This window comes from Scardinius erythrophthalmus (assembly GCF_964197995.2).
Source record: "Scardinius erythrophthalmus genome assembly, chromosome: 12".
Taxonomy (NCBI): Eukaryota; Metazoa; Chordata; class Actinopteri; order Cypriniformes; family Leuciscidae; genus Scardinius; species Scardinius erythrophthalmus.
Window position 1 is genome coordinate 8,477,571 of NC_138232.1, and position 144,179 is coordinate 8,621,749.

Consider the following 144,179-nt stretch of genomic DNA (forward strand, 5'->3'; position numbering starts at 1 on the left):
TCATTTTATTTATGATTGATTTGAAGTTTTCAACTTTAAATCTGAATGGAGCAAGAGATATTAGAAAAAGGAGTCAATTGTTTCAATTAATGAAAATGAAACATATAGATATTTTTTTTGTTCAAGAAACCCATAGTGACATTATAAATGAAGTGAATTGGAGAAGAGAATGGGAGGGTACGGCTATTCTTAGTCACAAAAACAGTACAAGTGCTGGTGTAGGAGTTTTCTTTGCAAAAAATTGTTTGCCAATCTCATATGAGGTGGAAGAAATTGTGGAAGGAAGACTTTTAAAAGTTAATGCAAAATTTGATGTTGCAACTTTTGTTTTAATAAACGTGTATGCTCCAGTTATGGCAACTGAGCGATTGCTGTTTTTAGAAACATTGTTAAATACTGTGCAAAATTGTGATCCTGACCATTATCTCCTGATTGCAGGGGATTTCAATTGTACTGCGATGGATATAGATAGAAACCATCTAGAACCTCATACAGCTTCCAGGTTGTCGTTGAACCGTTTTATTGAAACTAATGATTTAGTGGATGTGTGGAGAAACTTGAACAGTAAAGTTAAACAATACACATGGGTACAAATAAGAGAAAGGGTAGTTTCAATGGCAAGACTGGATAAGTTGTATTGTTTTAAACATCAAGTACAAATTGTAAAAACATGTTGTATTAGCCCTGTTTGTTTTTCTGACCATTCCATGGTGATAGCAAGTGTATTCTTAAAGTTTCTGAAAGTAAAAAGTGCATATTGGATTTTTAATAGTGCTTTGTTGCAAGATTTACATTTCAAGAATTGTTTTGAGTTTTTTTGGAAGGAATGGAAGGTTAAAAAGTCAATGTTTTCAAGTGTACAACAGTGGTGGGATGTGGGAAAGAAACAAATACAACAACTCTGTGGGCAATACAATTTTAATGTCACCCAGAATATGTCTAAAAAAATTAGCATTTTGGAAAATGATATTTTAGAACTTCAAAATGTATGTGATTCTACAGGAAATCAAGTGAATTCTCTTATTGGAAAAAAAGCGGAATTAAGAGATCTGCTCGGTAGTAAAGCACAGGGGGCATTGATCAGGTCTCGTTTTCAGAATTCTTCTGAAATGGATGCTCCTTCCAAGTTTTTCTTCAGCTTGGAAAAGAAAAATGGCCAAAGTAGAATCATTCACTGTCTCCGGTCAGCCAATGGGCAAGAGCTCACTGAAACTGCTGATGTGCGCAGGAGGGCTGCTGACTTTTATAAGGACTTGTTTAAATGTGAGTACAATGAGGACCAAGAGCTGGTACAAGATTTTCTCGGAGGCCTACCTCAAGTGCAGGAGGAGGCAAAAGGAAAGTTGGTGAGCCAACTGACTCTGGGAGAATTGCATACAGCTTTAATGAGCATGGAAAACGGTCGGGCTCCAGGGTTAGATGGTCTGACGGTTGATTTCTATAAAGCTTTCTGGGACTTGGTGGGCAATGACTTGCTGGAAGTTTTCTGTGACAGCATTGCCAGAGGACAGCTGCCTTTGAGCTGTAGGAGGGCAGTTTTGACCCTCTTACCCAAGAAAGGAGATCTGAAAGAGATCAAAAACTGGAGGCCCGTGTCCTTGCTTTGTGTTGATTTTAAGATATTATCAAAGACTTTGGCCAACAGGTTGAGAATAGTGATGGAGCAAATCATACATGCGGATCAGTCATACTGTGTACCGGGCAGATCAATCACAGAAAACATTGGTTTAATTCGAGATATTTTTGAGATAGCAAAAATTACAGGCAAGAAATTTGGTATGATTTCGCTAGACCAAGAAAAGGCCTTTGACCGAATTGAACACCAATATTTATGGAATGCGCTTGATTTTTTTGGATTTCCTTCAATTTTTATTAAAATGGTTAAAGTATTGTATGGTGACATTGAAAGTGTAGTTAAGGTCAATGGTGGCTTGAGTGTTCCTTTGAAAGTTAAAAGGGGAATTAGGCAAGGTTGTGCAATGTCAGGGATGTTGTATTCAATATCAATTGAACCGTTTTTATGTAAATTAAGAGATATTTTAGAAGGAGTGTCTTTGTCTAGTGAACAGAGTTTTTGTTTATCTGCCTATGCGGATGATGTAATTATAGCTGTTAAAGGAAGTAGTGATGTGGAGAAAATCCAAGGGGTGGTAGAGAGGTATGGTAAAGTATCTTCAGCAAGAGTAAACTGGGCTAAATGTACTGCATTGGAAGTAGGTGGGTGGATTCAAGGAAAACCAAATTTACCAGGTGGAATGTCATGGGTTACAGGGGGTGTTAAATATTTGGGAGTACATTTGGGTGATGATCAAACCATTATGAAAAATTGGGATGGTGTTATGGAGATGGTTGAAGGAAGACTTAAAAAATGGAGGTGGTTATTGCCACAAATGTCATATAGAGGACGTTCCTTAATTATTAACAATTTGGTAGCAGCAACATTGTGGCACCGTGTAGCAGTACTTGAGCCACCTGCAGGTCTTCTGTCAAGAATCCAGGCTTTAATGGTTGATTTCTTTTGGAATAAGAAGATGCACTGGGTGCCACAATGTGTGTTATTTCTAACAAGGGATGATGGTGGACAAGGTCTTCTGCATCTAGAAAGCCGTAAAACAGCGTTTAGATTACAGTTTGTTCAGAAACTGCTGTACGGTCAAAATAAGGTATGGGAAGCAGGAATACATTTTATTTTGGGAAAAGTTGGAGGTTTGGGGTTAAACAAAAGTCTTTTTTGGATTAACTGTGAAGCGGGAGACATAAAAGGCCTTCCCTTATACTACCGTAGTGTTCTAAAAGCATGGTCATTAGTAAGAACTGTAAGGACGATGCCTATGACATCTCTTCATTGGCTTCTTGAAGAACCTTTAGTTAAAGGTGCAAGACTGGATGTTGCCAGACAAACAATGCCTGGAATGATGAAACTATTAATAACAGGAAAACTGATCACCCTAAGGCAACTACTGGAGGTTGTTGGAAATGACTTTGATGACGTGAATGCCCTGGCACAGTGTTTGGGGCTCCGGTCACAGAGAGTGGTGGATCGTTTCTTGGACAATGTTAAAAAAACTCTCAATGATGAAGATAAGCTTTTAATTAGTGAATTTGGCAGTGGACGATCTGCACCAGAAGTAAATGACATTTTTCCAAACATGGACATTTCACCAGAGTTTACTGAAGAAGAAAGTTCTCATCTTTTGCTTGGGACAAAAGGTTTGGAAAGGTTGTATTTTTGCTCTGTGAATGGAAAAAAGTTGTATGAATTATGTGTTAAAATGTTAAATAAGGAAAAATTGAAAGTGCGGGTTGAAACGCCATGGGCTGTTCATTTTGGTGTTGAAAATGATTGTAAACCTGTGTGGAGAAGTATATACAAGCCACCATTGACCAAAGCAAATGGGGATTTGCAGTGGAGAATACTGCATGGTATTGTTGCTGTAAATGCGTTTGTTAGCATAATTAATTCAGCAATTGATAGCAAATGTCCGTTTTGTGATCAGAGGGAAACTATTTTTCACTGTTTTGTACATTGTGACAGGCTTAAAAACTTGTTTTTGATGCTTAATTTCATGTTTGTGGGTTTTAAAGTAGTGTTTTCAAAGGTTGGTTTTATCTTTGGTTTCAAGTTTTGGAAAAAAAAGAGAAAAAAAGGGCAGCTTGTTAATTTTGTGATTGGAAAAGCGAAAATGGCTATTTATTTGACAAGAAAGGAAAAAATAGATGGTGAAGTTGGTCGGGATGTTGTACAAGTTTTTAAGAGTTTAATAAAAGTAAGAATTAGATTTGATTTTTTATTTTATAAAACCATGAAGAATATAGAGGAATTTGAAAATGTATGGAATTGCAAAGAAATGTTGTGCTTTGTTAGAGATGGTGAATTAATTTTTGCTAAATGTCTTGAGTAAAGTGTATGTTTGTTAATTGTTTTTAAATGATTTAATAAAGTGCTATAAAATCTCTCTCTCTCTCTCTCTCTCTCTCTCTCTCTCTCTCTCTCTCTCTCTCTCTATATATATATATATATATATATATATATATATACACACATACATACACACATACAGTATACAGTTTAGTGGCAGACGTATCTCATACTTAAAAATGTCGATCACGAAAAAACACATATGATCATATCATAGTATATTCAAAACTCTTTAGAAGTTACCCAAAATGAAGGGATAAATATTGAGGCAAAAAGTGAACACAAGCAGACAGACGGCATGTTTTCATAAGACTAGATGAATAGCTTTCAAATATTAGTTTTGCAAAATCACAAGGACCGTTTGAAAGTCCCAAATGGAGAAGAGAGAGAGAGAGAGAGAGAGAGAGAGAGAGAGAGAGAGAGAGAGAGAGAGAGAGAGAGAGAGAGAGAGAGAGAGAGAGAGAGAGAGAGAGAGAGAGAGAGAGAGAGAGAGAGAGAGAGAGAGAGAGAGAGAGAGAGAGAGAGAGAGAGAGAGAGAGAGAGAGAGAGAGAGAGAGAGAGAGAGAGAGAGAGAGAGAGAGAGAGAGAGAGAGAACCCCGTAGACTGCCAGTCATCTTTTTCAGTTCTTTGTGGGGAGAGGGGGCTCCCTGTCTTTTTAATTCTCTGTGAATCTTCTGTCCATCACCACACTTTATCCCTGCTTTAGAGCTTGGCTCTGACTCACGCACTGTCACTTTCCTGACAAACTACACCTATGCATGGAGAGACATCATAAACTGTCAGGAAAAAAGGGAAAGAATCCACCCGACTCTTCTCAGGAGAAAGAGGAAACTCACAGATAGACTCCATACACGTTCACTTTTTACTTTGTACTGCCACTGAATAATTCTTCAGAAGCCCTCAACTTAAAAAAATATAAAAAATATATATATTTTTTAAAAATCCAATTCAAACTATAGAATGCAGACGTTTTACAAACATGAAAACTTTTATAACATTGTTTGCCATTATTTTACAAGCAAGTCTGAGATTGAAATTAGGCTACATGGAAAAATGAGTAGCTCTAACACGTTGGCTTTGAAGCTTTCTGTTATGTTTAACCTAATTTTAGTCTTTTAATAAACCCGAAACATTATTATGGATTAGGCTCTTGGCTGGAAGCTGCAGGTAGGCAATTCATGTGGAGGTTTTAATTTGACCTAAAATGAACCATGACCATTTTCTAGGGCTTTGACAGCACCCTACTTGGATTAGCCGTTTTAATTATCGCAAATGTCAAGCGGGGCTAACAACCTGCTCACAACAGGCTAAAAACACCAAACAAAATGACTGAACCAGTATACTTCTTCTTGGGGTGAATATATCCACGCATTGCATTGAATTCCCTGGGACAGGCTCACAATCACTGATGGCAGGTGGAAAAACACGAAACAGCACCTCTGTTGTCAAATTTTTCCCTTATGGCAGTACAGATGTAAATACAACTGCATGTTGTAAAAAATAAACTAAAAATTGCCAGCCAGCACCAGCATTTTTTGACAATTTTCACAAAACTTGCATGGCCCTAAGAATATTTTGTTGTATGAATATCTGAACATATCTGAAGATAGCCTCTGCTAAAAAACATTTTATTCAAACTTCATGCATTTTTATTTATCAACACTTAAAAAAAAAAAAAAAGCAGCAGCAGCAATGGGCAGTTTTGATTTATATGCTGTTTAATGTTTGATGATCACCCTATTTTACAGGTAGATAATGTAATGCTTTTATTGCTTGTTTCTGCTCCTTCTTCCCCTGTGTTTTTGATCCTGAGATTCTGTACTCTCTCAGATGATGCATAATAGCGACCCCTACAGTGAAAACACGGATCGGAAAATTCTGTCAATGGCGGGGAAAGAGTTGGACCTGAGCTAACACGAACTAACAATGAACAGTATTTTTTATCAACAAAGATTTACAAATGCATTGTACAAATGCAATGCAAATGCATTACTGTAACAAATGCATTGCTCATTGTTAGTTAATGCTACTAATGCATTAACTAATGTTAACCAATGAATCCTTACTGTAAAAGCGTTACCATGTCTTTTTAGGGAGCAAAAGTTCAAGTTCTCATAAGAAAATCCATGATTAGATTTGCCATTGTTTCAAATTACACAGGCAAACTGAGTTTTAAAACGGGTCCATCCATTTAATTTCGGCAACATATTTTACGCTTCAGAGAATCTACCGTTATACAGCTCAACAGAAAATAGTGCAAACAAGTCTATGCTCTTTGATCAGGTTTTGTGCACCTGTACTTAATATTCACCATCATGTGTAAAGTAAGAGTCTCTCCGAGCAGTTTCCTTCTGTTCAGCTGACAGGTGAAGTAATGGCCCATCTTTCCTCTAACTTCTAATCCTGTTTACTCTTCTTCCTCGGATGCTGCGTTTCCACAGCTTGGAGTCTGGGGACAAGCTTTGTAAACACACAACCTTCTCTATTCACGCCAATTTACAGGCCTAACAGCCCAAGGCTCTACTTTGCAGATTATGAATGCTTTAACCTGGCTTTCCAAACCTCTTGGTAATTTCGTCTGGTTTATCTTCTTCGGACCACATTTTCTAACCCTCCCCCTTTACGTGTGTCACTTTCGTGTGAATTTACATGCATAAACATCACGACCACATCGGCTCCATGAAACACAGAGAGCTCTTCTTGATATGCTGCCATGTCATCACATTCTACTGGTGTCCAATTGTCAAATTAAATGATTAGTTTTGCATACCAAATAAGGTCGTGATCAGTTTGATTGAAGTGGTTGAACAAATGAAGTGAAATTCTAAGGCACGGGCAATAAAAAGGACAGTTTCTTCTTGGCATGCAGGCACGTCTTTAAACTGCAGCATGACAAGTAAGTAATGCAGCAAATTAGCAAATCATGGCAAGCTCTTTTAGATCAGGTGCCACTTGCATCGTTTAATTGATAAGGTAGAGTGTGGGAACCTTCTGTGTGAATACATTACAGCGATTACAGAAGATTGCACTTACAAACTATCGCAGGCACTCAGGTTGCCTTTATTTTGTAGATGCAGTTGATGTAAAACTAAAATAAAGCTCAATTCATCATTTCAGTCATCATTTACACCCTCATGTCTTATGATTGTTCCATTAAACACAAAAGTATGTTCTGCAATATGTTCACACTAATCTTTTATTTACAAAACCATATAATCACAAGCTTCTAACAAACAAATCTTCTGATAAAAAAAAAAAAAAAGTCAGCATGAAATCAAAATCAACCCTATTTATTTTCTTAATGTATGTTACTTGTGTTATTATTACATGTTATACAGTGTTGGGGGTAACGCATTGTTGTGCACTGTGTGAACATGATAGTTATTGCAGTTCTAGACTAAATGTGTGCATGCATTTACTCATCTCACTTGCTCAAAACAGTTTCAGTATTCCTCAAAATGAATAAAATCTGTGAAATGCAAACTCAGAATATTACACAAACCTGCAAAAATGAAATGTTAGATAATACAAATATACTTTATGCATTTAATCTCACTTTATTTACTAACGTCTTTGCTGCTGACGATCCAATTCAGCCATAATAAGCAAAAATGACTTAAGATAAACCACATTTGTATTTGATTTTTTTTTTTATTGCTGAAATATGAGTGTTCAACTTTCTTCTCTTGCGTCCCATGCTTCTGTGATCCAGCCCAGATGAGAAAAAGTAACGCAAAAGCAACGCAACATATTACTCTCCATAAAAAGTAACCACAATTAGCTACTTTTTAAGGAGTATTGCAATATTGTAATGCAGTCTCTTGGATGCTTTTACGTGATTAAATATATGGTAAAACAGTAATATTATGAAATATTATTACAATTTAAAATAACTGTTTTCCATTTTTATATATTTCAACATGCAATTTATTACTGTGATATCAAAGCTGAATTTTCTGAATCTTCAGTGTCACATGATCCTTCAAAAATCATTCAGGTTTGGTGCTCAAGAACCACTCCTTTTTATTATCAATGCTGAAAACAGTAGTGCTGCTTAATATTTATGTGGAAACCATGATATATTTTTTCAGGATTCTTTGAGTAGAAAAGCATTTATTTGAAATATGCATTTATTTGAAATAGACAATATTCGTAACCATTTAAATGTCTTTACTGTCACTTTTGATCAATTTAATGCATCCTTGCTGAAAAAAGTATTAACTTCTTTAAAAAAAAAAAACCTTTTGAACAGTATGTAATCAGTATTTTATTTTATAATTTAAGAAATTAAGTCAGTTGCCATTTCCATTTCATTCAGACTTCAGTGCATCTTAAATGTAGTCATTACTTTTGCACAAGTCTTCTGAAGCCTTCAACAGCTTTACTAAGGAACAGACCAAATAAATACATAAATGTCATTCTTTTGCATTTGCAATGCATTGTGATTACATAAAATGTGAGAACCGATGATGTTTGTCAACAGACGTCAAAGACGTGATGCGAGTTTGAATATGTTTTACTGTGAATTACAGACTTGGTTGTACTATACCTTTAAGAGTGATGCATTAGTTTTCACTTGAATTAGAACTCTTTCTCAATAAGGTTTTCCCACTGATTCAAATGAAGTTCTGTCTTTGTCTCCCCGGAGGTGAAATTTGTTTTATGGCCCTCACCTGCATGTTCTTGAAACCAGCTAAATAGGCCGCCAGGTCTCTCATACCCCCTTCAATACTACAACCTTCTTCTCAACCTTTCCCTCGAACATGCCAAACTTCTAAACCATTCATTATCTTACCAGTTTCCCCCCTGTGCCGCTGCACTACTAACAAGTGAACTATGACAGCACTATTCTATCATTGAAATGATTAATTTGAATAGCCAAAGGTTTCCTCACAATTATTTCTCCATTTATATATCCGAGGGCCTTTATAAACTGCTATGGCTATCTATGAAAAATCTGGGCCACATTTTCTCCATTCATTTTTGCATAAGATCCATTACATCGCTGCAGGGTAGAATTTTTAATCTGCCCCACTTCAATAAGCACATCTCTGCCTACCTTGAAAATATTGTCAAAAAGGAAGGTGGTTATTATTTATCAGTGTCAGTTTTGATAATAAGGGGCAGAGAAGCCCTGGTAACATATCTATAGTGGGTCCAAAAGAGACCGTATTAAAAATCTGGGATTTTTTTAAGTCGGTATTAAGCGGAAGTTGTGATAATCTTTTCTCCCCTATTGTGATGTATATATGAGAGTGAAATGGCTTCTCAAACAAGAAAAAATGTAGACTTGGTTTGCTATTGCTGTGATCTCATGTGATTGACAGTTTGTCCCGCCCTCACAGTGAAAAAAACACGTCACAGAGGAAAAGATATAGCTGCAATTGGGAGGGGAAGTTATTTTGCACAGATAATTCATTTATATTAAATACTGGAATATTCCATAAAGAATGATCAATTTTGATTTCATGGCGACTTCAAGTAACAGACATAATCCAAAACTGAAGAAATCACATCTTTTCTTTATTTCAGGACACTGAAGCCTTTGTTCTGGGCAGCAAAGTGTCCGACTTATGGGATGGAACTGCTATCAGATAACGTAAAATTCCCTTCAAAATTGAACAAGGGTTTATTAAAACCATTTTGTGAGATTATGCAGACACATTGGCTTGGCAAAAGTAGTGATTAGGAAGCAGCCTTCCCATGTCTCGCTTCCATATGGGTCTTTACAGCTCCAGTGAAGCCATTAATTTAGAAGGATCAGTGCAAGAAATATCAGTCTCCACCAAAATTTGGTCAGACTCACAGGCACTATTGAAGGGCACCAAATGACATGCAAGGAGGACTTCCAAAAGGCTCTGTGACTGCCTACGAATGTTTCCATTTCAGCTGGACTTACGGTATTTACGGTTAAATCCCCTGGTAGCCCAACAAGTCGGAGCAATTCTCAGGAGATTACATCCATGTTCGCACACTTACCTGTCAGTGTTCCTGACAAGCTCATTCCTCTGAGCTCTTGAAATAAACTCCTACACCTTCACTGTGAAATCTACTTTAGCAAACTCCATTTCACACCTCGACTGTAGCCCGGTTTCATAACTTAATGTCAAATGTTGGTAAATAAACATGTAGGATGCTGCTTATTGAGTGAACATTTAAGTCCTTCCAAAACAAATAGAAACATTTGGCTACTAGTTTTGTAGGAGGGTTGTGTCAAATATTTAGTTCTTGACCAAGGTCACACTTTTTGCCATTGTAAAGGGCAACAATATAATAATTAAATATGCATTGATTAAGTATAATATTAGCACCTTAAAGGACAGTTTATTTATCATGATGTGGTATACAGATCCAAAGAACCACTTCAAATCTGGTCTTTTTTCATCATTTATACTTAGAAATAAACAGCAAGTTTTTGGAATTGAAAAAGGTAAACCAAGAAAAAGTACAGAGCCCCTAAAGGGACATGGTGATGTAAAAAAATATATGAGATGGGGAGAATTTTTTTTATTTAATTGTTTTTTGCATTATCTCGTAAAAGTTTTGGTTTCCCCAAGAAACATTGCGTTCTCTCCCAAATGTTTTGCTTTTCTCTGAGAAACAAACATTTTGCAAGCGAACACAAAGTTTGTCGGGAAAACGCAAACATTTTGCGAGCAAAAGTAAAGTTTCTTGGGAAAACGCAAACATTTTGCGAGAAAATGCAAAGCTTCTCAGAAAAACTCTAATATTTTGAGAGCAGATGCAAAGTTTCTCGGGAAACCGCAAATATTTTGTTCCTTCAGTGTTTTCTTTTTACCTTGATCACATAAACAAAGTACATAATAAAAACGGGGGGGGGGTGTATATATATATATATATATATATATATATATATATATATATATATATATATATATATATATATATATATATATATATATATAAATATATATATACACCTATATATAGGTATATATATATATACCTATATATACCCTGGGTGCACCCTCTGAATTACTTTTCATTTAACAGTAATCACAATCACAATCACAATCAATGTAAGTGATCACAGATGAAAACAAATACCAGTGATATCACATGTAACTCACACTGAAATAAAAAATGTTTTCAAGTTCAACTCTGTGTCAATCGGAAGATTAATCAATCTTGAATTTTCTAATTGTGCTCCTGAGATGTTTTTAGTCCCATAAAAAAAGAAAGAAAAAAAAAGAAAAAAGTCTCTGGGAATGTGTTCTCTTACTTGTCCGAAGAAAAATAATATAATGGAAAATTATCCTTTCCTCTTGGTTCGTGATCCTTTCAGGGTTGAAGTGGGAGGCTTGCCATCAATTAGGGAAATCCAACTTGCAAGAATGCTCACACAGAGAAAAAAAACCTGAACTGATCACCAGAATATGCATTCAATATGGTTTATCAATAATGAGTTACAATATATAATACAGGAAACAAATACAATACATGAATACCATCATCATAGTAAGTGACATTATATTCTATACACTCTATGCACGAATGCTGCTGATGTATTTCTGGTAAAATCTCAGTCAGCGTCTTTACTTCCGCATAGCGAAGCGTTCTATAGCAAAGTGTACTAGCGGCAAAACTTTCATAAAATTAATTTTCTCAGAAACAGAGACAACGATTTTAGAAACCGATTCGCTAGTCAGATTTCGCATGATATGAGAGAATACTCACCCTCAAAGTTGTCGATGTAACTCGAAATATATAATTTAACTTTAAAGCCCTTCTCTTTCTTAAAAACTGAAGCTTCCCCGGGCGCCACCATTGATTAGCAGACCCCCACCTGCTGTTAGCATTCCATTGACTCCCATTCATTTTGGCGTCACTTTGACAGCGAATAACTTTACATCTGAGGTGTTTAAAGACTCCATTTGTCCATTATTTATTTCTAAAGAAACACGAAAATGTATAAAAGGCTCCATTACCTTGTATCTTACGTTATGGCCCTGTAGAAGCAGTTTTTGTAAAAATAGGCTAACGATTGCATCATAACCATGCGACTCTCTGTCGCACAGTAGAGAATTACCATATGGACAGGAGGAGAATCTCGCGGGCAATCGGGGGGACGTGGAGGCAAAATGACAAAATAATTAATCAGAATACTTAGCAAAAGTTTCTCCTGCTCCTAGCTCATGGACTCTTCCTACTCACACTCTCCGTCTCTGCAAGTTTTGGAAGGGAATGATTCAGATTTCTCTTGGCACAGCTACTAGAAGACAGACGGGTTGCTCACGTCACATCTACGTCGTCAAGCTCAGTTTGAGTCTGCGCAGTACGCTCAGCCATCAGGATGTGAGTGCTTCAAATTGACTTCACTTTTCTCCATTGAATCCAATGGGGTCGCTGTGTCCATTTCTTTTACTGTCTATGGCCGGAGCGCATATTGTTTTCAAAGAAACACGTGATCAACGAAAAACGAAGCCTTTCCAGTCACGTGAATGCATCACTTTGCGTGTCAGAATGTTTGAACCCAGAACACTACTCTAAAGGTTTTTGGAAGTTTAAGTCCATTTACTAACATTTTTATTTTATTTTTTTATTAATAAGCCTATAGCCTATGTTACATGCTCATATATTCTGCCATATAAACAGCATAGAAACCAAAATAATTAGACCACCATTCACTTGCATCAAGCAAGTCTTTTTTTTTATATATTTAGTATTAATAGAATTGTTACAACTAACTTATTGCCTCACTTTATTACGTGAATTATATGATCAGAAAACTGAATATTTAGCTTTGTCAGGCTTTTATTTGAGCTTAATAGATAAAACAATGGCGCTGCCACTGGGGTATGGCTGCTATAAATTTGACCTGCCGCAAGATGGCGCTGTTTTCGACACTCATGATGCTTCGAATCTTTTCCTGGAACAATCAAGGGAGGCTTCATTTGCCCATCCCTACTTTGAACAGTTTAAGAAAAATAGTTTTGTATTTTAACACTCTCATATCAGATCACATTTCTCCATCACTCCGCATCTGCCTTCAAACCTGCACTGCGCAACCCGATCGGTAGGCAAGGGGGCGGGGCTAACAACCCAGCGCTCCGATTGGTTGTCATTTCTGAACTCAATTCAGACACATAGATTTTTATATGTATGTTTATATTTTTGAATTTCACATGTATGAATAATCATATCACTCTATACAAGCAATTTCTCTGGAAAACGCAAACATTTTGTGAGTGAATGGAAAGTTTCTAGTGGGAATGCAAAACATCTGCGAGAGATGCCAAAGCGTTGACATATAATTTGTCCTCCCATTTCATATATTTTTTTCCATCACCATGTCACTTTTAGGGTTCCTTATGCAAGAGAGCGCATAAGCATTGAAATATATTTTTTCTCCCATCTCATATCGTTTTTCATCACCATGTGCCTTTAGGGGCTCTGTAGAAAGGTTATCAGTTAAGAGATGCTTCAATTCCTATTAAACCACAAGATGCCTTTTAGATCTTTCTCAAATCAAGCTGGATAAAATGATCAGCACTACAGGTTTTACACAAACTTTTAGAGTTCATGTCAGTTTAAGTGCATTAAAGTTAAAGGGGGTGCATGTGAATGCAAAGAAATGCATGCTATTTTTCACTTCAACATTTCAATCAAATTATCATGCTGATAATATAATTTGTACTGAAAAGAAAGTTGTACTTAATTAGACTAGTACGCTCAGACTTCTGGATCCACTGTATATTTTTCTGTAATTTAAATATCTGCAAGTATGCCTGCCATCTTTACGCTCTCATCCAGCAGAGACTAATCTCAGTCTATTGGTAATTACCAATCAGTATGCAAGTCTTTGAAGGAATCGTCTCTAGGCAACCATATAGATCAGCCAATAAGCTCTCTTCCATTCATCAAATTAGAATGAAATGTCTCCTCCCAGATAAAAAATGCTGTAGTGCCAGTTGGAGGCTATTACTGATACTGTAGCTAATCACATATTTGCTCTACATATATTTCAATATGAAATTGCATTTATTTTATCTCTCAGAGATTGTACAGGATTAATACAAAGGTATTAAATAGCTCAATATGCTTACATAACAGCAAAAGAAAACACCAGGCGAATATGTTACATTTATAAAATGCAAAATTTCAAAATAAGGCAAAAAATATGGATACTATCAGGTGATTGGCACATAAAAATAAAACAAACATACAAATACAATAAACAACATCAATTTGATAAAAATAATAAATAAAATAAAAAAATAAATAAATAATGGTTTTACGTTTGCATGGTCATTACTAATAAATACAAATTTTGAAACAAATAAAAATGATTAAATAAAAAAACTAGAGGATATAAAACATTTCTTTTCGACAAAAATATTTAGAAAACATTAAACTGGCAGAGGGAATATCTGTTAAGCGCACAGTTCTGATGACACACTTTGGTCTCATCTTCAAGCGTACAAACTCAGCAGATGTTTGAAAGAAAGATTAATCACAGGAACAAACATGATGAACCATCTTTGAAACATGTCAGGAATGAAACCTACTGTTTAACTGACTCCCATAGGAAAATATGAATGACAGAAGAAATCATAAGTGAATTGATAAACAATGGGTTGAATTTAAAGGAACAAGATATATGTCTCATTTCAAACCATTAAATGCTTGACTGTCAAAGTAATTTTCCAGAATAATAATTCAAAACTAACTAGCAGCAATAAATCAGTGTAATTATCCAGAAACTATGTATTAAACCAAACTGTTGCTATTCATCAAAACAGTAATATCTCTCAGGTTTATGCAAAACAACACAATATATCTCATCTATCTAAAGGCCTTTTTACATAAACAGACACAGCGTCATTGACTTGACTGACGTGTGTACGAGGAAAAACAGCATGGATATAATTCATAATTCAAGGATTTCTCTTGGAGATCCAACATTCCAGGTCACTACTGCATTACTGGACTTAATATTGTGCTCAATTTGAATCTCAGTTCTGAACACCTAAGCAAAATTATTAGCTATAAGAGAAAGCCTGCTTTTTTTGCATAAAATCTACATACAAAAGACAAATAGTTTGACAAAGAGGTAAAAAACCATCACAATATAAGGCAATGGAGCTGACTCAGGAATTTTTATCTTCTTTAAAAAAAGGAAAATAAAATGTAACTATAACCAACCAATCAAACACTTTTAAAGTCTGTTTTCTTCCTTAGTCTTTTTGTCTTGTTTTCCAGTACAAATACCTAAACATTTTTAAATCAAGGTACTTGATGATCTTGTTTAATTTGAAGTCTTGTTTTTTTAAAAAAAAGTATCTAAATTAAGCAAATTTCTTATATTTAAGAAAAATATTTAAAGATATTTAAGAAAAAATATCTGCCGACGTGTTCAGAAAAATAAACTTAATTCAAAGGGAAAGCAGGATTATTTTTTCGACCCCATTGGCAGATAATTGTTCTTGTTTTAAGTATAATTTTGATCAATGTTTGTCATACTCATTTTGCTTCTCAAATAAATGTATCTTGATTTAAGAATCTTATTTGTACTGGAACAGGACAAAAATAATGGGAAAGAAATACATTTTTTTGCAGTGTTAAAGCTGACGAGTGTAATCATTTTTTTTTTCAAATGTTAAAACACTTGTTTCTATTTATGCAACAATTCTAAGCAAGTCATTTTTAGGCTGATTTCTCTACACTCTAGCAAACAGTGTTTGGGAAACAACAGTCATTTTTTGCAATTCCACTCTGTGATATTAGTGGCACGGAAATGACACACTTCAGCTTTAAATAAAGGCAAAGTTCTATGAAAACACCAATGACAACATCAGAAACACTACTCCGTGAACATGGGCCATCTTGCTTGCGTCTGAACTGAAGTATCCCCTTGAGTTCAGGCCTGTGATGGAGACGAACACAAATACATCACAGACAGGATTATATGAATTAGGCGACTACAAATGTCAAGATATTGCAAGGTTAGCAGTTTGATTCTATGTGTACAAGCTCAAATATCAGCACGCACTATATTTAATGAGCTCACATGAAGCCTTACTTGACATCTTAGGTATCCGTATAGGGCTGCTGCTGCTGCCGTCTCCTCCGTCACTCAGGGCTTTGATCTGAACGAGCAGGTCTTCTTCTGACGGCACCTGAAGCTCCACGGACGTCCTGTTGGTCTCCACTACGCTGCTTCCCCTGTGCCAGTTTTGACGATATACAACCTACGTGGGAGAAAGTGGGTCAGTGAGATGCAGAAATACTCAAAAATAAACAAATAATTCACAAGAAGGATATTTCGTGCCGTACAGCGGCCACAAAACGTATTTGAACACAAAAAATGCTGAAATATGATGACATGAAAGTAGCATTTATTGTGAAGAAAAATAGCATGAGCACACTTAACATTTCACAAAAATAAGTCATGTTTGTAAATTTATAAAACTATCTTTTTTGCAATAGAAAACAAATTATAAAACGCTCACTTTTGGAGTGCAATAGAGTAGTAGCCTAAAGTATCTTCACCTTTTATTGAAATATTATTAAAAAGTTGTTAAAGATTTTGAAAGCATATTGCATAGTTATGCTTAAAGTCAATTGTTTTATTTGAGAATGCAATATAATTTGGAAATAATTTTTAGCCAGGTTTTGACCAACTGATTATACGGTAGTGAGCTTGTGCTTTTTCCTGTGAGCTTTTTGTTTTGCATAGTAACATATAACCTGTAGCTGTAGTTTGCCTTTTTTAATTTATTTTCATTAAACTTTAGTGTTCTTCCCTCACATTTAAAACATATTTTGTAATTGGGTTTTTACATTTTCCCTAAAAAAAAGCCAACAGCAGCACTGAAAAGTGCATGAAAGTCTGTTATTAATATTTCCCACCGTCTCCATGCAATCTCCAAAACCCAGGTAAAAGAGGGAATACAAATTAAAAAATCGTTATCAATTTCAAATTTCAAATTGATTTCTAGTGGGAGGATTAGAATGTTTGCTGACATATCTCGCTGTGAAAAAAATAGGTTTTACAATCCATTTTTCATTTAAATTTCTTTTTTTAGATTGACAGCAAAACAAATAACCACCAAACTGATATTCTTTCTTGCTCACACAGACTAGAGAATTTATGATTATTGATTGCATTATTCTGCTGGTGCCTCACAGCGGACGGTTAGGATTGCAAATGAATGGTGTCTTTGGTGAGGAGTCGCTAAGCTCGTAGCTCCAGATGGAGGATAGCATCAGAGCCGCCCAGCTGTTCGCCGACCCGACAAACCTCTAGTCTACATTTCAGAGAGGCCGTCGTCAATTAGCTGGCAGAACGCTGGAGCAAATTAATTTGCTCAAAAGAAATGAATCACATCGGACAATTTTTAATCCTCTTTCTGAACATTCTGTATGAACTACTGCTACAGATGACTTCAGTTTTGAGCGCAGCAGGAGTTTGAAGAAGATGTTTCTGAACTGTATCCATGACCTTGAGTGCTTTATTGTGGAAATTCAATTAGAAAAAAATAAAAAGATTATACTAAAGGGCAAATCAAATCTAGACCAACCCCCCCCCCCCCAAAAAAAACCCTTAACATTTAATGTCTAGTCAGATATTTGCTTTAATCCATTCACTTTCACAATTTATGGTTTATACTATTTGCTAAAGGGTCTTGCGAAAAGCGAAAAAGTTTTGCTAGCAAAAAGGAGAGAGAATGGCCTCTGCGGGCTCTTACTATAGGCTACCGTTTATGCTAATTTGATCTGTTTTGACCAATCTCACGCAAGATGACATTTAAACAGCTCTGAAATGAACAGTGCAAAACGGCCGGTAACCATTTACAGCAAGGTTGGTCACCTTCCTAAAATAATTGCCTAAGTAATTTTTTGACAAAAATACTTTTTTTGCATAGGTCATCTCCTCATGATGCTGGTCACCTCTGGTAAAATCGCCCACATGCTCAGTTGAACAGATCATGCCATTCTACCCCTGTAGTATAATGGCCTATGTCAAAAGTGAGACTTAGGCCGTTTTAAGTCAAAAGACAATGAGACTTAGGCAATTTTACAAGCTTTTCAAGATGGCAGCTGCATCAAGAAGAACGAAAATCTACTCAACCTCTGAAGTTAGGTTCAGTTTTTTGTGTTTTCTGAGAAACCTGAAAAAATTACTTGGGCAATTATTTTAGGAAGGTGACAATTTGTTAAGGTTTCATATGGTATGTAATGGTATGCAAAATGTCTTTAGTAACTAAAAATGCTGTACATAACCAGTTGTCACTTAAAACTGCCATTAAATACAATGTCATGCAAAATGGTTTGCACTTCAAATAAGAAGTTCAAAGGAAGTTGCATGAGCGTATCTGGAAAGGCTTCACTAGCACCTCAAAATAAAAAAGTGAAATGAAAAAACAGTATATAATGCAGCTTTCAAAGGTAATGTTCTCAGTCATTTATCTCTAAGTTGTTTTATGTGAAACACCAGCTTATGTGGCACACTGATACAGCATGTTTATCAGCAAAGAAACAGAAGAGCGAGAGCGGAAAAAAAAACAGATTACCTTGTAGCCTGTTACTTCTGATTCATTGTCCATCGCCTTTACATGTTCCCAGTTCAGAAAGACCTTTGAGTTGGTCAGGTTCCACTCAATGTTCCCTGGGGCTTGACTTGGAGCTAAAAGACATAAATCATATTCTGATTTACTTCCAACCTGTGTAATTGAAGCGAACAACATCTCCTGGTTAGATTTTGCAATCTTTACAATCAGCAGCTGAGGTATCACTTAAATTTAAGAAAGTGGCACGGATTCCTCTCACTTTAAATTAGCTGGACTATAAATGGAACCTTAAGAGTATTTTTTATGTAGCAAGCAGCAAAAAAAAAACTGCTATGAAACAATGAAACATTACGCAGAACATTAAAAGGAATATATCAAACAAAGCTGTAAATTCTGTGATCATTCATTCACACTCATGTCTTTCGAATCCTGTAACAGAATGTCCAAGCTGCTCTTTTCCATACAATGACAGTGAATGGTGGCCATGGCTGTGAAAACACAACTTAAATGTTTGTTTATTAATCATACAGAGCAATTGTGTGGATTCTTAAGATTTTTTTGAATGGTAAATGAGCTGTATTGACTACTTTTATTATGCTTTCATCTCTTAGGAGCTTGACAGGACCTGGTCCCCATCCACTTTCATAGTAAGACAACAAATCTGAGTAGACATTATTTTTTTGTTCCACAGAAGAAAAAAAGTAATATAAGTTTGGCACAACATGAGGGTGAGTAAATAACACCAGAAATTTCTTTTTAGGTTGAATTACCCCTTTAAGGCCAACATTTCTTTACATAACATCAGAATTGTGACACAAAAGAAATTAGATTGAATCCATTTTATGCGACTTAGCAGAGTTCAAAAAGAATAAAAAAGAAACATTTTTAAAAACTTGTAATATTGTTGTAATATTGCAATTTTCAATCTTCTGATGTGACAGACTGCTTGAATGTCAGTGTGTCCTTTTATCCTTTATTTCCCAAACTCCATAACAGTAAAATAGTTGCCCCTGATGTAGGGTTGCTTAGGAGCAATTGTATAAATGTTGTGTTTGCCACTGTCCGGTCATGAGCTCACTCAAACAATTCAGAAAACATCTTTCACTGAACGACTTTTCACAGTAATTGAGGAATTTAAACATAGTTTAAATAGAACAATAGAACACCTAACCAGGGAAAATCTGATCTCCTTTCTCATAAAATTTCATGGCTAGGACGTTGTGCACCCGGCATTCATGCTTTAAAAAATTGAGGATAATAGATATTGTAATTTGAAGCAATTTAACTTATGATACTCAGCCCACCGAGTCTACAATACATGCTATTATGATAACTATACTCGATCATAACAGTGGTCTGCGCTATCACAGAATGCTTATTCAGAGAATCTACCGTAAAAAAGGAAAAAGAACAATCGCCTATCTGCTCCAACACAAAGAAAGAGATCTGTTAAGCTCTTTATTTTAAAGCGACCTTTAATTGTACGCTCAGTCTATTAGCTGAAAATAGCCATAAGACTCCCTCCATAGTAATGTCATAGTTTATCTGATCAGTTTCTGGCTCAGTTAAACACAGTGTTTTGTTCTTGATTATTGGCATCAGATAATGAGCCTATTTAGCAACGGTAGTTTAACAGAGCCCACCTTAATCTCTCATAGTGTTGAAAACACCCCACTAAGAGTTTAACAGGGTCGGATTATGATCCTGTCAGGCCTCTAATCTCACATCTTTGAAGTTCCACTCTACTCATTTAGTGGCAGACCCCTTATTCTACATTAATTGATAATGGTATATACAGTATATATCCATTTTTATATATATATACATACTATCTGGCGTGCTCTAGCTGTCCGTGTACGCTGTATGTGCAGCCTGAGGGCCTTCACTTGCACTGTATGTGGTAAGGTGCCTGCCGTACAGCTTCCTTTGCCAGTCTTGGGCACCCAGTTTGGAGGCCCCTGGAAGTCTGAGGCCCCAGGGCACTGGCCCCACTGCTTCTATAGACTATACTCGATACTTTCTATACTAGTATGTCAGAAAAGCTACATGCATAACAAATACAGGACTCATTCCACCAATGCAGGAAATGTCAACTTCCACAAATGCGTTTTGTCAACTACTCATTTACTTTGTTTCAGTAGAAATCAATCGTTTAACAACTATATGACTTACGTGGCTTCTTGGTGGTGATGCTGATGGGGGCGCTGGAGGGCCCGGTGCCAGCGCTGTTGTGCGCTCTGACTGACATCAGATAGATCGTGCTTCCCTTCAGACCTGTGATATTGACTGAGCTTTCCGTGACCCTTACCCTCTCTGCATCGCTTTCTGGTGACCCATCCTCCAACCACTGCACCTGTAATAGTAAAGGTTATATTTAAAGAGACAGTAAGGGCCGGTTCACACAGAGACGCAGATCAGCGGAATGTTGCGCAAAGTCTAGAGATGCTTTTTTTTTACAGTTGAACTTCTTTTAACTAGTCTAGTGTGTTTACATTGGAAAACAATGGACAAATAGCGCATTCAGTGTGACGTCCTCTAAATCATAAAAATCTGGGCTTTGAATTGATTACAAATTATATGAATAATTAATCAAAGTTCTCCATCCAGCCGTTGGTACTTGAAGTGCTCATATGATTGGGAAATGATGCTTATGAAATGCATGTGCAGGTCAGGGGCATGATTAGTTATGTTTTTGTTTTGTTGTGTTATTTTCTTTCAAATTAAATTACACTAAATTACACACACACACAATAAAAATGTACAAATCAACAGTCAGAAATACTGTAAATAAAACAAACCGCTTACAAGCATGTGTTTTAGTTCCCCCTCACTTCACAACAAATTCGTAATTTTTTTACTGAATTCAGAACAGTAGTGAAAAATATGAGTATAAAACAAACTAATTAAAGTTGCACTCATTATAAACAAAATGTATTATAAACAATAAGCATAAACACATTTATTTAAACTGAAACTACTGGCGTGTGGGAAATGCGCTTTAAAAATAAACTCAGGCAAACGTACTTCTCTCAATCGGCAGAAATCCAAAAGTGCGCTTTACGCATGTTTTGTGTTATGCTAATTGCATTATAAAAATCACATCACGTTTCATATGATAAAAAAACTGACTTAAATTGATCCGAAAAACGTATATTTATATTTTATGACTTATCCGAAAAATACTGTATATACACACAATCTTTTTAATGAATTGAATGAGCGTTATGTTTCTGCTTGAGTAAGTGTGCTTCCAACCTCGCAGCTAAGAAATTGACTTGAGAGGAATGTCATTTTTGTTCCTGCATTAGGGTTCAATACACTATGAACGGTGACAAAGTCACTGTGGCTCGGTTTCTTTTTTTACTGCGTTCAATAAACATCTGCAGACTGCAGCAAGGGACTCTGAAAAGTATTTGTGGATTTTCATGTGCTCTTTTTACTACCCGAAGCTGTGAACGACTTTGTGGTTTCACCACGGAGCAACCGCGTGACCTGGGATTTCTCGCGGAAGGCTCGTTCGGGTTGGAAGGAGAGAAATGGGCAGAATCCTGTGGGTTTCTCACGCAGTGAGAAACGACCTAGCAGCTGAAGTGTTTGCAGGAGGGGGAATTGATGTATGATGTCCACACATCTGAAAGGTGATTTATAGAAGTGCCCAGAAAGCCTGGGTATTGGCGCTCCCCGGGAGACAGGACCAGCTGTGAGAAGACCTCTTCATTCTGCAGATGAGATTATGAAAAATGTGGCCGGGGGAATCGCAGACTCTTGTTGGGGAACAGGAAATTGCACACCCTGCCATCAGCACAGTGCATACATTACGGAATCTGATTGAGGTGATGCAGACTGAGGTCAGAGTCTCTTTTTTCCCTTCCTCCATTTATGGTGATTACGTACCTCATAGCCGGTTATCCGTCCTTTGCTGCCGCTTTGGTGGACCGGTTCCCAGAATACCTCGATCTCAGACGCGGACAGAGTGCGGGCCCAGACTCTTGGAGGAGCTACAGAGGGTTCTGTAAGTGAGGTCAGCCATTTCAAGAACAAGTGGAAAGGAATGGAAAAAAACAACAGCTAATGAGAACAGACAGTTTACAGGATTTTAGTGCTTAAATGTACCACCTGTTTGCAAGAACTAATTGTGGTGTTAGCACACTTGCGAATAAAGAAATTACCATCAAAGTGCACTAACACAGCTGTAGAGGGAGTGTAATTAAAAATTGCAATGCATCCATCAACTTTGTCATTCTTAAATGATGTCCAATAATGTCCTTGCACAATTTGCATACAATCAGCACAGAATACAAGCATATTAACCTTCATCTGCTGAATATACAACAACCACCGGGCTAAACGGTCCCTCTCCGATGTCGTTGTAGACGCCGACTTTTACTTCAAACCGTGTGAGTGGTGGAAAAGTGTCATTTTTATAAACATATCGTGATGCATCAGCCGAGGCCAGCACGCTCTGTTTCCATGTGGTAGTGCCAAGCGGACGAAATGCCACCACATAACCAAACTTTTCTCCATTTTGTAGCTCCTCCGGCAAAGACTGTGAGAAAAGAAGTTGAGAATCAAACATAATGTCACACGATTCAATGAAAGTTACTTGTTTTGTTCCTGAATCACTCAGTGCTTATACATATAAGAAATTGGCAGACGTTATATATATGTATATATATATATATATATATATATATATATATATATACACACACACAGAGTTTGTGAAACAGTTCATTCTGGTTCTCGAATCTGATTGGCCGAGAGCCTTTTCCAGCCGTGCGATATTCCCCCAGTATCAGCACTGGAACCGTTTAACCTTTTTGTATCACTCCCCTTGCAACATTTCTCACAGAGAGTGTCATGGCGGACGACCACCATAAATTTACAAATACTACTGCTATTGTGTCACAGAATGCAGTTTTAAACGTTTTTAGGCGAGAATGTATTTATTTAGATCCCGTAGCCATGTCTTCGGCCAAATCACAACCATGCTGATTTACATCCATATCGCATGGGTACTCGTGTGTGATATTGCTCATATATACATCATTATCAATGCTTCATGGAAGCGGGTGGGCGCTAAAGAGTTCTTTTGGTGCTATTTGCTTGCTTTGATTTTTTGATTGCTGGAGATTTTTTGTAGAATGTAGTTTTTCTCCAAATTGTTAAACTTCAATTAACAACCTTGTAGCTCGCAGTATGTTTGTCTTTAAAGGTTTAAGTTATCGTTCAAAGCCAGTTCCTCCATGGAGAAAATGAATGCTATTTTTGAGTCCGGTACCTGACTGTTTCATTCTGTAAGCATTCTATTCTTGTAGCGCCGCTGAACCACTCAAATTCAAAATCCAAAGCTAACAGAGTAATTTTAGCATTATAAGCACAAAAAATTAAAATGCGCACTGCTTTCCTATTCTCCTGTCACTCATGCCTATTAAACAAACGGTGCGGGATGATTTACAAAGGCAATGTTTCACAGGGTTAGGGGGTTGTTCAAAGTAGGAGCAATAATGCATTAATGCATTAAAGCAAAATCATTCAGCTGACATGACGTTACATTACTGCAAGTTGACAAGCAATTTTCCGTGGTAGGTTTACATTGTTGTCAACATAATCTGAAATCCATTGAATGCAAGTAAATTTAGTTGACAAATTTAAGCACTACTGTGTCAGTCAAGAAACCCCTGGACTTAGTGAAAAATGTGGTGTATTTGGAAAGTAATACTGTATTTAAACACGCCGCTGAATATCTGTCGTGACAGCCGGTAAGATTACAAGAAAGCCATTGATAAACATTGTCATTTCAGATTTACTGGTGTGAAAGCTGTCTCATATCTGCGTCTTCATTATGATTTACATACCAGAGGGAGCAATCCCACCGAGGCAAAGAGCAAAGACGACAGCACTGCCTTTTAATTAAACCTTGTCTAATTTAAACCACGTCACCGTGGAGAATTCCCTCAGAATCCGATTCATCAGAGAAGACTTATTTGAAAATGCTCCTGTCACAATAAAGACGCTGAGCTCACCTCCCAAACAATCACGAGTTCGCCTCGGTTGCCTCCACCTCCACTCACGTTAGCTGGGGCGACTTCAGGATCTATGAGCCAGAACAGAGAACAGAGAACAGACAGCATAACAGAAGAAAACGGGTTTTATACCTGTGGGATTGGCTGCAAATCCGAACACTTCCTCTTCCTGAGCAGCGGCTCAAGGCTCTTTTCAAAATGCTTCAAAGATTTTGGATGAGGTAGAATGTAATAACCTGTAGAATTTTTAGTTTCCTGCTGAAAGATGGTCTTAGCATGTCTCCCAGCCAGGTTTTTTCTCTCTTTTTTTGCACTTTTATAGCTGGTCCAACCAGCTGGCCTGACTAGGAGACCAGTTAGACCTGCTTAAACCAGATAAGACTAGCAAACCAAACCAGTTCAGGCTGGTTTAAAAATGTTAATTAAGATTTCACTATGTGGTTGTTGTTTATGTCACTCTATGATAATTGCTTTGTAATATAATAAAGTTTATTTTATTGTTTTGCATAGATCTTTGGTGACATATATTGATATCTGTTTTTTTTGTAATATTTTTTCTATAATTTATAATATGATGTATCTATATGTATATAGTGTAGCTTGCGAGTTAAATTAAGAGTCAGTCACTAAATATTTCATATTATCTCACAGTGTAAACAGGAAAGACAATTGTGTTCTATTGTAACACATTTACTCTGGCTGGGAGCAAATTAATTAAAAGTAAATAATGGCCAATTCTCCAGCCAAAGGGAAAATTAATAACTCTAATTATACCCATTTACACTACATAACTATTTACACTATCTTCCCGTAATGCAATATAGTCATTTTTTTCAGTAATTACGGGAGAAAATGACCTATATCCTTGATTTTCACAGTTTCTACAGTATTTTATTTTAAGACATTGCTGTTAAATAGTGTACAATCCTGGCAAATGTAGATGCTGTGTGAACTAAGTTTAATTTGCTGAATGGTTGGGATCTGAAGGAAACAGCTGTTTGCATGTCAGTGATCGAAGCAGTTGCACACGGTACCTGAGCTTAAAATAGCGCCTTTCGTGTGTTACTGCCTCATAGAATTCGTGAGAAGTCCACACAATTTTTGTTGGTGTTGACATGAATTATTGATAGCTGTATTTTCTGATCGCTAATGACCAGGGTGCAGCAGGTTTGGGCCTTGCCTTAAATAATATAGCTACACTTTATTTTGCCCTAAATTTCCATGCAACTACATTTTCTTGCGGTTTTAAATGAGTGAACCTTCTGTGATGCCAGTCCGATTTCTGCACACTTAATTTGTGACCTAATTATTTAGCAATTTGGTTGTTCCCAGGAAAACCTCTGTGAATGCTCGAGTGTTTATTTCTCATGGCTGATCTCTATTACGAGGAGTCACTCCCGGTGATTTAAACTAATTATAGAATTAAATTACATTTCTCCTTCCTGATGTATTAGAGATGACAGATATGGTATCAGGAGGGATGGGCGCATACCTGCAGCTTTGGTGCGAACAGGTTTGGATGGCACGCTGGGTTCCCCAACCCCCACGCCGTTGATAGCCACAACTCTAAATTCATAATCTACCCACGGATTTAGATTCACTGCCGTCGCATGAATCATCTGTCCAGGCACAGAATCAGGAACTAGGATTAAAGAAAATTTGGAATGGAAAAACACATCAATGCCCATCTGCACAAATGAGTAGCCTAGCATAATTATTTTGGTCTATCTTGACAATTGCCGGTTTCTTTTTTTATCTTTTAGAGTGCATTTAAAAAAAGCATTTGCATGAATCACAATTAAGTGACTCACTCAAAAAAAAAAAAAAAAAAACACAGTATAAAACATATGAACAGTTGCTTATATTTCTATTATACACTGTCCGGACAAAAAAAAATACTGTTTGGATTTAAATGACTGGATTTTTATTGTAGTGATTATTATGTTTATAAATAAATGTTGTGATGTTATTTCCATCAAGAGCATTTCCATGCATACATTTTTGGTCAAGATCTTGTATTGACAATGCAAGAGTCAAGCACTCTGTAAAGTCTCCTCCAGCACATCCCAAAGACTTTCAATGAATTTAAGGTCTGGACTCAGAGGTATACCAATTCAAGTGGGAAAATTGTTCTTCATGCTCCCTCCAACCATTCTTTCACAATCTGAGCCTGATGAATCTTGACATTTTCACCCTGGAATAGGGCCATGATGTGTCTTCCTACATGGTTGTTTAAGAAATGAAAAGCTACACACTCCATCAGTTAGGGTTAGAAGAACAGTTGTCAAACATATAACATGCTAGAAACATTATAATCACTGCAATAATGATCCAATCACTGACTCTTCAGCATTTGCCTTTTTAAATCCAATCAGCGAATTTTTTTTGCCGGACAGTGTAAAAACTGATTCTACGAGAAAGTACTGCAGATTTCTATACCGGTTTTGACTGCCTGCCATCCGATAGAGAAAGGGGTCCTGGCTTGCACGATGTAGAGGGTAACGGGACTGTGGTTGTCAGGTCCGGGGCCCCACGAGAGCTGAGCAGTCCTGTCTGTAACGTCCCCCACCAACACACCCACTGGAGCACCAGGGGGCCCTGACAACACCGCCGTTAAAGAGACAAAAAGGACTCAAACTTGCTGTGTATTCTCATCAGAGAAGGGCACAGCAAGGTGACCAAGTACCTTGCGATGTGAGACAAGTCTGCCCACAAAAGCCGACATGTTTAATATTCAGAACCAGGGAGAGTGATCGTTCACTTGATGATGGAAATACAAAAGGTTCTAAAGAGCACGAAGCAGGGAATTAATGCATTGATTTCAGATACTCCTGTAGTCATTACTTCAAGAGCTGAATCACGGAATACAACAGAAATAGCAGGGAAAATTGTAAGGCCTTTTTAATTTAGATTTGATAAATGCTCAGAAAAGTGTAGAATACTAAAGAGCCTACTCGAGGCAAGACGCACATACCTCTAACAATTAAGTCTGCCGCTGCAGACACACTATCCACTGCTGTATGCACCATGCAGACGTACTTCCCAGAGTGCTTCAGCTGCACGTTTCTGATCATGAGATCCCCAGAAGATCCCTATAAAAAAAGAGTATCATATAAAAAGTTACCATCCATCCATCCATCCATCCATCCATCCATCCATCCATCCATCCATCCATCCATCCATCCATCCATCCATCACTTTATTCATGTATTATGGAATTTACTGTTCAAAGGTTTGAGGATTTTTAAATGTTTTTAAAACATACTGTACATATCTTATGCTCACCAAGGCTGCATTTATTTGATCAATATAATTACATTTTTAATTTAACATTTTATATTTTAATATATTTTGAAGAATATTTTCAAGAAACATTTCTTTATTATTACCGAAGTTGACAACAGTTGTGCTGCTTAATATTTTTGTGGAAACCATGATTTTTCATGATACTAATGAATAGAAAGTTCAAAGAACAGGATTTATTTGAAAATTATAGATTCCTTTACTGAGACTTTTGAACTATTTAAAGCATTCTTGCTGAATAAAAGTATAAATTTGTTCTAACTGACCCCAAACTTTTGAACGCTAGTGTTATGGTAATACTGTGGTACTTTTTTAGGTCTCAGAAGTCAAACATATTTTCATTTCAGTAGTTATGACACATTTGAAAAACATCAGGGAACACATGCCAATTAAGTAGCAAAGGACCATCTGCTCTCATATTTGATTGGCTCTTCAGTTCAGATAAGGATCCTGCACTTTAACAAGCAACCCTACTGTTGTTAGTGAGAGTCAGCCATTTGTGCATTTGATCATTGGTCTCTCCAGGTTCTCAAAAGCAATACTTGACAACCTGAGAAGCTGGATGATCTACACAGTCAGAGAGTGGGTCCTGTGGATAGCTATTTGACGTTCACTGTGTGTTAAACAGTGTGCGATAAAAATCCTTTAATCAGACAGATTTGTGCCTCTATGTTCAGAGAGCAGCGGAAATCAACCATGGTTTTATTATAGTAAAAGTGTAGTAACCATAGTGTTTTGGCTGATTGAGTACCATTTGTATAACCACAGTTTTACAACAAATACCATGGTTAAACTATGGTTAGTGTAGCAAAACCATGGTTCATTTGTAGTTACCATGGTTTAACTATAATAACCATGGTTTTTTGGTTTTATTTGTAGTGGTTAATTTTCGTAAGGGCTTGTACTCAGGTTCCCTCCATTGCTAGCTGAGCTAAAAAAAAAAAAAAAGATTAAATGGCAAGAAATTTCAATCATTCCTCACTCGCATTCCACTACCCCTAGTTCTTTCAAAGAGGAATCCGAGGCTACAGTAATTCAGAAATACAGCTTTGAATTATGACGGACAGAAACGCACCCCTCCAATCATCCAGAAGTGATCATGTCTGCTGAAATCAATGAGTTTCCCGTTGAAGAACCACTTGAAGACGGGGTGTAGAGTGGAGTCTTTAGATACTTCACAAGGCAAGACAATGCTCTCCCCCACTGTGCCATCCATACTCAAAGGGGGGACTGTAATCTTGGTTGGTTCTGTAAAAAAAAAAAAAAAAAAAAAAGTTTAGATTGAGACAAAGGGAAAAAAAGGACCATGTGAAACTTTCACATGCATTACTTTAAAATACTTTAGATTTGTTGTAAAAAGAAATCTACAGTCCAAATGTTCTGGCTCCAGGACACAGGACTTGGGGGGCTTTTATAGTTCTAAGGGTGGCTTGCGGTTGAAATCATATCCCGGGGAGGTAGTGGTGGGGGGTGTTATGGTCCCCCTCAGATGAAATCATGTTCGGTTCCATTGCGTTTCTTGCGGGGGTTCAGATCATGGGGGGCATGATGCTTATGGAGTGCATGTTTCAAACTCCACTCGTGGAGGGCCATTGCCCTGCAGAATGTAGCTCCAACCAGCTCCAAAAACTTTTAAGGTTCAGGTGTGTTTAATTAGGGTTGGAGCTAAACTCTGCAAGACAGTTGCCCTCCAGGAACTGAATTTGACTCCCCTGCTTTAGAGAATTTTGGGCAATTTTCAGCCTGTCAGGCTTGGAGACTGAATTAGCTTAACCAGCTGAAACCAGCATGGTTTCCCTGTTGGGAGAGCAGCTAGACCAGCTTAAACCACCTTAAACCAGCTAAAATCATAGATGACATTTTTTAGTCAGCATGCACATGTTGATGCAATGACTGTAGCCATAAAAAAGGGGAGATTGCCTCATTTTAAAATTAATTTAAACAAACAAAATTATATATATAAAAAAATATATTTTCATGTCCTGAATTTGAATAACCCTTCTTGAAGCCATCAAAGTGTCTGAAAACATGCATATGTAATGCCTAAAGTTATTAAAGGAGTAAATTGAGAAAAAAAAAAAATAACAAAGCTTGCATCAGCAGCATATTTTTAATTAAACATGTAGAAAGTGACTGGGAGACGAGGAGAAAATCCGCTCCCGGTGCTGTGGACGGCTAAGGGTTTTTTCACACAAACGGCTGGACCAATAACTCACACATGACAAAAGCTTGGATGAGTTATACCTCTGTCAAACCGGCAGGAACATAAAACAACTATATATTTCATTATCAATTTCATGCTTGGGTTGCTCACTGTTTTTCCACTGGTTCTCATCCGGTTTAAGGCGTCCGCTTAGAAGCAAGAGAAATGTGCTGTTTGTAAAATGTGAAAGGTGTTTTACCTTTGACCACTAAAGTCCCAGAACTGCTGGATGTACCGAAGGGGTTTCTGGCAATGCAAGTGTACCTCCCTGCGTCAGACTTGGTAACGTTGGCGATCCTGAGGGTGCCGTCCTCTAAAATGGTTCGCCTAAAATTGTAAACAATTTTTTTTTAAATAAATTGAACAACCAATGACATCTTGCTATAACTTACAATAAATAAATTATATCCACACATACTACCATTCAATTGTTTGGTTTAAATGTTTTTATTTTAAAGAAATGACATGAAGGCCAAGTATGGTAACCCATACTCTGAATTTGTCCTCACACACAAAGCACTGGACAGTCATTTTTGCTCTGGCGCCTGGGGAGCGATTGGGGTTTAGGTGCCTTGCTAATTTCCTGCCGATATTGAGACTCGAACCCGCAACTTTCGGGTTACCAGTCTGAGTCTCTAACCATTAGGCCACGACTGCCCCAATTGTTGAAATTGAAAGTTTTATCCAGCAAGGAATACATTAAATGGATCAAAAGTGACAGTAAAGACATTTACACTGCTGCAAAATTACATTCAAAATCTTCAACTAATGTATAATAGAACTGTGTTAGGTATAGTAAAAGTATTTTGGCGGTGAAATTGACAACTCTACTGGAATAGATCAAAGAATAATAAAATATGGTCTTTAACCCAACACACTCTCTGACACACATAGTCTGCTCAGGTACTGGGATCAGAACTTTAATGTTCAAAGATACAGCAACCTTCTTTCCTTTCGTCTTGCCTTCCCAAAATAAATTCTTAAAGAGTCAGACTCAGCCCAACTATTCCATACTGAAAAACAACCCCGTATTTGTCTCTGTATGCTTGTGTTTCTTTTTAAAAAGTGTGAAAACTGTAGGAAATCATTTAGATTAAATAACCACAGCCAGATTTTTTCAACAGGATACAGTCAGTCAACTGGATTGTTAAAGATTAAACCTCTACATTCACAGGTGAATACTGCTATATTAAGACCAAGAATAAGGAGAGAGGGAAGAGTATGTAAAGGAGAAGCTGATTCGTTCAGGGTTGAATTCTCACCTGCGGTCTTATCATTATCCAACATATGAAAGATGCTATCGACACATTAAAAGGCGTTTCCAAAAATGTCTGGATCATGTGAGGAGATGTTGATAACATCTGACTGAAATGCTAACCTTCGCGATAGAGCTGCAACAGCACAAACAAAACAGAAACTCGCACTCTCTTCAAACAGGTTTTTATTAGTGGTGGTTGTTCATATACAGGTTATGGATTTTTCACAACCCCTAACCCTCAGTATTAAACACATATTTTGCCGTATACGAGTGGCAGCTAAAATGATGTGTTGTGTAGGAGTGTGGCGTGAGATGATATGTGCATTGTAAGTGATAATTTATGCATTGTAAAATTTAAATATAAAAAACAACAACAATAACACTAAATCAAGAATAAAACATGCTAATAAAATTCCAAAGACTTGCATTGAAGGAGGGACCAGAGACATAAAATGCTTAGACCAGTCTTACAAGTAGTCATCTAGTCTTAGTCATCTTATTGGTTCTTTAAGACTGATCATAACTTTTTGGTGACACTTTACAATAAGGTCCGTTAGTTAACATTAGTTAACTACATTAATTAGCATGAACTAATAATGAACTGCACGTATACAGCATTTATTAATCTTTGTTAATGTTAATTTCAACATTTACTAATACTCTATCACAGCTGTATTTTCATTAAATAACATTAACAAAGATAAAAAAAACAGTAACAAATAGATTGCTCATGGTTGTTTCATGCTAGTTAATACATTAACTAATGAACCTTATTGGAAAGTGTTACCAACTTTTTTAAGTCAGCTACATAAAAACATAGATGGGTCTCATTTGAATCTGAAAAATGAGACTGGTTACCCCTTGGTTAACAGCTACTTGGTCAGACTAGCTCTTAACATTGAGGCTAAGTTTATGCAAATGGCCAGACTTGGATCTTTTGATTAGGAACAGGAAGTAACCATCTAGCCAACACCAAGACCACCTTAGCACCTGCCTGGCAACATGTTAAAAATACTCAGAACAATCTAGCAACCATTTACATCACCTTATCAACTGTGGTAAACTTTTGTACCACTCACCACTTTTGTACCACTCGAGTAGACTTTTGTACCACTCAAAATTGAATTCTGATTTATTTCTTGCAAGTATATTTCATATAACTGGAGGAAACAGTTCTCAGAAGTGCTTCATCTACCTTGATGTGCATCAACAAGCATTGCTGCTTTGTTTTTAATAACTAGGAAGGGATTGGAAGGAATGATAGATAAATAAATACAGCAATGTAAATATATGACGCTGAGATCCGCTGTGACCTTCTCCCAGAACAAATCAAACATGAGCGCAGCAGACCTGCCAGCTCAGAAATCAAACAATTTCAGCCGCAGCTTTTAAAAATAAATATGTATTTATTATGGCTCAGAGAACATGCTTTACGCCGAGAGCTTTCATCTGATTTATTGACAAAAATATCAAACACTGAGCGATAGAAGCGTGCCGACCAGACGACCCGTGAGCAATGAGCTGCAAAACCAATAGAAAAAAGGCAAGAGCTATCTGCTTACGGAACAAAACTTCTGACCACACATAGCCACATTTATATTTGCGTCAAGCCGTGATGGCTTTGTAATCAGTCTCTGAGCCTTCCTGTGGAATATGATGACTAATCGATGCTTCTCCTCACAAGTTGGGGCACGTCCAGAGAATCACTACGGTGAGGCTGCAACACATTGACTTGATACTAACTCAGGAGTGTGAGATCCAACATTGGATTGACACCTTCATGCTTGCACCTCTTCAAAATAAATCACAGTGTAATGGCTGTGAAAATCAGACAATCACGCATTTTTACCCACTAAAACAAAGCATCAATCTGTTCCTTTACTCGTGTCTAATGTAGGTGTCAGTAGGTTCAGAAGGGCACAATACCTACACCATTGTTCAAATGTTTGGGGTCGGTAAGATGTTTTAGAAAGAAGTCTCTTCTGCTCACCAAGGCTGCTTTTATTTGATCAAAAATGCAATAAAGACAGTAATATTGTGAAATATAATAACTGCTTTGTATTTTTATATATTTTATACTGTAATTTATTCCTGTGAATGTAAAGCTGAGTTTTTAGCAGCCATTACTCCAGTTTTCAAGAAATCATTTGATCATTTATTCACAGTCACGTTTGATGAATTTAATGTGCCCTTGTAGAATAAAACTATCAATTTCCCCAAATATTTGAATTGCAGTGTGCATAGTATACACATTTTCACACTTGAAATTCATTTTCCAAAGCAACAAACATATCAGCCATGATTTTAATCTCTTTCTTTCTTTCTTGAATAGTTTTAAATTTTAAATTTAATTTTAAACTAGATACCAATTGCTGAATTAACCGTAATATTCAATATTAATATTGTATATTACATGTTCAATAATATTGCTTGAACAATGTAGGTTGAAACATTTTGTCTGCATAATAATTTCAATTTTACATGATATATTTTTAAAGAGTATGCAGTGTACAGTGTGCAATATGCAGTACACTAGTATTCCATTTCAAACACAACTAACAGAGTGTAATAGCATATCCCACAATACAATGCACTCCACTTGACACACCATTTCCTTTCATTGTTTGAGCGAAGTGTCAAAATATTTGACTCAAAATTCTATTTAAAAAATGACGACTGAATGCATCTATCTGATAAAATATCTGTATCTCTATCTGCATATTGCATTATATTTCACATTTCCTATTTGTAAAAAGATATTTGTGCAGTGTGGACAATGTGCCATAGTGTGTCCCACAATGCATTTGAGTGCATTGTCAAAAGTTAAGACATTAAAACATAACCATAAAATAACTACTTGCAAAATGACAACTAGATGCCACTTCCTGAATTAAACATGTTCATTAGTGCATGTTGCTTTAAATAGGCTACTATTTCCAAAACAGTATGCAGCATGCACAATAGTGTATCCCACAATGCAGTGCACTCGACCGTCCATTTGCTTCCTGGCACATTTGAGTGGCCAATTCCACTCCAGACCTGAAAATACTGCAAAATAACTATTTCCAAAATGATAACTGGATGTCGCTTTCTGAATTAAACATGAACTCTTTACTGAACTGTTTATTTTTGCATATTGCTCCATATACGCTACAAAACTTTAGTATACATACTGTGCAGTATTCAGTTAGGAGTGTGTTAGAACTCCATTTCAGATACTCCGAGGCTTACCTTTACCCTCTGATAGACAGTATCTGATACACAGTCTTGCACCTCTTGTCTCACTTCCTCAGTTCGCTCTAACTTCCACTGGCTCTCCCCCTTTCCATCACTCCCTCTCTCCCACATCCAATAATCACATAGTTCCACAGAGACCCTGGGCAGCATCAGTGAGTCATGGCATGTGTGTTCTCTCTCAGGTCCAGATGGACCACAGTGCACAGAATGAGCTCCCATTGGTTATCGCTCCATCCCCATCCATTACTGGAGATCATACACTCGTCCCTCCTGCCACCTGTTCTGACATGGCCATGCTAGAATGATTCTGTCCTGTTGAAACCCCACAGGAAAGACTCAGAACCAGGGGTGTATTAATTAGTGTTCCACTAGGCACTCACTCTTGTGTGAAAAGTGCCATCAGGAAGGATGTTGTTGGTTTTGAATGTGCAACATCTGTGCCTCAGCAATGTGTGTTCAATATGGACAACAAAAGGCAATTATGTTTGAATAAAAATATGGACATATATGGAAATATCACACAGTAATGGGCTGATGCTTTGCAAATAATGACTGCTGAAGGAGGAAAAGAAAGAAACAGGAAGTTGAAAAATGTATTCTCATTATAAAATGTAATAAAATGTTAGTGTTATTTTTATGGGAAGTAATATTAATTTTGTGCCCCCCACCTCCACCCCATTTTATCTGCAACATACTTGTAATGAGCACAATTCGATTCCACTGAAGTTCTACTCAAATGTATTTTTGTATTATTTTGCCATTTTAAATCCCATAAAATCAAAATCGGGAGTTTTGTCCTTGTCCATTAGCTCTGAGGCCACCAACACTACTGTTTAAACTTTTTGGTTCAGTAATTTTTTAAAAGTTTTTTTTTAATTAACTTCATTCAGCAGAGAAACATTCAACTGATCAAAAGTGACAGTTAAGACCAAATTAATCCTGTGCTTTTCATCTTTAAATAATCAAAGAATCCTAAAAAACAACACATGATCATGGTGGTCACAAAAATAATAAGCAGAACAACTATTTTCAACCATGATAATAATAATTTAATATAATAAATAATAGTTTCTAAATGTTTCTTGAGCATCCAATCTGCATATTAGAATGATGCTAATAATTCGGCTTTGCCATCACAGGAATAGATGACATGTTAAAAATATTACAATAGAAAACTAGAAAAATAAAAATGGAAAACATTTGAATAATATTTCACAATATTACTATTATATTGTATTTTTTATCCAAATTGGTGAACATAAGAGACTTCTTAAAAAAAAAAAAAAAAAATTTTGGTTTGAATTATTATTATTTTTTTTTTTACCAAGTCCAAACATTTTAAAGGTAGTATTTATGCTAGTGTTAGTGTACTATTAGCAAGTGAACCCAATTAACTCTATTTCTGCAAACATGGGAAAATTTGAGTTTTTCAACAGCATTTATATCATGGTGTTAATGTAACAATAATTTGAAAACTAATAAAAAACTGTGCCGATGCCTGCAAGAAACTGCCCTGTGCGAATGACCGCAAAGACGTTTCCCCACAACCCTGAACTGCTGCGGTGCAAACAAACCCCAAGGCTCGGGGGACAACAGGAGTGCAAGTGGCTCATTTGGCACCTTTCATTAGCGACCGGTCTGCTGACCCGTACCTCTTGCTGTCTTTCAGGAACTCGTTGCCTCTCCTCCAAGAGTACGAAGCTTTGGGGGACGCGTGCGGTCGGCATTCGATGACAGCTTCTCCACCTCTCTGGATCAGTGTGCTCTTCTTCAGTGCGTTTTTTGAGAAGTCTGGAGGTGAGGCTGAAAACATGCGATATGTGATTTATTATAAATTCTGAATACCAGGGTTTCCACACATTTTGAATGGCACCGAAATAAATTTTTCTTTACCAAAACACCTTTTCATTTAGTCAAAAACTGAAACCAAAAATACAGTTTATTTCATCATTAAAAAATGTATCACATTTATTTAATAATCAGCATTCAAATAATCATAGTCATATGTAAACATTTAAATTCCACATGAGGCAGTTTTTAATTATGCTGAGCCATTACACAAGCCATTTCAGTACGTTGTACTGTATATTTCAACGTATCGATGCTCTGCATTGCCACTTGAACTGTCAAGCCACATTAAACAGTGCCAAAATGCCATTTATTATTTAAATTTAGTTATAAAATAGACAGAACTTGAAAGCTCAGAATTTGTTTCATATCAAAAGTAACAAAGCACAGTGCTTATTGTGATTATTGGATGGTAGGCTGTTTCGATCAAAACTGAATATTTTTGTTTGCTGGAATTTCAGTGCATCACTACTTTTAATGATTACTAATATGATTTTAAAGGTACACTATGTAACTTTTGGCCCTCTATCAGTTAATAAACAAAACTACATGCATTTTGCGGAAGAACAGCTTTGGTTGGTGCGGAACTGTGCGAATGAATATGGTTAACCTATTGCTCATAAAACAAATCACTACAAGGCTTAAGAGATGTAACCAGTTTAGATGGAAAGAATCACAAACTGACTATCTGAAGATGCTACTATAGCTATACCCAGTAATCGACACAGTACTTCCATGAAAATGAATTCCAGCACAGCACTACAACAATCATAATGACCCTTCACAATAATGCTTTACAATGAACTCTGTAAGAGAGCAACAAATGGTAATTTATCTGTTCAATAAAACCTAACTCACCTGTTAAATAATAAAAACGCCATCGCCGCGTCACTTTTACATCGTTTTACAATCTCTCAGTTCTCTCCTTCTCCGAAAAGCCAAGCCAGTGTTGATTCTCGTTTTATTAAAAGCTGTCACATTCTCTTTTTGTCAGCAAAGTCTTTTCTGTTCAGCATTTTTATAAAATGTCACTCCCACACCATACACAAGTTAAAGGTGCTGAAGCAACTTTTCTCTATTCACAGATATGACAAGACACACGTGGGCGAGATACCTATGATCAGTACGCAATTTCCCATGAAAACCATCCAGTTAGGTCTAAAATATAGACACTTATAATAGGCTGACCATAGTGAATAAGGGTAAGACTTTAAACCGTGAATAAGGGTTGATTTTATTTAAAATTTGTTAACTTTGAACAAAAAAAAAAGTTACATAGTGTACCTTTAAAAACAGCTGATTAAATATTTTAGGACAGAACATAACTAGAAAAAAAAAGAAATTCTTCACTACATAGCAAATTCCATTAAATACCAAGACTTTTCCAGGTCTGAAACAGTTTTGATCACAGATGTTTGTCGAAAATTGTATAACATTGAAAGGTGCTTACCCACAACTTTGAGTTCAGCGCTAGCATATATGACTCCGTTATCATTCTCTGCCAAACACTGATACATGCCAGAATCCATCAGGTTTATGTTGGAGATGGTTAACTTGCCACCATCAACACGAATTCTGTCCTGAGCATAAACAAAACTGTCAGCACAGATTGTGACCACGACTAATAAACCAGATTTCAAATATATAGACATTTCAACATGCACACTCCAGCACACAATCAGCATATTAAGTGTCTTAGCATTTCCGGGAAAAGGGAAAATGCGTTTAGGGATGTTATTCTGGCGGTTAGTATTATCACCTGAGAGACCAAAGGCTGTCCATTCGTGAGCCATCTGTAAACAGGTTGAGGTTTTCCATTAGCCTTGCACTCCCAGTGAAGATCAGACTCAATAGCCATGTTTGCGTCATATAGAGTCTGCGACCACTGCAGGTGTTCCACATCTGCGTGAACAGCAATGAACTAAAATATAACAAATGCAGAGGTCTGCATCCTGCCTTAACACAACGTTTGTCTCTCTGAACTTTCTCCCTTGCAATACATTGCAAGAATAATGAAAGCATTGTGTTTTATAAACCATCAAAAAATGAGGTTACTGTGTGCACATTAATTCGAGATGATTCTTCTTGTCCTGTAGAAGAGCACTGTTGCAGTGCATATCTTGTGGGTATTCTGGGCAGGCTAAACAACACCTACTATAGCCATTCTAATTAGTCTTGCCTTGACAATAAAATCTATTCTTTCATTATTTATTATTTACCACAGGCTGCCGTGTGATCCGTTATCTGACTCATTAAAAATTTAAATTTCTCGTATTGATTCTCCTGCAGTAATCGTGATGGCAGACAAAATGCTGCATGGATAGGAGAGATAAACAAGGTCTTTTAACATTGAGAAAAATACTCTGCATACAATCTTTTGGACACAGCTGTCTAAATATTTATATAGTGTTTGGCATGGTAATGGCTATGACAATGTTGGTATGTTTGGTCTTGGTGGAAAGGATCTACTGTGCTGCTGCTGCTTTTATTGTACGTGAGTGTACATGAACTACATGTAGCAGATCTATACAGGTGGAGCTGGGGAAGGTGGAGGGTTTTTGAAAGCATGCTGCACTGCTAAGGCAAATGCTAATTGAAGGTTGAGCATTCAAGCTCATTGGCTACTGAAACAGGAAGAACCAATCATCTGTGCCATATTGAGAATGATGTGATTGCAAGCAGGTTGAGTTGAGGACCAATCAGCCTGTGCCATCTAGAGTTTCATGACAGAACTTTGTATTTCTTACTTTGAAAAACAAGACGTCCTTTTGCAATGCTGCGTCCTTTGGAGTTTTCGGCCACACATTCATAAAGTCCAGAATCCTCTGGACGGAAATATGGGATCTCTAGGACACCATTTGAGTGATTTATCTTCATTTTTCCAGGGAAAGGGTTTCCGTCTGCTCTCTTCCAGGAAATAGAAGGCACTGGACTGAGGAAAGTCGAGAAAAGAGACCATATTTACATCACACTGTGCTGAGATGATCTATGGAGGCTTTACATGGTTCATCAAAGCAGAACATGTTACTAGTTAAAGTAAAATGTGATTCACCATCCGTTCCTGCACAGTTATGGATATAATGACATATTCCCAATCCCTTGCATGTTTGTTTATTTATCATTTTGGTTAAGTACATTTTCCAGCCATCAATAAAATAGATGTTAAATACATCACAATTCAAAAGTTTCGGGTCAGTAATATATATTTTTAAGAACTGAATACTTATATTTTGCAAGAAGCATTAAATTGATCAAAAGTGATATTAACGATTTATAATGTTACAAAAGATTTCTATTTCAAATAAATGCTGTTCTTTTGAACTTTCTATTCATCAGAGGAAGCGCAGCTGTTTTTCACACTGATAATCAAAAATGTTTCTTGAGCACCAAATCAGCATAATAGAATGATTTCTGAAGGATCACGTGACACTGAAGACTGGAGTAATGATGCTGAAAATTCAGCTTTGCCATCACAGGAATTGACACAATGTAGCTTTATTCCCATTGTAGCTTTATTCAATTTATAAATAAAATATAAAAATACATGGCATGGCAGCATCTCTGTTCTAGACCCATTCAACCTCCAGTATCCCAGCATCCCTTAACACATTACCCGTGGACAATCCAAAGCCAGAACCCTGCCCAACCCCTGGGTCACAGTCTGCAGCTGTTTTTAAAATAATGGCCGCCACCCTTCATCTGCTTCCTAGTACTTCACAAAGATTAAAAGATCCTGTAGATTTCGGAGACATTTCTCTTAAATAAACTGCTAAGATGTACTATGTGCCAAGTGTGGCAATCCCCAGTTAAGCAAGGCAACCCTCTGGGGGCAAGAAGTCCATCTGTTAGTAAAGTAGAGACCTACTTTCCTAAAGCGAAACACTCCAGTCGAACCGATGATCCTTTGGCAACGTGGAGCACTTTTTCAAACTGGACCTCAATCTTCGGCTCATATTCCCCCATCACAGCTGTAAAATAAGGATAAACAAGCATAAGTCTTTTAGGGTGAAAGCAATGCACTCCAATTCAAATCAAACTATTTATAGTATATCAACTGAAGTGCAAACAAGGCTTATAAACAAGTCTACAAAAACATGCAGCTTGCCAACAAACCCTGCTGAAAAGAGAATGGCTGGTCACCAGAATATGTAGTGCTTTGGATGCTGATGTTCACACTAGGCTTTTAACTAGGTTGACTTTTTTAGTCATAGTTTTGTATTTTTGTACTTTTCCAATATTTTGGCATGTCATATTCATTACTTTTAGTCCATCTGACTCATGATTATACTTTTAGACTTTTTTTGTTGTACTTTTTTGGTGAAAAAAAAAAAAAAGTAAAATTAATGTATTAATATATAAAACATCATAATAGACCAAAATGTTAAATTATTATTATTTTTATAATTTGAATAAACAAAATACATATCAGTTGATGATAATGTGAAAAATGAAACTTCACACATATATTATGAAAAACATTCATTCAAATATGTATCATACATACATACCATATAAAAGATAATCAAAATATAACATGAAAACAGTGCTTGTATTAGATAAATTGTGAATTCTTAAATACTATAAAAATAAATAAAACTTTCGTCAACTAACACTTTTGGTAGTTATTTTGTTTAATTTTTACTGAGATCAACTGCTTAGCCAACCGGTTTTAGCAAAAGCTTATTCAAGCAGCTTTAGCAAAAATATCACGACGGTGGACCAGCTGATTGACTAGCACCACAACTAGAAAATCATGTAAATTTATGCTGGCCTAAAATGGTCTTTTCAGCAGGGAATGTAGATCAAACACAAGGAAAAGTAAGAAATAAGAATTAGTAAAGTAATAAGAGTTTGGCAGTGGTCTTGAGCCCAAAATATTCATAGATAAAAATATTCAATATTCACATTAACTCAAAATATTCAAAACCTCCCCGCCCTACTTCACATACCTTGTCTGGGTGAATATTAAACAGACACTAATGACTGGTGATGTTGAGCCTTCCGGGGTATGTGTGTGTGAGAGAGAGGGTGTGCGAGTTCATCTCTGTTTCTTAATGCAACATCTCTCTCTCTCTCTCTCTCTCTCTCTCTCTTGCTCTCTCTCTCTCTCTCTCTCTCACACACACACACACAGTTGGCTGAGCATGGCTTAGAGACTATGAATACACAAATGCTACATCTCTGAGTGGCAGCAAAGCAAACACTGTCATGCTCAAATCCACTGATTCATCACTGTTAGCAGTTCCTCCAGGCTACTCACCATCCCGACGTAGCACCACTGGAGTTGGGGAACTGTGGACCGTCGTGTTGGTCATCACATTCCTCACCACACATGTGTAGTTGCCCACGTCTGACGTCTCTACCTTAGCGATATACAAGTTTCCAGTCCTCTGGGACACAAAGCGTCGGTTGTCCCCAACAGCAACGCTGGGGCGGCCATTAAATATCCAGGAATATCTGATATCTGAGAAAATTGTCAGATGACATTACAAAATTTTTATGCCCACAATTCTTTTTAAGAAACACTTTCAGTATATACTGTATGTGTATATTTATGTATATAATGCATGCCATACTTAGTGTACAGCTTGATGCCTCATGAAAAAGACTCTTTAAAAACTTTTTTATTAAATTCAACTATTTGTGGAAGAAGCTTGTTAGAGCTCAGCCATGGGAAAAGAGTTTGTATGTAACAAAGTTAAAGCAATACAGTTTCGATTTTGACAGCCAAGCAACAGCAAACTAATAACGTTCAATAAAAAAGGCACAAAGCCACTACAAAACATCCAAACACTTCGGTTTGTGACAACTTTATAAAAATGCACAATTAAAAACTACACTAAATTCAGCAGTCATGTGAATATATTTTAATAAAGTGGGATTTGACAGGCCCTCTTAATTTACACAAACCTAATTTACTGTTAGGTCAAATTCATCTTGTCATGAATTAAATAAAAGTTCATACTGTCACAAGTCATACTGTCATTCATCTAAAATAAAAGTCATGCAAGTTCCTTTTGTCTTGATAGCCTTTTCATTTTTTTCTTTATCTATATTCCTTCATGTCACCTCTCACTCTTTCTTAACGAGACAGGGAAATATGAAGAGGAGATAAAAGGAATACAGGAAGAGCACACAGCAAGGCCTGTGGTATAAAATAAAGTATGAAAGTATCAAATTAAGCAGCATTTATTAGAGGGCAGACAGGGGGTTAGAGTGGCTGAAATATGGATTGATAATGGCTATTTAAGGTTCAAACAGCATATCTAAAAGTCTACAGCACCAAGAAAAAAATAACCATTTGGCTTCCAGATAGAAAAAGGTGAATTAAAACCATCATAAATGGAGAAGTGACAAGGTGGGCGACCTCTCGTCATTACTGGGCACTGTGCTTTAGGCTTTTGCTCTCTTAGGAACCAAATTCACAGCCACTATAATCTGAAATCACATGAATTGTGTACAGTGCAGTGCAATTTTGATCAAATAAATGCAGCCTTGGTGACTATAAGATAATATTTTTGAGAACAAGAGATTTCTCTTTTGAGACTCCAAACTAATGGTAATACATACCAAAATATTTACATTTAATCATTTAGCAGACGCTTTTATCCAAAGCGATAGAGCAATAGAAGCAGTCAAATGAACATTAGGGCAACAATATACAAATGCCATGACCATATACATGTTAATGCATACATGACGTACATATTTCTCATGTACCAGAGTAAAAATAATTAGTTCCCAAGAGCAAAAAAGACAGATTTCAAATGGTACACTTTCTGAGTGGTCCTCCATGCCCAGCAACTGCCTTTGGGGTGAAAGGGGATGCTAAAAATCACTTCCAGCACCGCATAAAATCACTTCCTGGACTGAGTAGCAGTATCTAAACATTGTATAAAGTCCAATAATGTATGATCCATACAACAGAGCCTCGGATTACGGAATTTGGCAAACAGTCAAGGGTGGTGTGGCGAAAATAGAAGATGGAGGGTGGTGGCAGAGATTGGGGAAGGTATGGGGCACTGAAGGCCATTGATTCGACTGGAAATGTGGTGGAATGACAGAACGCCGGTGCGGTGGCATGAAATTGCACCTCTGGAGCCTGTGTGCGTGGCTCTTTGAGGGACTGCTAATCAGCTCTATACAGAGAGAGAAGAGGTGCACAGCTGGACTGGGGGATAAAGAGACATGTCGCTTTAAACCAGCCACCACATGCCTTTATTACCTTTCAACAGAAGGCCAAGGCTTAAGAAAATAACCTTTCCAAATGACCACAAGGGCACAAGTGCCATTAAGGAGGAGGAGGGGGATCTAAATGCCACGAGGCTGGTGCATGAATGCAAGAGCGGGAGCTCCAGAGTGAGCCATTGTGCTCCGGTCATTTGAAAGCTTGATTTGCTCACAATATGAGATGATTAAGACACAATCTGAACCAACATGCACCATACATAATAAGTGAGCAGAGCAGAATGAGGTTTTCTTTGACATCTCTAGCACGAAATTGACCCTTTGCAGGGAGTTTGATTGACAGGCGATCTGACCAATCACAATCCACCATCCGCTGGATCAGCCATTTTTGTCCGACAAAGCAGTCAGGAGAGTTAGTAGATAAACGTTGGAGGATTTGAACTTGAAAAACGGTGTGTACTGTCTTTCCGCACTTAAAACATTCCTTCTTACGTTCATTCACGTTTATTTGATGCTATAAATTAACTAGAAGGAAGAGATGATCTGTTCACGAGCACCTTTAACTGAGGCTCTACGGCGATCTGTTAGACGCATTAAAGAGCCACAAAACGGTATTTATTGTTTAAATTTCTTTAAGAAATGACCAATTTTGAAAGGTGAGAATTTGTTTCATATCAAAAGTAACCTGGTCTGTCCTTTCTGTCAGCACGTTGTCAGTAACTACTAGTAACTAGTAGCACTAGCAACAGTAACTAAAGGGGGCGGGTCTTTACGAACGGTCAATTGCCACTTGCGGTGAATTCCTGACCTTGGATTAGCTTGGCATTATCCTACAGGCTAAACATAGTGCTCGAACTGATAAAAAATAAATAAAAAAATTGTGCTGTGGAAAGAGGTCAATAGGTTTTGCAAACAATTGTCACTGCTGTTTTGTATGAAAGTCTCTTATTGGAGAGTGGAAAAGAATGGATCATTTCAAAGAATAGGGGCTTTGTGTATTTGTATGCAAAAGAAACCCTGATGCGCATAAGAGACTAACATTCAAATTCATATGGAATACAATAAAATGTACCTCCAAAGTGGGGTGGCGGACCGCACAGGAGCACAACAGCCTGTCCTTCCCTCACTAATACTGGACTTCTGGCCTTGCTGCTGAAATTCTGCAGGTCTGCAAAAACAAAATAATGGGATCGCCATAACTTTTCATTAAAGGCAGTGTCATCGCTCTGACGTGCAACAGACGACTCGCAGAGCAGGGACCTTTAGAAATGCCACTCTATAGCACAGGAAGGGACAGGCAAAAATGACATCCCACACTGGGCTAAAGCTGTGGTGTTTATTCAAATGTCAGTTCTCCAGCCTCATGAATGTACTATACGGCTGTGTGGAATGAGTTTTGTGTAACCAAAAGATAAACTGCAAGAAAAAATATTTGAATTAAGTGAGGTTAATGCATAAATAAAGAATTTTTTTTTGTTTAATTAGGTAAGAATTTGAAAGTGTGGTAAACAAATAAATATAACTTAGTTATATGAAATGCAATTAACACATTCTGAAATGGTGTATGGGTGGACTTTTGTAGATATGTGGTTGTCGTGGTAAGTTTGTTAATTATGTGTCGTCAGATCTATAGTTTATGGATGAAACTAAAGGAAAATGTGCCCTTGAATACTAAAATATGTGGTTTAAAGATATTAATTAAATGTGTTAATGGATAAAAGTGTCTGCCAAATGCATAAACAGGAAAAAGTAAAATAAAATCACATAATAGAAAACTTTCTTCTTAAGTCAAGAGAAAAAAAGATTCTTCAAGACTCAAGGTAAATCATTGGGAAAATGCTTTTTCCCACTTTGTGAATGCCAATTTTGCCAGTGAAGCGCCACCAATTAGTCCTACAACTATTTTCTGCATCACTCAAGCCCAGAAGAGACACATCTTACTTGTGAAATTTCAAATGAACAATGTGTTCATATGTACACACAATATGAACGAGGCAGACTTTGTGTGTTTTGATTATATGCCGATTTAACACCTTTTTTCAATAATCCATGACAGGCTGCATTCCAGTTAGTACCACTGGACATCTCCTGATGGAATCTTCCAGATGGGAAAATGTAGTTGTCAGTTTAAAAGCCTGTCACATCCATGGAAGAAAGTATATCTTACCCACTAATGGACCAAATGACAACATGAAATATGAAAGATAACATAGTGGCCATTTTACCTATTACGCATTTAAGCTTCCAAAGGGCACATATACAGACAGCATAGTCAAAGTAGATATCAAGTGTGAAGGAGACTGTCAAAAGCTATTTTCAAGCATTCACATATACAAAATATTCGGTTTAATTGGCACTTACATGCGAACTCAACTTTAGCCTCTCGGCTCAGAATGGTTCCAAATGCATTAGTGGCGATACACTGGTAAATACCGGGGTGTTTAGTTGCCTGAGGTTTACTGATCAAAAGGTTTCCCTCAACAAGACTGTAGTTGAAGTCCATGTCAATGTCAAGATCTTTCCCGTTGAATTTCCACCTAAATGTAAAAACAGGTGGAGTGAGCACAGAATAATGATGATGAGAAGAAATTTAGGCATACAAATTCTTTCAGTGGCATTTTCAAACTATTATAAAAAACTATTAAAACATGTCTGTTAATTGAAATAAACCTGAAATGAAATATAAATATTAGAAAAAAATAAAAATAAAAATTTCTAATTTTCTAACTGAAATAAAATAGGTTGAAGTATTAAAATGACAGAAATAAAAATGTATAAAAAAACTAAATGGAAATATATAAAAACAAACAATAAAAATGTCAAAACAAAATTACTAAAATTTAAAATACAATTAAAATGAAAATTGAAAAAAAAAAAAATATATTTTCTATAAAAAAATATAAAAATTACACCATCCAAAAGTCTGAACTTTTGATTATATATATATAGATTTTTTTAGCATTTTTTTTGAAAAATTTACTAGTATTTACAATTTCAGTCAAAAGCTGAAATGAAAAATTAAATAATTGTCATATTTTCTTGTTCAAATCGGGTCATTCAAATATAATTTAATTGTTTTAAACTTTTCCTTGTTTTAATGTTTCAAAATCCTGAAATGTAATTTATATCCAGGTGTTAATGGAAATTTTTTTTTATATATCTATAAATATCTTTTATATATATATATTTTTTTTTTCAGTATGGTGTCAGACTTTTGGATTCCACTATATATTGAGAAGATATTGAGAAAAAGTCATTACTTGTAATGTGGCTCTGGACTTCCCTTAGCTTTGCAGTTAATAAATATCTTGTTGTCCTCTGCACTTAAAGGAAAAACACTATCACTGGGCTCTTGCGTGAACACTGGGCCATGTCGAATAATTCTCTCTAGGAGAAAGAACAAGAACAAGAGTCACAAACAGCTCATAATCGACAATCTGGAACATGAATCTGGATTGTAAAACAGGTGTGAACACATCAGGTCCACATTATCTCTAATGTGCGCTATTCATTTATTTTCAGCAACTTCCCACACTGAGCTCATTAGATCTGCAACGTAAACACGTGCCAGAGGAACAGCTTTCATTTCCCCTCTTGTAGCAGGAACCGTATCAACATGACGTCCTCGTTTTGGCAGGCCCGTAACACGCATGGCAGCGTGGCTAGGTCTGTTGTTTCGGTTGACTGCTGCCAAGACACCAATCCACCTCCCTAATTACCCCATGTTGTGGTAATTACTCTAGTGAAATGTATCATTTCTTAAATGAATAAACAAGCTCTCAGAAACATGTCACAGGGAAAGGAATTGTGCTTTCTAGTGTTAGTAGACTTCCTCATTCAACCTTTCCCAACTGAACTCACCTGTGACTTTTCTCGTTCTCTTTGAGTGAATGAAATTCTTTTTTACAGGTCTCTAACCTTGACTAGGACACACAAAAATGACCCTCCCACATCATCAAGCTAATGGAAGTGTCCAGGCGTGTTTGCCTGGGGTGAGGTACCTGCCTCCTCACGCTGGGGGAGATGCTACCTTTTTCACTTTCCCTTTTGTGTGTCCTTTGAACGACGGAAATTAATGAAGCATTTAGAGCGAGGAGTAGTATTCCACATTTAGGTGTCATTTACGGTGAGGACATGTCCCAAACACTTTTAGTCTTGGACAATTTTGCCCTACTATTTATTCACTGATGTAGTTAATTATAGTGGGTAAAGTAATCAGAGGTGATCTGGAGTCTGTTTTTTTTTTTTTATGTAAACATTAAAAATAAAGAAATAAATGTTCTCTAACATGGCCTGTCAGACATGCACTGCACTTCTAAACTGCTTTTCACAATATCAAGACATAATCACAAAACAAAATGCAAACAAATGTGTTCCCACGCTGGATATGCACTGTTTAAAAGTTTTTAAAGGGATTAATAATTTATTGAGCTCCTAAAGGACCAACTGTATGTCAGTGTCATTCTCTTGCAAATGTTACGGTTCCCCTGTGAAAGTTTTGCGAGGGAATGCGAACACAAAGTTTCTCAGGGAAACAAAATATTTGCGAGTAAACGCATAAGCATTGAAATATTTTTTTTCCTCCCATCCAATATTGTTTCCATCACCATGTAATCCTTTTCTGCCACATTTAATAAATTGATTAAAAGTGACAGCAAAGACTTTTATATTGTCACAAAAAAATCTATTTCAAATACAGGTAAATGCTGTTCTTTTGCAGCACAACAGTTTTTAACTGTTATAATAAGAAATAAGCAGCAAATCAGCATAATTTAGAATGATTTGTGAAGGGTCATGTGACACTGAAGACTGGAGAAACAATTCAGCTTTGCCATCACAAGAATACTAGAAAATAGAAAACACAATATTACTGTTTTACTGTGTTTTTGATTAAAAACATTTAAAAAATATTACAGACCCCGACATTTTGATTTATAAAAAAATAAAAAAATAATTAAGGTCACAATTTCATTTGAACATCTGAATTGTTTCGACAAGAATGACTGTTCCACTGTGTAATGAGACATGAGTTTTACATTGGAAAATAGCCTCAATATGCTATTGACATTTTTGCTTAAATGATTTTGTACATTTTATTTCTAATCATAATGTTATTAATAATTCACTTACACTTACAATGAATAAAGGGCCATTCAACCTAGTTTAATAACTTATTCTCATTATTATAACCACATCCATATAGGTCCATTCACTGTTTAAATATTAACTACATTCATATTCAGTATCCACATGTTTAATAACTATTTCACTTTGGTAGATCACTATTATTAATTCACTCAATATAACTTATTTCCTAAATAAATATACGTAGGCTACGTGAGATTTTTTTCAGTTATTATCAATTATCAACAAGAGATCTAAATGTACTGCAGTTCATTTCCACACAGCTTGTATGCACACGTTTCATCAACACTTAAAATACTTAAATAAAAGTCTTCAAAGCTAGGATCTGGCAGGTTGTTAGATACAGTGTGTGTTTGGTTGGTCTCCTCAGGTCCTCCGTGCTGAATAGCTTCTGGCCTTCCATCTGATGCTGTCTGGCCTATGCACTTCCTTCTCTCCAGCTAAGCTTTCTGAATATCAAGCTGTGCAATCAAAAGAGCACCTGTGGATTGAATGCAAATGCCCATTTGAGTTGGCATAGTTACTGTAGCACAACAACGGCAATAACTGGAGCACTGGCACTGAGTGGGGGACATTGGTTCATTTAAATAGGGCACCTGCCTCTTCAGATGGCCCCTTCCTTACAGCGGTGCATTATGTGCTGTGAGTTGCAGAAACCATAGGAGAAATAATAAGAACGTTTTGTATGTTTTAGACATGGTGGAGAGTTATAGCTCATTGCAAGTCTGCCAAGAGCTACAAGTAGCTATAAGTAATGTCTAACTCTTATGAATATTCTGTTAAAACAGTATAGTCTTCAACTGGTGGGACGCAGGTTTGTTCTGATTGTGGATGGTAGATAAAAAAAACTATGCTTAAATCCAAATGATAAATTCAACTAAAAATAAAATTGTGCATAGTTAAGTTTAGTAGATTTTTTTTTTCACTTGTTTTAAAAAAACAAAAACCTACCAGTGCAGAAAAAGAAAAAGGAATATAATCTTATTAAAGGTACAATCTCTGAAAAAAAAAAAAAAAAAAAGTATTAATATTTTATGCCTTGTTTCCTCTTAGGTAAATTTATCTTGTTTCAAGGATTTTCAGAATTCTTTTCCAGTGTAATTTCTATAATGCATTGTTCTTGTTCAGCATCTTGATTCAGAAATCCTTGAAACAAGGTGCATTTTTCTGAGAGCCAACATTGCATAAAATATTAAGACTTTCAGAGAATGTATCTTTAACAAGAGTATATTTCTTCCTGTACCAACAGATTTTTTCACTTATTTTAGTACTAGTAACTAGTAAACAAATACCAATATGCAATATCAATAAATGTAAATGTCTGACTGTAAATGCATTTTTGGATGGCTGGTCAACACTCAATGTCTAATATAAAATTAAAACCAAACTGCTTTAGAACATTCTTCAAAGCTACATAAACAAATAAAGTTTCCTATGCTAGTCTATTATTATGAACAATTAAAAAGCATGCCAATATAAGTTACTGTAGAAGTTATTGCTGAAGAGAAAAATCAGAAACTGTGTCAAGACAAATGTCCTGCTGGGGCAACCACGAGCGCTTGTTCCCAGCATGCATCTGTCTCTAGAGGAATGTGGAAATGATTAGACAGAGGCATGAAAAGCCACTCTCTCTACTGAAGTGGGGACTATGCAGAACAGGTGAGCTATCAAAGGCAACTCGGGGGATATCGTACCTGCTAGGCAGCTCTTGAGTGACAGCAGGATTAAGAGTTCCCATGGCAACAACATCTTCATCTTCCAAGGTCACAGATTTCCATTCAACTGCAAGAGAAGCAAGCCGTGTTCTTCCAATGTAAAGTCAGCTTTGTTGGCTGTGGAATGAGCAAGGGACAGGTCGAGAGGGAGAGGGAGAGAGAGACAAAAGATTAGAAAAACAAAACAACACAAGCAAGAGGAGCTGTACTGTATATTCAGATAAACCAGTGAAATATTAATAATTCATTCATCCAAATAAGGACAGACAGGATTCCATGCCTATGGGCCAGCTCACAGCTGATCAACTGCAGTGTGGATACTGAGCATACCCTCAATATATCTCCCAAGAAGTCGAGGGAATCGGAGAGGGAGAGATAGATAGACAGACCCGGGGAGAGCAAGAGAGATATGGAAAAATCCTCAGTGGCTTACGGCAGCAAAACCTGAACACATATTCAGCTGCCAAAGGCAATGTTTGGATTGTGCTAAAAGTATTGGTTCTACACACTTACACTTGGGAAAAAAAGCGTGATACATTTATAAACCTGCAAACATATTTCATTTTCAGCGCGCCGTATCTCAGAACAGGATTATGATTCGATAGGGGAGGTGATACACTTTGAAAGGGCAGTGAATATGATAGAGGAGTAAGCTATACGGCATCAGCCCTCCCTCTTTTTGAATCGGCGGTGTGCAATTCATCCACCTCACAGGAATTCAATACTCTTTAAAGCACATCAGTGTTGTCAAATACCCACTTTAATTTATAAGGGTCAACGCCACCGCTTTGGCTTTTACAAATGCGGGCCCTGGTGGGACGTGCGGTTTAAGTGTCAAACTGTAACAAATGTCTTGCAAATGAGAGTAATATTTTTGACATTTCTGAGTGCAAAACAGCTTATGGTTTATGAGCGATATATCTACACTAGGGACATCACATTTCGAATAAGCCATGAAAGTCATCGTAATGCATAACGTGTTTAACATTTAGACTTTTCTTTATTTTCTTCGAATGCAATACCAAACCATTAAGGATCAATATTGTTTAGTCAAAACTGTTTCTAAATCATCTGAATTGCTTTGAAGCAATGCCATTGTTTAGAAGAATCAAATCTGCTTTGAAACATCAGCATTGTTTTGAATCATCAGGATTGTTTTGGAAGAATCTGCATTGTTTTAATCCATGAGATTTTGTTTTGAAGCATCAACATTGTTTTAAAGCATCAAATCTGTTTTGAAATTACCAGTATTTTTGCAGCAGTCTTTTTGAAACAATACTGCTTTGAAGCATCAGTACGTTTTACAAGTGTCAATATCATTGTGAAGTTTTCAAGCATCAACATTGTACTGAAGCATCAATATTGTTTTGAAATGCCATCATTGGAAGCATCAAATCTGTTTGAAACATCAGTATTGTTTTAAAACAATAAACATTGCTTTGACATCAGAATAGATTTGAAGCATCATTATTGCTTTGAAGCTTCAAATCTGTTTTGAATGATCACTGTTGTTTTGAGTAATCAGAATTTCTTTGAAGTGTCAATATTGCTTTGAAGCATCAAATCTGTTTAGAAACAATATTGCTTTAAAGAATCAGAGCTACTTAGAAGCGACAGTATCATTCTGAAGTTTCAATATAGTTCTGAAGCATCAGCATTGTACTGAATCATCAAAGAATCAGTATTGTTTCAAAGCATCAATATTATTGTAAATAATCAACATATGAAGCACCAGTAATCTTCATGTATTGATATTATTCTTTAGCCCATTTAACCAACTTCTTTGATACGTTAATGTAATATCAAGAGCAGCTCAGTTGTTAGGCAGAAACTGAAAATACCTGACAATCGAAGGAAAAAAAATGAGTGCAGATCAGGTCTGAGATGGGGGGAGAGATTAAATTAGATGAGATTGATTATGTTCCTGTATTATCTACTCTAAGGAACCACGAGCTCTGACCTTCAAGTCCTTCGTCATTTCAGTCATCTCTATCGATTTGGTTTCCATTTTTTTAACCTCCTGCCTCCTTTGTTTGTCATTCTGCTCCTGCAGCCCGCTATGAGTCTCAATCAAGTCTGGGAGGACAGGTCAATAGCCGGATATTTGTTTGATGTCTTTCCTTATGAGATGCATGAGGGTGATCTATAACCGGTGAGCTTGCGAAATGAAGAATTAAACTATAGATGCGCAATGGGGAAGATCTTACTTTGACCTGCAAATTTGAATCCCTGCATGCTACCTGTTTTCCTACTTCTTCAGATCAATTCATTCAATCCTTCTTCCCTGCAACGGTGTCATTTGAGGTGTGTTTAATATGCTTGAATTAGATAACTGATATACATGCTGCTCTGCTTTATCATAATTTGAAAAGAGGGTAAAAGTTTACGTACAAATGACACCTATTTTAAGGCACTCGAAAAAAAGGTTGAAGATCCGTCAGCATTAATTCCTTACGTTAAAAAAGTCCCTAGAGGAATACAACATTAATGACTCTAAAAATGTTGTCCTTGAATGTACCGAGAACCATGTACCATTTGTAAAACAATAGAGAGTTGCTGGACTTCTGGGACAGCTAGTAAGACCATTATAATCTATTTCCACAAGATGTCTAACAAGCCCTGTAAGGCTCAAATCATTAAAGTGGCATGTTGAGCAAAAATGATCAATGCTAATTTATGTTTCGGTCTCGTCAGCAGTCCCCGCTCACTTCAGAGAGAGGTCAGATCGCTATTTGTCATCCATCTGGGGCTCTCGTACATTTTAAAGTCACAAAAAAAAGCTTCCTGTTTCTGTCTAAAGCATATAATATGCATCAAACCCTACTGGGGCAACCACGAGCGTTATCGCTGTGTCAAAAGGCATCCCACGTTTTAACGATTCATGATGTCTCTGGCATCTTTGGGGAAGGAGGGAAGGAGTTTCTTGGTCACAGTCCTACCGGATTCAGAGTAGTTCCTTACATGATTAATTTATAGAGCAGGGAAAAAATACAATGGCAATAATTCTTCTGCCCAGCGGATGACGGTCACAGGTGGTAGAAATATCAAGTGGGCCGAAGCCTGGTTAATGGTGCCTGCAAGGGAAAAGATCTGTCAGGGATAATCTCTTATAATACTCTGCCATAGATAATGTGCTTCCCCCTTCCACTGGCGGCAGATGAAGAGATTGCATAGCAGACATTATGAAATGGGATGAGAATTATCATGACTATGCTGCCTGTGTCCAGAGCGATAAATGCAGAGCTAGTTTAAATCTTATTGAGAAAATGGATATATGGTGGGTGAGAGTGTTGAAAAAGATGGGACACCACAGTGTAATGTGATCTGGAAGGAATACTTCATGACTTTGTAGCTAAATGTACAGCTGTACGAGAAAAAAGGCTGACAATGGTGTCAAACTTGTGCTTCCCGCGCCAAGTCTGACAATGAACCTCGTTTTTAAAGGCTGTGTTGGCCTTACATATAATTATTAGTATAGTAATAGTAAATAGGTGCAGATAAAATGACAGGAAGAGCTGTGTATATATATATAAACAAATATACATTTACATATTTTTCAGTGGCTCATCCTGCAGGTTACATAGGTGGTAACAATTGTCTTGTCTTGAGTGAGTCATTTATCATTCAACTGATTCATTACAACATGCCGATTGATCAGGAATTAAACAAGTGACTTTCTTTAGGATTGAGCCACTGAATCATTCACTCAAACAAAACATGTTGATTTATTAAGAAACAAAGCGCCAACACAGAGATGCACAATAATTGATGGCAAGATCACATTATAGTGACCTGGTTTTTTAAAATTGAACTAATCTTAATTGAAGTCATTTTGTTAATTTGAGCAAAGTTAAATTAAAACACAAAACAAATATGCATAACCCTAAACTAGTTGGATCTGGCAATATTGTGTCTAATATTGTCAACTTGATGTGTCTAATAATACTGTTCAATTTTCTAATTTGTTGTTGTTGTATAGCAATATCACACTCACAATCATACTGTTTTTATTACTATCTGAAAATAATTTAAGATTTTTTTTATAGAAAATGTTCAATAGACTGGTGGCAATTCACATATTTTTTTTACAAACATTTCAATATCCTAATAAAAAATAAAAAGCCTATCCAAATATCCAGACATGTCAAACGCTGCCTAAACCCTGAGTAATAGCACTCCTCAATAAGACATGACATATGCTTCCTTAAAAATCCAGCATCCACCTTCATTTACAGCATTAGATAAATAACATAGTCTCTGACTGCGGATTGAGTCCTCAAAGAGCCTTTGTGAGCTTCGCACCAGCCTGCAGAAGCCAGAGGCAGAAACGCCGGCTGGGTTTAGCCGATGTGAACAGAATCTCAACATGGGCTTCAGTGAGACAGCTTCCATCAAACCAACCAACCAGCTATCAGCCTCATCCATTCACAATCTGCCAGCTCATTGCCCCACAACCTGCTTGATTCTGTGTGCCATGCTAAATAATACAGTTTTAGATACTCTAACAATTACACAAATTAAAGCTGCAAGCAGCATTTATCGGGGTTCAAGCGGTTTAAGGCCTTTAAACACATAAAAAAAAAAAATATATATTATGTTTTATTTAGCAAGCATGTAAACACTTAGAAAACTTAGGACACCAAAAGTAATTTATAAAAGATCATGTGAGAGATTCAGTAGATAGTGGATAGGAAATCAAGTCAAATTCCTTCTTTTATTGTTTGCCACATCTTTAATATCAGTATTGAAAAAGGGATTTTTCCTTTAGCTTGGAAAGATGCAAAGGTTATTCATCTACAGAAAAATGCAGCACTGGGTTTTAATGGTCATAATAGTCGACCAATAAGTTTGCTACCAGTTCTTAGCAAAGTATTGAAAATGATAGTTTGTGAGCAAATTCAAATTATTCTTTAAGGAGAATAATTTGCACTCTAATTTTCAGCATTTATGTTAAGAGAGCACAGATTGATGACAATAATTTAGTAGGAACAGTAGTGTTAGATTTTAGCTTAGTACTGGATCATAAATTATTGCTGGATAAACTGAAATGTTACAAATTTACTTCTCATAATGTACATTGGTTTAAAAGTTAACTGTCTAATGAGACTATGTGTATTTTATAATGGAAGTTATTCAGATGTGAAAGAGTTGCAATGTGGTGTGCCTCAAGGAAGTTGCATAAGACCAATGATCTTCCTCTTGTGTACATGGCCAGTCATGTATGCAGATGATAAAACATTATATTTACCTGCAACATCAATTAAGCAGTTGACTACTGCTTTGGATGAGGAAATACAATTGGTCATAAAAAAGGTACGGAATAATTCTTGATAAAAGTTTCTAAACTTGATAAAAACCAAAAGCATTGTGTTTGCATCAAAATGCATCAAAAGTTGATTGCATCAAAAGTTAAATTTGTCTGTAAAGAGTGTGCCTATTGAACAGGTAGAGTACATACGACTTCTTGGAGTTATATTAGATAGTAAGCTGAAGTGGTCAAACAGAAAATATGGTAACAGGTATGGGAAGAGGTTTGCCAGTTATTAAGAGATGTGTAAACTTTTTACCACAACACTGTATTTCTAAAATTGTGCAAACAATGGTTCTTGCTTAGATTATTGCCCAGTGGTGTGGTCGAGTGCATCAAGTAAAGAGAAAAAATTGAACTAATTGAAAAATTACAATTAGTCCAGAACAGAGCGACACGACTCTTTTACTGTAAACTGTAAAAGAAGGGCTAATATAATAAGAATGCATTGGTGAAGGATTGTCTCTCTGCTTTGTTTTATAAGAAATATTTCTGTGTCCTAATGTCCTGCACTTTCAACTTTTGTATAGTAGTACTAGTCATAATTTTAACACCAGGCATGCATAAAAGGGATGTTTTTTTATTTCCTGTTTCGAAAATCACTGCAAAACAATGGACTGTAATGTATAGAGGAATGAAAATATGGAATGATTTACCATTGATACAATACATATTTTTTAAAGAAAAATTTGTTTAAAAAAAATATTTAAAGGAACATTTAATGGCATAATATATAGTAAATTGTTGATTTTCATGTGACCTCAGATTGAGCTCATAAACATGTGTCCCGAGTTTAGCGAATATATCTCTTTCCGTTTACAAGTTATAGCCGTTTTAGTAAAAGTGGCCCCGGTCACATTGAACATTTTGGTTTCTCTTAGCCACCGTGAATTGAAATATTTTTATTTTTTTGATGATTATTGATTGTCACACTCCAGAGAATATTTCTGCAGTGGTTTAATACTTTTAATCTTATAGTTAAATCCGACCTCTAGTTTCTAAACCCCAGAGGAGAACTGGCCCCCGGCCCCGACTGAGCCTGGGTTCTCCCAAGGTTTTTTTTTTCTCCATTAGGTCACCTGATGGAGTTTTTTGGTTCCTTGCCACTGTTGCCTTTGGCTTGCTCAGTTGGGGATATTTGGGGATATTTAATTTAATTAATCAATCAACAATACTATTGATCAGCATTACCAAACGTGGACGTTTTCCACTAGAAACAAACATTGATGTATTATTTTAATTTAATACTGTGAAGCTGCTTTGATACAATCTGTATTGTGAAAAGCGCTATATAAATACACTTGACTTGACTTGACTTGGTTTGGTTCCGAACAGGCCAAAAACCTGGGAGTAGTTCGCAAAAGTAGGTTTTTTAAAAAATCTCAATTTACTCGAAACTGGCGCCTGAAGGGCGAGCAAATCCGAGACATGCATTTTGTTCGCCTTGAGCAAAGTATTGCAACGATATAAGTAGGGGTGTCAAAATGTATCGTTTCAACGATGCATCGCGATGCAGACGAGGACGATTCGGTATCTGTTCAGTAACAGACCATAACCGATTATAATGTACTGAGGCTTTTCTGACGTCATTTGTCGCGTACGTGCTTTGTCGCGGTAGCATACAATGGCAGAGGGAGGTGAGACGCGAGTGCGAGTAATTAAAAAGGCTCCAACTACTTTTAAAGCCTACATCTGGACACATTTCGGCTTTTATGAACAACCTGGTAAGCACGACCTGCAGAAGACACGCGCTGTGTGCGCTCATGTCACGCACAAATACAACATGCAGGAGGTAATACCACTAACTTGATAAACCACGTTAGCCGTTTTCGACCCGAGCTGTTAACGCCTGGCAGAGTCTGACTGCTTTAGAGTAAGCGGATGAGCTCCAACGTCTTCCGAATCCGTAGCCAAAAATAAATCATCCACTCGCCCCAATAACTTTCTCTGATTTAAGTATCCGCACCTGATGGTCAAATTACAATTATTCTGTGTTGTTATGCGTGATTATAAATGGATGATCGTCACCTTCAACAGCGGATTCGGCGACGGTTGATGTGCGCATCTTTAATGGTAACACTGATTAATGAGCGCTGCTTTTAAATGAGCATTTCTTTAAAACAAAATTAATTTGACGTAATGGCATAGACAAGCTTTACTCCCTTGAAACTTAATCTGTAATGTCACTGTTTGAACATGGGAGCACACACGCGCACACATTACTTTTGAAGAAAAATTTCAAATTGAGGATGCGGTGCATCGCGATGCATTGTGATATCGAATTGAACAATATACATAATTAAAATGTAAGTACTCTGAAAAGGAGAGTATAGAAATCTAGTGTCTATAGTCCTCTCAGGGCTGCAATAAACACAGCTACTTATTTCCATTCGGAACGAATGAAATGATTGGCTGGGCAACTGTCACTCTCCCTCGCTACCATGGCTACCACCCCCGCTGCTACAGGAGCTGCCCACATGCGCGCACCCGTTTGACTCGAGGAGGGGAAGAGGCACGAAGAGAGGCACGGAAGCTAGGAAGAATCACAATTATGGCAGAGAAAGAGCAGTCAAAATTCCCAGTACCTGCATATACAGTCAGCCAAGGCAAAAAAAAAAAAGGAACGAGTAAGGTAGAAAGGTAGGCTACTTGTCACTGGAGTGTAACGTTAGTCCTTATCAGTGCCAACAGTGCTTTCATCGTGGAAGCTCTTACATGCAAAACACTGTATATGTTATGAATCTTACGCAAAATTCACCTTCATCACAGTGTAACTGATGGTAATGGGAAAACGTATGTCAATGCAACCTGTTTTTAGCTTTATGTTACTAGTTCATTACCGAATCAAACTCAATATATTTTAAACTTTACCAGTATCGATTTGCTAGCTTGATAGTGAGTACTAACAGCCATGTTAGTTGTTTATATTCATAATGATAAAGTTAGGTATTTTATTACATGTGATTCTGACATGATGTCACTACATGCACTGCGCTCCTCTCCGCTCGGCGCTGGCAAACGCGTCCTCCAAGCTGAGCGGTCGGCATCGCGCGTTCATGTGTTTTGGGGGCGTGGCTTTGGAAGGAGCCCAGAAGGGAGGGGGTGGGAGTGAATGGAAATAAGTAGTTGTGTTTATTGAAGCCCTGAGAGGACTAAAGACACTCGATTTTTATACTCTCTTTTTCAGAGTACTTACATTTTAATTATGCATTGGTATATAAAGACAGTTTAAACAAATTTGGGAAAAAGTTTTATTAACTGAAATGAAGCTTAAATAAAAATAAAGAAAAACCTAAACTTAATGAAAATTAGAAACGTTGATTGGCAACTATCTGAAAGTTAAAGTACTTAAAAAAAACTAAATAGTAATTTTTTTAAATGATAATAAAAATTATTACTAAAAACTAAGTTAACTCATTAAAAACTGAAACTGAAAATATAAAAATAAAAGCTAATTCAAAATAAAAAAAATTCTAAAATAATACTGGTTGCTGCACAACCACTAACCACTAAGGCACAGCTCTGACGATAGATTACTTTATAAAAATGTCTGGAGGGGCGGATATACACATGACCTGGATTCCTGGGCTAACGCCAACAAGGCCTTTGCTCACAGCAATTTGGTTTCCTTGTGCAGGCAGACTCCAGCAGGGCTATCAAAAAAAGACAAATCATTTCAGCAGGTGGATGAAGAGAAGGCTGCAGTGGCCTAATAAAAAAGCACTCTGCATATAGCCCCCCCCCCACCCCACACACACACACTATAATAGGGGCCTGCTGGCAAGCTTGTAAGAAAACATGCAGTCTGCAGTTTCGTCAGCCTCTCAGAGAACACCCATTAAACAAGTAGTTGTTGACTTGTTATGAATAATAAAACAAAAGCATCAACACTGTGGATGTTAAGGGTGAGTGCTAACATAGGAACCAAGAAGACGAGCTAGCTCTCAGGGGGTGACGAAATAGCTTGCGGGAAAAAAAACCCTCATATTTTTCCCACATACTGTAAGTTCGTGACCTCAATTTTCAAATTCATGAAGGCAAAATGTTCTGAATCAGCTCTCCACAGAAAAGTTAACTAGGTTTATTGATTAAAAAACAAACAATTATTGATTTTAAAAGTGAGAAACATGTGTATTAAAGGGTTAGATACTGTACATGCCCACTCCAAGTCAAGAAACATTCTCATCAAGCGCGGTTCTTTGTTGACCTTATAAATGACTTGAAATTCACCAAACTGAGTTTACCATCTTTAATATATCCAACAAAACAGAAGGTGTGGGCATTTACAGTACGTAACCCTTTAATTTATATTTGACTTTTAAAATCAATAATTGTTTTGTTTTTATTTATTTTCAATTTGTCTGTCACAATTCAATGCCTCTAGCTTTTTATATAAAACAATATATGATAACATGAATACATTAGATTTTTGGACCAGCTACGTCAACTACGCAGAATTTTGAACATTGTTATGTTTTATCACATTGCTGCAGTTTTTACCCCACTTGAGGGTGTACACTAAGTGATTTTTACACAGATATTGTAGAGCAATCAAAGTAAGCTGAAGTCATTGATTCTCAATGAGTTACCTATTTTCGCCAACGTGCGAATAAGCAGTGCATTCAAATTTGATGCATAATAAAAAATATACATATGCAATATAACAAAAAAATATTAATAAAGCAAAACACATACATACATATATATCTATATATCTATATATATATATACAAATAAACAATTTTTTTATATAACAGCTTCGCGCTGATGGAAATGACTTTTTAGCAGAAATAAATTCTTTTTCAAAATAAGATTACATCTCATGTACATCTCATTTCATCATTATCTCATTTTTTTTTACATTCAATACATCTCAACTGTGATCAGTATTAATGCCACAACCCACTACTAATTTTAATGAGTAGAAACAGCTGACCTTATGACCTCTATAAGATATAAAAACTGTTGTCAGTGCAAATGGGGTATTATAATGATTTACTACAGTTAATGGAGTTACACTTCGGTTTAAAGTGGTGTTAGCTACTCTACCTCTAATATGCATTGTAAAATCACTCTAACGCACATCCTTGAGCGGCTTATTGCTAATTATCACATTTTCCAGGAATAATAGTCTTAATAGGTTTACAATGACACCAGGGACAGGTGACAAAATGCTTTATTGACACGATTTACTTGAGCTGCAAATAGCTAGCAACTGCGTAATCCCATTTGTGATCGAAGGACACTTGATCCTCTTCCAATCAATGCCCAATGTCTGTTGGTGACAGAGAATGGGTATTTCATAACACCCCCATGGGACCTTATAAACACCATCAATAACATGTTACCACCCATATGTGTATCATTTTCTCCCTCATATGTTGTCATTGAATACTAATGGTTGTAATATTTTACAGCTTTTCTGATTGAAGGTCATCAGAAACGCCCGCGATTTCTCTCTTCCCTACAAGGTTACGTGACGAGGAAACGGGATCATAGATTTACCGTATTGTGACAGCAGACGTATACACCCACACAACCGCACTTCAGTCTTGCTCTGCCAATTCTGTAGTAAAACAAATTAGCGGCTATGTGATATAAACCACCCTTTAACAAACTCAGGAGCCTTGGCTTTCCCTCTTCATCCTCGTGGTAGCAGCACCATCTAAAACCCTGTCAGTTCGAGTCACTGTCTCACTTTTAGCTGCATTAGAGGCGGCATTATCAGTGTCCGAGGTGTTATATTTGGAGCTGTAATCTGCGTGCACAAAGGAAAGGGCTCTATCTCTTCCTCTGCCCACCCCCGGCTCAAGTATCACCCAGACCTTTAGAAACGCCACTAAGTGCCCAAGCCAGCCGCTCATATTTCCCCTTCCCTCCAGATTATGAATGATAGGGCAACTCTTTTTACATTCATTACACAAGCACGCATGCATAATTGATTTCGCTCAAACTATGGCACCCCGAAATATTCAACTGAGTTATGGCCGGCCCTTCCATCCCCAACTGACTATGCTTGTAGGTCTACACGAGATACATCAACAACCCTTACTGCGTACCATGTAAAACGGCTTTCAGGCAGCAAGGTTTTGTTAATGTATTGTGTGTACAAGAGGAATCAGCTGCACAAGTTGTATTCATTTTATTTCGCCTACATTAAATATTTATAGTAATCGCCGAGATGAAGAATCAGAATCATCAGTGTGATTATTATTATCGCAAAGGCTGCAATTTGATTAAATAAAAGTGTATTTCAGAGTGAAGCACAGCATTGTGTTCTTGTGCATTTGAGCATGTCATGCAGGGACGTCCAGAGAGTTCCTCACAGGCAGGGGCTCAAAGATGGACAGATAGGATGTCAGTGCCATTGTTTTGTCTCAAAATGCTTACCAGAGATGATTTTTTTTCAAAAGCACATTTATTAAAGCTACTTAAATGCCTTAATTGTACTAAGACCAAATCATGGCTTAGTCTAAGCCCTGTCTGTGAAACCGGGCATTTGTTTATTAAAAAAGGGACATACAAAAGAGAGACAACAAGATTGCATACTAGTCACCTACCGCATACTGCATCAAATGCGCTTAACAATCATATACAAGAGCTAAAATGTGAAAAATAAAATCCAGCCGGCATAGCTAAATGTGTAAATTTAAGTAGATAAAGGAAAAATCACATGCTATCACGCACATTACATTATCTCCCGCTACTTTAAAAAGTAATTCAAGGTGAGAAGCTGACACACAGCAAATAATGAATTGCCTCGGGTCAAATATCAAACCTTGTGAGGATTTGTGCAGATGAAGGGTTGTAAGGAGAAGAGCAAAAACAACATCAACATGCTGTAACAGGCATCATCATATTGTGGAATATCATGAAAGTGGTGCCGGGTTCTGTCAACACAGCCTGGCTGCGGGTTCCTCAGGGGAATATGGGCTGTCATTCACCTGAATAATGCCACAGACACTGCTGGTATTTCAGAGAGTAGAGGAAGTCCATCATCCAGGATAGGTCACTCAGAGACTAATCTTGCTAAAGGTTAGATGTGAACTGTGACCGGTCCCCACAACAGGATCCTTTGACAAAGTGCAGACATATGGCACAGGGAAAAAAATGAGGGTCAGCGTGTCCAATGATCTTCTGCTCCTCTAGAAAGGAACTATACTGAGAGGGGGGAATTTCATCTTGTGCATTATTTTCAGGTTAAGAAACACCACATAAGTAGCAGGAATGGCATTAAACCATGATGGAAAAAGAAAAAGGATTAAACTCGGATTAAATTGAGCAAATATGAATAACCGATGTTTGAAATGCCACCTATAATTTCTGCAATACGATTTATTACTTATATATGTATAAGTAATAAGAAACACCACAAGAATAGCATGAAACAAGATGGAAATAGAAAAAGTGATTAAACTGAGATTAGACGATATGAACTACCAAAGTTTGAAATGCCACCTATAATTTTTTAATATAATTTATTATTTAATAATAAGTATTTACAAATATTACATTATGTTTTATTCTATATTATGTTATTATATATTATACTATGTTACATATTTTTTTCCATTAAGAAACACCACTTATTATACACATTTTATTTTTATATATATACAAGAAAATTAATATTTCTGTTCATATTTCTTGTCGAATTCCATTGAGCTACAAATCAGTAAACTGAATGAACTAAAAGGTTGCAAATTATTGCATACTGACTTTTTCTTAAACACTGTTCCCGTACAAATCCACCTGGCGAATCTATAGCTAGCGTATCAAAAGGGCAATGTTAGAAGCACTCGATACTCAAGTCAAAAGGCTCTCGTTTCAACATGTCAAGGTCGAGAGTGGCATGATTAGATGTTAAAGGGTTTGTAGTAAAATGCTCAACAATCAGATAGCTTTGAAGGTCGAGAGTAGAGACAAATGAAATATCCTCCCACATTGTTCTCATGCATAAACAGCTATGGAACTCATTTACCAGCTGCTGCTCGTGCAAATGGCTTGGCTAGTCAAAATCCCCACGAGTGTGAGGGTGCTTTAAAACATTTAAGCAAATACTACAGCTGTGAAAGCACACTGCACACTCTCTGAGCGCATCCATATTTATCAGCTGCATGTGTAAAGGGTTGAATGTGAAACCGCTCTTTACACGGCCAACTGAAGCTACTTCTATCTCAGAGGTCTCAATTAGAACTGGTTTAAAACCTTATTGGTCTGTGAGACCTATAGGAACACAGACCTTACAGGAATCCAGCCATTACCATGCATTTCTCAACATTATTTTGTTTGAATATATCTCACCTTACTTGAGAAAATCAATGTTAACCAAATAGTTCCCACTGAGCAACATATAAAACAAGTGATTAAATGTCAAATCTGAGTGCTATTTGATTGAATTTAAGGTAACATAATTAAATAGTGTACGCTTGTGCGGAAGTAAATACAGATCACCTGTCGTGCTCAAACCACAGGAGTAGCATTGCTTTGAATCAAAACACAGCAAGGGTTTAAGACTACCACAATTATCTCTCTTGATTCTGCATGTAACCACAGTATGACTGTGAGTCGAGTATCTCTATATAATGACAAGCACCATTAATCACCAAAATAGTAAACTGAGCTTTTATTTTTTTGGTCTGCAGAATGGATTCATAGAGTCAAAAAAAAAAAAAAAAAAAAAAAAAAACAGAAATTGACCCAATTTACACGTTCCTGGTCTTACTGTGGATGAAATGTCTCCTAGTCTACCTCTGAAACAACTTTCATTTTCTGCTGATGTCACCTAAGCCGCATGGGAGGTGAAAGAGGTCAAAGAGCTTACAGAGTCAATGTCTGATTTAAAGATGAATGTCGGTGGTGTTTTATTCTTTCTATTCTTTAAAGTGCCATTCCACTTTATTACTTCACTTCGCTCAGAAATGCATCACATTGCGGGAGTAAATATTGGTTGCGAATGCTGTTTCATGTTTTCACAGAATTATTACAATGTGGAATAACAATACAAACCGTTAAGTATTACAGCTTTTCATATTATTTAATCAGGCAGGATATGAAAGATCCAAAATCTCTCAATGCAATCTAGGCTCTTGCTGTTATACTGATGTAAATGCAAAACCAGAACCGAAGGTAAACATCATCTTAAAAGACGTAAACATGTCCTCCAAAGAACAAATGTCATCTCAGTTTTTCCTAGAATAAAGGGGGTGAAAGATCTTGTCGAATTTCATACTGCAAGATGGCCAGACTGCTTGAGCATGCAGATTATATGCATATGTCTGCGCTGTTCTCATATCGATGAATGTTTGCATTTCCTGTGAGTCTCAGAGAGAACTCTGCTATACAGAATTACAACACATTTTTGTTTATTCCAGCTTAAGTTTTACACCTTTGATCTCTTTATCATCAGTTAAAGCTGTGAATTATTTTTGATGTTAAAATCCAGTTAATAGGCAGACAACTTTAAAGTGCCCTATTATGCTTTTTCAGTTTTTTTTTCTTCCAGTTATTATGCACCTTTTGTGCAGTGTGAAATGTAGCTGTTTGTGAATGTAAAAGGTCTGCAAAGTTTTAAAGATCAAAGTGCACGATAAATAAATTTCCCTTTCGAGAACAGTTCACTCCTATTGCGTAGCTATACACTATGGGAAAAACTCCTTTTATAAAACAAACTGAGTAGCATATCACTGAGAAACGTCTTGCTCAAGTCGTCCTAGCGATGGTGGTTCGGGTTGAATAACTAGTTCTTTCGTTTTCTTAGGTGTACAATCGTTGAGGATTTAGGAAGCTGAAATTCAGATATGGCATTAGGTATTTTTTCACGCGCTGCAAGCGGCGGTAGACCAATCATAACAGACTAGGCTGTCTGACCAATCAGAGCAGAGTAGGCTCTCAGAAAGGTAGGGTTTAGAGAGACTGAATCTTCGGATGAGTCGTTTGAGAATCTTTGAAAAATGTGGTGATGTCCAATGTATATATGAGAAAATTAAATAGTTTTTTGACCTTTGATGTAGGGCTGCACGATATTGGAAAAAAAAATTACATTGCGATATTTTTTTCCCAACGATATATATTGCGATATTGCGAGCTATCAATCCAGGCTAAAGTCAATAATTACCATTCCATGATATTAATAATTTCACTAATAAGCAAGCTTCATTACAAGTGACAAAAAGGCAACTTAATATTTTATTCCAAAATTAGAATTTCAAAAAATCTCTCTCTCTCTCTCTCTCTTTCTCTCTCTATGTTTTCGGTGCGGATGCAGTGACGCGTTCATGTAGAGTTAAAATATAAATTGCTGATAACTTCTGGATTTGAAATAAAAAAATAGTGAGTATGTGTTTCTGGTACAGCCGCGGATCAGTTAACCTACAAACTGCAAACGCAGTATATGTGAAAGCACTATAGCGCGTGCTGCTCCTGCAATATTGTAGTTCCAGGAAATTGGATAATGAAACACTGATTAAAATTAAGATACAATTAATACAAAACGAAATTCGCTTTAACGAAGGCTTTGTGCTTTCTGTTTGAGGTCTCTGTGAAAGTTTTAAAGCAGTCTTTTAGTGCCGCTTTCATAACGGTTGCGTCCGTGATTGAGAACTGTCACGTAGGCTAACATTGTTTTTTCCTCATAAATGCGAACACGAAAAATAAAAGACTTAAAAAAAAAAAACATCCACAACTTTATAACACTCCAGCAAAGTACCTCTTTTTGGTAAACATCCTCTTTTTGTAGACGAAATAGTCCCAAATAGCTGATTTTGACTGATTGTGACTCGTGTTTACTGTGTGCTACCGTTTCTAATACACTGTGGGTGCTACTACCCTTCACATCGCATGTTCCGGCGATGTGACTATCGCTCATTCGCACATCGCGATGTCGATGTTAAAACAGAATATCGTTCAGCCCTACTTTGATGCATTTAAAGCTATTGTGGGAGACATCCGGAAAAAAATGAGGAACCTTTAAAATAGCATAAGAGGGGAACTTTAAGTGAGCCATTTGTATGCTGATTCCACCCAAAAAAGTATACACTGTGACTATGGCACTCTAGTCCTCGCATTCAGACCAACACTACAACATTCGTTCAACCAAGGGTGTTGAGGCACAACTATCTGTAACTGTTTGTCTGACCAATGAACAACGGGAGGGTTTTAGAAAAATCAAAATCATTGGAGAAATTCCACAATTTGAGACAAGTTTTACTCCAACTCTAATGATTCTAGCCTTCGGCTACAGCCAATACCTCTGAGTCTGGGAGTTCTCAGTCTCCAAAACACTATGTTGTAGTGTGTCTCACTGTGATTTTTCAGGGAAAGATTTCTTTAATTACGATGACACTATCGGTCACAAGTGGAGCTACTAGTTCAGTTTTAGGTCTCAAGCCTCATTTACACGTCGCCCCGCACTGAGCACCACTCTTCGCCTTGAGGATCTTCACATGGTGGTTTAATTGATTGCAGTTAGCCAGAGGTGATCATTAACCGAGACATGCTCTCTGATCACACATCTGACTGTTTAAAAAAAAAAAAAAAAAAAATGTGAAAAGAAAATCAAGTCTATTTATATGCCACACTTCACAGTTAACACAGATATTATAAGCTCATAGAAGATGAGCTTGGCTGTCAAAAAATACACAAATGCAATTCAATTGACTTCGCAATAAATTGAATCTTTTCGAACACTTGACTTTACGTGTCAATTCCAAACTGTATAGATTACAAATAAGCATATGTTTATGCAAATATATTTGTTCAGTTACATAATTTACAGATCCAAAGACGTGGATACAGGGTTAATGAAGGGTTAATGATGAATAAAAAATATAGCACTCATATGGTCAGATTTACTAAACAGGGCAAATAAGCGTGAGAGCGCAATTCCAAAAAAGTGCAGATGGGAGTGGAAAGTTCTGCTCGTGATCTACTCACGTGATCTACTGACGATGTGCAAATTAAAGAACACAGACGCAGCCGAATCATTTCAATGATGACCAACGCAATCTACCCAGAGCAGTGCAAATTAGTGTCTGGATTAAGACATGCTTTTTTGGGCGTAAAATAATCAGCAAATACCAGTAAATTGACTAACACAAAAATCACCTTGCATAAGTAATTTAAATACTCTCCTCCCATAAATTTTGCATCTGAAAGGGAAACTCCTACAAATGCCTATGCAATTGTATGCAAAAAATAACTGTCCATGCTCTATCAGTGCTAATTCTTTAGCAAATACTGACAGTAGTTTTTTCTTTTCTTTTTATGTAAAAAGAGGGTTTGCGCTGCCACAAGTTGTTAGTTTTTTTCAATTTTCAATATGACCCTTAATATCCATGATGATTGTTTTTCTTTATCAAAGATTATTTTCATGGCAAGAAGTGTAGAGCTTAAAAAAGACACTGAAAAAAACAATAAAATCTTACAGCACTTTAAAAAACCTATGACGCTTCTACTTGATTTTTGACAGACATTCTAAAACCAGTGTTGTTTTTTTATTGGTAAGTTAAACTAAAACTATTATAAATATTTTTTGTTAATTGTAATAAAGCTAAAATTAAATAAAATATAAACGGTAGATTAAAAACGTTACGTCCCAATTATGTCGGCACGTCGACGTAACGTTGAGCGTGACCGACTGAAAGGGGAACTTAAACATCTTAATCTTATTTTATTTTATATAAAATTTATATAAAATATTTTATTGAAATTTAAAGAAAACAAAGTCAAATTTAAATAATACTATTACTATTTGATTGTGCAGATCTCAGCACAGCACAAAAACTCTGGCTTGAGTGGTGAGGGGATTCCAAGTTTTTTATGAAACTTGTTTTGTAAAATCAAAGTCAAAAGAGTATTTCGGGTCTCAATTCAACTCATAAGGAAAAAAGCGAGCAGATCACGCCGGCGTGATCTCCGACCTCTGAGGGTTAAACACGTCTGTTTGGCCACTGCATTCAAGAAAGATAAGTTTGTGATTGGCTACATTGCTCAACACGGCAAAAATACGCTGTAAATAGAAAACCTATTTATATTAGTTTCGATGCTCTCAAGAGCACAATCACCAAATCTGTTTATGTTTATCAGTTTATGATGAGAGTACTCACAAGAGTGCAGAATTCAGTCAGAATTCAGAGTTCAACTCGTGCACTGAACACAACTCCGGTGTTTCAGCGATTACTAATCTTCTATTTAATCTTATTACTAATCGTCTCTCACTGACCATTGCATTCATAAACTCAACAGAGTCGTGTGTAGTTCTAGTGCACAACACTGTAAAACGGGTTTATTTTCATTTTTCATTATTGATTTCACACAAGAAAGAATGTCATATGGGTTTGGAACGACATGAGGGTGAATAATTCGCAGAATTTTCAGGGTGAACTAACACTTGGGGCACCTTGACTTGTGCAGGTGGATATATAGTCTCCTATAAGGTAAGTCTCCTCAGCTATACAGTACTAAATAAACTCACAAGGCACTTTCTGTCTCAAAGTCGCCTCTGTTGCCTGGAGACCTGCATGGCCAGAGATTTGCATGCAAAGGATTAGAGTGTAGGATGGTGAACATGATGTCTGCTGCCTGTGACAAACTGTAATGAACCTCAGCGCCCCTTATCAACCCTGCACAAACCAGGAATGATCACACCAGAACAGTACAAGGCAGCTAAATTGAACAGAGTGTGGAAAGAAGAAACGGCAGGCCAATAACAATGAGCCTGCAGCTTTTAATACATAAAAATAAGGTTCAATTACAACTATCTGACTCCTATGAACGAGAAACACTATTAGTTTCTTTCTTTCGTCTTCTTTTTTCTCTGCGGTCTTTTGTTAGAGGGTTAGTTCACAAAAAAATGAAAATTCGGTCATCCTCTATTCACCCTCATGTCATTCCAGACTCAAGATTTTTCTTTTTCAATGGAACACAAAGGATTTATTTAGCTGAATGACCGAAGTTACTTTTTTGTCAGTCAATGAAAAATGAATAGTAATATGCTCCTAAAAGGACAAAGTAGTACCATAAACATGTCCCATAAGACATATACCAAGTCTTCAAAAGACATATGGCAGCTTTGTGTGGGAAACAGTCATTGGACTACAGTAATTTTATTGCAATGGCTATATACATATATATATATATATATATATATATATATATATATATATATATATATATATATATATATATATATATATATATGAAGAGTTCAGATGCAAAAGCCTCTAAGTGCCATCTGAAATTTTCTTCTAGAATGATAATTTTTATCAAGCTCGTATATTTAAGTTCAGTAATTTCACTTAAATGACAATTAATAGGTCATTTTCACTGCCATTTAAGTGAAATTACTGAACTTAAATATACAAGCTTGATAAAAACGCTTTTTAAATCATGGTTCTGCATGTTTTTAGTACAGCACAGGAAAAAAACAAAACATAAAATTACTTCTTTTTTTTATTAAGCAGTGGTTTACTGAACAAACTACAGTATGGCTCTGCCTTTCAACAACAACAAAAAAAGTATATCACTACAGTTGTGCTAATTCGCCTAAACTGGCAAAGCTGGTCAATATCTGTATATCATGTACTGTATAGATTTTTTAAATATCTTCTGTGCACGTAAATATTGATCATTATAGAAAATTACACAATATTGCTGAGAAAGTACAGAACCTTATCAAACTGAAGTGGAGGGAAACGGTCATCCCTACAATATATAATCACAATAAATTATTACATAAAAATAAATACATATTTTACTTGCTTGCTTGCTTGCTTAGTTGGGGACACTTAATATTCAACAACATTATTGATTTGACGTGCACTGACACTTGGATGAGAACTGAACTGAGCTGGACGATGAGACTGCTCTTTTCTGCAGAACTGCTTTATTGATGAAATGAACTAATTTAATAATTAATGATCTTTACAACGGAACTGAATCAGCACTGAACTGACTTCAGCTGAACAATGACACTATTTTCTTTCAGAGCTGCTTAACAGCCAAAATGAACTCCGTTTGGATCACTGAATCATTTTCCTGTTATCACTGTACAGCTGCTTTGAAACAATAAAGTGCTATATAAATAAAAGTGACTTGACTTTACATTAAATTAAGATTAGAAAGCCAAAAAACAAAGAAAAAAAATATCTCAGAACCTCAGTGTGATCACTTTTTAATTGTATTATTAATCCACTGAAAGAATATTGCTGGAAAAAATAAATGTCAATTTTAGGAATAAAATGACAGGCGCCCTGCTAATGTCATATTGCTGGATTCTTCTGGTAATCCCTTGAATACAGTGGCAGGGTGTCAACGCAGTAAATACCCTGTAGGCCCTGTAAGCAAGCAAAGCTCTCCTATGATACGGCACCCTCACAAAAAGATAATGCATAGCAGAAAAAAGATTTCCCATGCTAATTCTAACTGAGTCTGGGACTGATATGGGTCTCTATAATGCATCAACATCGCTCTTGGTTCCATTATCTGCTGCTGGGGAGCAGCGTTTCAATACGCCACAGCAATCCTTGGGATTAAGAAGGAAGGAGAATCCATTTCTAATGAGATACGAGTTAGAACCATATAAGAAGGTGATTGGCTCTCTGGTTATACATCAACAAGTGGGGATGGAGTTAAAGTGCAAAAATATATATTATTTTCACTACATAAAGGAAAAAATATTGATCATATCGGTTCATTGGCATTATCAATTTTATCAACATTATCAATCATGTTACATGCTAAACTGGTACCGCACAAACCCAAACAACCTTTTGCGCTAACGTTTTAATTTCCAAATTTTTCCTTGTAAAAGAAAAAAAAAAGTCCTAAAGTTTAAGTTTAATTTACAGCTTACACTTCCAAAAATGTAATTAAAAGGTTTTAAATGGCACAATCAGAGTATCTGTATATAGGCCTGTCGCGATAGTCGATAAGTCGATTAATCGCACGATAAAAAAAATGAGCTCGATAATTTTTCCGGCCGCGATAATTCCATTTGCATGCTTGTTTGTTTTCCTCGTCTCTCTCTCTCTACCAAAGAGACTGGATGACCACTCTCGCTCGGTTCTTTAGCGTATAGGAGGAGTGAACCCTCTTGTTGTCAGTTGCATGGTCTTTGTGTGGGAAGGCGGCGCTTGTCAGTCACATGGTCTTTGTATGGGAAAGCGCCGGCGGCCGCGGGACTGTTTGCGGCTACTGCCGGGAGAGAGAGAAGACGCTAGTTGTGAGTTGCGACAGCGAGCCCAATCACATGAAAATGCATATCTATACCACAAATGTTATTTCTCGTGCCATTTATATGCCAAAAATAGTTTTTGCGTGCATATGATACACTCTTTATGGCGTGTAATACGCACGCACTCCTCACCCCTAATCCTAACCAAGTATTTTCAGTGCGTAGCATGCACGCAATAAAGTGCGTCTCTGTCTTCCCGACAGTACACAATCACTTGACAAAGTAACAGGAGTAACAGTGCAAAATTTGGGTGATATGGCTTGTTGAGGCTTTTTTTATTTGTTTACAAAGGTCCTAACTGTCAGTTTTGCCTGTTATGGAATGTATCACTATTTAATAATGTCTAAAGCCTAATATTTAATATTTTTTGAAGTGCAATTTTGTTTCATTTTTTTTTTATTAACAGACATTTATTTTGTTAACAGACACTAAGAGTCCATTGCTTTCATTGTTTTTGGTTGTTTTGTTCATTTTTTTGGATATTTAAAATGTTTTCCGTTTTCAATGTTTAATATTCTTTAGAAATAAAAGTTTATAGATCGTTGAAAAGGTGTACCTGCATTATTATGCCATTATAATTATATTAAATGAAAATGGTCTCAGTACGACAATATTATCGTTTATCGCGATAATTTCTTGGACAATTTATCGTCCAGCAAAATTTGTTATCGTGACAGGCCTATCTGTATATACTATTTTAAGTCACCTGCAACAACTTTTTACCATATTTTTAGATAATTTGTGTAATTGTATTGATAATTATCAAAACACAAGAATCATGCATAGACTTAAAAAAAAAGAGAAGCTTTGACGAATATGAAGTTCAAAACAACAGGATTTATTTGAAATGTTTTGTATAAATGTAAAAGTGTTACCTTTGATCAATTTAATGCACCCTTGCTGAATAAAAGTTTTAAGTCAAGTCAAGTCAACTTTATTTATATAGCCTAGCGCTTTTCACAATACAGATTGTATCAAAGCAGCTTCACAGTATTAAATAAAATAGTACATCAGTGTTTGTTTCTAGTGTAAAACGTCCACGTTTGGTAATGCTCATCAATAGTATTGTTGATTGATTAATTAAATTAAGTATCCCCAACTGAGCAAGGCAAAGGCAACAGTGGCAAGGAACCGAAAAACTCCATCAGGTGACCTCAGTCGGGGGCCAGTTCTCCTCTGGCGTTTATAAACTAGAGGTCGGATTTAACTGTAAGATTAAAAATATTATATGAATGCCTGGCTGAAGAGATGCGTCTTTAATCTAGTTTTAAACTGGGAGAGCGAGTCTGAGCAACGAACAGTATCAGGAAGGCTATTCCAGAGTTTTGGAGCTAAATGTGAAAATGCTCTCCCTCCCTTGGTTGATCTGGATATCCTAGGTATGACCAAAAGCCTCGAATTTAGTGATCTTAAAGAGCGCGATGGATTATAGGGCGATAGAAGATCCGTTAAATAAACTGGAGCTAAGCCGTTTAGGGCTTTATAAGTCAGTAGCAATACCTTGTAATTAATACGGAACTTTATAGGTAACCAATGCAGTGATGATAAAATCGGTGTTATATGATCATATTTTCTTGATCTAGTAAGAACTCTAGCGGTGGCATTTTGGACTAACTGTAGCTTGTTTATTGAGGATGCAGGACAACCAGCTAATAAAGCATTACAGTAATCTAGTCTCGAGGTCATGCACGCATGAACTAACTTTTCTGCATCAGAAACAGATAGCATATTACGTAGCTTAGCAATGTTTCTAAGGTAGAAAAAGGCTGTTTTTGTAACATATGAAATATGATTTTCAAAAGACAGGTTGCAGTCAAGTATAACACCCAGGTCTTTTACTGTAGAGGATAAAGTAACAGGACATCCTACTATGTTAAAGTTGTATTGTGAGAGGTTTTGTGGGCGGTTTTTTGAACCGATAAGTATTACCTCTGTCTTGTCTGGATTTAATAAAAGAAAATTGCGCGTCATCTAATCTTTTATATCTTAAACACACTCTGTCAATTTGGATAATTTAGCGTTTTCATCCGGCCGTGATGAAATATATATTTGAGTGTCATCAGCATAACAATGGAAACTAATTCCATGTTTCCTTATAATATTTCCAAGTGGCAGCATATATATTGAGAATAATAGAGGGCCTAACACAGATCCTTGCGGCACTCCATAGTTTACTGGAGTTATGATAGATTTTTCTCCATTTAAATAGACAAAATGGTAGCGGTCAGATAGGTATGATCTGAACCAGCTTAATGCTTGTCCTTGAACACCAGTATAATTTTGTAGTCGATCTAAGAGTATTGTGTGATCTATAGTATCGAACGCAGCACTAAGATCAAGTAAAACTAGTATTGAGATACAGCCTTGGTCAGAAGCTAAAAGTAAATCATTTGTGATTTTAACGAGCGCAGTTTCAGTGCTATGGTGCGGCCTGAACCCAGACTGAAACTTTTCATAGATGTCATTTTCTTGTAAGAAAGAGCCTAGTTGGGCAGACACAACTTTTTCTAGTATTTTAGACATAAAAGGAAGATTTGAAATGGGTCTATAATTTGCTAGGTTATTTGGGTCTAATTGTGGTTTCTTAATGATTGGTTTTATAACTGCCAGTTTAAATGTTAAAAGTTTTAAAACTGCACTGATCACAACATTTGACTGGTAGTGTAAGTAAAAATGTATAATGATTCAAATATAAACTGAAGTGCATTATTAAACCCACTGCACGATAAGAAGAGGACGTGAAATGAAAATAAAAGATTGATGCACTGTTCTGAATCACATTTTACTCATTACAAGAAAACATTGAAACCACCATCTGCACAAAGAAATGCAACTGTCACAATTATCATAACTTTCTTTAGCCTGACAGATTTGCCAGCGCTATCCTGGCTCTAACGCGAAGGCCAATTAGCTTACAGGCAGAGATCGTTGGGACGGAACGCGGGAAGCTGAACGCGCTAAAACGCTTCTGGTTAAAGGGATGCCAATCATGTGCCTGAAGCACGCTGAACAACAGCCACCCATGCAGCTAATGCTGAACGCATGCTTCCTTGTAGCTGCTGGCAGGTAATCCTCCATGTGCTTCTGAAAAATCACAATTAGAGTGAAAGAATTTGCATTGTGGATGTAGGGTATAGGGAATGTGTGATATCAGCAAGTCTGGGCAAGAAATTAGCTGGTAGAGTTGTGTTGATCTTGTCATGGCTCAGGACTGCTCGCAACTTTTTCCGTGCCAGAGAAACAAACACGCAGCCATCTTTAGAATTTCGTGTTTGAAATGCTGTTTTTGCGGTAGCTCTGTATATTTCTAGAATCGCTGTCGAAGAGTAATTAGCTGGTGAAGTGGATTTACTTATTGCAGAGTTAACGAAAGTTATCATGAGCATTGTAATGTTTGGAGCGGATGTCATAACAAATGTCAGTAGACCAGGAAGATTTTAAAACAAGCGGTTCATTCGTAAATCTGTAAGATCTTACCTTCACAACACCTTCAGAACACAACGAGTGCAGCACTGAAAAGGGGCAGAGCTACATAAGGTCTATAGTTCACCCACAAAGGAAATTTCTGTCATTATTTACTCGCACTCATGGGAATAACAACTTCTATCTTCTAAAAGTTACCATATGACTTCAGAAGACTTGGAATATAGCACATAAGTCATATAAATCAGTTTTTTTTATGATACTTATTTATGGTGCTTTTGCATCCTTTTGAAAGCTTGACAGCACCATTACTCATTCACTTTCATTATTTTGAAACGAACTGGCAGGATTCACCTCAAAAATTCACCTTATTGTGATTCCACAGAAAAAAAAAAAAAGTCATGCAGGTATGGAACATGAGGGTGAGTATAGAGTTGGAATACTAACATGTTTTGAAGGTTGTGACTAACATTGGGGAAAAGTAGTTGTTAAAAACATATATACATTTACTGACAATTGAAATCAACCTCTCCCAAGTCTCTATCATCAACACTCTTTTTTTAAGATCACTGGTTTATATTTTTATTTGAAGTGCTTTGCATATACTTGCCTATTTTAAGTACACACTGACAGATATAAATAAACTGCGGCAAATACAGAGGGTCTGACTGAGAGAAAGAAAGAAAGAAAGACAGCGAGATAAACAGCTACGCACCAAGATCAGGATTTCAATGGCCATTAAACCTCCGCCAGGCTTTAAATCACTGATATCTTTGCCTGGCTCCTCTAAGCACTTACTCATTTCAAAGCTTTAGAACCACTTTGTGAAGATTTTATAATTGCTTCATATTTAGAAGTCGGCTACAAATGTTTGAATATGGAATATATCAACTGGGATGTTTAATGTTGTGTATTTTGTTTCTATTTCTGGAAAAATAATAAAAAAATGAACAATTATATTATTAATAATATATATTATTTAAGATATATCAGTCATTTAACCATCAGACAGCTAGCAAGCAACCACCCAAAATACTGTAGAATAAAGGGAGAAATTTTGTGCACGGAAAAGCACAAATAGAAATAAAACGTAAATTAAAAACGATTTAGGCTATACATCAGAATATATAAATCTCTTTTTGTAATTGTGCTTTTTAAAATACATCAGACTTTATTTGGATTGAAGTGTGAGCGTCTTAGTAACATTTGCCTTCTTAATTCTCTTTTTTGAAGTGGGCATTTGTCAGTTTAGTGTTTGATATTACTAGTACTGAACAGTTCCAACTGAGACAGCACAGTCCTTCAACAGCTTTTCCTCTGAGGAATCAGAAACTGCCTCTGTGTGTAAGAGATAGAGGGACATCAAATGTAGATCAAGGACTCCACTGAAAGAGATGCTTCATTCAAACAGTGGTTTGTTAGGACGCTAAACCAATTCCGAATTCCGAAAGGCGAGCGTCGTCTCCATTCATTCTTAAGATCAAGGATACATCTTTTAAATTTAAGAGCCAAAGTGTTATGCATATCCTTGCATAATCTTTGCCAGCATATATTTATTAGATACTGTGACATTTTGGAATATGTGAAAACACGAAAAAATACCCCAAACGACAATATGCAAAACAGCTGTAAAAATGAGAAATAAGATGTAGAAGAACTGATTTGAAATACAGTAAAACCACTCATATTGTAAAGTATTATCAATTTAAATGAACTGTTTCTATTTTAATATATTCTAAAATCTGAATTTTACTACAATCTTCAGTGGGACATGATCCTTCAGAAATCATTCAAATATGCTGATTTGATGCTCTAGAAACATCTTATCATCAATGTTTAAAACCCATTATCCCTTTTTCAAGGTTCTTTGATGAATAGTACATTCAAAAGAACAGCATTTTTTTTTAAACATAAATCTTTTGTTATAAAATATTATAAATGTATTCACTGTCCCTTTGATTAATTTAACGGATCCTTGCTGAATAAAAGTATTCATTTCTAAAAATCTTACTAACTTTTAAATGGTAGTGTATTTTAATATTTATGCTTCAGAAACCACAACCATATCTTGACCCAAGTATAAGTACTTTCAAGACTTTCAACAAAACTGAACATAAATCCAGCTCATCTTCATCATATTATAAAACCCGAGGGAAGGAAAGAGCCCCTGTTATTGACTGTTTCAAGAGACAAAAACCCTTCCCCACCCATGAGAGTAACCTGACCTCATTCTTTGGTTCAGTACATGCACTCTGCTCTTGTTTATGTGCTTGGCATCTAGGAGAGCTTTATTATTTACAGCCTCAGTATATTCAATCATCCTGCAGCACAGCTACAAATACTATAAATATCAAGAGCCTGGATCAGGAGAAGTCTGAGCTCTCAGCCCAGACGAGCAATCACATCTATTCATCCGGAGATACAGGGCAACCTGAGAGCGCAGAGAAAGAGCACGCTGATTTGCCTTTACTTTTTTAATTTGCTTTTTAAGCATCGGAAAGATTCCGTTCTTGTTATTCTCCTGATGCCTCTTTCACACAGGAAACAATTGGCAAGCAACGGTGCTATATTGGATATCAAAGCTTTGTGATTACCCATTACAGACATTGTGAATTAAAGAAATTAATTCTCCATGCAACTCTTATACCACAGCTTACAAACCATAGTCAGGTTAACTCTCACTGGGCCTGTTAAAGGAATAGGACATTCATTTCTTTCTTTTGCTAAACACAAAAGAAGATATTTTGAAGAATGTCCATACTTCCATAGTATTTTTTGTCCTACTATTGAAGTCAATGGGGTCCATTAACTGTTCGTTACTGACATTCTTCAAAATATCTTATTTTGTGTTCAGCAGAAGAAAGAATTCATACAGGTTTGAAACAACTTGAGGGGTGAGTAATTGATGACAGAATTTTCATTTTTAAGTGAACTATTCATTTAACTCTTCCCCTGACATTGTCGGAATTTCCCCTGCTTTCCGTGTTTTCGCTGTTCTAAGGTAGGGGGCGCTATTATGCAACTTCTGAAAGATTACAAAATCTTAAAGGGTTAGTTCACCCAAAAATGAAAATGATGTCATTAATGACTCACCCTCATGTCGTCCCAAGCCCGTAAGACCTCCGTTCATCTTCGGAACACAGTTTAAGATATTTTAGATTTAGTCTGAGAGCTTACTTTTTGCGCACAAAAATAACGACTTCATTCCACTATTCATTTCCTTCTCTCTAAGCCTCGAGTGAGTTCACGTAGTGTTTTTGCGCAGCGCGTCTGTGTTGTACGTCACACGCATCACACATGACCAGCGTCGGCCAATAGTGAGCCTACATGTGACGTACAACATAGACGCGCTGCGCAAAAACACTATGTGAAATAGCTCGAGGCCCAGAGAGAAGGAAATGAATAGTGGAATAAAGTCGTTATTTTTGTTTACTTTTTGCGAACAAAAAGTATTCGCGTCGCTTCATAAACTTAAGATTGAGCCACTGTAGTCACATGGACTACTTTGATGATGTCTTTATTGCCTTTCTGGACATGGACAGTATGCCGTCCATTGACTTTCAATGGAGGAACAGAAAGCTCTCGGACTAAATCTAAAATATCTTAAACTGTGTTCCGAAGATGAACGGAGGTCTTACAGGCTTGGAACGACATGAGGGTGAGTCATTAATGACATAATTTTCATTTTTGGGTGAACTAACCCTTTAAAGGTGGTATCAGTGATTTCAGGCCCAAAAATATTTTTATCACATTCATCTAATCCTAACGATCCGCTAGCTGCCCGCCCCATAAGCATGCCGTCAAAAAAACGCGTCTCTGTAGGCAGCCTAGGCTCTGAGATCTGCACACAAAAACAAATGGTTTAGCCAAACACTCAACACCAAAACAAATAGTGTTCCAACCAATCACCGACAGGGGGAGGGTGTTGTGAGGTTTTGAGCCAGCTTTTTCTTCAGCTCTGACTTCGCGTGCAGCCGTGCACGAGCACAAAACCTCACAACACCCTCCCCCTGTCGGTGATTGGTTGGAACACTATTTGTTTTGGTTTTGAGTGTTTGGCTAAACCATTTGTTTTTGTGTGCAGATCTCAGAGCCTAGGCTGCCTACAGAGACGCGTTTTTTGACGGCATGCTTATGGGGCGGGCAGCTAGCGGATCGTTAGGAAAGATTAGATGAATGTGATAAAATATTTTTTGGCTTGAAATCACTGATACCACCTTTAAGATCAAAACATATGCAATTAAGAAGCAGAAACAAGCGATAAAAGCATTGCTTGTGCACGCTGTAGTTCAATTTTCTCTGCTTTTTGTCCAAAATGTTACTATCTTTATGAATCTTATTGACATTCAAGTGTTGATACAAAAAAGAATGCATGAAGCTATTCCATATTGCATGTTCAGATATCCAACAAAATATTCTGGGGGCCATGGAATTTTTGTAGAAATTATTGTAGAAACAAAAATGCTGGCTGGCAACCTTTTAAAAAAACACTAGTGGGAAAAGAGTTAAATGTGCATGTGACTCGTCCTCTCTGCTGTCATTGACAGCACTGTATGGAAAAGACATGTGTGAAGACTCTTCAAAAATTGTTTTTCATATTGCACGGGAATAAAAACAACAGCATATGGGATTGGAACAAAACGTGGGTGAGAAAATTACAATTTCTTTTCTTTTTTTTTTTTTTTCTGGATAAATTGTTTCATCGTGAGAATATGCACAGACACAATCTCCAAGGACAAATCCCTGGGGTATCCCACCATTTGTCGTTAAGACTGAAATCCAAAGAAACCAAAGCATGTGTTTCACTATAATTAAAATGCCTCAATTGTGACTGTGAATATTAATATTCAATTGGACGAATCCAGATACAAGAATGAAACATGTTCTTCTTCAACATGAATATTTGAACCTTTGAATAAACTTCAATTATACATGAAAGGCCATGCTGTGACCTTAGCGCATCTGATCACAGCCAGAGAATGTCCCAAACTACAACCTTGAAAGGAGATTTCAGTCAAAAACGAAAATTCTGTGACTTTCTTTATTCTTTAAAACACAAAAGAAGACATTTTAAAGAATGCATGAGTGTCCTTACAATGAAAGACATTGGAGCCCGAAGCTGTTTTGACAAAAAAAATATATATATATATATATATATATATATATATATATATATGAGAGTTTTCATTCTGGGTGAACTATCTCCTTTAGATCTATAAATGCTGCTACTAAGAGCTTGTTAGTACAAGGTAAATATCAAACAATTCAACACACTTACAAACTAGATACAAAACCCAATCTTGGAAGTCAGTCAGAAATGCCTGCAGCTTCATTTTACTGACATCATTTAGAATTTCTTCTGACAAATCTGGTATGCCTGGCCAAGTCAAAGAAAAGGGATCCAAAATTCATCCAACGCTTCATGTTCAGCATGAGCAGACATGAATATTAAAGAGTTGCCTCCTATCCAAATATACAGTTTTCTATAACAGTCATTATCATGCAAAGAGACGAGACGGTGCTAGAGGGTGACATAAGTATAGACACAAAATAATAGTGCTGGCATAGTCAAATGAACGAATTTATTACTGTAAGCCAGCCAAAATGTGTTTACGGCTATCGTTATTTTCTTTTTTTAAGAAAAGTCACTTATTGTGGTGATATTTTTTCGCTGCGTTATTTCATAATGACTCCTGAGAAATGCTTTTGGCAATCTCAAGAAACTCATCTTTAATATTGCTTTCACTTGTAGCTTTCTCCTTCTCCGACGATTTCTTGCCGCTGAAAGCATTCTAATATCATCAAGGATAATTAAGTTCAAAGGAATAACAACAACTTCGTCTCAGTTTGAGGCACATCTGGACTGAAATCACACGAATGCCGAGCAGAATGACTGACCTATTTCACCTTGCTTTTACAACCACCTTTGATGTCCTGAGTGCTTGGCTCTTCAACAGCCAGCATGGGTGTTAGCAAAAGAATCGAGCAGTGTGGAATGTGTTTAAGAGAACATGCTGAGACTGTCTTTTATATGTATGCCTCCAATTCAGTCACTCTAATGAAAGCAATTCGGTATGATTAGTCAAAGTTATCTCCCTTAATAGGGAGGACTTATCACCTTGACGGTGCACGCTAGACACAGAGGCTAATAGTAATCTATCCAACCTCACTGGCATACAGAACACCCTACCAGTGGGTTTATATATTTGGGTCTTTTATTTTACTGAAACCATATCTAAGCAAAAAAATGTACAGCATAAATGTATTAATAACTGTATCCAAACAGGAATCATAATTGCATGGTACCACAAATGTTATACCACATTTAAAAAGATGAAAGAAAATATATTTACCTGTATGTTTTATAAATATTTTTATTAAAAAAAATATATATATATTATAAATAATATAAAATATATAATAATAAAAAAATAAACATATATTCTTCAGGAAAATTTAAAATCCTGTCATTTACTCGCCCTTACCCGCACTATAAAGTTTTTTAAACCTATATATATATATATATATATATATATATATAATTTCTGATGTGAACGTCTGCATGACTTCATTACTTTTGGATCGCTGCAGTACACCACTGTCCGACCTGACGCATTTGTAAAAAAAAAAAACTTGCTCAAACATGCAGTGAGACCTCTGCAAATATGAGATTCTCCATATTAATGGTGTTTCAAAACTTTCAATGCATAAAAAAGTAATCTCAAATGTGGTTTCATCTGTCTATAGGAAGATAAGCCTGAGCGAGGATAGCAGAGGTTTAGATGGTCTGGGGATGTCATGCTCATTTGAATATATCAGATGTAAAGCCAGGTCTTATAATATATTCCAGAACACACAGCAAGACTGGACGAGATAAAGGCTGAAGGACAGTTGCTTCTGCCATGGCTGGAGGTTTTATGAGGATGCCTTGGCTCCTGTTAAAGCTAATGTCAGTCAAATGTTATCTCTAGGTGAATGAGACACTGTCCTTACGGGGACCCGCTAAGACCTGTCCAACAGGAGATGGTGATTATTTGAGAAGATGCCATTTCTAAATCCATGCTCTGTCAACTCCAGTTTGAAGAGAGTGGTATCCATCCACTCAAGGTCATGTCAGTGGGAGAGCCAGTTGACATCTCTGTTAGATGGTGTTAGATGGCACTGAGAGCACGGGAGGATCAATGGAGAAAGCTGGAGCAGATGACAATCATGAAGCCATAGCTGGAAAAAGATACAAAATGACACAATGCAGACTCTTGACTTGATAGTCAAGCTAACTAAGCAGGTACCAGCTGTTATATTGTATGCTTATATACACAATGCATAATTTTCATTTTTGTCATCCAATTTTACACACTGCTTTCTTACTATGTATGTATATCACATTTAGACTCGACCACATTAATGAGTCTCTGCAAAACAGAATAAATCTATTATTCCTGCACAACATGCACTAAAACTACATCTGGAAATCGGATTACCGTTGTATCGTGGAGAGCATTTACATTTGGACTTTTCACGTTTGGATAGCTATCAGATCAGTAAAATCACATCAAGCGACTAAATTTGCCTAAACAGTGTCTAAAAATATGACTTTTTAAAAACAACAACAACAACAACAACAAATAATTAAAAATTGAAAACAAAATAATAATAATTAAATGCAATAACTTAAAGTTAACATGAATCGAATCAAACAATATTGCAAAAAATATGCCGTTTTCAAACATTGACAGATTGTTAGAGCTTTGGCACAATAGATAGTGCAAATGCTCACAATATATAAATCTAATAAAATCTGGCCTGTGTCATGTCTCCCTACCTGCACTCTCTCCAATAGAAACACATGAACTAAAAGCATATGGGGTCTGGATGACGTCATTTCAGAGGCGAAAGACAAACGTATATCTTTGGAAAAGATGTGCTCTGATGAACTGCGCATGGAAAGACCAGGGACTTGTTCCGTATTAAGAAAGTAAATTTAACGTCAACATTAAGAGAATCACCACATCAACCAGATTAATACCTACAGGCATATGCAAATGTAAAGAGAGATCAAAAGCACTGCAAAACATCATTATTCCCACAACAGGTCTAAAGCAGGCTCAAAGCGATTTTTACTTCTTGTTGTGTGACATCTCGGGACCTTTGGATGTGCAAGAGCTGTGTTTCACACTTTTTTGGTTCATGACAAATGACAAAAAAAACAACCTGCTTTTTGTCAGGTTGCTTGAAAATCCCACTTCATGTGCTCCATTGAATTATATTTTCACCAGACTGTAGAACAGTTCAGTTGTCAACGTAGTCCTGAAACTAGTCATGAAAAAAAATCTATAATCGGAACTCTAAACACCTCCTGGTAAAATTAATTTGCATTTGGGGAGGTGTACACAAAATGCACTGACAGTTTTGAAGGACTGGCCTTTTCTTCAAACACACTTCAAAAGACTCTATAATAAACTCTGGTGCCTTTACTCAAGTAAAATACTTTTTACAAAATAAAAGTTGGCCAATGTCAAGTGTTTTAATATTAGTTATATTGTTTTATGTTTAGGTGTTTTATGCTACTATTTAGGTAAAATGGACAAACCTGGTCAAATAAAGGAAACACAAACAGTATGTATATATTAAGTTCTATTAAATTTCATATATTATATACAAATAGAACTTAATCCAAAACATCTTATAAAACTAATGTTTCTGTACATACCCCATATGTGTGTATTGCATCATGTTTGAGTAATTCGCTATGAAATAAGAAATGCATTATTAAAAGCTATACTTACAGAAATAAAATATCTAGTTAAGCCATGAAACTAGATGGTGCAGACTGATAGTTAATTTACATGCAATCTACAAGCAATCAGAACATTACCACATGGCAAGCAGATTGGCCTCTGCTCAGAGCTGGGCTGGGACAAAAAAATCGGCCCGGGCATTTTGGCCCAGACCGGCCCACTATATGATCATAAACACCACCCATCTTTGCACGCCCTTAATTATATGCATACCAACTCCTATTCATTAAAACCACTAATGTCATGTAATGAGTGAGTATAGGAACGAGTGAGAGTTAACAGATGAAATAAGTAAAAATGTGACATTTATTAGTTGAACTATACTACACAGTGATGAATACACCCCCCCCCCCCCCCCCGTGAGAAAATTTTGTGCATTTTAATGTTAAATTCATCAATCTGGTGCACTTTGAGAGTTCAAAATTAAAAGCTCCAACCCATATTCAGTGTGCAAATTAAACAAAGAAAAATTCAAACCTCTTTTAGTTACAGTGTCTATCTACATTACACCTACTACATAATAATAGTTATAATATTAATCCAATGACAGTAATAGCCATATTTTGTAAAACAAATGCACTAAAAAATAAAGGAAACTTTCATAATTAGTGTTGTACCAATTTCTATAGATAGATAAGCACATGATCTTTTATTTTGACGCAAACTGCGCCAAGCTTTTATTTTGGCGGAAAACATGGTTTACAAACGCCTCTCATTAGATTTCTAGTGAATTGTGGTAATTGTCAACTATGCAGATGTGAAAATAATCTGTAACTGGGTTATGGGTTCCTACACTCATGACATAGCCTAAGTGTTTTTAAAGTAGTTCTGCTTACCGCAGGCTCTACACTTTCTCATCTCTCCCCTGATCCTCCTCACTATCATCATCTGCCGCTGGAGCTGATGAAGGTCAGAAAACATATATTTTGACACAGTTTACAGTGTCTGCTTTAAGGGCCTGGTTCTATTTTTTCACGCTATTTCTCTGCACATTCCTTGCGTTTCTTCTCCATCTCGCTGACTATTTTGACAGATACACACTGACACTGCTGCACGCTCGCTCACTCGTTTAAAGTTGTGATTGGGCCAGCCCAGTGTCAATCAAGAAAAGAGCCAATGGGCCGCTGATCTACGTGTTTCATGGGCTGGTCTGTCAGAAAAAAAAAAAACGTACACTGACTTTTTTTGACCAATGCATTACACCGCCACAAACCCAGCGCCGCCAGTTAAGCAAAACAAAACAAAACGAATGGGCCGTCGATGTACAAATTTTATGGGCCGTAAAAAAAAAAATAATAATAATAATAAAAAGTATGTATGAGTATGAGATCGGCCCAAAAAGCACGTCGGCCCACCGGGAAAATGCCCGGTATGCCCAATGGCCAGTCCAACCATGCCTCTGCTGATTCAGCAGCCAATGAGATTGCTTGCTCAACGTTCAAATAGTCTGGTTCAGGGTTTACTTCAGGCTAGTCCTGTAGCGCACAATCAGAGTTTTTCTGAAACTCTCCACCTCCCCTAGTTCCACCTGTCTAGATCTGCTATGGGGATTTATGTATTACTATATATTCGGCAGCAGCATATTGCTCACAGCAGATTTTCTGTGTATCTAATGGCAGTCCATACTTGCCCTGAAGCATCATAGCAAACCTACTCCGCCAAGACCAAATCAATTAACATTGCCATATTCATTAACATTCCAAAACTACTCCGAGAGTTGTCACGATTGAAATTAATTTCTTTTGAATTGCACTTAATTTTAATTCTTTAAATTCATTTTCAAAATATTATTCTGAATCCTGTTTGCTGTTTGCTCAAATTCACGAATTGGCATTCTCAATTCAGTCCTGATTGGTGCACAAACCGAATGTTTGCAAATCTTCAACACCTGTCAAAGCCAGGCAGATCAGACAGTATTTAACTTCAACTCTGATGTGGATTTCCACACGAATTACCATCTGCATTAGAGACCTGCGCGTGCCTTGATCCGTGCAGTCCCGCTGTGTTGACTGCACCATGTGGCAGAGGACTCTGTGTGCTCTGACCCTCTCTGTGTTTACTGCACTTAACCATCTGGCTGCATCTGAGCAGCAAGGTCAGCTCTTAGACTCATTCAGACTTACATTCACTACCTTCACTGTGTGAAAAATAAATCAAAATAAATTCACACAAGTTTGCACCAGATTTACATGATAAAAACAGAGAGATTGCTTCTTTTACACTATTTTTTGTTGTTGTTGTTGTTGTAACAATGTACTTTCACTTTTCATGAATTTAATGCATCCTTGCTGTATTAATTTCTTTAAAACAAAAACAAAAAAAACAACAACAACCCAAAACTTTTAAACAGTAGTGGTCCATCTTCTCGCTAATATCTCGGGACACATGCCGTGACTTTGTTGTCACATTTTCTAAGCTAATTACAAGAATAATGCAAATAATGCTTAGAATCTACAACAACTCTGAATACTTAATTTAAAGTTAATCAGCCACAATATGAGGTAACAAACCAGTGCACTCAAAAACACATAAACCAGCACAGTGCCGAGTGAAAACCACATGCACTTCACTTCCAAAGGTTTAAAATTAGTTCTTGAAATTAACTGGTTCTGGACAATAAACCAAAATCAAATTAACCCTGCTATTCTCAAACAACGAGATTGAGTTTCCACCATCAGATTTTGCACTGCTAGCAGGAGGGAGCTCAGGTAACCCTCCTCATTACATTAACAGACACAACCAGTCTGCCCTGTAACTTATACATTATGCAAAGTGACAAGCATATTTGTTTGGGGCACATGGGACTGATATGTGTGTAGACGAAATTGCACTCGCTCAAGTCGAGACAGTATTTATAATTCATATCCTCTTGCTGTTTTACACCAACAAAAGATGAATGAGATTTTAGTGTTTAGAATTAGATGAGGTCTAAAATCAACATTATATGAGACTCATTTACTCTAGCAGAGAGGAAGGATTATTGGTGGCAGACAATTATATAATTGAAACAGCATTTTTATTTCTGCTCCATTAATGGTGCTGGGGTTTAGCCCATGCTAAAAACCTCAATTATCTTGTTGTCAGTAACAGCCCACAAGGAAGCAATAGAAGAAGGGTCGATGTAAGCTCGTAAGCATTTTAAGCGCTTTGTGAATCACATAATACATATTTAAACATCCAAAATGTGCAGACACATATAGTGCAAAATATACATTCGTGGTAATAAATTAAAGTAACCGCTCTTATAAAAGCAGCAGGGGTATGTACTGTTAAATCTAGAGCAGGCTAAGCTAACAGCTAAAGTCCCTCAAGCAATCATTAGCTTTTCACAGTTAAATTCAAACTGGTAATAAAAATGGTGAAAATGAAGAATACATGATTCTTAAATATTGTAATATTTAATAGTGGGGTCTAACAGTCCAGCAACGATTCACTCAAAGCTTGGTATTCAAGCTGAGAACATATTCCTAAAAAAGCAAAAGTGCAGCAGCTTCAAACAGCTATATATAGACTGTCTGTAGTGTACACCCCAAGACTTTTCTATCCTATATTGACATATTTCCTATTGAAACAGGTCACAGCTCAATAAAAAGCCGCTAGTCGCTGCTGGTAGATGGCAGAAATACACATTCTGGCAGAAGAACATGTTTTTCTATTCACAATCACTCATTTCTGTGTATTGTGACAAACTATTTTATATTATATAATAATATATGTTTCACTAGTGCCTGACTCATTTTGAATTGCTCATAAAAGCATTTGAACTGACTTTTTTCTTACGAACCCCTGCCCACAAAAACACAAGATCAGTAGTTTGCCAAAATAAAAGCATGAGGACTTGGAATATTTAAATCTTGAGGGTTTGAAAGTGAATAATTTGAGACATAAATAATATAATTGTTACTTGTGGTGTCAAATAAAATTGTTATTTATAATTATCAAATTATGAATTATAATATTCATTATTATTATTATTATCTCAGGGGGCACTTCAAGTAAATACAGTATCTAAGGAGTTCAGTTTAGAAAACCCTGACTTACAGTATGTCATTCTGCTTCTAAATCTTAAGCAAATGCTTAAGGACTTTTAGATAATAATAAAAAAAAATTGTATTAAGAAAATAAATATTTGCAGTGTTCATATTTCATAGAAGTGCTAAACAGAAGTAATTCACAATATTACCAGCACCATATCAATTATAGTGATTATAATTTCTTTTTATGTAATCAGAATAAGTCAATTTTAGATATTTAATAATTTTTAAGTCTATTTTAGGATTTTTTTAATTCATTTAACCCTTTATGTAATTATGAATATTTTTGAAAGAGTCCTTTTTCTTCATCACCATCCATTTGAATATCAACTCCAATAGCAGCCATAACACTTGACTAAAGTGGCCAGTTAAAATATTCAAGTGACACTCTGCCAGATAAATAATTTACCTCAGTGACGATTACTGTCGAGTAATTATATGTCTGCAAATGAAAATGTGATGAGTAGAAATTCAGACACTAACATTACGTTTCTGCTATGGCTGAAATTATGTTTTTTTCAAATTTGCCAGCACAATTTTAAGTCCTAAAAACCTGTTTATGGCCATCTGAGAACTGGAATGATTGCACAGTAATCTGAAATGTAACAACGGAAGAGTGGTAAAAGTAAGTGTTTCATTAGTGAAGAGAATCTCACTTTCAACTGTCATTAGAGATATCTTCAATCTAGTTATCAGTGCACTAGTGGTGTTGTCGCCTCAGCCATCAGTTTCTACACTGGCCCTTCGCCACTTTAATATCTCATTTAATAATTTTCTCACCCTCGCACGGGTACAAGACTCGTCCTAGTACATCCACATTAAACCTGGGAACGAGTCTCCATCTGTGATATTCTTTCAAGCACAAAATAATGAGCTTCTACTCTGTGAAGCCATGCTGAAAATGAGCCATCATCTCTACACCCCACTGGAACCCATTGTCTCCAAGACCTTGTGCTCACAGACAGTCCATCCTGGATCCAGCAACTTTCCCAGATTTTATTACCGGAGTAGATCGTGGATCTCACCAGGGATCTAGAAGATCTCAACCCAGAAGCCAGTTATTAAAATTCTTGAGAGCCAAATCTAAATGAGTTCCAGAGGTTGGCTGGACGTTATGAGTCAATACTGTATGTGCAATGCTAAGACGAATAGCATACTACCATGTTCAGAGAAGTTTAATACAGTTGAACATATTCAGGCAACGCCACAAGCAGTTGCAACTTCTCTCAGGGACAATACCAATGACAAAGTTGGTGTACAATAACCAATGTGTCCAATAAAGGGAGGAGGCACTTCCAACTAGGCGCTCCAAATGATTTATGGACTGCAATCGTAGGTCCATGTTGGGAAATCAGGATTCCCTTGCCAAGAACATTGTGTTCTGGTTCAATACCAGCTGGGGACTGCATTACGGCCACTATCTCTTAAGCAAAAAAAGATCAGATTGTGATTTATGTACGTGAAGGTGCAGATGGCAGGACGGTAGATCCTTAGAATTACCCGTGTTTACAGGACACTTTCTACTAACCCAAAGCATTGCCAAAGATATGCCTGTTTCTACCGGAGAACAATTTTTGCAAGCTTTCAAAGCCTTTGCGTTGATCTTTTTTTCATTACACCTCAATGAAACCACAATGCATAAATCAGAGGAATGAAGGCTACTACAAAGGTCTTGAACCAGAAGTGCTGGCAGCAACAGAAAGAGAAAGAAAAGCCTTTTCTTTTCGCAAAGCCAAGCCTGTCATGCTTTTGGGCCACATTATGAATCCATTCCAGTGCAGAGAGAGAGAAAAAGGCTTTCTCAAACCGCTACAAACATAAACAAGCCGACTGCGGAGAAAACGAAGGCACGTTGTGGCCCTGAAGATAAAGTTAAATCAATCACGCCAATGCAAGTGTAATAGAAAAAGACAGTTTAGAGGTTTGGAATAATCACAGATGCCAAGAGTTATTTTTCACTTCGGTAGAACATTGTGTTGCTTTGGAAAATAAAGAGTGGAGACGTTTTGACGATAGAACAAGAGGGTGCTGATGAATGGAACACACAGGCGACAGCGAGAGATAGACCTGAGAAAATGTCAAAGACCATATGGCATATGAGATGTAGCCTTACTTTAGTAAAAAGTCGCAACACCATTGTGTTGAGAATGTACCAGTCTAACCAAGAGATCATGCCATACAGTGACTATTTTAAAGGAATAGTTCACCACAAAATGAAAATAATGTTATCATTTACGCACCCTCATGTCATTCCAGAGTAATCTGTATTTTAAGGAACACAAAATAATATGTTGTAAGAATTTTTTTTGGCATATAATGAAAGTCAAATGGGTTCAAAACAACACTGGACCCCACTGGCTTTCATTGTATGGACAAAAAACACAAGCTTTTCCCAGAAATTCTTTTTTTTTTTGTATTCCACAGGAAAAAAAAAGGCTTTGAGTACGATGACTGAATTTCTCTTTTCCATTTCCAGACGAACTATCCCTTTAAATTTGATAACTTTTATTCTTTCTAGCACAAACATACTTCATTTTTTATGTAAATTAGGCTTATTATAGATATTTATTATAAATGATGCCCTTAGATTTGACCTTATTCTCACATTTCAGAGCTATTTGCTTCTTTTGTGTGTAATTAGCCTTGTACAATTCCTACATATGAAAAGCATGAAATAAATAAATGTTTTTGAACATATTCTAGAGGTTGTGGCAATTGTGAACAACAATATAACTGGACCTTTGAAAGGGTTCTCTGGAATCCTTGATTCTGACTGGTCTATCGTGGCATTCAGTGTCAAATATTTCTGAAAAATAACCGTTCTCCAACTCAAATCGATATTTCATTGTTACAAAGCCTTGTACAAAGATGGATAATGTACAGTCAGTCATTCATTATTGCAACACGTCCCCCTTCAAAACCTATTTGCTAAATCGCAGCATAAACAAATTGGAATTCAGCTTTACATTTTTGGTGGTGTTTGCAACATGGTTTGCTCAATTCTTTTAGTGAATCTGGAGCTAAGACAACACAAACAGCATGTCCAAATGAATAACGCATTCTTGGTGAATTTTTCCTCCGTATCCTTTTCAACTGTCAAGTTAAAATAGCACAAGACCATTGCTGCGACACTAATAGTCTAATCAACAATCATCCAAACACACACACACATCTCCATCCTCTCTTACTGCGTTTCAGTGTGCAAATTCACTGATTGAATGATTAGCACTAAGAGGGACAGGCATCAGTTTATTGCAGATGTAAGCAGTCTATCAGAGAAACGGCTCATTAGAAATCTATTTAGTGTGCAGCTTTAATCATGAGAGTGACTCTTTAAATATCTCTCTAACATGCGTTTCAGGACTTTTTCCAAAACTATCGATTGAGATGTTGTATACTAACCAAATTTGAGTTGATCAGAACATCTAATATTTTTTTCACTACTAAACAGGCAGGACTGATAAGATTTTAGCATCCAATTAACATGATGTAATATATCATGCAAAAGTCAATTTGATAGCTTCCTGTTGATATCTCATTATCAGATGCCACAAGCAAAAGTTTTGATTTAAGTACACAGGGATGCGTGCAGTTCATTTCTTGTGGGCTCTTTAATGGCTGTGGATATTGATCCATAAGTGCAGTCGATCGCTATAAGTGCTAATTTGCATCGTCTTTCAAAAAGAAGGAAGATTGATTCAAATTCACCAAATCACTTAATAAATTAACCAATTCCGCTGTATTTTCTGTTTGTCATATGGTAACCGTAGACTGTAAACCACCAAGGGATTTGTGACATGATTTATTATAAGCCCTGATTAGCTGGCTAAGTAAGATGTGCAGAACACTGAGACATTCATTCAATCACCTGTGGCCAGCAGGAGGCCCTCAAATGTCTGGTGTCCCTAGCTTTTGAGTGGTTCGCTTGATGGTTGCAAAAAAAATAAACAAAAACAAAATTTTCGCAAAACATGCAATTGGAAAGTTAAATAGTAGATATTAATATGATTAAATATGTCTATTTTTTTTTCATTCATTGTTCACTTTTACATTTTTTGTTTTATTTGTCAAAATCCTAAAAGCTTCTGTTTACGTCCAAGCTTGAGTTAGAAAGCCAGATTTTGCTTTTTAAGGGCTTTCAGCTATTTGATTTTAGATTAGATAGATAGATAGATAGATAGATAGATAGATAGATAGATAGATAGATAGATAGATAGATAGATAGATAGATAGATAGATAGATAGATAGATAGATAGATAGATAGATAGATAGATAGATAGATAGATAGATAGATAGATAGATAGATAGATAGATAGATAGATTCAAAACGTTTTTCATACGTGTCGTGTAAACAGCCCCTAAAACCACATTACTTTTTAGCTTAAGAGGTACATCTTACCCCAGCAAACCAACAGCAACAGTGCTAACTATATGTGCACTCCCAAAAATTTGAAACAGAAGATGATTTAAAAAGAATAAAAATACAAAAGAAAAAAAAAGCCAATTCGGTCACACTTTAGATCTCACTATTAACTATGACTTTTGCCTCAATACAAATTACTGCTTATTAAGTTAGTAAGGTAGTTAAGTTTAGGTATTGGGTAGGATTAAGGGATGTAGAATAAGGTCATGCAGAATAAGGCATAAATATGTGCTTTAGAAGTACTAATAAACAGCAATAATATGCATGCTAATAAGCAATTAGATAATGGTGAGAATTGGACCCTAAATTAAAGCGTAACCGTCAGTTCTTATAGACAGCCCGAGAATGCTTAGCCTACTTTACGGGTGTCTCTAATGCATTCTGTTTGTTCAAGCCATGTGTAATGTTTCATTTATTTGCAACTTGGGTTTTTAGAAAAACAACAACAACAAAAAAAAGCAGTCACAGTCATATTAGAATTCATACACTCACTGTTGAGCATCATCAGATGGAGTCTACACCATTCCATTCAATCACATCTAACTGAGTATCAATGCACATTAATTGGGTTCACAGCTTTTTTGCTGAATGCAGTAACTGTAATAAGCCAAGCAAAGACAAATTTAAGCATATTCACTGGTGATGGAATATAATGCATTTCTTTTTCATTGCAAACTCACATTGTGTGTGTGTGTGTGTGTGTGTGTGTGTGTGTGTGTGTGTGTGTGTGTGTGTGTGTGTGTGTGTGTGTGAGAGTGAGCGAGTGAGTGAGTGAGTGTGTGTGTATGTATGTATGTATGTATGTATGTATGCTTAAGAGTCAATGATTGGATCATTATTCCAGTGATTATTATGTTTCTAGCATGTTATATATTTGGCAACAGTTCTTCAAACCCTAATTGATGGAGTGTGTAGCTTTTCATTTCTTAAACAACCATGTATGAAGACACATAATGGCCATATTCCAGGGTGAAAACGTCAAGATTCATCAGGCTCAGATAATGAAAGGATGGTTGGGAGGGAGCATGAAGAATTGTAATAGTGAATAGCACATAACAGGCACAATATCGGTGTAAACAGAGAATATATGCGTCACATGACTAAACATGCATCATCGTTTTCATATACCTTTATTTTCACAATCCACACTAAAACGCAAAAACTGCATTTTCAAATTTATCCACTTGGGAGAGCGTATTGGTGTGGACAAGACAACCCACTGGCTAATCGATTTTGGCTGGCTAAAACATGATTTGCTCATCCCTAATGGCTACTTATCAGTAAAGAGAAGAAAAAAGTACCAGTAAAGCAAATCATGACCAGACTAGCATCAGTCTACTTTGCAGAATGGATTCTGTAATTCAACCCATGATGATGGTAGAATTCATCTCCACGGATATGGATTCTATCTCGATAAAGCATGTCAAATAGAGGCTCAGTGTCTTCATCACACACCACGCTGATTAATTTGGACATTTGGAGCCGAGTGGTAACATGGGGGAATCTCTGAAATGAATGAAGCCTCCCTTTTGCAATGGTACATTAAGCTATTTGCGGCGAGAGATGAAAAAAGTTAATACGAGACTAGCAGTTTTCCAACCGTTTCCTGTGGGATTTTTCTCAATTACATCCCTGTCGCTCCGCAGTGGAGTGAAGCTCAGAAATTTCGTTCAGAGTTAATGTGATGTTAATACCTGTGCTGAAGATGACTGCATTACAAAAAGGTTGGGCGAATTAACCTACTCATAAAAATAGCACGCAGGTCTACACATATCCATTCCGATCCCCTGAAACGTGGCTAAGCTCGATGAGTCGTTTTGACTGGCATGACATTTTGACTGGCACATACTTGATTTTTGTACATTAGAGAGGGACATAGTGCTTTGTTAGAACTCTTACACAAACAGAACAATACAAATACGTTTCATGCAGTTTGTGACAAGCACACTCTGATGGGATTACATTATGAATGGCCTTTGTTTGTTATACATCTAAAACATGCATAACGTTTAAAAAGGGTCAGAGAAAACCCAGCCACAAAGGACATTTCAGTAACAGTTTTCATGTTCCAGTAAATTCACATGAAATGGAGGTCTGAAACATTTATGAGTCTATGTTGTTGAACTTGCATGTTTAATAAAGATTCATTCAGAGTGATTCATACTGCTGTATCACATACAACACCATGGATGAGAGTCAACTGTATTAGCCAACAGCCATTTCCAACAAACACAAAATACTAGGCCTATAGGTTCTGCTTCCGGACAGAACCTTTCAGATTGATTGCTAAAAAAAAATTCCTTAAAAGCAATAAAACAAATGCAGTATATTCATTTCTTAAAATTTTTCAAGTATATTTGTATGCAACATGACTTATTTCCATTTGCCAAGTTTAATAACAAAAAATTCTACTCATAATGCACCGATAATGCAATGTAAATTAAACAGGAAACTTTATAATCCTCTTAACACTATTTGCACAACAAATAATTAAGAAAGTCTTTCTTAAAAAATTCCAAAGGCACACTTCCGGCTGTCACTGCCGGCTATGCATCCCAAAGATGAGCCGGTAAACTCTTTAAAGGTTGAAATGAACCTCGCAAGCCTCTGAATAGTTGTTAGAGCGAAATCATTAGGCTTGAGGGAGAAATTTGCATGCAAATCTTAGAACCATTCTGTGGGTATATCCTTCAACTTGAACTTTACTTATGGAGGTTACAAGTTCTTCCGACTTTAATGGCCATACAAAACCAAAATTATGGCGAATATGGTTATAAATTCAAAACCAAATCTGTTTCAAGACCTCAAAAGCATTTTTGAAACAGTAAATCCACTCGAGCCCGCAGCTGTAAACTTGATTATGGTGCCATGGTTCTTTCCCCATACTTCACTGGTTCCACACTAATTTACTAGACCATTTCTACGCACGATAATTCCAATTAAATAGTTTTGTTCTGCATTACACTCCCAGATATCAGGGAAGATTTTGCAACCATTTAAAAATGCAATGTAAAACCTGTCCTATTGTAGTACTATTGTTTTAGAAGAACAATGGCAAGCCTTTATCCAGTTCCTTTTCTTCCACAAGACCATAAATCAAACCTTCCTTTTCAGAAAAGGATGATACCACAGTAATCTCAAAGGATGTACATGTACAGTTGAAAATATACCACTAGCAGAGGACAATTCGAAAGCCTTCTCAAAGGAAAGAAATTGTGTGACATCTCAAAAAAGTAGCTGTTAGTGTTCGGTTCACCGTAAGGCCTGGGTTATTAATGGATAATGAATACTGTTATTTGGATGAATAAAAATATGACACGGGTTAATATTTATAAAGCTGCCAATAAGCTATGTTTCTCTAACGTACTGTGGCATTAACCGCTCGCAATATTTTTAGCATGGAGGGAAGAGGAGAATGATGAAAGTACTTTTTGGATGAAAACTGTACGGAACATGATAATTCCATTCCCTCTTGCTCTAAGCATTGACAGTGAGGGCTTTGATTTATTCATGAACCTTGCGCATACTGCCAAGAAGCATTAAATCTGAGCATGTGACTGAAATGTGTGTGTGTGTCTGTGTGTGTTGGGGGGGGGGGGGGGGAGCAAATTACAAGTTCAAAACTAATCAAACCAAGGTGTGGACACCACATGCACCCTCTCCATAACTCTTCTGGAAACACTATTTGTCTCAACATGAACCAAAGTATTTCCCTCTTCAAAACTCACCTTGGGAAACACTTTGGAGAGTGCCAATCTTTGTAGCAGAAATAGAAATGCCTTTCTTTGAAGAAAGTGCTTCCTATTAAGGTCTTTCATCATCATGTTGAGCTTGTTTACCAAGCAATAATAACTTGTGTTTTCAGAGGTGTGTTTGAATATTTTGGCTTTTGAGACAGCAGAAGCACATCTCCTGCAAAACTAGCCAAATGCCCTCTCAACTACCTTCAAACGTTCTCTTTAAGAATATCATATCAGTGCCCATGGGAAATGCTTGCTAAATGTCACATAACATGCATATCTGGGTCCACGTCTACACACATGCTGGATCTAATACATAATTATCTTAACCTTGTAACGCCTGACATGAAATAATAGTCATACTTTTTTTTTTAATGGAACAGTTTATTTAACCTTAAGACAAAATATAAAATAAATAAAAAAATACAACAAATAAATATATGTTTGTTATTTTTGATACATCAGGCTTTCATGGCTCGTATGATATAGTGAGGATATGGAGCTCAAAAAAGCCTCAAATAAAATTTATTCAGAGGGCAAAAGTGAGCAAAAAGATTCAATTTGGTGCAATTGCTGATATTTAAATGCCCAAAAAATAAGGTGAAATTCTGACAGCTTTGAATATGAATCAGATCTTTATAACATTATAGCAGACTACTTATTTAAATGCGTATATTTCAATTGAAACTCTGTATCTTCGAATAATGTCTTAGCTGATATTCAAATGCTTTTTTTAATCAAAGTTCTATAGTTTTTATTGTGAGTGGCAAAAACTATAATGCAATGCCATATATTGATGATTGAGAGATGTATGCATAATTTAATTATGTATGCGTAATTAAATAAAACCTAATTTGCTTCAGTCCACTAAGTGTTGAAATATTCATCTTGAAATATTACAAAAAAATGTAAAAGTTATTCTTATGCATACTTTATAAAAATCATTAAAGATTTTACAGCAAACCACAACCTGAAGGGAGATGTTTAAGAATTATAAAAAAAGAAACTATCAGCCAGATGACAGAAAGCATTTAGTAGATTTTGTACAACAGGTTTTTGATGTTGATAATTTAGAGGCCATAGAAATGTGTGAATCAAATACAGTAGGCTTTAAAGGGTTAATATATTCAAGACATCTGCTACATCTGGCTGATTGTAAACAGTGTATTAAACACAATCACTGACTCCTCCATTTTAACATTTAAGGATCCTACATAACATTGTGTGCATGTGTCATCTATCATTAAGGCCACATTTACACTGCAGGTCTTGATGCCCAATTCCGATTTGTTGACTATATCCAATTTTTTGACGACCATCTTACATATTTTAAAAGTGACCCATGTCCGATATCTGCATTTCTGCATTACTTGGCGAAACAACCCAAGTACTGACCCGGAAAAGCTTAGGCACAAAAGTAAGTAAAAATGGAGCGATTTGCAATGAATGCAGACAAAATGATAATCCATTTTCCGCACCATATTTAAAGGCCAGCAAAACATTAGGTTGAGCCTTCGTTCTCCATTGCGCCATTGAAAAGAGTCATGTGATCGTGGTTGGTGTCCACCTGAGTTGACGTCATTCGCCACCATCGCCTTTTCCAAAGACGTATGACTCACATTGACGGGAACATTATGCTTAAATGGCAGACACAATTGCATGTATCCGAATCATATCAGATTTATTTCCACATATGAATGAGGACTGAGACCCATCTAAGAATATCGGAATCGATGTGCTTTTTTTGCTGTTTACACGTTTGTGGGTCATATCCGATCAGTGCCACATAGGAGTGGGAAAAAAAAATGGAATTGGGTCACTTGAACCATGTAATGTGAATGCGGTCTAAGATGACTATCACATTGCTGGAGACTAAGACCTGATAAGTCAATGCCACAGCTGGAGTGGCTTGTAATCTACACAGAAAAAAAAGAAGGGTTCTCAGGTGATAAATGAAACCAGTCTATGGCAGCAAGTCGCCTACCAATATTTCAAACGAGCAATTTTACATAACAAGCTTCATTTTTGGTCACAGTGACGTGCGTCCACACTGCTGACAGGCTTATTAATTAACTACCTGTTGTAGTTTACTGTATCTCCATTTTGTGCATGAAATATACACTGAAACGTTCAAAATGCATCATCAGAGAAGTGCTAATTAAATGTCACTCTTTTAGTCAAAGATTTCAGCCATCCAAAACTACTTTGCTTCATGAAACCATTTAGTTTTCTCCGGACAAATATTTGAATTTGCCGAAATTATTATAATTTTTTTTTAAATAAAAAACTACAGATCTTAAATCAAATCCTAATTCCACACTTTTAACCAATGAACTTCTACGACCTTTTCAGAGTCATTCATTCACAGACCGTTCACACCAAGAACATCAGCTTTAAAGATAACTAAATTAGCCTCCACAACAATGAACAATAACAGCCTGGCACGCTGCAGTTATGTCGTCTGCTGCTTTAAACGCTCCAGCTCTTTAATGTTGGGTGGTGCTGATTGAGTGTTTTTAATGTTATTTTGTTTTTGATTATGTTTTTATCATTCATCAGCTGGAAACAAAAAAAATTTCTGAAAGTGAATCAAAAGATATCGTTCCTCTGTTGTTTTTATTAGTTGTGTGTGGACTTTGCTATTCTCATATAGGAAGATTTATAAAACTTTATAGTCATAGTTATTGTTATAGATATTGTCCTTGGTGTGGACAGGCCTTTAGAACTTTTAGATTTAACATGATAGCAAAATTAACCCTACTCATTTTCTTCTAAAATAACTTTCCTTTTCCACTCACGTCACTAAACAGGCTATTGGATAATAATAACCAAGTCAAAAAGACACTCAAGCAATTTCTAATAAAATATTTTACAGCTGAGCATAACTAGAGAAATGTACATTCACCTCAGAAATCACTGTACTGTAATGATCGGAAATTACAATTTGTTTTTAAATTCTCATATTTTACAAGTTTTCCATGCCATAAAAAAAAACAACAACATTAATTAAAAAAAAAAAAAAAGATCACCGTTATTGTAATATGAATAAAGTATAAACCTACAACCTTGGAATAGGTGTTAGAATTTCAGTGCATCACAATTTCACTGCATATTTTCAAGCATGTCTTTTCATGCATGACTATAGAGTCATACTTTGTTGGCATTGAGGATCAGTTCACTATATCAATACTAATAGTCAACAGAAGGAAACCAGTGTAGTGCATGCTCAGTTTAAACTCACAGCTTTGGTAAACGTGTGCGTTGGTAGGGGGAGGCTGATACGTTAAGAGTTATCTCTCTGGAAAGTTGCTTTATTAGCAGATGTTAGCAGAAGGTTATACACTCAACACCATCTGGAGACATGGCAAGGGAAGCTGCTGTACTTCAATAATCTACCATACAGAATGACATCAGACATACAGAAAAAGCAAGTGCGCACACTCCCTTGTCCTATTCATTATTTATTCAGCTTCTGGTATTTATACTCCTGGGAATCTCAAGTATTCTCTCAGAAGTATTCGGAGCTAACATTTTAAGGGAGGCCAGGAAGTGCTCTATGAAGGGTAGGTTTTAGCAGCATAAAATCACATCTGGCTTATTTATTTATTTATTTATAATATTAATGGATAACACAGGTGGTATCATCCGAATCAGCAGGTTCTCTTATTTAATTTGATACAACACATCCAAACGTTTCACATAACTAGGAATATAGCTGATGGGGAGCACTTTTCAATACATACAATACATCAACTGATGATTTCACACAATGGGACAGTGAATACAAACCTTTTGTAATATGATCACACATACACATCTGTGATGTTCTTAGATTATGCATAGACGCAAGCTACAGATGTGTTACTCTATGGTCAGAGTTACAAGTAACAACTGCAATCACCCTAACATTCAATAGCAAAGTGTACAACCCACCTGATCTCATAAAGCAGAACATTATATTCCAAAATAAGATATTGGGGTTCACACAGGACGTGTTCCACCTGCTCTACTTTTAATCATGTAGCCAGACGTCTCTGGCAGGTGCGTCGCGTCTCGCGTTATTCCCGTTTTTAAGGAGCTAGTTCACCATTCCTTTTTTTTTTTCCATACTGTGAAAGTGAGTAGAACGAGGATGCAATTCAGCGCGTGTTCCAATTAAAGTAATACTGGTTTGGAACGACGCGAGATTGAGTAAACGATAATAGAAATCTAATTTTGGGGTGGTATGTCCCTTTAAGACAGTAGAACTGTAAAAACAGTTCAACTTTTAAAAACCCGTCTTGTGAACGTTGCGCGCCGTCTTGCAGCAAGAATGCGCCGTGTGTGACGCATCCCATGTCGGAGACACGCGCGCACAGCACTGTCACATTATTTTAGAATGCTAATCTAACAAAACTTAGGAAAAACTCAGCCATGCATGATTCATACTTCACAAGGTCCTTAAATCAACGATATATAATGCTATAGAGTAACGTGAGGAACATAAGTGTCCTTCAGGTAAGTGATTCGCAGGAGAAGTAATACAAATGCACAAGACGCCTGGCGTGCTTTGGCGCGTCCCCGTATTCCCGCACCATACAACATAACCAATCAGTTAGACGCTTTTTTCAAATATTTAGATGTACTGATCATATCATTTATCTCTGGATAAACACATTGCACCGATGAAAGCGGGTCGTCTTACCTTACCTCAAGCTCGGTTCCAGTAAAGGCGGTGAGCGGAGACAGTGGGGAGAGATGTGGTCTGCTGGAGACACAGTGAGGTCTGCTGTCCGAACTGTTGCCTGTCTCCTCTCAAAGCGCATGTAAGCTATTCTTAACTGAAAGAAACCCCTCCCCTGCTTCACACATGATAGTTTCAGCTACATTGTATTTGGGAAAGGATTCATTTGTCCGAATCCATGCTTAAATGAACTACCTGTGCTGTCGAGATGTTTTGCTGATGTCATTTTTTTACATCTGTCAGGGCTGCGGTGTCAAAATATGGCACGACTCACGAGGTCAATGTTTTGCAACAAAGTATTTTTCTGAAAAGAGGTTTATTTCAGTCATAGCCATAGCAGGTTAAACTGTATAATATCTGTGTACATTAGTGGCTCCTTAAATGCATATAAACTTTGCCCAAGTAGCCTAATAAAAAATTAAGAGGCTCTTATTTGGCAAACACCCCCATACAATTTTTTTGCAGTTGCTAAAGGTGTAATAATTCCTTAGACATGTGAACATTTTATTAGATCATATTTTTGATCAGATTACTATACTGTTTGAGTTCAGTAAGATTTTTTTCTTACAAAAAAAAAAAATTATCAATCAAAGAGGATTAAATTGATAAAGTGACAATAAAGACATTTATAATTTTACAATAAAAAATAAATAAAAATAATAATCTGTTTGCTTAAAGGGTTAGTTCACCCAGAAATGAAAATTCTGACTGTAATTACCAATTACTCACCCTCATGTTCCAACCCCAAGCTTCTCAGTTCTCGCGCATGCGTCGTGGCGCTCTCGTAAACTCTCGTCAGAGGCCCACAAAGAAGTCGTTAAAAAGTATTCTCGTCGCTTGATAAACTTAAGGTTGAGCCACTGTAGTCACTTGGACTAAAGATGTTTTTAACTTTTCTGGGGCGGCAGAATTAAATTACCTAGAAGCCTATGAAGGATTGAGACAGCTCTCAGATTTCATCAAAAATATCTTAATTTGTGTTCCGAAGATGAACGAAACTCTTACGGGGTTGGAACAACATGAAGGTGAGTAATTACTGACAGAATTTTCATTTTTGGGTGAACAACTTTCTATTCATCAAAGAAAGAAAAACATTGATAGCCTAATAATAAGAAATATGTTTTGGGCACCAAATCAGCATATAATTATTTCTGAAGGATCATGTGACTTTAGTATAAATTTAAAATAGTATTGATCAAAGAAATGCAGCCTTGGTAAGCAAAGAGACTTCTTAAAAAACTTTTAAAAAATATTACCAACCCAAAACTTTCAAATGTGTATATGAAAAATATAAATTATTATTAGTAGTATATAATATAACTCATAATAATTTTACTGGGTGACAGTATTTAAATACAATATATGTCTTTGCCCTTTATAACAAAATAATCAAACCAAGTGACAATTATTTTAAAGAAAAAAATAGCACAAACTCACTTTCAAGCAAAACATTTCACTTGTGTGAACTGACTTTAGACATCCACTAAAGATCACCTTAGGACCATTGGTTAAAAGTAACTGCAAAAGTTAGTTCAACTGTAATAACATTCAGACATTAGGTCTGACTTAAGTATCCAAAAATGTATATTCATATAGGCTAGTCTATATATTGTTTCAAATGTAATCTACATTTTAAATTAAATGTATTTATATACTGATCTGTTCATTGCCTATGTTAGTCACTAATTTTAGTGTTATCTAATATAAATATACTAATAGGCCTGTACTTGAAAGAAGTCTTAAATTTGCTGCTCACATCCCACAAGATGCTGAAACTACCTTTCCATGGTTTATTCTCTTGAAAAGAAGTTACAAGGCTGTCTGGTTTCCTCATTGTCTTTCAATTCCAACCATCATTATCAACAAACTCTCACAGTCAGAAACAGATTTCTCTTTAGTACTTTTCAATCCTCATAGCAGGAAAAGAGCTGGCATGAGGGAATTTTGTCTCTTTTTTTTAACTTTCTTCCACCGTAATTGTGACCTTTTCTGATGGGTTCTGTACCCTTTCCTGCAGACAGATGAGGACCCTTGCAATCTCCCAAACGTGTGGAAGCAAGCAGATGGCTGGCTAATTCTTTTTTTGTGTGTGTGTGTTTGCTACAAAGGCATGGTATAAAAGCGCATAAAAGTAATATTAACATAACAGATTATAACCTGAAGGGACATGTATGCAAAGAACTGTCCTCCGCAGGGTATCACTTGAGCCATGACTGTTCGCATATCAATACTCCAAGTTCCCCAGCGGAAAAAAACACCAACGGAAATAGAAAGGATATGGCAAGGATACCGCAAAGCTCGATTTCATTATCTACAGGGAAAGACGGGAGAAAGAGAGAGAGTGTCAAGAGTTCCAGGAATATAAACTACACCCAGGACAAATATACAGCTATCAGACACGTTCATACAATTAAGATATTCGTTTCATGTAATTACCACAAATTCCGGTGGGACACCGAGCGTTACACAATGAACTTCCTGATACTGCTGAAGCTTGCAGATGAATGACTGGCTCAGGAGTGTTATATGATTCTGAAGGTTGAGGGTGAAAGTGACTTTTACACAGACTATATGGCAGGGTGTTGATTCGGCACATTATTTCACTTCGCTATGATGTTTATCGCTTATCTGGCCTGTTACTAAAAATGACAGCTGGAGGTGTGTGGAGATGAACAGGCTTTGGTCAGTGGGCGATTTTGTAGCGCTTTTGACCGAAGTTCTACATTTTAATAACCAACCGGGACTCGTTTTATTGTTCGCCACTGGGTTTACAGAGATGTACAAATTGCCATTGGGAGGCAATGGACGCTTTTTATTTTGAATAGTCAACTCATAAATGTCTAAATAGTGCCATATAACACCAAGATTTATCAACAAGATAGAGAAACAAGATTTTTAAGAAATGAGTCATTTTTATTCAGCAAGATTAAATTGATCAAAAGTGAAAGTAAATACATTTATAATGTTACAAAAGATTCCCATTTCAAATTAATAGTGTTCTTTTTTTATCAAATAATAATTAAAAAAGTGAGCATAAGAGATTTTCAAAAACGTTTTACTAAATCTTACTGACCCCAAACGTTTGAACAGTATTTTGCCAAGTCTTCTGAAGCCATACTATTGTCACAATTTGGTCCACAATTAATGACGAAAATAAAAAATCATAGAGTAACTTGACCCTAGTGAAAAAAATGTACTAAGTATATTTGAAATACATTTATTTTATGCTAAGTAAGTATACTACAAATACATTTACATATGTACTTAATATAAATACCCTGCACTTGTACTTTTGGTTTTGGTATACTTAAAGTCTGCTAAATTGGACTAATTAATTAAGTAGCAGAAGGTTTTAGCAGAAGTAATTTTGTACTTAATGTTTTTTAGTTATCCGGAAATAGTGCTGAGGTCCAACTAAAGATATACTTTAGTATATTTGATTGTGCTAAAGTGGAACTATTGCAAATTTAGGTACACTTTATATATCTTGCATTTAAAGACTGATATTAGACAGATATCATACTATCCTTACTAATAGTGATATTAAACAAATTTTAAGGCTTAATATTAAGAAATGTGCATTGTAGAATAAAGAAGTACTCCAAATAATTAAGTCTCAAGCAATGTGTCAGTAAAAATGTTAATGGACTTGTACTTAGTATGAAATAAATGTATTTTAAATACATTTTTTTTCCATTAGGGTAATTATTATAGGGTAAGCCTTTTTTTAAGGCTTGCAACGATCATTACTGCATTGTCCCTCTGTACTCCAATTAGTGCATTAACTTTTTTAAAGTGCCATATTACCATCCCTTTGTTCTCCTGTAGCTCATTTACACTCAGTATAGCACAGACACATATAGAGTCACGTGTCCTGTCATCAAACTCCCCTACGTGTCGCTTGGCAAACAGACTCCTGACACAATCATTCTCTACTGAGAAAAAGGGCCTCAGTTAAAAAGTAAAAAAAGACTGACCTTTTCTTTGCCTAATGTGACAAGATGCATCCTTGTATAAATGTCACAGTATCATACAGCTCCAGATAGGACTTAGAGCATCAGCTTTATACATGTAGTACTTTTAAAGCAGTGGTTCTCAAACTTTCAGATCATTGCTGTTAACAATAGTAACAATAACGTTCTCTCTATTTTTGTCCAGCATTGTTCAACTTGAAAACAAAAGCTTATGGACTGTATGAGAGACATTTTGAATAAAAACAATATTCCTGTTCTTAAAATGAATGCGTAAAACACTAATTCGTCCTAGTGTGGCCAAATAGAAAGAACTGCAATATCTGCATTAATGTTACAGTTTTTTTCGATTGCTAAACGACAGTGGGCAGACTGGGCACAACTGGAGTCACATGTGCAAAACTCTAACTACAGTCTGCACAGCAGCAGTTCATGTGGACCAAACTCTAGTTCGTTTTTCATTGCTTGAACACAGTTTTCAAAACTCTACACACTTATCCCATGACTTTAACCACAACCTGCACAACACTGTGGATTTACAGCACTTTGTTCAAATGCTAACACACTGCAGTCAAAACTGTGAACCACACATTCAAAACAGAATAGATGTCAGCCTTGTGCCTTTCAAACACTGCTGACTGCAATTTCAGCTAAAAAAAAGGCTCCCATACACAAAATAAATATATTTGAAATATATTTTTGGAATATATGCAAATATTCTAAATTGGCCTAATAAATATATTTTAGTTAAATATATGTAAATATATTTCACACTTACTGTAACATCATATATTTTTGTTATATTTCAGAATATATTTCAAAATGATAAATATAAGTGACCAACAATGCAAATATATTTCAATGTATTTGGAATATATGCCACATATATTTTCGACACTTTACATAAAATATATTTCAATATTTTTTTTTTCTGTATGGGTGGAGGTGGAAAGTGTTTGGTCACCACCCACATGACCAAATGTCTATTTTGGAAGCCATGCGTGCCGGATGTGAGGACATGAGTCCAGAGGACTGCCCGGGATGGATAAGGCACTCCAGAAGGTTCTTCCCCATGCAGGTGCATGGCAAGAGAGAACATTAGATGTGATGTTGATGAAAACCTGTGGCCTGATGCTAGAGAGAGGCAGGATTAGCCCCTCAATTATTTGTTCGAATTACAGTATGTACTTTTAGTTTCTACCTTTTTTTTCTCATTACTGTAATTCCGTAAATTGCTACAGACTATTGAAGCAAACTGCTAATTTTCATTTGCCTTAAAGAATTGTTATGTTCTAAAAATTTAAATAAATCATGTGAAAGAATGTCACTCTTTTTTTTGAAGAAAATATTACTTTGTATGAAGTCACTGAAATTGTTCAAACTGTAAAGATGAAAAGTTAGTATTTTCTGTGTTGGTGTTTGATGCTAGTGTTTTTACTCTCAGTGTGTTCTGAGTGACAGTGTGTGTTATCTCAGTGAGGGTTGTGCGTAGTGTTTGGCTGCACTGAGCCTGCTTTGAGCCATGTGTTAAGAGTTGTGTTGCTTGGAGTGAGTTTTGCAGGTGATGTGAACTGTTTAGCTCAGGTGACTGTTGGTAGTGCAGACTGTAGTTAGAGTTTTGCACATGTAGCTCCAGTTGTGCCCACTGTCGTTTAGCAATCGGAAAAAACTGTAATATGCAATTTTGGCTGAAATTTCTTTCATTCAAACCCATAATCACTAAATATATTTTATAATTTGAGGCCGTGTAGTTTATTGAAATTCTGCCTTCTAAAAGCAATTGATATTAAATTGAGCATATAGATGCTTATTTTGAGAGTAAGTGGAATATTATCCTTTTTGGCGATCACATCAGATTTTAGCTGGTTTTTATAGGCATGCGGAACACAACTGTGTCACATGGACATCTTGAGACCTATTCAAATGAATTGCATTGCCGAAGTAAGAATTTAGTCTATACATTAGAGTCTAAAACACATAATAAATATACATTACCTTTCAAAGGTTTTTGATCTGTAAGATTCTTTTTAATGTTTTTGATCAAAAATACAGTAAAAACAGCAATATTGTGAAATATTATTACAATTTAAAAGAACAGTTTTAATCTGTTTTAAATCTATTAAAAAAAAAAAAACCTGTTCAATTTCTCATTAATGCAATTATCTAATCAACCAATCACGTGGCAGTTGCTTTAATGCATTTAGGGGTGTGGTCCTGGTGAAGACAATCTCCTGAACTCCAAACTGAATGTCAGAATGGGAAAGAAAGGTGATTTAAGCAATTTTGAGCGTGGCATGGTTGTTGGTGCCAGACGGGCCGGTCTAAGTATTTCACAATCTGCTCAGTTACTGGGATTTTCACGCACAACCATTTCTAGGGTTTACAAAGAATGGTGTGAAAAGGGAAAAACATCCAGTATGCGACAGTCCTGTGGGCGAAAATACCTTGTTGATGCTAGAGGTCAGAGGAGAATGGGCCGACTGATTCAAGCTGATAGAAGAGCAACTTTGACTGAAATAACCACTCGTTACAACCGAGGTATGCAGCAAAGCATTTGTGAAGCCACAACACGCACAACCTTGAGACGGATGGGCTACAACAGCAGAAGACCCCATCGGGTACCACTCATCTCCACTACAAATAGGAAAAAGAGGCTACAATTTGCACAAGCTCACCAAAATTGGACAGTTGAAGACTGGAAAAATCTCGATTTCTGTTGAGACATTCAGATGGTAGAGTCAGAATTTGGCGTAAACAGAATGAGAACATGGATCCATCATGCCTTGTTACCACTGTGCAGGCTGGTGGTGGTGGTGTAATGGTGTGGGGGATGTTTTCTTGGCACACTTTAGGCCCCTTAGTGCCAATTGGGCATCGTTTAAATGCCACGGCCTACCTGAGCATTGTTTCTGACCATGTCCATCCCTTTATGACCACCATGTACCCATCCTCTGATGGCTACTTCCAGCAGGATAATGCACCATGTCACAAAGCTCGAATCATTTCAAGTTGGTTTCTTGAACATGACAATAAGTTCACTGTACTAAAATGGCCCCCACAGTCACCAGATCTCAACCCCATAGAGCATCTTTGGGATGTGGTGGAACGGGAGCTTCGTGCCCTGGATGTGCATCCCACAAATCTCCATCAACTGCAAGATGCTATCCTATCAATATGGGCCAACATTTCTAAAGAATGCTGTCAGCACCTTGTTGAATCAATGCCACGTAGAATTAAGGCAGTTCTGAAGGCGAAAGGGGGTCAAACACAGTATTAGTATGGTGTTCCTAACTAGATGTACTGCATGGCGGTACAAAATATGACCGCCGCACAGGCCTGCACTGGCTTTCCACAAAAATAAATGACGTGGAGCAATTTGGCTGTATTGCGTGTTTATGTATATACCTAAAAAAAGTAGTAGTATGTGCATGTCTGTCTGTGTGTGTGTGTATGTGTGTGTTTGTTTGTGTATGTGTGTGTGTGTGTGTGTGTGTGCCTGTGCGTGTATGTATGCGTGCGTACATGTGTGTGCGCGTGTGTGTTTGTGTGTGTGTCTGTGCATGTGGATTTGTATGTGTGTGTGTATGGGTGTGTGTGTGTGCGTGTGGATGTCAGTGTGTGTGCATGCTTGCGTTTGTTTGTATTCCTGCATGTGTGTGTGTGACAGTTAGGGTTGCCAACTTCAGAAAAGGAAAATGCGGGACAATCGTGGTTATTTATAGGAAAATGAGGGACACTCAAAATATTTGTACTGTATCACACAGTGTACGTCATTTCAGTGTCTGCAGTTAAGTTTGTGTTTAAAAGGTTATCAGACATAAACACATTTGTATTGCTTAACCTATTTATGTATTTAATTCTAAAAATAATTTTAATGTCATACATGAAAAAAGTCACATTACAAACAAACCATAGTTCAAAATAACAGCATTTATCTAAAATAGAAAGCTTTTTTACCATTATACACTAGGCTTACAGTTCAAAAGTTTGGGGTTAGTAAGATTATTTTTTGGGAAAAAAAATAAAGAAAGTAATTGCCTACTTTTATTCAGCAAGGATGCATTACATTAATCAAAAGTGACAGTTAAGATAATGTTACAAAAGCTTTCTATGTACTTTCTAAAAGCTTTAAAACATTAATAATAATCAGAAATGTTTTTTGAGCATATTATTCCCTCAGGTAGATTACATGTTTTCTTGCGTGGCTGGATGTTAGACTCATGAACAATAATCACGTTGTTTGCATTCGCCAAAATTGATTAGCCGAAATCAAAACGTGGACAGTGAAAGGAAATTACCGTTAGCGCGAGACGAGTCCGGCTTGAAGCGGAAGCGACCAGACGGCAGAGTATGTTCGCAAATCAAACAATGATTTGTCCCAAAACAGTGATTAAAAAAAGCTGTGATTGGATGATGACAGGTGTCAGTGATCATTCTCAAGTGTCGTGGTCAGCACTGCTGCTGTTGCTGTTGTATCAGTCAGTGGTTTATCAGCTTGTCAAAAAACGGGACACGGGAGGTCACGCAAGGGACAAATAAATTAGGCACAAAATGCGGGACGTCCCGCCTAATTCGGGACAGTTGGCAACCTTAGTGACAGTATCATCCTAAACCAGCAACCCTTCGCTCAACACCACCATCTACAGGCCGATGAGTGTACAGTCACTAAATGTGCACATAAATGAATTTATTTTATACCCCCCCCCCCATGGATGAAATTCTACGAAACTTAGCATACCCCCAGAGGATGTCAAGTTAATCATACACATGAAATATGGTGCAGTTCTGAACATCTCAACTGAAGATAGGGGCGATTAAAGCAGAATAATATTGCATTTTCATTTTTTATGGGAGGGGCACAAATCACAAATGAGTGATTATGGGCTAGGTTGATGTGGGCCCTTAAGAGCAACATACCATAAAAATGTCTTCATCCTCGGTGCCACGGTTCAGGTAGTTATTTAGGAAAAACTGCATTTTTTGGGTTTGGGGGGGCCCAGCGCGGGGAGGGGGAGTGGCCCCCAGGGACCAAACGAAATTTTTCCGTTAAAGTCTAGTGGGGCTACATGCCCACCAAATTTCATGTTCCCCGGTGTTTCGGTGTCCCTGGTATCGTTGACGAAAAATTCAGTAGATGACGAAAAAAACAAATTGTAACATCCATGTGTCATGTCCAGTTTGAGAACCGCTGGCCTTTAGCAGCCTGCCATCACATATAAAGTCTGACCATATTTCAAATTTATTGCTAGAGACACTGCTTTCATCTTACCTGCTGCCAGGGAGATATTGTAGGAGATGCACTGGACTGTGTGGATACCACACAGCAATTCACATTCTTAGTTCCTGCCTGTCTTTTTATGTTTGAGTGCATGAGAGTGAGTATGTGTCTTCCTAGATAAAACAGCCCAAAAGCTTACTGTCTCTAGCCATTTCTTTGATGTTATTGAAGAAGTGAATGCATAGTGAAAGGACGCTTCACTTGTCCTAGTCAAAAGTGAACTGAACAGGTTACACTGACAGCAATACAATAACCATATAAGTGGTCATATTTTGCTACACGGAAGTAAGTTTTTTTTAAGACTTCCAATTCACTGTAGGGAAAGAATAACGAGAAGAATAACAATATCTATGTTTCCTTCCACAGTTGCAAATTTAACTTGTGCGCAAAATTGGAATATAGCATAAAACATTTGCAAATAAAGCATCCAAAAATCTTTAGTTTGTGGGAAATTGGTGCAAAATATCTTTGATAAAAATGAAAGTTGCTGCAATCGTCTCGTGTGCTGCGCTAATCACTCCGCCCAAGTAGCTGTGCTCCTACGCCTAGTGAGAATATACAGTAGTTCCCAGTATTTATACGATTAAAAATGGTCTCTGTCTCATATAGCCTTGTTATTTGTACACGCTGTGACTATACAGATCACAAGATGTAAATAGGAAAATGTTTGCATTATTTTGTCACTTATTGGGATTAGTATGCTACCTTATCCATTTACATCCAGTCTTTGTGCTAAGCTAGGCTAGCGGTGGGTGCGTCAAATAACACTTACAGAACGCACAGAAATGAAAAAGGTATGTATGGACTTATCTAACTCTGGGGGATACTGTGAATAAGCTAAAGTCCCAAAAAGTCGGAGTGTTCCTTTTAAGATGCTGTGCAATGAAATTGGTCCACTGGTTTGTCCAGTTATCCAATCACATCACCTGTTGTGGCATCTTTGTTGTTCTTGTTGTTGCGCATCAAGTTATTTAGCTGGTAAACATGTTTCCATCATTTTCCTTATATTTCCAGAAAGATAGATCCTACCAGTAAATGTTTTTACAATAGGACAATACAGAGTAATTGCACTGTGAAGGAGTGAATACCTCCTAAATAGCACTGCAGGATCTCCAGTTAGACGTGCTAAAATAAGACAGATGGGAATCATTGCATTCAGAGTGGTGTCTCTGAATGGTAAAAAAATAAGACAAACCGACCTTTTGCGTTTCACATCTGGACTTTTCAATCAGAGACTGACCCTTCGCTAATAAGTGACATCCCTGGCACGCTCAGTAATTTATGAGCTACCACTGCAAATTGCTTCACAGGGGAACGCAGCAGTGCCGTTTGGAGAAAGTAAATGCCTTCGAGACGGACCCCTGACATGTCAAACCAGCTCTATATATGCCATCTCACACAAGAGAGAAAGGAAGCTCTTAAGGAGCTTAAGGAAGCTCTATTTTACCAATCATTTCCAAAAAGGCCTTTTAAAGTTATATGACACGAGGGCCGAGTTTTGATTGTTATTTGGGCTTTGTGGTTGTCTAGTTTTTCACAAGTACTTTGTTTAGCCTCATGCTCCATAATCTCAAAAGAATATTATAATAACGTGCTAGATTGAACATATTAAGCAGATAGTTCCAACTCTGAAATCTGACTGGATTCACGTCATGCCTAACATTACTACTTAACCGTGGTGAAATGTTGTAATGGCTATTTATAATGGCCAAAGGGCATGGTGCAGATACTTCTACTGAAGTAGCTAGTAGTTCAGTGTTTCTACACTGCTTTTCTCCTAATTGCATCTACTGGGAGAAGATTCTCAAGTGAGGTGACATAAACCATGACCCAGTTTTAGAGCGGACCAAGAGAGAACTTTCTGTGACCTAGCGTAACCTTTATAGCCATAATTCCCAGCCTTGGGAAAGACTCGCTGTCTGCAATCCAGTCAGTGCATCACTGTGATTTGTAGGCCCAATTGCAATGGTTTTCTAACAACTGTATCTTAGACAGAGATTTGGGACTTCTACAGTTCTTCACAGGTCACCTGTTTTATAGGGGAGGGCAAAAAAATCGATACAGCATAGTATTGGGATATTTTGCGCGGGGATGTTTTTTAATACATGGGCGCCGAGTATTAATCTTTTCAGGGCATGGATTTTTGTGCACAATTTTACCTTAAACTCAGCAATTATAATGTTGGAAATAATAATAATTTAAAATCTTCCCTTCAGACTTCAATTTCACAAATAGTGTGAGTAAATCAGCAATACTGAATCTCTCTCTTTCTCTCTTAGACACATGCAGTGAGCTGATTAAAGGAAGCGCTTTCTTGCATATTTTCGAACATGGACTGCTCAGTGCAGGCTAATTAAACGTGTCAATTCGACACGCAAATGCCGTCCCACCATGTCTGCATTACAATCCAACTGCATGCTTTCATGAAACAAAACGTTCGCTCGCATTTAGAATCATAGAAGCCTTCTAAATAATGCCATTTCTATTGGCTGAGCCTAAATGGCATGTGACTAAACATGACCTTCTATTCGGAGCTCTGACAAAGCAGGAAAATAGTCATTTTCACAGAGAAGAAAAACAATAATAAAAGCCACTGTCAAAAGCAAAAATGTTTTTTAAATACCATTAAATATATGCTGTGTATGTATTGTTTGCAATTGTATTTTAAATCAAATAAATAATACATAAAAATACTACTTTTGATCAGATGTAGTTATGGCACCATTATATTATAGATAAGTAATAAATAATATATATATATAATATATATAAATAAAACAAAATTACAATAGAATATACTTGTCTTATGATTCTATAAATAATGTTTTAGTTAAATCTGAATAGCAATTTAGTAAAGTTAGTCTCTCAATTTGTGTGACAGCATAAATTGATTTTTTTTTTCACCATGTTGCTCTGTCTGTTCAGTCAAATCAATTTAAGAGAGGTGAGACTTGTTCCTGTTGACTCAGGAGTGAGAACATCAAGGTGCAAATCTTCTCCTAAAACAATGTGTTTACTCTCCGGAAGCAAACGCATATGCTCAGCACTGTTAATAACAATGCAACAATAAGTTTTAATTAACATTACGAAAACAAACATTGCTTTAATTCCTCATGATATTATGCAGTTGCAAAGTTGCATTACTTTGTAGTTGATGCAAGCAATGACTTATAAAACATAAGTATTAAATCAAGTAAAACAAAGTCTGTCTGACTTTTAACAAACACTAAATCAATAACTTCAAGGTGCACTGAGTTACACATTCACGGTTCACTACAAGGAGGTCTGGAATACCTAGAGAAAGCATTAGCATTCCTATTCATCACAATAGCAGCTGAATATATAAATATTTATATATATATATATATATATATATATATATATATATATATATATATATATATATATATATATATATATATATATATATATATATTAACTGTACCTTTAAGGATCAGTGCCTTTAAAAAGAGAAATGTATGTGAAAAAGCAACAACAAATACATCAAAGCAAAAGCGAGATTTGAAGTCAAAAAGCATGCAGAGAATCCTCCTAACAACAAAAAGAAAAAAGCATGACTCGCTCTATAGTGGCTAGTGGCAGCTCAAGTGAGTCTCATTATGTTCGTTCCTCTCTGCATACATGAAATAGAAAGAAATTGCCCTGAGTGTCAGTGGGACAACCACAGGATCTCTCCTTAATGTAGGGAACATGTCAAGGTTGCCCTACTTTCTAAAAAACATGAATGATGCACCAAATTCGTGCAAAAACTTTTGTCTTTTTTTGCTACTCGCTTGTGCAACCAGCGCTAGCAAAGATGGATGTGTGCGCAGTATATGCGACGTAGAGGTTTGCCCTACGAGTGTCACATCTATCTGTGCATCTCACTTACTCAAGGTTGCAGTGAGATGATAAACTCTACTTCCAGGCCCGTTATGATTTTCATTCCCCTGGTGGTAATGGGGCTTGAAAAGAGAATCTGGCTGTAAGTAATTAAGAGGGCTGTGCAGTGCCCCTAATCTGAATATGAAAAGAATGTTCCTGAATTTCAAACATGAACATGATTTGCTCCACTTTCGTTCATCGTTTAATGATTTTATAAGCCGTTTTGTTCTTTGTGGTCGTTTCTTTGTCACTCTGGGATGAATTAAATGTTATTAAGTGTACCTTCTGTTTTTATTGACATGCACCGTCAGCATTTACAACTCTCCGAACGAGAGGTGCTTTCTCAGAGGAGTGAGAAGACTCTAAATAACTGGTGCTAAATAAATAAAGCACAGCAAATATTACAAAATATGACACAAGATGTGTGTTTTGACTAATGTTTCCTCTATCATTATGGAAAGCGAGTAAACTGGGCCACTCAGCACCCCGGGAACACCCCACTTTTCATTTGGCTAGGCGGCTACCCACTGCGCAAAATATGTTCAATGATGAATGTTCGTGATCTTCCAGAATATCACAATTTCTCAAGAGAAAATACTATTCATTATAATGTCCATTGCTGTGGGTTGAGGTTAAAACAGGGATTTTCAAACTTTTTATGCTAAGGACCTCCAAATATAACGATCCTCTTGTAACAAACCCTGTTGTTAAATATAAATGCAGCTACTTTATATAATTTCATGTATATAAAGACCCATTCATATTGTGTATAATGAAATATACTGATATATACTGAGCTCCTAAGAGGAAATAGTGTTGAAAAAAAATTAAATGCTTCAAAGTCACTTATTTTGCGTGTGAACGCAAAGTTTCTCGGGGAACACAACATTTGCGAGAGAAAACAAAAATTCTCCCATCTCATTTTTTTCTTAACCATGTCCTGTTTAGGCTCCGTATATATTATAAAGAACACAAAATTAAATAAGTTCTAAAGTATCTAAAACAAATTAATAATTTAATCTGAGGAATATTTAATACAGTTTTAATCAAAATTATTCAACCCCCATTGCAAATCAGGTTTATTGGCAACATTGTGTGACTTTCAGCTATTTGCAATGAACAGACAAAAGTAATTGAAATAGCTCAACACAACTAATGTTTCAAGTGGTTTCCCCAAATTCAACTTTTAATGACTTCTGCAGTCTCAAAAATGTTCAACCCCTTCATGGCAAGCGTCTTTAGCACTTAGTAGAAGACAGTTTTGCTGTTATGACCTTCTGCAAACGAGATGTATAACCAGATACCAGCTTCTGGCAGCGTTTCCGAGGAACCTTATAGCCACTCATTCCTCATGAGCAATGGCCTCCAGTTCAGTGATATTCTTGGGTTTGCATGCTGCTACCGCCTTCTTCAAATCCCACCAGAGATCTTCTATGGGTAAGCCAGGTGACTATGATGGCACTGTAGAATCTTCCAGGACTTATTCTGCAACCAAGCCTTGGTAGAATTTGAGGTATGCTTGGGATCATTGTCCTGTTGGAAGGTCCAATGTCGCCCAAGCTTCAGCTTCCTTACTGATAGCATGACGTTTTCTCAGTATATTTCTCAGTTTCCTGATACTTCAGTGAATCCAACAATGGCCTACAAATTGGCCTTCCACACGCTGCAGGTTTATAGTGCCAGAGGATGTAAATCAGCTCCTGAGCATCACAGAGCCACAACATGCTTAACTTTAGGCAGAGTGTTCTTTTTAGTATATGCTTCATTCTTCTTTCTCCAGACATACCACTGATCCATAGGGCCCAAAAGTTCCAATTTTGTTTCATCGCTCCACAGAATAGAATCCCTAAAGTTCTGTGGCTTATTTATATGATTTTGAGCAAATTGGAACCGACTTCCTTGTGCTTTTGGGTCAGTAGTGGTGTATGTCTTGGAGTTCTGGCATGCGTTTAGTACGCGCCTTACTATGCAAACTGAAACCTCAGTGCCTGTTGCCACCAAGTTTTGCTGCAGGTATTTTGCAGTCACTCGAGGGTTTTTTCTGAACTTAGAAATCTGGTTGCAGCCATTGATAGCATCCTTTTTTTGACCCGTCCAGGAAGTGAACTGAAGCCCATTTGTGCTTTTGTGAGGGATACTATTCATTTTGAGATGGCAGAAGTCATTAAAAGTTGCATTTTCAGTTGAATTTGGGGAAACCACTTGAATCATTTGTTGTGTTGAGCTATTTCAATTACTTTTGTTTGATTTGTTCATTGCAAATAGCTGAAAGTCTGTCAATTTTGACAATTAACCTGATTTGCAATGGAGCTTGAATAATTTATTTGAGCAAAAAAATACAGTATAAACAGTAATATTGTGAAATAGTATTACAATTTAAATTAACTGGCTTTCTATTAATTAATTGTATTTTTAAAATTCATCCCATTCCTGGGATGTAAAGTTGATTTTCCACGTCACGTCACATGATCCTTCAAAAATCATTCTAATATGCTGATTTGGTGGTCAAGAAATATTTCTCATCGTCAATGTTGAAAACAGTTGTTCTTCTTAATATTGTTGTTGAAACCATGTTTTTTTTGTGTGTGTGTGTTTTTTTTTCAGGATTCTTTGATGAATAGAAAGTTCCAAAGAACTTTCTGTTACTTTTGATCTGTATTTACTATAATGTGTCCATGCAGAATGTAATAATTTCTTATGAAAATAACAAAAACAGAAACAAACTCTTACTCAAAACTTTTGAACAGTAGTGTATACAATTTCAGACCCTTGTATGTTAATTTTTTCGACAAGAAAGGAAGCGGACACAGACTTAAAGGCACAATATGTAACTTTTTTGCTTTAAAAATAGCAAAAATCACTATATCTATGTTATATATAATTTTTAGTTGTGTACTTACATTATCCCGACTGTTTCCAACAACTTTCAAAGCAGGAGAAATTTGTAATTTAATTTGAGAAACGTCTCGTTTCTTTATTTCCGTTTTGTCGCCGTCAATGGCGTCATATCCGCGTTGTCCCAAGTTTCCGCTCGTACTGCCATAGCAACCAGAGCCCTCTGATAGTAACCAAAGCGACTGACGCGGACAACTTTGCAGTTCGCAATGTCTATTTGCACGCTGTTGTTGTTTCGTTCAAACATTATGGACCATGGCAAGCAGACTTTGGATAAAAAAGGAGAACTAAAGCGAGAATCAATATCAGCGCGGTGTTTTCGAGATGCCGAGAGCTCCCATAGACAGTATATAAACGAGAGCTCCACGTCCGAGACGTCGACCGCTCCTACATGTACTTTATTAAACAGGTGAGCACATTTACATAAAACTAATCAATGTTATATAGTTCAACAATGATAAAATGTTAGAATATGATCTGTATGTTATTCTAATGTTGATCTAGCTTACTGCTAGTCTCATACAGACAAACTAACACTTACATTTAAACACATTCAAATGCAGTTTAGTGTGATAGTGTAACGTTAGACCAAGTGAAACAGCGCTGCGTTACCTCACAAGTTTAATTTGTCTAATAAACTGACCTGTGAGTAGTAATTCTGCATGTAGTTCAGTAGAATGAAATGTCCATATTCCTTTTATATCTGTGGGACTCGCGTCGAGTGTGGAGCTGATAGCTGTCTCTTAGCAATCTCGACCTGCTTCATATCACAGTCATGATAAAAACATTGATGTATTTACTCATCCATAAACATTATTAGATCGGTCGGCTTGACGTTGATGACAAGATCCAAAATTCTTAGCAAATGTTGCGTCATCAATCTACGCCTTTGTTATTGTAAATAGGTTAGTGACCCCTAGTGGCGAAAAATGCCATACTGTCCGTTTAATGCATAGAAATGATTGTTCAACTGATTTGTACTTCTAAAGCCTTATTGACTTCCAGTGCCATTAGAAATCTCTAGACTAAGGGTATGTTCACATGACACCAATGTTCTTAAAAACGTTTAAAATAAAGTTTTTCTTTTGCGTTTTTGTAAAGTTTTGTGTACAGACGTCAATGTGGGGAAAGCGATCCCCGTTGTCACAGATCCACTAAAACAACTAAAAACTTGTATTCAACTCATAGCATGTATTATGCATGCCTGGTCAGTAGTTGGCGATGTCATAATTACAATTAGTTGACGATGTTAGAATTTGACGTATGTAAATAATGCATCTCCGCTCTAGTGGTGCAGTAAATAATCACCTTGCTGGAGAAGCATGAATAAACCCAGTCTCTTGAGCAACACAAACACAGTCCTGTAGTCCGCCATTGTTGTTTTGGTTCTTAAGTACTCGTGCATGCATAGACTGAACACGTAATACGCATGACGTCACCATTTTCACAAATTCACATTTTTGTAGTTTACACAGAGACAATAACGGTATCCATTTCAAAAACTTGCACTGTGAAACCCATTTTCAAAAGTTTGCATTTTAAGGTTCCCAAAACATAGCTGTCATGCAAATGAACTGCCAAAACGCATACAAAGATTTTCCGTTATCAGTTAAAAGCGGTGTCGTTTTCAAACGGTATGAACAGCCTCCAAGGTAAAACTCAGCTAAATATGTTTTTACAACTTCCTTTTTTCCTTGTCAGGTATTTCAGCTGAGTTGACAAAAGTGAATTTGCTAATGGAGGTTAAAAGTGTTCGTAGAGCAATCAGGGAAATCTTCCTTGAAAGTAATCTGACATGATATTCCTGAGGTGAGGATTATAAATGATCCTGTCAGAGAACCTGATATTATTTGACTCAAATGTTTTTACTCTGTATCACAGTTTTTTCTGACTTGCAACACTGCTGAGGGAGGCAAAAGAACAGTGATACACACATTTAATGAGTCATGCCAAAAACATTGAGACATATACAGTAGGTGCTGCTATTTTATAAAACTGAAAGATGGTGGTGGCTAAATCTTCTTTTCATTAAATGCAAGTCTCAGTCTGGTGTGGTTCAACATTACTAGTTGCAGCTGTCTGGCGACTCCAAGTTCAAAGTAATTATCTCCAAGCCAGTTTCCCATCCTTTACTGCCTTTTATGTCTTTTTAAAAGTACAGACCTCGCTCAAAGCATTTCACTACGTTATGGCACGGTCCAATACGGCAGTCGCCTTGATGATGGGGACCATCGACCAGAAATAAATTGCTCTGGGTAACAGGCATGTCAGGTGGCCATATAATCAATCTTTCAGCACCATGGACAGCGGCGATGTGTAAAGAAATTTAGCGACGGCATTGTGAAAAAACATTAACTACGTGCTGCCAGGAACAAGCTGCTCACAGATGAATGGTTGAACATGCAGCGAAACACACCTGAAGATCTCACATGCGACCAATAGATACAAAAGAGACACTTCCCAAACCCCAGCGGCAAGGCAGTGAGCGACAATTTCCACATCCTTTGATCTTCTTATCTGCAAAATACAAGCACTTCAGATTCATTCAGGCTGCCAGAATTTGGGCCAGTCAGAGAAAAGCTTCAGCCGAAATTGATCAACATCACATGCACGAAACCTGAACCCTCATGAGAGCCACTTTCCATGCACTCCAAAAGATTATTGATGTTCTCTGGTTAAATATGTAGATAAATGCATTAAAGGACCTTTTTTTATCATTTTAAAATATTTGATATGATTTTCATTATCACTAATCCAAACAACTTTCATTTGCTTCTAAGTTTTGAACAATTGCTTATGATAGCCACAGACTAAAAAAAGGAACTGTCACACACTGTCTGCACTTCGAAATGCCAATGCTAAATCTAGCCGTGTTTATTACTAATTATCAAGCTTGTCATCAGAGACAAGCAGACAGATGGTGATAAATCAAGCAAAGTTGATGGAACACACTGCTGATCATTGTCATATAGCCTAGGTGTTGAAACAGAAATAGGGCCGTCGATGCCTTATGTTCAACTGATAGGACAATGTGATAAAAGATAAACTGAACTGTGTTTTGATATATATATATTATACAGGGTATTGAAATATTAGCTTTTCACTTTTTAACAAACACAGTTTGAAAATAAATTAATATTTGTATTCAGCAAAAATGCATTAAACTGATAAAAAACTATTGTAAAGACATTTATTTCATGTAAGATTTCTATTTCAAATAAATGGTGTTCTTTTGAACTTCATATTCATCAAAGAATCCTGAAAAAAAATTATCATGGTTTCCACAGAATATTAAGAAGCTCAACTGTTTTCAAAATTGATAATACTAAGAAATTATTCTTGTGCATCAATTGAGAATATTAGAATGATTTCTGAAGGATCATGTGACCTTGAAGACGAGTAAAGATGCCGAAAATTCAGCTTTGCCATCACAGGAATAAATTTTGAAAGATACATTAAAATTGGAAACAGTTGTGTTAAATTGTAAAAATATTTCACAACATTACTGTTTTTACTTCATTTTTGCTCAAATAAATGTGACATTAGTGAACATCATACCCTTCTTTCAAAAACTAAAGGTGGGAATGTTTAGGCATCTCACGATCCGTTCCGATCCGATTCTAGGAGTCACAATCCAATTCCAATGCGATTCTTGATCTACATTTTTTCGTACTAATTAATTATTTTACCAATTTTAAATCTTAAACTTATTTGTACAGTACATTTTTTATTTAATTACTTAAATTACTTTAAAAACAAAATTAAAAAATTAAATTAAAACAATTGCAGGTTGGCTAACTGACTAAATATAGCTTCAAAACATACAGTCGAATTGTAAATAATAAAGAAGAACAAAGAAACATATTACAAGCAATAAACAAAGAGCGCTTTAAGTATCTGAATGTTTTTCAGCCAAGAGCAGTAAGTGATTTTTCTCTTTTTCTGCTTTTCTGCTGTTTGATTATTACTGATGACATCACAGGCAGCGGGAGATCTAATAGGCCACATTCATAGATTTGTTTTCCCATCCCATCCCTATCAAAAACAAAAACTTACAACTTAACTTTCAAAAACTTTTGAACAGTAGAGTAACTCAAGGCAGAATTTACAGTTTTGTCCACGATTATATGTAGGGGTGGGAAATATAACCAAAATCTTATATCAAGACATGATTAATTTTATTTCACGATAACAATAAATAGCACAATATAGTTATTTTTGCTTCAAATAAGGTTTATATATATATATATATATATATATATATATATATATATATATATATATACACCATTGAAATTTCATAATTCCTGTCACCAGTTTCAGTATCACAAAATATAATACTAGCCTACGTAAAAAACAACAACTCAAGCTTACTGAAGAAATTAACAGTGATAGTGATAAAATAAGAACAAAGAAACTAATTGCAAGCGATATAGGACCACAAACTTCAATAGAACAAAGAAATAGACCTACCTGAAAAACTTAAATTAAATATACATTTATTCTTTTTAGAATTAGACAAAAGGGATTCAGTCAAGAGCATTGAAAGATGTTGTCTTTTTTGTTGTTTAATTAACATTAATGACAGATGACAGTATGTATATTAGGCTGCTGTCACTTTAAGAACAGATGCACGGATCCAACATACTGTTACATGCGTTTTCTTTCTCAACTGTTTACTTTCACTTAAGACATAAATATGTTTACGAGGATACTTGCAAAGACGGGCATTTTAACAAATAAGTTTGTTGAAGCCCAATTTGGTGGCAAAATAACTTAATTCAGTACTCACACGCTCTATGAACAGCGTCTTCATCTGCTTGCGTCTCTCAGACAGCGCTCGGAAACAATCTCAGATGGCGCGCGTAGTGAAATGAGTTCTCTTTTGCTACTTAATGTGTTTCAATGGTTTAAAAACACTTGTTTTTAGTGTACAGTATAGAGAGGATAGTCCAAAATCTCTACCGGTTAATCTTGTCTACTGGTATATCACCCACCCGTAAGTTTACTAGTTTATCTTTCAAAGATTTTGATCCAATTGACCTGGCACTGGAAGTAAACTTTGGAACTAATCTTAGTTCCCTTTCATACGGTCACTACGAGTTACGTCAATGATGCCGAAATGGGGTTTCGCCTAGAAGCCTAATCACCTTCGAGTTCTACAAAATGAGCCAATGGCATGGGAAATGCCATGGGTCTGCGGAATTTGCTTGGCGCAACTCTGCCCCACTGCGTGGGTATAAAGGATCTTGCCGGCAATCTCGCATTATGTTTTTGCTTCGGAGTCAAGAGTTTTCTTCACTACCACAAGCCATTCTGAATTATCTTCACTCTACGAGACGAGCGTCTCTCCAGTGTGTTGGTGCAACGGCGTGTTCCAGCGAGATCGCATTGCCTGCTGATGATCTGTGCAGTGATCTGCCGACAGTGTGTTTGCTTCTCCCATGGCTCTTCAGCACTCCGCTGAGCTTTCTCCTCTCTCTAAAAGAGCTGCACGTGGCACATCTATTTTCAAGACGGCTTGCCCGTGTGTTTTCTGGATATGGGCGCGTGATCCATCTGCCTAATGGTCACAATTACAGTCGTGGATGAGTCATGTTTTCATTGCGGGAACATGACCATCACGATGTTTAGATTGAGACTCAATGATCTCTGTGTGGGTAGAGTCCTCTCTCCCACATCCAAATCTATCTCTTCCTCGAGAGGGGATACTTTGGCTGGTGGCCAGGGTGATCTGAGGGTTACGGTGTGTCATAATAACTGACGAGTCATTCCTCGAGCTATGCATCAGGACACCACCGGGTCGCCGCAGTCCCCGCTGCCCTCATTGGCGTGGCAACCATGGTCTGTATGTTCTCTGTCACTATGTCACTGTGGACCGCCTTCGCCTCCGAGGCACTGCTGACCCGGGACTTCTCTCAAACCAGGCCGCAAGTATGCATTTCCCCCAGTGCGCCTTCTTGCACGGACTATGTGCAAGATCAGGGAGGACGAGGAGCAGGTCATATTGGTTGTGCCTCATTGGCCCACCCGGACCTGGTTCTCCGAACTAGTACTCCTCGCGACAGCACCTCCCTGGCCAATTCATCTGAGGAAGGACTTCCTTTCTCAGAGACGGCGCACCCTCTGGCACCCTCGTCCCGATCTATGGAACCTACATGTGTGGCTTCTGGATGGGACAAGGCAGGTTTGAGTACCCTACCACCTCTGGTGATGGCTACCATCCCTTCCGCTAGAGCACTGTCCATGAGATATGCCTATGCGTTGAATTGGAACGTCTTCGTCACCTGGTGCTCTTCTCACCAAGAAGACCCCAGAAAATGCCCGATCAGTGTCGTGCTTTCCTTCCTGCAAGATGAGTTAGAGTGAAGGCTGTCTCCCTCCACCCTCATGTATGTTGCCGCTATTGTCGTACATCAGGACGCAGTTGAAGGTAAGTCTGTGTGGGAAGCATGACCTGGTCATCAGGTTCCTGAGAGGAGCGAGGAGACTAAATCCTCCTCGCTCTCCTCTCGTACCCTCTTGGGACCTCGCAGTGGTTCTATCCACCCTGCAGAGAGCTCCCTTTGAGCCTTTGCAATCAGATGAGCTTAAGTTCCTGTCTAAGAAGACAGCCGATATGTGTTCCTCCTGGGATATGTTACCCAGTGTACCTTGGTATTCCTGTGTTAAGTAGGAGTCCTTCGTCCGTGCTAGTCTCATGTCAGGGAGCTCATACTTACGCAGGGCACTGGAAGACAGCCGATGTGGCGTGATTGTATTGGGACCCCCATTTCGTCGTCACTGATGTAACTCATTGTGACCATATGAAAGGGAACGTCTCGGTTACATATGCAATCCTCATTCCCTGAGTGAGGAATGGAGACGTTACGTCCCTCTGTCACAACCGCTGTACCGCTGAAACAGCCTGAAGTTCAATCTTGGTTCCTCAGCGAGGAAACATAATGCGAGATTGCCGGCGCTCCTCCTTTATACCCACGCGGTGGGACGGAGTTGTGCCATGTAAATTCCGAAGACCCATGGCATTTCCCAAGCTGTGTGAAGCAGCCAATGCGATTGGACCTGGTAATTTCAGTCAGAGCTTGCCATTTTTAAGAGTAGTATACATCAGACGGTCATTGAAATATAGACTTTAGCTATTATAAAAGTACCTTCAAATGAGGACTAACTATTTGCATTGCTGTCAGTTTCTGATTGCCTTGTTTGATTCTGCATTCTGAAGGCACAATTGGGTTAGCGTGTCAATTGCAAAGCAAAAATGCATCCGAGAGACTGAGGCTGTTCACTTCAGGGGCCTCGACTCCTACTCTCTCTCTGTGATCCTGTAATGAAACATGGAGAGACACACATATTACGCACACATGCTGCCAGCGATCTCAGCGTGAGCGCAGGGGGAAGACGTGAGCTCATTAGGAGTGTTATCCTGGAATGAGCTCAGCAGTGAGGCATGGGATTATTGCAGCTAGCTCTGCTACCCCGAGCTCAATTCTACATAATGAGGTATCCTCAGTAGGCCACCAGCGGTTGTGCTGTCTCATATCTGAACCTTGTGAGCAGGCAACGTGTGAGTGTATCTGATTATCTGGGTGCATATGCAAGACCTGATATAACCCATTGAAATAAAGATGACGCATGTAAATAGTAAAGAGCTAATTCATAAGTACAGTACATTACATGAGCTTGAGCTGCTTCACACTTCCCAACCACATGATTTACAGCTCTCCTCTTTCTGAGGCAGTAAGGTTGACTTTCTGTAGCTCAGTGGTTTTCAACCTTTTTCTCACCAAGAGATCTCCCATTCACATTCTCAGCAAAATAAGGTACTCCAGATTGTAAAATGCTTGAATTTCTTAATTAACAACATTAGCAAACATTATTGCATTGTTGTTGACCTAGTTTCTCATTGACTGTACTGTCCTTTGTCATGTTCTGGATTCATCCAGTTGCAATTAATAGAGTAATGTGTAAATACTGGATTTGAGGCAAACATTTATTATGTATACATATACAGTACACACATGTATTGAATGTTGAATATATAATTTAAAATGTATTCAAAATATTTAAAAATAAATAACAAAAAATGTCAATTAGAATATTTTACATAATTAACATATGAAAAATGTTGCAGAGAAAAAAAATATAACCAAATGAATAATAAAATGTATATACAGTATATATATATATATATATATATATATATATATATATATAGATAGATAGATAGATAGATAGATAGATAGATAATATATATATATAACACACACATGCATTGAAAAATAATGTACAATTTAAAAAGTCCACATTTTCTACAACTATAATATAATGTATTATATTATATTGCTTCAATGTCGATTTTTTTTTTTACTTTTGCGGCGACAGAATAGGCTTCAGCCAATCACACACTACAAGGACAACGATTTGAAAGACAATGTGTGGCGTAGCATTGCCAACCAACTCGGTTATCTTGACTGTGAGTATGTTGTGTGATAGTTTTAGTCGTTAGTCCTGTGCTGTGTAGGTTAGCAGGCCAAACTACATTTTGGATAGAAAGCTAACACTATTATCGTCAAAGATAGAGACAGAGACCGTGTTTACTTTGAACACGTAACAAAATGTAGTGAGACTATTTTGCACCCAAAACCTTCTTTTCTGTCTTTTAAATAAAATGAAAATTTAAACTCTGAACTCGTCTTCACTGCTATGACTATGACTGGATGATGATGATGATGATGATGATGATGATGATGATGATGATGATGAAGTGTGCATGTTTTCTCAGCTGTCGGCGCGATTCGCGCGAAAGTTTTGGAATGTTGAAGCTCTCTGAACGTCACAGACGTCGCAAATTCGCATCGCGGTTGATGTGAATGGTTTTGATGCGAACTATTCGCACACGAACTATTCGCTTTTTCGTTACGCATCCGGTGTGAAAGGGCCTTAAGGCCCTGTTTAAACCTGGTATTAAGATGTGTTTTAGTCAATCGGATAACAAGTAGATGAGTGAGACACATTCACGTTTACACCTGGTATTTTAATCCGTCTTATTTGTCCACTTTCAGCCACTTCTGTCCTGATCTCTTTGAGGGGAGGGTCTATGGGTGGGTAAATGAATGGGCTTTTACAGATCGATCTAATGAAATAAGCACGCTATTTACATATGAACATGCTTGGAGACGACTGAAGAACATACGGAGAGCAGCAACTTTGGTTTCTGCTCTGATAGCCGCAAGACGACGCTGAATGCTGTGAGTGTGTTTTAGAAATCAGGAATGGTGAGAGAACATTGTGCTTGGCACGCTTTTCATCTTCAAACCAAACTTGAGTCTCCAGCCGGCAAAGTTTAAACCCCGTCTGGCTAGCAAACTTCCCATAACGTAGAGTAAGCAGGCTTTTGTGGTTTGTTGAAACGCATTCGACCACATGAGCGTCTACAAAAGCAATCCGGTCAATGCGTTTTCAACTACCTCGGGAAGTGGTCGAAAGCAAAAGACAAGCTCAAAACGCTTTAAATGGGCTTTAGCCCTGTTTACACCTGTGTTTTGCGTCGTTCATTTTTGATCCAATCGAGTAAAATGCATTTTAATACCAGGTGTAAACAGGCCCTAAGTCTTCTTAAACTTCACTGAGAAACAGAAAAGAAATATCAAAAACAGGTCCAACCCTTTTCTGAGATAATAATCCTCTCAAAGAAAAAATGTGCAGGAATGAAATATTAATGCACTCAGAAAATAGACCATGCCAGGCCACGGAGAGAGACGAGGAACTGATTGTGAGACAAGTACGAACACAAGTTAGGCCAACCTAATATACCCCAATCAATTACTTTCATGCTATCAGCACTGGGGCATGCAATTAAGTAGACGAGCCGCTGTGCTTGTTTAGGGATATATCCGTCGTAAAATTATGCTGGAGTGACACTGTGATTGATGGACCAGGTTTTTCGCTCTCTGTTTAATCCTCCTAGTCCCAAAAGAGATTCCTCTATGCCAGCACTGTCTCAGATTGGGGAAAAACAAAGCGGAGAACATTGATTACAGATCAGTGGATTGGAATGTGTGTATTCTGCAAGATAAACCCAACCAAGCCTGTAGCAAATGTACATGAGATAAACAGAAACAGTCAAACCATGTGATCTGCTTTAAGGTGTACAGTAGCAGTGAGACAACTAAGCTGAATGCATTCGGCGAGTCCACAAACTAAAGGCAATGAACACTTCGTCTGAGCATGTCTGATTTGTGATCATCACTGAGTAACACAAGAATTCTCCAAACAATACTGAACAAGAACAAAGCAGCCCAGCAGGGCTTAGGCTAATGATGTAGATGATCTGATTGCTAGAATGAGTGAAAGGGTTTTCAACAACTTCTTCCCTGGACCGGAGAGTAGATGCAATTGCCTGTCAATATGCAAAAAGTTCTCCTCAGCCGAGAAAAAGCTTGATGAAACCGAGAAACTTATCTTGGATAACGTTAACTCCCAAGCACAACTGGGTGACTGATTAGTCTGAAGAGAAAGCAGCCTCAAGTGAAATTCAGCAAATGATTCAGACTGAACCTCAGAGTTTCTAGTTCCAAACATTTCATGAAGTTTGTCCCTTCCTACAACATCTTTAAGTTTGGGCACTTTAATGTCCCAGGGTTTAAGTTCTATTAGATATTTCAACTTTTTTCTATTAGATATTCCACTCTGGTTCGGGCCAAATGCCGAGCTCGGAGCCCTCTCCTCGGACAGCACGCAAAATACGCATACCATTTATTCTGTCTGACTTATTTGTAAGTGTAAACTCGTGAAGTGGTTTGAGTGATCGGATTTAAATCCATCTCGAAAGTGTCTCAGAGGGCATTTAAACCTGGTCTTTTCACAATCGGATAGCTATTCGATCAGAGAAAATGCATGAAGTAACCAGGTGTAAACAAGACCTTAATGTTCACCATTGATCCAGAGACTTTAAATCTTAAAATATGAAATCATTGAGAAATCATTCTAATATGCTGATTTATGATCAATGTTGGAAACAGTTGTGCTGCTTAATATTTTTTTTATAACCTGAGATACTTTTTTCAGGATTATTTGATGAATAAAAAGTTAAAAAGAACTGTATTTATTTAGAATAGAAATCTTTTGTAACAATATACACTACCGTTCAAAAGTTTGGGAACAATAACTATTTTTTTTAAAGAAATTAGTACTTTAATTCAACAAGGATGCATTAAATTGATAAAAGGTGATGGTAACGATTTATTTTGTTAGAAATGTTTTTTATTTTGAATAAATGCTGTTTTTAAGAATAAATGCTGTTAACGTTTTACTCATCAATGAATCCTGAAAAAAGTATTCCAAAAAAAATATATTAAGCATCACAACTGTTTCCATCATTGATAATAACTGAGTATCAAATCATCATATTAGAATGATTTCTGAAGGATCATAAGACACCAAAGACTGGAGTACTTGCTGATGAAAATTCAGCTTTGCATCTCAAAAATAAATTACATTTTAAAATATATTAAAAAAGAGAACCATTATTTTAAATTGTAATAATATTTCATAATATTACTTTTTTTTTTTGTTGTTGTTTTTTTTAACTGCAGGCTTGATGAGCATAAGAGACTTCTTTCAAAAACATTAAAAAATAGTAATGTTTCCAAACTTTTGACTGGTACTGTATATATTTTCTTTTTTCCAGTGTCCTGGAGCAGTTTCTAACAGAGGATTATGAACATTCTTGGAGGCACAGAGGCTGAGAATCCAACATTTCTGAGACCTGACCACCCAGAATGTGGGAGAAAAAAAAGGTATATTTCATAGCTAAAGAAGTACAACCGTTGCATTATCCAGCATCACGTAAAGCACAACACAAAAATCAATCTTATAAACTTAAGGAACGCGCTTGCATGCGAATATTGCATTTGATAAGCGGACACCCTGCCCAGCTCGGTGATCGGAAGCAATCCGCAGCACAGATAAACAATCAAAGTAGAACCAGCAGGTGTTTGCATTTAAAAACATCCTCCGGTGTCGTCCCACTGCTTATTTACACTGTAAGCACAGCTCATTCATTTTTGAACACACCCTACAGGTCTGGGTGACAGACACAGCTGACACACGTAGCGGAAGAAAGCACAGCATGTTATTTCTCCCCACCTTTGCAATATCAAACGGGATAATAGCTCATGGCGAGGTGCAGCGTGATAAATAATTGACAAGATGGATAGTAACACATATGATGGAACATTCAAAGGACAGTACACATTGTCTTGCCTGTTGCTGTCCACAGTTCAGTTAAAGAACATTCAAAAGGGTAATTTATGTATTTCCTAAAAGCTACACTTATTGCACCACACTGATACTGCAAATTTTCAGTTGCATTCTGAATGGCACACAACCCGTTTTTTTAACATGAATGAATGAATGAATTAATTAATTAATTAATTAATGCCCAAACCACTCTTTGATCGGAGTCGGCATAGTTCTCCTACGTCAGACATTTTTAAAAGTTTCGGTCTGTAATACATTTTTTATTTTTATGTTTTTGACAGAAGTCTCTTATGCTCACCAAGACTGCATTTATTTGATCAAAAATACAGCAGGTAAAAATAGTAATATTGTGAAATATTATTGCAATGTAAAATAACAGTTTTCTATTTTAATGTATTTTAAAATGTAATTTATTCCTGTGATGGTAAAGCTGAATTTTCAGCATCACTCCAGTCTTCAGTGTCACATCATCCTTCAGAAATTATTCTAATATGCTGATTTGCTGCTCAAGAAACATGTTTTCATGTTGAAAACAGTTGCGCTGCTTCTCTGAAATAGAAATTAACACTGTGTAAGTTTGTCAGGTAGTGTACATGCACAAAAAGAACAAATATCACCAAACAAACATATTATAACAAAAATATCCACTGTCATATATATATATATTTTTATATATATAAAACTAAAAAAAGCCTGTTTGTCTAGTAATAGTCCCCCAAAAAATTATATTCTGTCATAATTTACTCACCCTCATGTTGTTACAAACCTGAATGACAAAAAGATATTTTGGTCTAATGTTGTTTTGAACCCCACTGTGTTCCACAGAAGAAAAAGTCATGAACCGCTGCCAAGTTTTCTATATTGTAATCACTATGTTCACAACTTGTAATAATTACTTTAATGAGCTCATTGTTTCTTCCTTAAATTAACACATTATGTTAGTTAGAACTGCGTCATCTGTGTTATCGTAAATCTGTAAATTTTTTAAATATTACTTGAACACAAAGGGCCCTATCTTGCACCCAGCGCAATTGACTTTGTACACCGACGCATGTATCATTCCTATTTTGCACCCGCGCAAAGCGCGCTTTTCCCTCCACAGAAGCACGTCGCTAAACTAGGGAATGAACTTGCGCTCCCTGGGCGGTTCAGCGCAAAAAAGGAGGCGTGTTCCAGCGCAAACGTTCCTTCATGCTATTTTGCAGGTTTAGAAACAATTGCGCCACTAACCAGGAAAAAATAGTTAAAAGTCAGTGGCGCGTTGCGCATGTTATTCATATGCTATTTTAAGGGCGCATGCTTGGCCATAATCAATGTAGCGTGTGCACAACGCGCATACACTTTGATTCTCTCATCTACACTGAAGCAGCAGTTTTCATTTTTGCAAATCATACATTATTACGATAGATAGATAGATAGATAGATAGATAGATAGATAGATAGATAGATAGATAGATAGATAGATAGATAGATAGATAGATAGATAGATAGATAGATAGATAGATAGATAGATAGATAGATAGATAGATAGATAGATAGATAGATAGATAGATAGATAGATAGATAGATAGATAGATAGATGGATAGATAGATGGATGGATAGATAGACAATTCATTATAAAAGCATACATCTAGCTTACACGTTTACCCAAATTATCATACGCCTTTTTAACCGAAGTTAATTTTTGTGGGTTTCTCCATCCCCAACGTCCCTGACGAGAGCGTTGCTCTCCTTGGCTGTGAACCGCTCCTGGCGCGCGTCTGGCAAATCCACCGTTATAATAGGAATCCGCTTTAGAAAAAGCGCGCCTGCTCTTAAAGGGAATGTGAGATGACGCTGTGATTGGTTTATTTCACGTTACGCCCAAACCACACCTATGAATAATGAAGCTCTTCAGACCAACCCATTTTAGATTTGCGCCTGGCGCAAGAGTCATTTATCCCGCCGGGAAAATAGCAACAGCGCCCAAGACCCGCCCACAAAGTTACTTGCGCTTTGCGCTTTGACACTTGCGTTTCAGATCGTTAAAATAGGGCCCATAGTCACCTCTGATAACAGATCACTCTAAATTTTGAATGTAGACACATGCGTTTTCTGTAAAGCTGTTTTGAAATGATATGTATTGTAAAAAGCACTTTACAAATAAATGTGAATAGAATAGACCTGCAGGTTTAGCATTACATGGTAAATAATGACAGAATTTTCTTTTTTTCAGTGAGCTATCCCTTGGGTTCATGGAGTTATTTATGCTGCATTTAACACTTTTTATTCTCAAACAGGTTTTGTGCCATATCCAAGTCAATTTACAACTAATCTGATCTTTCTGCACTTCTTCCTGGGGAAACGGCAGGCTGTGCTTGATATTAACCGCTAGATTGGATGCAGAATATGGTCAGAATGATCCTACAGGACTTCAGGCCACTCTAGTTCTCATGCCGACCGTATGGCACGGGCCCTCAGAGAACCCCAGACAGCTGCGACCAATAGTCTGCCCTGTCACGGTCCCAACATACTGCCAGCAGAGAGAGAGAAAGCGAGTCTAGCAGATCATCAAATGAGCACAGACACCCGCTGTGAACACACCTCTATGGACTTATTGCATATGTGCATGGCCTGCTTTGTTTCTATCTCTGGTTTTAAAGCTGCACAAGCTTGTCTATGCACCCCTAAACCGGCGTATCTGGTAATCTCACTCTCCGGCCAGCGAGTTACAGTACTGTAATCTCATTACCCATGCATGTCTCATTAATTTTCTTTCATGGTCAAGCAAGTCGTCACTTCTGCTGCGGCTTTCTGGTTCCAGCACCCCCCACTTCTCGCTTTCACTGAGCAGATGAAGAGAAGCTAATGATAGCCTATTAAAAGACTGATCTCTCTGCAGAATCCTCAATGAGGCCTGACTGTGGGGGAGAGCAGAAGAGGACGGCACTCCAAGCGCAAGTCTCCGGAAGTGATTTATTTCACTGATTACCTCATCTGGTCAATATCTGCTGAGCTGTTTGCAAATTAATTAACCTTGTGATATTGTGATTTTGCACATCAAAATGTATACCATAAGATTCAAACTGTGTCATTTAGGGCTGGGTATTGACACAAATTTCACAACTTGATTCAATTTCAATTTCAATTCACAAGCTTGCAATTTTGATTCAGTTCTGATCTCGAATCTGATCTTGCACGGATCAATTGTTTACCACAAGACTAGTAATATGTGCTAACAAAGCAAATATTGGGTCAATTTTGATTTCATGTCAAATTTAAGATTTTATTGGTCAGGAAGAAGCATCAAGAAGACTTAACCCTAACACCCAATTCTTCTTTATTTACTTAATATATTTACATTTTTATGACAGACAGCACTGAAACCCACTCAAAACCTACCCTTACGCCTAAAGAAAACCCTTTAAATCTGGAAACTACTGAAAACCACCTAAAACCTACCCTTACACCTGAAACGCACTCAAGATCTACCCTTAAAAACACTTTCAATCAGAAACCTACAACAAATCGGGTTTCCGGGGCAGAGTCACAAGGTGATGTATTGGACATGGGCGTGGCTACTGATGTCACACTTAGGTGTGTGTGTGTGTGTGTGTGTGTCTTTTAAACTTTGATAACATATTCCCATATTTGTCTCCTATTAATTAAAGCTTAGAAACCTACTACTTGTCCCCTAAACTGTGTAAATTAATATTTCGAGTACTGTAAAAACCTGTGGATTGTCACCAATACTGTCATGATTCCTGTCTTGTGTAATCTTTGGTGTTTTTCTTGTTGATTAGTTCCTGATTGTTCCCAGGTGTGTCTGGTTTGCCAATCTCCTCTTGAGTGTATACACCCCATGTTTCTCATGTTCTTTGTCTGGTGTTGTCCTTAGTGGATGTATTGTGTCAGTTGTTTCAGTGTCTGGATTTTCCTGTGTTTGGGTTATTTTGTTCTTTGTCTAGTTTCTTGTTATGCTCTCCTTGTATTTCTGATTGTCTTGTTTAGTAATAAATGGCAAACTGCATCTCGATCCAATGCCCTGTCTTTTCTGAAACAGCCGCCGTTACAAATACAAAATATGGACAAAATTGGTTTGTACTGATGTTACATTTAAGGTTTTGTGCATTGGATAATCAAATGTACACCTAACCTCAACCACAACAATAATAACTTTTTCCCCCCAAAGTTTTTTATCGCCCATCAAAATATAAATATGCACTAGTTAATAATACTTTTTTATTTTGCAAGGATGCATTAAAATTGATCATAAGTGACAGTAAATAAATGTATAACGTACAAACGATTTCCATTTTAAATAAATGCTGCTCTTTTGAACCTTTTATAAACCACAACTGTTTTCAACATTGATAATAAGAAGACATTTTTCTTGAGCACCAAATCACATATTAAATTGATTTTTGAACACACAAGACTGGAGTATGGCTGCTGAAAATTATATATTATTACCAAAATCTTATAGACCCATAAAAAGACCCATATAAATCTTTTTTAACTGTAGTGTAGGCTATATTAATCATTTTAATTCAACACAGCAAATAAAATTAATATAAATACACTGCATTCCCTACTGCAGTAACAGTATTACGACTGTATCATGATCATTACTCTTAATTTACCTTTTTAATTGAAAGTCTCATGCTGTTCATCCCCAAAACAAAAGCAAAATGAAACCGTGTGTGCTTGTTGCCAAAAAAGATCCACACTTGAATGTGAAAATGAAGTTCCCAGGGAGCCCATCTTAGATTTGGCTGTTCGTACCGCATTAGCGTGGGAGCCATCTTGGATCTGGCGGAGAGTTATCACCCTCCTGCTGTTCACTGCTGATTTGCCTCATGCCACTTATCAGCACTGCTGCAATCACAGCTTTTTAAGCATTCATCACATCTCTTACTGAGGTTTTATGAAGCACCCCACTTTTTTCCTGAGACCTTGTGTAGGCCCTTACAGTCCACTATAAACTACCATAATGAGCTGCTTTCAAGAGAAATTCAGACCTTTAAGACCTTTGAGTTCATATTCTCATTGAAAGAACACATCCTTACTGTGCTTTTGAACAGTGTTCCGGAAAAAGTTTTAAAAGTAACATTGTTTTGCCATACCAAAATACCTAATCTGTATACCTACCTGTTTTATGCTTATGCTAGAGTGCTGATATATTTATAAGTTTTGTTTCTTGTTTTAATCATAAATCTAACAGCATAATGCCTAAAGTAAGAAATATCTATTTGCCTCTAAATATCTATAAATAATTTAATTCAAGAGATATTCCAGGGTTTCTGGGTTTTAAAAAGGTCTTTAAAAGTCTTAATTCGCCCCTAATGCAAATTAAGGCATTGAAAGTTTTTAAATCAGAGCAGAATGTCTTAAAATTCATAAAGTCATGCCATTAAATGTTGCATGCCTTGCGAAAAATGCAGAGGTGGACGAAGTACACAACTTCCTTACTTGAGTGAAAGTATAGATAGCCTACTACTGGTCAAATATTACTCCGTTACAAGTAAAAGTTGTAAAGACCTATTTTTACTTAAGTAAAAGTACAGAAGTACTCATTTTTAAAAGTACTTAAGTATCAAAAGTAAAAAGTAAATGTCAATGCATTGTTTTATTATTGTTGCATTGTTATATGTAATACTTAAAGTACCGTATGCCTCTGAATCTATGCCTGCATACCTACCCTGATGTCAATATCAAATTTATTTCTAGAACACAGTTCCAGTAGTGGGATTGAATGTGAGATTGAATAAGTGCACTCAATAATGTCCACAATGGTTTCGGACACCCAAATGGCTGTTTCCTCAAATACACCCAAATGCTTTTAGTATGAATATGCTAGCCTTACTGTTATCTATAAGCTAGTGTGCTCTAAAAAAGTGACAAAATTCGCATTTAGAAAACCAAACCCAACGTTGAAAATGAAAATTTCAGGTTTATGTCATATCCAATGTCAGATTGACATTGATCTCCAACGTTGGACAGACGTTGTATTGTGGTTGAAAATGAAAATCGGGTTGGCGTCAGAAACCAACATCAGTCGGGTTCTGACGTCAACCCGACTTTTATTTTCAATCAATATCCAACGTCAATCTGACGTCGGGTTCTGATGTCAATCAGATGCGGGTTCTGACGTCAACCCGACTTTCATTTCCAACCAAAATGCAACCCCTATAACCAAAATCATCCACTGAATGATGTTACTTTCTACTCAAGGACATTGACAGATTTGTAGTGGAGTAATTTGTCTTACGATATTTGTCTTTCAAATGAAGTTAAAGTAAAAAGTTTCCAGAAAAAATTATACTCAAGTAAAGTACAGATACTCAAAAAGTGCACTTAAGTACAGTACTCAAGTAAATGTACTTTGTTACTGTCCACCTCTGGAAAAATGTATATCTTGTTTCCCAAATACAAATAGGCTACCTAAACATCTTTAAATCAAGATACATTATTATGAGTAGCAATCATCAGAGGTGGAAAGAGTACTGAAAATTTGTACTCAAGTACAAGTACCGTTACATTGCTGAAATAATACTCAATTACAAGTAAAAGTACTGGTGTCAAAAAAGTAATTAAGTAAAAGTACAAATTACTCTACTCAAAAACTACTCAGAGTACTAGTTACTAATTACTTTTTAGCTGGCGATAGTTAATGCATTACCAATAAAAATATTCAACAAGATCATAGATTTATGTAGAAAATAGCTACTTTTAACACGTTTTTACCTTATACCCAGGGGGCAAAACACCTGTTTTTTAGGAAATCAGACATGGGCTGCTGTAAAAGGTTGTCATATAAAAATGAAATCTATGATGTCTGAGGATCACAACCTGGGTGGCCAACCCGGTCAACAAGCTGCTGGAAACTTGTAATTAGGGTCAAAACAATGTTACCTCAAATTCGGCTTTAACTCCCAGAATCACCCAAACATGCTAAAACGGTTTAATTATATTCATGAATCGTGAGCCATATCTCCCTGATACTTTATGCTAGAAACAAACTGAGCACACCTTTAGAAAGAGTGGAAGATAAGCTTTCATCTGATGCCTTGATTGTACATGTAATTAGAATGTAAGAGTTAACAATGCCTCTTAATTCATAGGTAGGCAAAAAAAAAGATTTTTTTTTTTAACATTCCATTTGTAATCGGTAGCATTCTTTTCCCTTTGTTGTTGTTACAATAAACAAATTACCATGTAAAGTTAACTTTTACTGGATGAAATCATATTTTGATTTTTTTTTTTACTAACCAGACAGTCCTCATGGCCCATAAGAGTCATGTGTGGAGTAGGTTTAAAAGTATTTACTGATTAAAACTGTTACATTAAGTAGCAATTTGTACCAAAAAAAAAAAAAAAAACGAAACAGACAAACAGATTCCAATTCAGGGTGATAACTAATTTCTGTAATAATGTTTATACAATTTGTTTAGCTGTTTCGGAATCACCGCTGCTGTTGCTGCTCTCTAGTGTTTCAGCATGCTGTGTCCTGCTACATTTGATTGCCAACCCCTAGCAACAGCATCCTATGTAGCATGGAGCAGTTCTTCTGACAACCTTTAACCAGAGATGGGCACAAATACATCAAAAAGTATTTAATTAAAATACAAGTAATTTGTAATTTGAAAATACAAAAATATAATTTTTACAGTCTTCTGTAGTGTAAGTGTGGCGTTAGGTATGTGTAAGAGTCTAGAATATTGCAATATTATTGTTTAGTGCAGAAGATGTGCTTTTAACGTACATGTTGCCACATACTGTCATAATAAAATATAATTACGCATATAACACTATATTTGTATTATTTACACAAAAACTAGTTAACGCTGCTGTGAGCGTGTTTCTAATAGCGCGGCTGTGACAAAGTTGACAACTTTCTTTCTTCCGACTGCCATTATCTATTTTCTTACTCTTTTTGAAAGTTGTGAAAAGACTGTTGTGGCATTTTTCTTTTGCTATTTGAGCAAATTGGAACACAAAAAATATATTTAATGTAGTCTTTCATTCACTGCTATAGAAGTTAACCCAACTATGATGCCTTACATTTCTGAGAAACCCAGAAATGTGAACAGGGTCAATAGGATGTGTCACATCACGTGATTTACTTGCCAAAAACTGTGATAGGCAATTTGGTAGTCCTATTTGTATTTTATGTCTATGGTCCTGGGGATAGTTCACCCAAAAAGGAAAATTAGCCCATGATTTACTTACCCTGACGTCATCCTAGGTGTATATTACTTTCTTCTTTCAGAAGAATACAATCAGAGTTATATTAAAAAGTGTCCTGGCTCTTCCAAGCTTTATAATAACAGTCAATGGGTATATTTTTCATCAAAGTGCATCTGTCCATCATAAAAGCGTATCTATCCATCATAAAAGTGCATCTATCCATCATAAAAGTGCATCTATCCATCATAAAAGTGCATCTGTCCATCATAAAAGCATATCTATCCATCATAAAAGTGCATGTGTCAATCATAAAAGTGCATCTATCCATCATAAAAGTGCATCTATCCATCATAAAAGTACATCGATCCATCATAAAAGTACATCTATCCATCACAAAAGTGCATCTATTTATCATAAAAGTGCATCTATCCATCACAAAAGTGCATCTATCCATCATAAAAGTGCATCTATCCATCACAAAAGTACATCCATCCATCACAAAAGTGCATCTATCCATCATAAAAGTGCATCTATCCATCATAAAAGTGCATGTGCCAATCATAAAAGTGCGTCTATCCATCATAAAAGTGCATCTATCCATCATAAAAGTGCATCTATCCATCATAAAAGTGCATCTGTCCATCATAAAAGTGCATCTGTCCATCATAAAAGTGCATCTATCATCATAAAAGTGCATCTATCCATCATAAAAGTGCATCTATCCATCATAAAAGTGCATCTATCCATCATAAAAGTGCATCTGTCCATCATAAAAGTGCATCTATCCATCATAAAAGTGCATCTGTCCATCATAAAAGTGCATCTATCATCATAAAAGTGCATCTATCCATCATAAAAGTGCATCTATCCATCATAAAAGTGCATCTGTCCATCATAAAAGTGCATCTATCCATCATAAAAGTGCATCTATCCATCATAAAAGTGCATCTGTCCATCATAAAAGTGCATCTATCCATCATAAAAGTGCATCTGTCCATCATAAAAGTGCATCTATCCATCATAAAAGTGCATCTATCCATCATAAAAGTGCATCTGTCCATCATAAAAGTGCATCTATCCATCATAAAAGTGCATCTGTCCATCATAAAAGCATATCTATCCATCATAAGTAGTAAGTAAGTAAGTAAGTAAGTTGTATTTATATAGCACCTTTCACAGGTATAAGGCCACAAAGTGCTTCACAACAAAAACATTTATATCATAAAATACACACAATAAAAGCATAGACAGAACATGATCTATCCATCATAAAAGTGCATATATTCATCATAAACGTGCATCTGTCCATCATAAAAGTGCATCTATGCATCATAAAAGTGCATCTGTCCATCATAAAAGTAAATCTATGATGGATAGACACACTTTTGTGATAGATAGACACACTTTTATGATGGACACATGCACTTTTATGATGGATAGATGCACTTTTATGATGGACAGATGCACTTTTATGATGGATAGATGCACTTTTATGATGGACAGATGCACTTTTATGATGGATAGATGCACTTTTATGATGAACAGATGCACTTTTATGATGGATATATGCACTTTTATGATGGATAGACGCACTTTTATGATGGATAGATGCACTTTTATGATGGACAGATGCACTTTTATGATGGATAGACGCACTTTTATGATGGATAGATGCACTTTTATGATGGACAGATGCACTTTTATGATGGATAGATGCTCTTTTATGATGGATTGATGTACTTTTATGATGGATAGATGCACTTTAATGATGGATAGACGCACTTTTATGATGGACACATGCACTTTTATGATGGATAGATGCACTTTTATGATGGATAGATGCACTTTTATGATGGACAGATGCTCTTTTATGATGGATAGATGCACTTTTATGATGGACAGATGCACTTTTATGATGCACTTTAATGATGGATAGATGCACTTTTATGATGGATAGATGCACTTTTATGATGGACAGATGCACTTTTATGATGGATAGATGCACTTTTATGATGGACAGATGCACTTTTATGATGGATAGATGCACTTTTATGATGGACACATGCACTTTTATGATGGACAGATGCACTTTTATGATGGAGACATGCACTTTTATGATGGATAGATGCACTTTTATGATTGACAGATGCACTTTTATGATTGACAGATGCTCTTTTATGATGTATAGATGCACTTTTATGATGGACAGATGCACTTTTATGATGGATAGATGCACTTTTATGATGGACAGATGCTCTTTTATGATGGATAGATGCACTTTTATGATTGACATGCACTATTATGATGGATAGATGCACTTTTATGATGGACAGATGCACTTTTATGATGGATAGACACTTTTATGATGGATAGATGCACTTTTATGATGGACAGATGCACTTTTATGATGGATAGACGCACTTTTATGATGGACACATGCACTTTTATGATGGATAGATGCACTTTTATGATGGATAGATGCACTTTTATGATGGACAGATGCTCTTTTATGATGGATAGATGCACTTTTATGATGGACAGATGCACTTTTATGATGCACTTTAATGATGGATAGATGCACTTTTATGATGGATAGATGCACTTTTATGATGGACAGATGCACTTTTATGATGGATAGATGCACTTTTATGATGGACAGATGCACTTTTATGATGGATAGATGCACTTTTATGATGGACACATGCACTTTTATGATGGACAGATGCACTTTTATGATGGAGACATGCACTTTTATGATGGATAGATGCACTTTTATGATTGACAGATGCACTTTTATGATTGACAGATGCTCTTTTATGATGTATAGATGCACTTTTATGATGGACAGATGCACTTTTATGATGGATAGATGCACTTTTATGATGGACAGATGCTCTTTTATGATGGATAGATGCACTTTTATGATTGACATGCACTATTATGATGGATAGATGCACTTTTATGATGGACAGATGCACTTTTATGATGGATAGACACTTTTATGATGGATAGATGCACTTTTATGATGGACAGATGCACTTTTATGATGGATAGGTGCACTTTTATGATGGATAGACGCACTTTTATGATGGACACATGCACTTTTATGATGGACAGATGCACTTTTATGATGGATAGATGCACTTTTATGATGGATAGACGCACTTTTATGATAGACACATGCACTTTTATGATGGATAGATGCACTTTTATGATGGAGACATGCACTTTTATGATGGATAGATGCACTTTTATGATGGATAGATGCACTTTTATGATGGACAGATGCACTTTTATGATGGATAGATGCACTTTTATGATGGACAGATGCTCTTTTATGATGATAGTCGACTTTTATGATGGACAGATGCTCTTTTATGATGGATAGATGCACTTTTATGATTGACACATGCACTTTTATGGATGGATAGATGCACTTTTATGATGGATAGATGCACTTTTATGAGGACAGATGCACTTTAATGATGGATAGACACACTTTTATGATGGATAGATATGCTTTTATGATGGATAGATGCACTTTTATGATGGATAGACGCACTTTTATGATAGACAGATGCACTTTTATGATGGATAGATGTACTTTTATGATGGATAGATACGCTTTTATGATGGACAGATGCACTTTTATGATGGACAGATGCACTTTGATGAAAAATATACCCATTGACTGTCATTATAAAGCTTGGAAGAGCCAGGACACTTTTTAATATAACTCTGATTGTATTCTTCTGAAAGAAGAAAGTAATATACACCTAGGATGACGTCAGGGTAAGTAAATCATGGGCTAATTTTCCTTTTTGGGTGAACTATCCCCAGGACCATAGACATAAAATACAAATAGGACTACCAAATTGCCTATCACAGTTTTTGGCAAGTAAATCACGTGATGTGACACATCCTATTGACCCTGTTCACATTTCTGGGTTTCTCAGAAATGTAAGGCATCATAGTTGGGTTAACTTCTATAGCAGTGAATGAAAGACTACATTAAATATATTTTTTGTGTTCCAATTTGCTCAAATAGCAAAAGAAAAACGCCACAACAGTCTTTTCACAACTTTCAAAAAGAGTAAGAAAATAGATAATGGCAGTCGGAAGAAAGAAAGTTGTCAACTTTGTCACAGCCGCGCTATTAGAAACACGCTCACAGCAGCGTTAACTAGTTTTTGTGTAAATAATACAAATATAGTGTTATATGCGTAATTATATTTTATTATGACAGTATGTGGCAACATGTACGTTAAAAGCACATCTTCTGCACTAAACAATAATATTGCAATATTCTAGACTCTTACACGTACCTAACGCCACACTTACACTACAGAAGACTGTAAAAATTATATTTTTGTATTTTCAAATTACAAATTACTTGTATTTTAATTAAATACTTTTTGATGTATTTGTGCTCATTTCTGGTTAAAGGTTGTCAGAAGAACTGCTCCATGCTACATAGGATGCTGTTGCTAGGGGTTGGCAATCAAATGTAGCAGGACACAGCATGCTGAAACACTAGAGAGCAGCAACAGCAGCGGTGATTCCGAAACAGCTAAACAAATTGTATAAACATTATTACAGAAATTAGTTATCACCCTGAATTGGAATCTGTTTGTCTGTTTTTTTTTTTTTTTTTTGGTACAAATTGCTACTTAATGTAACAGTTTTAATCAGTAAATACTTTTAAACCTACTCCACACATGACTCTTATGGGCCATGAGGACTGTCTGGTTAGTAAAAAAAAAATCAAAATATGATTTCATCCAGTAAAAGTTAACTTTACATGGTAATTTGTTTATTGTGACAACAACAAAGGGAAAAGAATGCTACCGATTACAAATGGAATGTTAAAAAAAAATTCTTTTTTTTTGCCTATATGAATTAAGAGGCATTGTTAACTCTTACATTCTAATTACATGTAAAATCAAGGCATCAGATGAAAGCTTATCTTCCACTCTTTCTAAAGGTGTGCTCAGTTTGTTTCTAGCATAAAGTATCAGGGAGATATGGCTCACGATTCATGAATATAATTAAACCGTTTTAGCATGTTTGGGTGATTCTGGGAGTTAAAGCCGAATTTGAGGTAACATTGTTTTGACCCTAATTACAAGTTTCCAGCAGCTTGTTGACCGGGTTGGCCACCCAGGTTGTGATCCTCAGACATCATAGATTTCATTTTTATATGACAACCTTTTACAGCAGCCCATGTCTGCTAAACCCCCTTTGCCCCCTGGGTATTATTGTCAAAGGACATTAATACACTCTAAAAAATGAAACATGGCTGTTGTTGAACCAAAGAAATGTAACTATGCTCAAATTAACCCTCTGGGCTTCTTCGCCCGAAAACGGGCGAAAACTTGAACGTTTCGAATTGTTTAATTTTTTTGCTTCATCGGATGGGGGTGAAACTTGGTGACTTTTCTTTTATTACCTATATGAACACACAAAAAAATCAAGGAGATGATTCTGATATGTTAAAGGGTCGTAAAAAAAAAAGTCACACTTAGCTTCCTCCCGCCCGAAAACGGGCGACATAGGAAATGAATGGGAAATACGAAAAAATAGGAAAACTCAGAGAAACTTTTGGTGGTACAAGCTACAGATCAGCCACTGTGCTGAAAAAAAGTGTACAGCAATGAAGGGGTGACACTCTAGAACATCAAGAGTGCAAAAAAGACACCCCCCCCCCCCCCACACACACACCCACACACACAAACACACACAAACACACAGAGAAATGAACTGGTAAGACTGAAACAGCAAATTTTGCCCCAAACTATATAAAAATGATATAATCATAATAACTCCAAAACTATAGCAAGGAGAGTCAAAAGGTAGGTATCGTTTGAAAGAACTCTTTTTAAATTTTTTGAAAATATAAATTACATTACATTTGGACATTGTCCCGCCAAGAAACGGTGGATAAAAGACAATATATATATATAATTTTTATTATGATTTTGCATATCTTTCATATTTGTCATGGAATAACTCAGGAAGGAAATAAGGTAGGAGGAAAATTCTTTTTTAGTGAAGTCCCCCTACATGTTAGCTGCATCTGGATAAAAAAATAATAATTTTTGGATAAAGGAATCAAAAATTAAAGCATTTTGAAAAGAGATAGCCTTTTTGTACAGTCTTTGACACCCCCTCATGGGCAATTTTTTCTCCATGAAGAATATCTTGTCATAAAAGCAATAGATTATGTTAATTTTGGGCTCATTTTAATTGTAATAATATGCTGTAAAAAATGAAGTGCCATTTTCAATTATCTGAGAATGTTTCATGAGCTGTATGATGTTTTTGACACATTGCAGTACATTATTTTATAGATTATGAAAAAAAGAGAAATTCTATGTATCAGCAAATAACTCAGCAATACTTAAGAGTTTTTCAAAGTGGATACATTCACTGTAAAGTTCAGACTCTAAGCTTTCAAATGACATCAACTTTGTGTTTATCAAGGCAAGATTTTTGAAAAATATGGTAATAAATATTTTCGCAGCTAGGTGGCGCCTGTTGGCGGTACACTTGGTTTTAGAGGGATTACTCAGCACTCGTTAGGAATTAATACATTTAATTAGATGCATTAAAAAGCTGAGATTGTAAGCTTTAAAATGATATATAATTTGTGTTGTTC

The 144,179-nt window shown here is 36.7% G+C and overlaps 1 protein-coding gene across 1 annotated transcript; it reads right to left on the reverse strand.

Annotated features, from left to right (window-relative positions):
- Positions 1-14,014: 14,014 nt before the first annotated feature.
- cntn6 (contactin 6) lies at positions 14,015-101,130 on the reverse strand. The gene is made up of 23 exons (XM_081379744.1): positions 101,028-101,130; positions 50,357-50,494; positions 46,778-46,904; positions 45,879-46,054; positions 44,590-44,685; positions 41,590-41,793; positions 40,195-40,297; positions 39,077-39,261; positions 38,089-38,231; positions 37,780-37,909; positions 36,134-36,284; positions 30,186-30,313; positions 28,859-29,031; positions 27,455-27,572; positions 26,920-27,078; positions 25,973-26,122; positions 24,481-24,551; positions 22,766-23,000; positions 22,349-22,464; positions 20,627-20,807; positions 18,458-18,570; positions 15,964-16,132; positions 14,015-15,807 (listed from the first exon to the last, which is right to left on the reverse strand). Exons 2-23 carry the CDS (start codon positions 50,415-50,417, stop codon positions 15,713-15,715), a joined length of 3,084 nt encoding a protein of 1,027 aa, XP_081235870.1. The 5' UTR covers positions 50,418-50,494; positions 101,028-101,130; the 3' UTR covers positions 14,015-15,712.
- Positions 101,131-144,179: the final 43,049 nt, after the last annotated feature.

Bases quoted from the DNA above. Each gene is read 5' to 3' on its own strand.
- cntn6 (XM_081379744.1), bottom strand. From the start codon at position 50,417: ATGAAGATGTTGTTGCCATGGGAACTCTTAATCCTGCTGTCACTCAAG. The intron at 20,808-22,348 runs GTACGTAATCAC...TTACTATTACAG, and splicing joins GACGGATAACCGGCTATGAG to GTGCAGTGGTTGGAGGATGG. The intron at 16,133-18,457 runs GTAATCTGTTTT...TCTCCCACGTAG, and splicing joins CAGAAGTAACAGGCTACAAG to GTTGTATATCGTCAAAACTG.